We start from the raw sequence: 110,982 nt of genomic DNA on the forward strand, positions 1-110,982 counted from the left end.
AGCCCCTTTGAGCCCATGTCTGGTCAACCAGTTGTGTTGGCAGAGGGGGACTTTTGGGAAGAAGCAGGGCAGAGTGGCCCTGGGCCCCAAGTGCCTTTGGGTCCCAGCCCCAGAGTTCATCCTGGCCCTAGGCTGGCAAAAGCCCTAAGGATCCTGGGAGGGACTGGTTTCTCTCTAGGTGAGTGTGGGCCACAGAGTCAAAAAACTCCCCCAGGACCGTGTGTTCTGTCCCCACCTGAACTTCCGTGTGTCTTGCAAGTGCCAGGGGAAGAGGAGCACATATGAAGCTCAGAGGCGCCCCCCACCCCTGCCGCCCTTGTGCCTAGTGGGGAGAGCTGGGAGTCTTAGCACAGACCCCCTGCAGCTGCTCCTTGTACTTCCCCAGGCTTCCATCCTCCCTCCAGTCCTGCCTTCAGCTTCTGTGCTGAAGTCCCCCAACCTTGCAGAGGGCATTTGCCTTTAGAGGGTGCTGGGGCACACCTGTCAGCATCTCAGAGGGTCCCAGCGAGGGCTCCCCACCTTGTTTGCCCTGGTCCGTGAAGGAAGGCCCTGGCCAGAGTGAGCAGGGAGGAAGAGTCTGAGCCTCAGTGACATGCTGCCCCACAGTAACAGCCCCCTAACTCTGTGCCTTATTATGTGTCCTTCCACCCTGTGTCAGGAGAGCTGGATGAAAAAAGAGTTGGGGGGCCACCTGACACTGGACCCACAGCAAGCCATCCAGACCAAGTCCAGCTCAGAGGTCAAGGGGACACCAGTGGAAGGGACCAGAGCCCCCGGGGAGGTGGGGACGAGTCCGAACAGGCTCAGAGTTATGCAGGAAGGAAGGTGGGGGGAGGAGGGTGAGAAAGAGGGTCCCCCCCACCCAACCTGCCTGTGCTCACACTCACATGCTCTGTCCACCCTTTCATTTGCTCCTTCACTCTTATGCTCAAGGACCACCGAGCTCCTCCAAGGGGCCAGGTTCTGTGTGGAGGAGCCTGCTCTGTGCAGGACAGTGGGGGTACAGGCGACGGCGTGAGAGTGCATGTGATGCCCAGGCAGGCTGTGGACGGGTGGCCAGTGCCACACCAGGGCCAGTGATGTTGAAGCTGTGTTTCGGAGGATCCATTGGGAACCATCACAAAATCTCGCCCAAGTACTGGGGTCCCCTGGGACCTCCCTCTCACCCCCATGCCAGTGACATCCGTCATCTATGTGTTCCACAATCCAGGGCTCAGAGCCACAGGATCCCCAGTCGAAGGCTGGCTCGGGGAATGTGCCACCCGGGCACTGGCACAGTGTCTGGTGCTCGGAGGCGCTGTGGTTGGCTTAATGCTCTGCTGTCGCTGCCTTGCAATTTCTTTTTTTTTTTTTCTTTTTAAATTATTTATTTATTTATTTGGGAGAGAGAGAGAGAGAGAGAGAGAGCATAAGTGGAGGGAAGGGGCTGAGGGAGAGGGAGAAGCAGGTTCCCCACTGAGCAGGGGTCAGGATGTGGGGCTTGATCCCAGGACCCCGGGATCACGCCCTGAGCTGAAGGCAGATGCTCAACCACTGAGCCCCCCAGGTGCCCTGCCTTGAAATTCTTAACTATTTTTGGACAAGGGCCCTGTACTTTGGTCCTGAGCCCCGCAAAGCACGTATCCCGTTCTGGCTGGGCAGTAAGCCCTTACCTCCAGCAAAGCCACTTACGAATGTACTTCATAGTTTCTCAGACAATTGACACAATTTTACTTAATATTTCATTGTCTTTTCTGGCCCACCCGCTCATTGGCGTTATGACTGCCCCTGGGAATAAAGCTTCTGGCAACAGAGAATGTCCTTGTAAGATGTTCTTTATATTAAGGGAGGCAATGTCGTCAATGAAGATTCAAACACGGGCACTCTACGAATTAGGGAGTGATTATCCCCATTAAGAAGAGGATCTCATTTTTAGGAAATGATTCCCTAGGCCTTTCCTTTAAATAGCCAGCTTTCCCAATGCATTTTTAATGTCCCTTAACGTATTAAAAATTATTTACATGCCATTTTTCTTAGCTTGACCCACTCGGTCCCGGCGGGCCAAGCTCCCACCTGGAGGGATCACACTCTGGAAATATGAGTCATCCCAGAGAAGCAGCACCTGGGGAGGGGTCGCCCGCCTTGGGGTGAGCTGAGCAAGAGGGGCGATAGGGATGGAGCCCAGGGCAGTGTCCCCCCTGCCCAGAGAGTGGGAGATGTGTTCCCCAAGCAGGGAGACAGAGCCTCCCTGGTAGGAGGCCTTAAGGGTGGGAGCTCCAGGAGGGAAAGTGAACGGGGACCCTAGGAGGAGGCCAGGTGGTGTGTGGCCTGGCTTGCTGGAAGGAGGCTTTGGGACAGGCTCAGTTGGTGGCAGCAAGCAAGGCTGTCAGGGCAGCAGGGGGCAGGGGAGCGTCACCCCCAGAGCTGGGTTCCAAGGGGATCATTGGCTGCAGCAAGAAGGCAGGTCAGGACCCTACCAACCCAGAGTCACTGGCCGGCTGTGAGCAAATGACCTGGAGAGCAGTGTGACCCATCTGGGGCAGAGGCACTGGGTGTCAGGGACAGGGACAGCTCTGAGAATCATCTCCAAGGTGACCCCGGACAGGGGACCGAGGCCAGGATCTCTGGGGCGAGGCAGGTGGATTGAGAGCATCCAATCGTTTCTAACTCAGGCCAGAGCTGCAACGAAGAGATGAGCCTGGGCACGAACGCATGACACAGGGACCCAGTGGGGACGCGAGGTCCAGGAGAGAAGGCCGGGCCTGGCACACGTCAGGGCCTCAGCGCTTGTTCTGCACTAGGCTGGGCCCGAGTCCACGACCGGTTTCCCTCCTTTCCTGGCTTCACTGCCCTCGGGCCCAGCCCAGGCCTTGCCATAGCTTGGTAGCAGCTGCAAAGCCTGTTTCTCAATAAGTGACACTCAGGGGCTGGTGGATGGGCATGTGGGTTTGAGGGACCCTAGCCCACCCACTGGGATGGTTGGGGAAGCCCCAAAGGCAGGGAACACAGTTTGTCCTTCTATACGACTGGTGTGCAAGCGGGACCTGCTGGTGACCCAGCCCCTGAGAGCAGGACCTGGGGACCAAAGGCAGAGCGGACGTGCTCCCTGTTCCATTCACACCCGGGAACTAGGGCAGGAGGGGAGGGGTGTCGGGGGCAAACGGCTCCAAATGGCCTTGGTCAGAGACAGGTCTGGGGCAGCGGGGACAAATTGTGTCTCCAGTGTCACCACAAACCTCGCTTTAGGGCTGCAAGGTAGGAAGCACGCATCAGTGGGTCAGGACGGTGCACCTTTTATTTCTGGCGGGTGATGCACTTCCCTCCAGCCAGAGTCCTGGTGACCAGAGCCCCCCAGATGCCAGCAGACCCGCAGCGACGTCTCTTCATCTGGGTCGCAGAAGCACATCTGGCCACAGCCAGCCCCTCTTCAGAGACTCTGGAGGGCTGGAGCATCGCTACCCTCTGAGGGCCTGGAGGGCACTCGTGGTGGGGCTGTTTCTTCTCTTTTCCATCCAAAATGCTTACTCTGTGTCCACACCGGGCCCGCTGAGTGGGTCCCTCGTCTACTCCCAAGCTTCATTTCCCCATTTAGCCAGATGGGGGGAGAAAGAGGCGATGGCCTGTGGGGTGGGATGGGGACAGCAGGTGGGTTTGGGGGACATAAGGCTTGGTCTGGGAAAGTGAGACAGGCGTGGCCGTGGCTGCAGGGAAAGGTGATGCTGCACCCCGGGCCATGGCTGAGACTCCCCTCATTTTACAGATACAGAGCCTGAGCTGGGGACAAGGAAAGGAGCGTATGGAACATCGCTCGGCAATGTGGGTGCAGGTGTAGGAGGGAGCCTGTATGTCCCCAGCCCCGTCCCGGGGTGGAAGGTGTGCGGGGCCTTGAGGCAGCAGAAGCCGGGTGTGGTTCCGCCCCGCACCCCTTCCCCCTGGGGCCTCGGCAAATGCTTCACCACCTCGAGCCTCAGTGTTCTCACCTGGAGGGCGAGGGGGGGCAGGTCCCTCCAGCTCTGCCCCCCTCTCATGCCACTCCCACGTGAGGACCAAGCCACGAGGTACATGGGCAGTCTGGCATGTTCCAGACCTAAACCCACGCGGGCCTCCCACGGGGTCCGGCCGGTGCCCTGGCCCACCTGGATGGAACATGGGGACCTGCCGCTTCGTCCGCTAGAAGCCCCTGAATGAAAGAGGACAGGAAGAGCAGGTGCAGATGTCTGTTCCCAAGGGAGACGGGTCTCCCTGGCAGACTGGAGCGTTCTCTTCTACTCTCACTCCGTGCCAGGTCAAAGAGACCCAGGATGAGCTGCCAGCAAGTTGCTGGTACGACAAGCCCCCCGTGGCCAACAAGGAAAACAGCATCTACATGTGGCCCAAGATTAAGGCTATTAGAGGGGGCGGGGGCCAGCGTGCACCTGTTAGAAGCGTTCTGCGGGGTGGCCTCCTGGGACTGCAGAGGGACCCGGGGGGTTGAAATGCCAGTGCCATTCAGGAAATTTGCAGACTGTGGATGGGAGAACCAGCTTCCAGAACAAATGCCTCTTCTTCTTTGGGCCAAGCAGAAAGGGCCCTGGCGTAGAGGCTCCTGTCCCTGTGCCCGTGTGACCCTGGGCAGGTGGGGGCTCCTGTCCCTGTGCCCGCGTGACCCTGGGCAGGTGGGGCACTCCACTCACTCCCCGGTGCCAGGTGAGAACCACAAAGCCTCTGCCAGGGGTTGGTAGCGATAAAGGCCTTCCTGATGCCAGTGAACACAGAGCTGTGTTTCGGTCAGGGACTCAGGGCCGCCCGGCCCCCTGCTGCTCGTTGCTGTACTCCCTCACCCCACACGGGGCCCCTGGAGGTGGATTCGGTGGGCGGCTCAGGACTTCGACTGTCCTGGTGTTCAGCCCCGTCCTCCCACAAAGGGAAACAGAGCCTCTTTTGCATGAGTCCCTCTAAGGGACCAGGCCCGCTGCCTGCTTGGATTTGCTGTGCACCGGGGGCTGCTGAGACTCAGAAGGGTACAAAACTGGCCCATGCTCACCCACCTCATGTGGGGAGGGCTGTGTGTGACGGGGCCAGCCCCAGCCCCGCCCTCTGCTCCCTTGGAGAGAACACCAGCATCCTGGGGGTCTCAGGATCCTCGGCAGGAAGAGGAGAGAGAAAATTCTAGAACTCACCCCCCCCCCCCCCCCCCCCCCCCCCGATCCTCACCTCACGGAGGCACTGAGTCCTCCTAGAGAAACTAAGGCTGCTGCTGTCTCAGGGCTTCTTGGCTTCCAGGCACTTCGCATTTCAATGGCCGCTGCAGTGTGTGGCTGTAAGGGCAGGAATGGTCACTGCCTTCGGAGGGGGTGGTCAGCTGGCCAGGTCCAGAGAACAGTCCAGTCTCAGGGCAGCTCAAAGGAGGTCTGGCGCCCTGAGCATGCCCTGTGCGTGCCCTCCCTGCCCTCTCTCCCACCTACCCACCCACCCCAGCTCCCCTCCCTTCCTGGCCTCTTTCCTCCCCCCTTCCACGCGTGTATTTGGAATTATACTGTGCGCAACCTATACGAGGAGTCAAGGTGGCCTCTAACAAAACAAATATAACGTAACTGCTAAACTGGAAGGGAGAACAGAAGTCAGACGTCACGGGGAGAGCACTGGTGGGTGACTAGTAGGCTCTGAGTGCCGTCGTCTACACCCGGGAAGCAAGGTCCCAGTGCGGATCTGTGGAAGGGGCTGTGTGGGGTGGAGTTCGGGGGCTGGGAGACTGTCAAGGTCCCTCTGGGCACCCTGGCCGCCCTGCCATTTCCACATGGGGAAGCTGAGTCCCACGGGCGGGGTGTGTCAGCATGAAATCGGCCAAGAGGCCCAACAGCCGGATCTTTGGTGGTACGTGCCTCATGGGCAACCACGTAGGGACACTGGCAGAGCATGATTTCGGGGGGCAGGGGTGGCGTCCACAGGGGTCTGCTCTGAAGCCAATTGCAGTCTTAGGTCTAGAGAACAGGGCGTCAAGTCTGGGTCAGCGGCGTAGGTGCACCGGTGGCGGTTGGCAGGGGTGTGCACTGCCGGCCACTCTCGGGCTGGGGTCCACCAGCACCCATGCGGCCTCCGACTCTGGTAAATCACACTTAACCCGAACCTCGTTGGGGGATTTTCCTCGGTCTCCTCCTTGGGCTTGTTCTGTGAACTAAAGGAGAAGGAAGTTAGGACACGTCTGAAAGGTGGAAGGGCCCCCGCAGGCTAAGGCGCCGGCAGGTGCACCTGCCCTCGGGTCAGGCTGCCCCTCCCCTGCGGGCCAGGTACGGTGGGAGCACCTTGAGGATCCCGTCCCGCTTTGCAGCCCTTCACCCCGGGATTTGGGATTCGTCTTCATTCTCCCTCTGCGTGCGACCTGTGAGCACGGCCGCCGCCGCCTCCAGACCCCTGGGGACCCCTCGGGTACCTGTGGAACGCGCTGACTTCCCCGTTGGGTCTGTTCTCCTGTCCCGATGCGCCTTGTCACGTATCCAGTATCATGCGCAGAATATTCAGAAGGAAGGACTTTAAATAACTTAAGAACCACCCAACATCTCTCGTTTCTTTTAATAAACAAAAGCACCTCCCTCTCCGTTAAATGTAGTGCAGACCGTCTCCATTCCCGTTCAGGTGGAGGAGGGAAGAAAAAGGACGCTGTCATAGGATAACGTGTTGCATCCTGCGCTCTGGGCTTCTCAAATTTTGAGCACAAGTCGCAGAGTTCGGCTCCACTGTGGGTCATTGCCCACGAGGTCGGACCTTCCTGAGAGGCCCTCCTCCCGAAAAAGACCCGCTCCACCTGCGGCCTGTGGCGGAGACCCAGGTGTAATCAAAGGGCTTTGAACCATTTTTTCTTTATCTGAGATGAGCTTCAAAGTCTCTGAACTTTGAGAGTTTAGTTGGATTAAACTGGCGGGATCTGTCTCCATGTGTAGAGTCAGGAGGGGTGCGTGTGTGTGTGTGTGCGTGTGTGTGAGTCTGTGTGTGTATCAGTGTCTGTGATCGTGGGTCTGTGTGTATGTGTCTCTGACTGTGTCTGTGTGTCTATGTGTGATGTGATTGTGTCTGTTTCTGTGTGTGATGTGTCTGTGTGAATCTGTGGGATTGTGTGCATGTCTGTGTGTCTGTATGTGATCGCGTGTGTGACTCTGTGTGTGTGACTACGTATGTCTCTGAGTGATGTGACTATGTGTCTGTGTGTGTGTGACTCTGTATGACTATGTCTGTGAGGGATGTGACTGTGTGTCTGTATGACTGTGTGTGATTGTGTGTATATCTGTGTGACTGTATGTGTGTGACTCTGTGTTACTCTGTGTCTGTATGACTGTGTGACTATGTATGTGTGACTGTGTGTGACTGTGTGTCTGTGACTCTGTGTGTGTTGTGTGTGCATCTGTGTGGTGTGTGTGACTGTGTGTCTGTATGACTGTGTATGTGACTATATGTGTGACTGTGTGTCTATATGACTGTGTATGTGACTCTGTGTGTGTGTCTGTGATGTGTATGACTGTGTGTGTGACTCTGTGTCTATATGACTATGCGTGTGACTGTGTGTGTGTCTATGTGATGTGTGTGTCTGTGTGATGTGTGTGTGACCGTGTGTGTGACTCTGTGTCTATATGACTATGTGTGTGACTGTGTGTGTGATATGTGTGTCTGTGTGATGTGTGTGTGTGATGTGTGTCTGTATGACTGTGTGTGTGACTGTGTGTCTGTGTGATGTGTGTGTGACTCTGTGTGTGTAATTGTATGACTGTGTGTGTGATCTGTGTGTGTGTGTGACTGTGTGTGTGTGTGTGTGTGTGTGACTGTGTGCGTGTGCGCACCTGCAGGGCCAGGGCCCTGGGAGTAGGGTCCCTGCTGCTCTGGACCCGGGATGGTCTCCCCGGGCTTGCAGGCAGGAAGCTTCCAGCCGGGCACCCAGCGAACAGGTGCAGACCCCACACCCCCTGCTGTGCTTCTCCTCAGAGAGTCCCCCCACGGACCTGGTCAACTCCGGATCGCGTTTATGGAATGCCTACTGTATACCTAGGGTACCTACTTCGTGCACCTGCTGGAAGTCCTTTCCAAACCCCTCAGGGAGACCCACGGGGCACAGAAGGTCTGGAGCGGGTGCGGGAACAGCCGGGACGGGGGCAGGTTGCTCCAGTGGAATTTCGCTCACGTGTCCAGGTGACCAGCGGCACAGTTCAGGCCGGTCACCCTTGTCACCCCGACAAGGGAGGAGGAACTGTCTCTGGTCCCGGTGCCTCCTGTTCTTCTCAGGTATATTTTTACCCCTCAGACTCTATTTATAAACTTCCAGGTGCGATGGGCACTCAGAGCTGCAAAGGCGCCCGCACCCGGGGCCACCCACCCTCCTCTTGCCCCGGGCCCGTCCAGCACGGCTGCGAGGGTGGTCCACCCGCAGAGACCTGGGCAGGATGCCGTCCTGGACGCCAGACAGACAGACATGCACCCAGATGCCCAGATGCTCTCCCAGAGTGGGGAAAGTGACCCCGATGGTGTGGGGCCCAGAGGAAGGGAGAAGGAAGCCTCCTGACCCCGGGAGCGGCCGTCCAGCAAGCACTGAAGGGGGGCCGGGGCTGTGAGGGACCGCCGCCACCTCTCTGCAGCCCCGCAGACAGCCCGGGCCTCAGAGGGAGGAGCAGGGCCCAGGACACCGCTCAGGGGGTTTGGGAGGGTTTCCCTTGTATTTGAGAGATCAGAACGCCCTTGGAGGAGTCCCCGGACCACTCTGTGCCTCGGTTTCCCTATCCGAAACTGGAGAGAGAAAGAGAGAGACAGGGAGGGAGATGGAGGGACCGAATGACACCCCCTGGTGTCTTTCCCTCTCCTTACGAGGGCCCCAGTCCTGTGGGATGAGGGCCCCAGCCTTATGACCTTAATGACCTCCTTAAAGGCCCCCTCCGGTTACAGCCACATCAGGGCTTAGGGCTTTCACGTGACCACAGGAGGACACAGACATGCCGCCCACAGCACGGGGTCAGCCAGTCTTTGGCTCACAGCATCACCGGGATGATCAAATGACTCACTTCAGCAATCACTGGTCCCAACACAGGGACACATAACAAATAATCAGGAATCCTTCTAACTGTCATCACAAAAAATTCAACATTGCAGAAACCAGAATGAAAGTGAACCACTGACAGCGTTCTGTCAAGTGTCGCCTTGCAGGGGGTGCGGGGTGTATCCAAGGCAGAGCCTCTGGGGGCCAGCTCGGAGGGTGCCCAACCTTCCTCTGGGTGCGGGTGGGACCGGGGGTGGGGTGCGTGTATCCTGGGACGTGCGTCAGGAGACAGCGAGAGAATGCTTGCAGGTGGACAAGGGACAGGTAGGAGCCGGGACCAGGTCCCTCCAGAGTCACCCCCAGCCGTGCGACTTTGGCCTTTCTGAACTGTCATTTCTTGACCAAAATATCCCGAGACAGGACTGTCGGGAGCTCACGTGAGTGAAAGGGTTTTATAAGTTGTAAAACAGCAGGTGCAAACAAGGTCTTGGCCGTAGAGAGAAGAGCATGTCTACACAGGCGTTTGCTCAGAGAGAATCGAAGGTTTGGGCAGGTGGAAGCAGGACCCCACGGGCAGGGGCCAGCAGGTATCCAGCCCGCTGCACTTGGGAACCACCCACAGGCCCCAGAGCCCAGGCCAGGGGTCCCGCCCGAATGGCTGCGGGACTGTCCCAGCAGCCTCCCCGCCGCCTCCCCACTGTTACCTGGATTCGGGCCTCCCCACCTCCTGCCCCAGCCAACAGCGTTCCTCTCTGTCCTAGACTGGCCACCCATCGGGGCCCCCTGCTTCCATGCCACCCTCTCTGCCTAGCCCGAGCTTGGTGTCCTCTGCACAACCTCCCTCACTTGCAGGATCAAATCTACTGTCTTCCACCGGGGCCACCAGGCCTGACAAATTTTAGGCTTGGTGACCTCTTGACCTAATCCCCTACATCCCTTCTATCTTAGCCACTCACCTCCTACGCCACTGGCCCCCCCTGTGGTCCCTGCCCCGGGGCCTTTGCACGGGCTGTTCCTCCGAGGATACTGCCCTGCCCCCATTCTTCCTCCCACAGCCGCTCAGGTCACATATGGAAAGCGCTCGCCTTACGGCCACCTTCCTTCCACATCGCATTTTCTCTATGACCCCACGTCAGGAAGCTTCCATTGGGCCAAATTGAATTAACTTGGACATAGTGGCTCCTCTCTCTTTGATACGAATGCTTTGCTCACTTGAACGAGACCCTGATTTTGAAAGCCTGAGATGATTCAATCTTAATGTGCTGTCTGAAGGCTCAGTCTTTATTTGCAGCCGGAGATCCCCTGGTGAAGATTCGTGGCCTTGCCCCATCACACACGTCTCCCTTCCAAAAGATAAAGGTGCTGCAGCCTCTGGTGGCTCCTCCGGGCTGTGCCTGTTACCTTCTGGGCGACACGGGTGGTTCAGGCGGAGGTGCAGGCCGATACTCCGGACGCTCAGGACTGCGGAGGGCACCTCCCTGGGGCTGGTTCTCACGTGCCCCATGCCCGTTCCAGGTGACCTGCGAAGGGGATTAGGATCCAGGACGGTGTTCTATACGGGGTTGTTGCTTCTCGAGCTGGTCAGGGTCAGTCCTGCAGCCCCTAGAGTTCTGTGGATGTGGCAGAGGGCGGCGGGGAGGTCGGATTAAGGACCCTGATGTGAGGAGCTGTGGGTCCATTTCCACGTTCTTCCCACCGCCCCTTCTGGATCCATCCTCACACCTTTGCGAGCCACGGTGGGCAGGGGCCACAACTTTCACATTCACAAACAACGAAGCATCTGTAAAAAGATCTCGCAACTGGAATCTTTCGGAGTGCCTGGTTTCAAATTGAAAATTTATTTAATGACAAGCCACAAGCGTATGCTCTCCAGTTTTTTTTTTTTAAGATTTTATTTATTTATTCATGATAGACAGACACAGAGAGAGAGAGAGAGAGAGAGAGAGGCAGAGACACAGGCAGAGGGAGAAGCAGGCTCCATGCAGGGAGCCCGACGTGGGACTTGATCCCCGGGTCTCCAGGATCACGCCCTGGGAAGGTGGCACTAAACCGCTGAGCCCCGCCCCGGGCTGCCCTCTCCAGTTTTTAACATATTTATTTAGCACCGAGTTGGATCCCTATTGGAACACAGAGGCGCACAGATAAATACACACACACGTACACACCTGAGTGTACAAACTGAAGCCTGTGCTGGCCCCCACCCAAGATGAGTGGGGGGCCACACCAGTGGTTAGCTGGATGGAATGCCCCAACTTGGTGCCCATTCGTGACGGCGCGACTCACAGAAATCACAGTCACAACAACTTCGGTGGTCGGCCGCCTGGACGTGGGCCTTGGGCGGGTCCCAGTGTAAGTCAGCAGGGGATGCACAGCGCCCCTGCCTCTCCATGCACCCCGGATGCTCTACGGCTCAGCCGCCACCTTAGACTGGCTAGAATGATCCTGGAGTGACCGTCTTTTTTTTTTTTTTTTTTTTTTTGCATTTTTAGGAGCTGTGCTATATCAGCAGCTATCCTGGTGGAGGACTGTCCTCGGGGAAGCAATTGTTTTGAGATTCTCCTCTGACCACTTGTTGGGCAGATATTCAGAACTCCCAAATTCACACGTTGTCTCGCATGGTTACCTTTTTCATTCCTCCCTGATTCACAAACCTTGAATCAGCTTCATATTTCCCCAATAAATGAGCAATTACCGCAATGAATACTAGCTCGTGGCACCTCTCATGGTCTTGATAACGGTCTTCATTTCATTTTTTTTTAAAATTTTTATTTATTTATGATAGTAACACACACACACACACAGAGAGAGGCAGAGACACAGGCAGAGGGAGAAGCAGGCTCCATGCACCGGGAGCCTGATGTGGGATTCAATCCCGGGTCTCCAGGATCGCGCCCTGGGCCAAAGGCAGGCGCCAAACCGCTGCGCCACCCAGGGATCCCACGGTCTTCATTTCATTGTGATAGATGCTGTTCATCACTCAGAACTCCTCTACTACCACTCGCTGGTGACTGCCTCGTGGCTGTTGAAAGATGTTTTTTTTTTTTTTTTTTTTTTTTTTTTTACCCATGTGCTCCCCAGAAGGAGGTAAACTGGGGCTAGAAGCCCGTATTTCAGCCTCTGGGGCTGTGTTGTCCACGGGCCATGGCAGTCAGCCTGCTGGCCGGTGTTGGCTGCGCATCCTTGGCAAGCCAAGCACAGCTGCATCATAGCAGGTAGCTCGCTGGCCTGGACTCAGGTCCCTTTTAGTCAGAAACCATGACTTGCCAGTCATTCTTCCTTAGGTAAGCCACTCCAAGTATGTTGGCCTCAGTTTGCACATCTACACAATGGGGTCAATAATACCTACCCAGAGGGTCTTTGTCAAGGATTAAGATGATTAAAATACAGACACATGGAAGCCCTTAGCACAACGCTTGGCACTTAAATACGCACACATTCAGCACATTTTCCTATTATTACTATTACGACTTACAGTGTCTACCGTGGTACCTGACACATGATGGGTGCCTAATAAATGCTCTTTAATTTGGAATCTGCAAGCTCAGACAAGAAGCGGGGAGGTGGGTGGGGGTGAAACGGGAGCCAGGACGCCGTTGCGTTCTGCTGTTCTGGCATTCGGCTGATGAAAACTGGGAGAGAATGAAAGAGATTTCTTTCTTTTTTTCTTTTTGAAAGTCCTTGAAAGTTTTCAATGAAGTGTGGGGAAAAAATATGCTGACTGTGTGCATGAATAATTGAACTCGACTTTCTATGCCTGCAAACATAGGCCACGGAAGCGAGAACTCGCAGGATGGGAGAACAATGGGCACCAAAGTTGCCAGCGGCTCTAAACAGAAAGTCTGGGGTCGGAAACCCAGGTGTTAGCAGGGCTGTGCTTCCTCTGCAGGCTCCTGGGCGGAATCTGTTCATGCTTCTCCTGGTTTCTGGGGTTACGGGCGCCCTAGCAGTTCTCTGCATCTGGCACCACACGGTGGCCTCTGGTCACCCTCCCAGGTGACAGGATCAAGGCAGAGCTCAACCGGGGTGGGCCCCAGGAGGCCATGGGTGGGGCCACCAACTTTGCATTTCAGTTACTCCTCTGTTCTTGGATTCCAGCTTTACTGGGTTGCTATTTTATTTTATTTTATTTTATTTTATTTTATTTTATTTTATTTTATTTATTTTATTTTATTTTTAAGAAAACAAGGCTGTTTAGAGGATTTATGGCCACATCATGAGGTGGGCCTGCTGTGTGCTGTGACTCGAGAAAGCAGTGCCACCCAGCCACCCCATTGCTCTGCTGCCCGCCCCGCTGTCGGGAGATGCCTGCTGCCCTCTCGGGGTGTGGGCCAAACACGTGAGCTCGGCTTTGCTGTGGCAAAGGGGATGCCAGGCTGGCCTTGCCATGTCTCTCCTGCGCCACATCTGAGCTGTGTTGGTAGAGCCGTAGGACACTTTTTTTTTTTTAAGATTTTATTTATTTATTCATGAGAGACACACAGAGAGAGAGAGAGGCAGAGACCCAGGCAGAGGGAGAAGCAGGCTCCATGCAGGGAACCCACCGTGGGACTCCATCCTGGGTCTCTAGGATCATGCCCTGGGCTAAAGGTGGCGCTAAACCACTAAGCCACCCGGGCTGCCCCCGTAGGACACTTTTTAATAATTATTTTGAAAATAAAAATAATACTAATAGCAATAGTAAGGACACCAGTCACTGGACTTGGGGCCCATCCTCCTCCAGGATGACCTCATCTTAGCTTGGGCACATCTTCATCTATTTCCAAATGAGGCCACGTTCTGGGGTGCTGGGAGCGATGTGAATTTTGTGAGGGCATATCCAACCTCGTACAAGGAAGAAAATGACCCCCAACCTCACTTCCTTTCCCCCTGCCTGCCTCCCCCAGCACTGAAACTCGGCCCTTTATGGGTCACAACATGTACCCCAGACAAGCCTGCCTTAGCTCAGGCCTCAGGGCCTTAGCTCCCCAACCTCATCATCTCTCCAACCTCCCCAATCCCACTCCACCGTCTAGTTACCCACCTCTCCTACCCACCATTGCCTTCACCCATGGGTCCCACTGCTTCATTCCTGTTCCAGCCACTGGGGTCGGGGGCCACCACCCCTTCATCGAGGACAGCCAATGACCCGCAGGTCCTGGCCCCAAACCTTTAAGGCCCATCTTCTCAGCCTCTAAAGCCAGGTCCTCTGCTAGGTGGCTGTCTCCCAGGTGTGCTGTCTACACTTTGGGATCCAGCTGAGCCCAGGACAAACAGTCCTGCGTCACCAAGAATTAGGCACTCACTCCATTGACTCACTTTACATTCCCACTGGCACGTGGTGTGCACTCTCAGCTGTCTCCTGAATGTCTCCTCCACTGTGTAGGAGGAGAAATGGGGCCTCGGGGCAAGCAGCTGCCCAGACGTCATTCAGCCAGGGTGACAGCCAGGTTTCAGAACCCTCCTCCCCAGACCTCAGCCCGCTGGGCTGTCCCACTCCTTTACCTCTCAGAAAGGACACGTGCAGGGTCCCAGAGGGACATCCCGGGAGCACCATCATCAGCCCCTGGGGAGGCCAAAATCCAGGGCAGATTCGAGGCATCATGTCGGGGACAACTGAGCATCCCTGAGCTCGTCCCTTGGCACTCTGGACCAAACCTGCAGCTGTCCACTCCACATCCCGCCCAGGTGCCCGGCCATCTGCCTGGGCCACAGCCCCTCCCAGACCTGCCTCCCGGCCTGCCCACCCAGGTTGTGTGGGGGGGCAGCTCATTGCCCACTTGGTCCCACGGTCAGGCCGGCAGAAGCATTACGGAGCCTCTTGTCCGGGAGCTCACCACATCCACGCATCCTCCAGCCTCTGCTTTCATTGCACAGCTCCTAGCCCCAGCTGCCTCTCCCACCTGTGCTACTGGAGCAAGTCCAGGTCTAGACGGCCCCCTCACCCCCTCGTCTGAATTCCGCAGACATCAGCACGGAGCGCTTCCCCGCTTCCCCTTCCATGCCTGCCACTGTCTAACTGCCTTAGGGGGCATTTGGCGTCTGTCTCCGTTCCCCGTGTATCTCTGATCCTGTCTTGCTGGGCAGATGCTGCGGCACCCTGGCCTGTTCCTCCCACCCTCCTGCCTTCCTTCCGTGTGCCCTGAAGCTCCTACTGTGCTCACTGCAATGCTGCAGCCTCGGAAGCAGGTGTGAGGAGAACGTCCCCTGGGAGCAGCTCTTGACCATTGCCGGGGAGGGAGTTGGGGGAGGACCGCCCCAGCTCTCTCCTCTTAAGTAGGACGAGTCAGAGGTGAGGGCCTCGTGGTCTCCTGGATAGAGCCTATGGCCCTGCGAACCTGCTCCTTGTCTCACCTTGCTTGGGTTTCCTTCCTTTCCCCGGGCCATTTCCCATACCCACAGGTGCTTCCTGGGATCACCTCCCCGGATCCCCTCCCACCTCACCGCTCAAATCCTACTTGGGGGCCATCTCTGGCTTAGATCCCAGCTAAGCCACCGTCGCTCTCCTCTCTCGGCACATCTGTGCCCAAACCTACCTGTGCATTCGTGCCTCTGCACCTAAATTCTCACTGACGTCCAGCAACTAGGTGACTTGTGAATAACCTAACTGCTTGGAGCCTCAATTTGACCCAGGAAGGGTGGAGGCGACAGAAATACCCCACTTCCTCCCCAGGGTGTTGAAGGGGCCAAATGATGATGGTGTATGAAGCCTGCCAGTGAGAATGGGGACTCCCTCCTGGGTGCTTTCCAGGCCCTGTTCGTTCCTCTCGTCAGCATCTGTTTGGGGCCCACCTGTGAGGAGGTGGGCGGGAACCTGTCCCCATCAGATTGGGAGCCCCTAGAAGCGTCCCATGTCCTCACAGGCTCCAGCACGATGCCGAAACATAGTAGGACCCACGCAAGATGCCTTGGAATGAAATCCCATTTTTCCTCCCTCTGTCCTTCAATAATTACTCCCCCAGATGCACCTTAGCTTTGTCCAAAGAGGTTCCAGGGTGAGAGTCACTGCTTGGCCAGAAGCCTGGAAGTAAAAACATCACCCAGTGTGAGCAAGAAAATCAGAGAAGTGATTCTACTCTTGCGACTTCTTGAGTCTTCCAGGCGTAAAGGTGGGAGAGAAATAAGGCTTAGCCCACAGTGGGTTCCGGGGGAACTTTACTTCTCCTTATAAAGAGCATCCTACATATATGTACAACACATTGACTCATTCTCAAAAGAGAATTGAACCTCTGACTTAGAATCTACGATGTGGGTGTGAAAGTACTAATTAGGATGGTTCTGCTAATAATAGAAGCTTTGGGACAGAAACATTTTAGGCGGTACCAGGGCCTGGCTCCTGTGGGGGACTGCACTTGTCTCTGCGGCTCCTGCGGTGGGGCTGCAGGCGGTCGGGCTGCATCTGGAAAGCCCCTGTCCTTCCCTGGCCATTTTCCCACTGGATGTCCACATCAACCGCTTTTACCAGGAGGAATCCGAGCTCCCAGAGGTGAAACCAAGAGTCCACAGGCACCTGCCAGGCCGCCAGCCCACAGTTTCTGACTCTGAGGATGATGGGATAGGTACCTGCCTCCCCACTCCCTCCTTCCCCTCCAGGGAAGCTGGTACTGGGAGGTGGTGAGGATGGTTCCCCAAGGCTGGAGGCTGTCAGCACGGTGGCCACACCTCCCAGAAGAAAGGCTGAAGATTCCAAACGCTGGGCTCCCCTCACTCTCCTGATCAGCTGCTGCAACTCCCAACCCTGGGGACCAGAGACCTTTCCTTTAGCAGATGCTTCTCTTGAATTGGGAGCTGCCATTTGGGGATCCAGCAGACCTGGATTTGAACATAGGGCTCCCGCCTGATGTATAGACTGGGTGTCTTTGGGTTGTTGAGTCACATGGTGCACCTCAGTTGTCTCCTCTGTGAACAGGCACGGTGTTAACACTTCCCGGGGCCTTTTACGGAATCGTCCATCACATAGCGTGTGTGCATGCGCACATGCTAAGTCAGTGGTCTCCTCCCCATCCAGCTGCCACCTGGTCAGTTCCGACCCTCTCTCTCAGCCCAGTCCACATGTCTGTTCCCCCTTTCAGGGCTGAGTCCATGGGGGAATGAAGATGTTCACAGGGGGCTGAGGCAGAGGGACACAGGCCTACAGTTAGCAATACTGGCCTGCGCAATCAAAATTTTGCCAAGGTGCAAGATCCCACGTTATGTGCCGTCACCACAAAAGAAAAAAAGTAAAATTTTAAAAAGTCTTAAATAACAAGGGCAGCGGGAAATGTTTGGAGATGCTGGGACAGTTCGTGGCCCTGACTATGGTGATGGCCTCACAAGTACACACTTCCTGGCTCACCAAGTCACGTACGTTGAGTGTGTACAGCTTTCTACATGTGAGCCCCGCATGCTTCACTAACGTGGTTTCTCTGGGTTTTGAATCTGGCCTTTGAAAACTACTGTTGTTCGCAGGGGAGGTAAGAAGATACATCGGGGGATAGGAAATAAACCCTTTGAATGGCTTTTTGACTCCAAACTTGTAATGATACCAGGGTGGAGACCCAGCTAGAAGGGGAGGTGGCCAGAGGCAGTGGAACTGGCCTGGCTTTGCAATCAGAGAGCCCCAAGTTTGAATCCTGAGTCTAGCACACACAGGCCAAGATCTGGGACGATGCTTTAGCCTCCTTGGGCTTCCTTTCCAAATAGTGAGCAATTACACCTGCCAGTCAGGGGGCAGGACACAAGATTGGTATAAACGATGATGTGGTGAAACAGTCCATGAGCCTGGGGTAGGCGCACACAGTGAGGGGTGACCCGTCCGTGCTGGCTCCTTCCTCATCTCCTACCTCTCCAAATATCCAGGGAGGCTCAGCCTTGGACCAGACCCGCCAAACCTTTTTCCCAGCCTGGAAAGGGGCGCCCCCCCCACCCCCGCCCTGCGGGCACTCACCCAGCCTCCAGAGCAGTTTGAAGGGGATTTTGGATGGCAGGAACAAGCCGGTCTCCAGTTCATCATCAACATACAATCCATAACACGGAGGACTTGTCTTACATCTTTAGCTGACTTAGCACCAGGTATATAGTTTAGAAATGCCCCGCAGAGCAATGTAAGCTTTGAGACTTCTGGGAATAACTGTGTTTAGAAAAAAAAAAAAAAAAGTCAAACTGTAGGGGTGCCTGGCTGGCTCAGTTGGTAGAGCATGTGACTCTTGATCATGGATTTGAGCCTAACGTTAGGTGTAGAGATTACTTAAAAATAAAAAATAAAAAATTTTAAGATTTATTTATTTGAGAGAGAGTAGGGGAGGGGCAGAGGGAGAGGGAGAGGAGACTCTCAAGCGGACTTGTGATGAGCGCAGAACCTGACACAGGGTTCAATCCGAGGACCCTGAGATCATGACCTGAGCTGAAACCAAGAGTTGGATGCTTAATTGACTGAGCCATCCAGGTGCCCTCAAAATAAAATCTTTTTAAGATTTTATTTATTTATTCATGAGAGTCACACAGAGAGAGGCAAAGACACAGGCAGAGGGAGAGGCAGGCTCCCTGCCTCCTGCCTGATGCGGGACTTAATCCCAAGACCCCAGGATCATGCCCTGAGCCAAAGGCAGCCACTCAACCACTGAGCCACCCAGGTGCTCCAGAAACAGGGTTTTCATAAAAGTCACCACGCTAAAATGATGTCATTAGGGTGGCCCCTGGTCCAACAAGACTGGTGCCCTCATGAAGAGGGGAAATTTGGACACAGAGGCATGTCCAGTGGGAGACTGTCATTCAGAAGTGGAGGCAGAGATTGGGGTGATGCTAAAGACGCCAGCAAACCCCAGAAGCTGGGAGAGGCCTGGAATGGAGTGTCCCCCACAGCCTCAGAAGGAACCAGCCCTGCCTCTCCTTGTTCTTGGACTTCCAACCGCCGAGCTGTGAGAGGACAGATCTCTGTGGATGAAGACCCCCACCCCAACAGTGTGTGGTGCTTCGTAACAGCACCCCCTGCCCCGAATGAATACATGGGCTGGGGACTACTACTTCTGCTCTGGGCCGGTCACACACTGAGTTATTCCCATCAGGCGAGGGGGGCTCTAACCAACCACTGAGCTGCTGGATTTCTCTCTACGGAGAGGCAAGGGGGGCGGATTCAGTGAGGGCCGCTGGTGGACCGACACTCAATGGAGGAACTCTCTTCTTGGGACCGTTTTGCTCGGAGAGAAAATAGCACTTTGAGAAAGAGGAGGCACAGGTATCTGTGCTTGGAGCAGATGCCCCGACCTGACGGCCGCAGGGGGGTGGGGGTGATGTCTGGTGCCTGGACAGGGCAGGAGCATCGGCGAGGGTCAACAGTGCGGAGGCTGTGCTGTCCTGGGCTCTGGGCGACGGTGAGGGGGTCCCATTAACTTCTCCTTGCCTCATTTTCCCCACTGGTAGCAAGAGAGCAATAATGCCTTTCCTCTCAGGCCTGGGAGCTGCTGTGAGTATGGATGGAATCGGTTAGAGATGCGGTGGGGCCAGCGCCAGGGAGGTGACTAAGGGAAATCAATGAGTTCTCAGAGGGCAGACTGTGTGCACGGTCCCTTATGTGTTCGTCTGAGGCCCCAAACATGCTCAGTCTCATGCTGGTAGGTTTGAAGTTCACACTTATTTGGCAGCGAACACTGACCTGAGCTGACAGGAGGTCACTCAGTGGCTCTCGTTCCCCTTCCGGTGGGTGTTTGTATGTTTAGCTGTGGAAATACCGAGGTGTGTGATTATTGGGTGATGCCCTAGAGACATTGGAAGCGTTTGGTATATACATCACATGATTCTAGAGCCTGAGAGGCTCTGGGTCACGTTGGATCTGAATATACCCCTCCCCGTGCTCGTCTCTTCTCCCCGGGAGATGCAGGAGCGAGGGTCTGGGAAAGGCCCATGAGCCCACAAGGCTGCAGGGCGGGGGGACCTGGACCCGAGCCTGTCTGTGCATCAGAAGGGAGGCCCGTGCTGCTTGTGGGTTTCCCAGGCTCCCCTGATGAGGTACCACACGATGGGGGCTTAAAAAATAGAGGTATTCTCTCTCTTTTTTAAAAAAGATTTTATTTACTTATTTGTGAGAGAGAGGTTGAGAGAGAGAGAACCTGAGCAGGGAGGAGGGGTAGAGGGAGAAGCAGACACATCGCTGAGCAGAGAGCCCAATGCAGGACTCGATCCCAGGACCCTGAGATCATGACCTGAGCTGAAGGCAGACGCTTCACCCACTGAGCACCCAGGTGCCCCAGAAAGGCATTCTTTCACAGTCCGGAGGCCAGAAGTCCTAAATCCAGGTGTCCACGGGGCTAGTCCTTCCGGAGGAGGAGGATCTTACCCAAGCTTCCTCCCTCCCAGCTTCTGACAATCCTTGGCATTCCTTGGCTTATGGACTCTGATCTCTGTCTCTGTCATCACATGGCATCATCCCTGTGTGTGTCTGGGTCTCTCCTCTCCTCTTCTGACAAGGACACTGGTCCTATTGGAGTTAGGGCCCACCCTGATCCAGTACGATCTAAACTTAACTAGTTACCTGGAGTGTGTGTGATACGGGACCTCCGAGGAGAGGGTGACTCCAGGATCAGGGGATGGTGTTCCTGTCCCTCGGGGCTGGTGAGCTTAGAGCGAGGCTTGTACAGCCACATCCCAGGAGATGCTCGCAGGCAGCTGACTCCAGGCCTGAGCCTGTAGGTGTGTGGCAGGTGCCTCCCAGATACACTGTGCAGGCTCCAAGCTGGTACGCTAGCGACCGGATGGGGCCTGGCCTCCCGTTTGCAGGAAGCAGGGTCGTAGTCTGTGACGCTGAGGTTGTCCTGTGGCCTGGCCCTGCTGGAACCTGAGTCCCCTGCACCCGTGCCCCAGCCTTCGATCCTGACCTCTGGCCGCTGCTCTAGATAATGAGGCACCAGGCCGGGGTGAGACACAGTGGAAGACAGCAGGCTCTGGAGCCATGAAAACTGGGGGGGCTTGAATTCCACCCCTTTCCTGCAGCGGGCTGGCCATACAACTAGCCATCTGGGCTGGGACACGTTGGAGAGTAAAACAGGCCACTGCTAAATATCACACAGGGTGGCAATCACGAATGGGACTGTGTCGGGCACCGACGTGCGTGGATGCCGCAGCTGTAGCTATGCAGCTTGGGCAGGTCATGGAGCCACTTTGGGCGCCAGTGTACTCGTCTATAAAGTGGGGATGTCTGGACTCACCTCTTTGGGGCCACGAGAAATAGAGGTGCCTTCTGCAGAGGGCACAGGGAAGGCTCTCGGGAAATGGAGTCTACAACAGGAACACTCATGAGAAGTCAAATCCCTACCATCCCAAGTCCCCTCCTGCTACTCTGCATGCTTCCTCTGTGTGTGGGGGCCACGGTGGCCCTAGGAATCTGCACCTGCCTCCTTGCCTTCTCCTTCAGGCCAGGTATGGGGGTCTCTCTCCTGGATCTTGGCCTCCACCTCCCAGCTGACCCCACCTTGTCCTGCACCCTTCACATCACCGCGCAATAATCTCAGAGCACAGACCTGAGCAGAAGCATGCAGAAGCCTTGGGCAGGTCCCCCTGCCTGTGTGCTGCAGTGAAACACCAGTCTGGCACTGTTGACCATGTGGTCTGGTCCTATATCTTTTTTTTTTTTTTTTAAGATTTTATTTATTCATGAGAGACACACAGAGAGGGAGAGACACAGGAAGAGGGAGAAGCAGGCTCCACGCAGGGAGCCCAACGTGGGACTCAATCCCGGGACTCCAGAATCAGGCCCCGGGCTGACGGCAGGTGCTAAACCGCTGAGCCACCCAGGGATCCTCATCCAGTCCCTATCTTGTTCATCCAACTTCTCTCCAACAGTAGAGCAGAGCCTTGAAAGGGTAAGAATGCCATTTGCCCTGGGTTTTACCATTCACCGAGCATTCTCCATATCCGTGATCTCACTGATCCTCAGCAGAGTTCCGGGATGTGGGTCGCATACCCCCAATCTTAGAGGTCTCTGAGATCTCTGCCTCAGGACCTTGGCTTATGTTGCTTCTTCAGCTACGTACCCATCCCTGTCTTTGAAAACCAACCTATCCTCAGCCAACTTGCCCAAGATGACGCAGACCCTAAGCGGAAGAGCTCGGGTCTCCTCTGCCTCTGTCTATGCATCCAGCCCAGTCAAGCTGAAGCCCTCAGCATTGGTCCTCCAACCTGTAAAATTGGGGGTACCCGACCCACATCCTGGAACTCTGCTGAGGTCTCAGTGAGATCACGGATATGGAGAATGCTTGGTGAATGGTAAAACCCAGGACAAACGGTATTCTTACCCTTTCAAGGCTCTGCTCAAATGATTCCTCAAAGAGCCCCTCTCAGACCACCCTTCCCAGAATTAACCCTTCCCTCCCCCACTCCCCCTTTCCCCTCACTCTGTGCTATTTTTAATGCGGGGCCCCTGGGATTATCATTCCTCACATCTGTGTTTTCTTTCTTGGAGCCTCACCACACCACAGTCTCCCGGGGCCTGGGACGTGTCTAATTGGACGTGTGTCACATAGCACCTGGTGTACGGCCCTGTACAATGTTGGTGCACATTCAATGCTTACTGGGCTGCTTTTGAGGTCCTCTTTCAAGATGCACCTTGTTTTGTTTTGTTTTGTTTTTAATAGGAAACTTTCATGCAGGGGGGAGACCGAAGACCAGTTCTTGAGTCTGAGAATTATCACCAACACTTTTTCAGTTCTTTCCAGTGTTCTAAGGGCTTTCTTAGATGTGAGCTCATTAATCCTCACCAAAACCCTGTAGCTATTCCCCTTCTTAGCCAGGGGGACCCTTGAAGACAGAGGCAAAACGAACCTTCAGGTCTATTTTTGGGGGTGCAATCCAAGGGTAGGAAGATGAGGAGAAAGAAGCAGAAGGAAGGAAAGCAAAATTATGGTGATGGATTATTGCAATGCCTGCCGCTTCACACGAAGAGGATCCGACCCAGAGCATCCAACCAGCCAAGGAAGGGATCGATCCTGCTTTGCTGGCTCCCTTTCTTGCATCCTGTTTCTGGTTGCTTCAAGTTTATTCGATGGGAGTCCTAGCCAACTCCCCAGGACTCCTGCATTTGTGTGACTTGGCCCTTTTTGGGTCAGCGTGGAGGCCAAGTCCTCGTCCAGGGTGTAAAGCTTCACCCAGAAACCAGCAGGGGAGGCGGGGAGCAGCCAGGCCCCCATGGGTCCACAGGGCTGGTCTAGGTGCTGGGGCTGCTGTGGCAGCCAGGTGGTGAGTCCGTGCTGCGGGCTGGCCCTCACCTCTGACTGGTTAAGCCAGCAATGGATGGATGGATGGACCATGACTGGGTCTCCCCCGGGGAGGGGAGAGAAGAATTCATGTATAGAAACTAGAGTAAGTCTCCCAGAAAAGGTGGCATTTGAAGTGAATCTGGGAAGACGAAGAGGATCTGTAAAAGGCAGGTTCTAAGGGACAGGGCATTCCCCATGGAGGGCACCCTGCGGGCAAAGGGAGGGCGGCCTGGGTCCAGGAGGTAGGCAGAGAAGCCTGTCTGCCGCGGCAGCACCGGATCCCTGCAAGTTTGCTGGCAAGAACTTCAGCTTTGGTTTCCCTCCACATGACCGACTCCCGGGACGTCAGAGATCGCCCCAGCCCTGGGCCTTTGTTGCTTGCTCAGGAATTAGGTAGCAAGTAAAACAACAGAGGGCCAAGCAGACGATGACTACTGTGGCCTGAATTAATTAGCAGGAACTTACGGACAGCACTTCAAAGTCTCCGCAGCAGAAAACGCTCCCCTCTGGCCAGCATCCCGGGTGCACGTGGGGCACGGATGACCTGAGAGCCCTCGCCGTTGATTTAATTACGTACGTGGCCAATGAAATTATTATGAAGTTTTACCAAAATGCCGGTGATATTTACCGACATTACAGTAGGGATGCTCTCACATGCCCACTCTCCCCGGCTCTCTCAACGCTGCTCCCCTGGCCGGTCCACTTTCCCAGGCGCTGTCCAGGCCGGCGAAAGCACTAAGGAGGAAGGATGCCACCCTGAGTTGGGCTGAACCCAGAGTGGAAGGAGCCAGAGCGTCTTCAGGATCCCCAGACTCAGCCCTTTTGTTTTGCATTCAGTGAACCAACCGTGCTTCTCCCTGGTCGGTGCTAGACCAAATGGATCATGACCACTTAGAACATGCGTTAGTCCTGCGTTGGATAACAAAGCTCACCCATTAACCAGTGATCTGCTACTGAGTTTTTCCTAAAGGCTGGCTGCTGGGGGCAAAGGTGAGAGGCCCCTGGTATCCGGGGGCCCAGGGGACAAACACATAAGTCACTTATGGCAAAAGCCCTAATGGAGGCCAGAGCCACATTGGGGTCTTGACCCAACACCCTGAAAATTCCAACAACTTCTGACAGTAGAAATGAGGTGTGGTGCGTGGGCATATGTTGAACAGGGCATTTGCTGATTGTGTGCGCCTGAGTACTTCTTGTGCTGTGCAGGAACACGAAGTTACCACGATGGGTCAGTTTAAAGGCTTCCTTTGAAAGACTACTGCATCGTCGTCCCCCCCGCCCCCCCAGCGCTTTCCAAACCGTCGGGGATGCTATCAATAGGGTACCGAGCACTCCGACGTTAATTGATGAGGACGGTAACTGTACCATGGTAATATCGACTCTGGAGACACCAAGCTCCCGGCTGTGGGCTGGGAGTTTTGGAATACGACCTCGGCAGCTCTGGTTATAACTGTCTTATGTCACAGTGACCGGGTGTGTTTACGATTTTTAACAACAGCCTTAAAAAGAGTCCAGGGACATCTGTTGAGAGTTTAATTGTGAGTGTGAAAAAAAAAAAAAAAAAAAAAAGAAAGAAAAATGAAATCATTAAAGGGACAGTCAGGAGATCAATTTTCCTACTGTTCAGACGCCACGGTGGCCATCGGGCGTCGGGAGAGGCGGGCAGTAAGGCTGAGGCTGCGGGGAGCAGCAAGGGGGTGCAGGGAGGAATTTAAATAAAGTAGGAGAGGGAGCGGGGAGGGGGGAGCAGGGCAGGGAGGGAGCACCGGGAGCCAGAGGAGGAAAGAAATGGGAGGAAAAAAAAAAAAAAAAGGATTTTTTTTTTTTTCCTCCCACCGGAAAGTCTCCAAGCCCGGGCTCGGGCCGCGCGGCGCGTCTTCCGCGCGTCCGCACCCCTCGGCGCCCCCGGCTCCGCCACTTTTGTTCTCCGCTCGCGGTGCCGGGCCGCGGCGGGGCGGCAGTGCGCACGCGCGGGCGGGGCGGGGCGGGGCGGGCGGGCTCGGCGCCGCCCCCCGCCCCCGCCCCCGCCCCCGCCGCCCCGGCCCGCTCCATCCGGGCACTGCCGAATTAGCATCGCGCCGAGGCACAACTTTGCCGAGGCCCAGCGAGATCCAGGCGCGCGCCGGAGGAAATATAGTCCCTGCCGGCCGGCGGCGGGGCTGCGCGGGGCTGCGCGGGGCTGCGCGGGCTCCCGGAGCCTGGGGCCATGCGCCGGCCAGCGCGGGCGGCCCGGGGACCCGGCGCAACTTGCCGGGCAGCCTGAGGAGTTGGGGCGGCCGCGGCGCCCGGCCGCCTTTCTTCCCGCTCTCGCCCGGCGCCCCCGTCCCTCCGGCTCGGCCTTGGGGGAGGGGGCTCGTGTCCCCCACCCCCTCCCCGGAGGCCCGGCCCGCCCCCGCCCGCCCCCGCGGAGGCGCGCAACTTCCCGGGGCCGCGGCCAAAGTGAGCGCAAAGTGCTGCCCAAGTTGCCGGGATGGAGCTGCAGAGCCGGCCCGAGGCGCTCGCCGTGGAACTCGCGCGCCACCAGGTAGGCGGCCGGGGGCCCGGGGCCGCGGGGGGGGCGCCCCGGGGACCCGCGCCCGTCCTCCTCCTCGTCGCCGCACGGTCTGCACGGCCGGAGCTGTGCCTGGCCGGGGCTCCTGCTCCAGGCCGCCCCGGGGCCCGGGGGGTCTCCAGCGTGCACCCCCCCCCCCCACGGGCTGCTGCTCCTCCCTTCCTCTCTTGCCATTTGGCACAGTTTGGGTGGGGGGGGCGGGGGCGGGTCCGGAGCCCGGGGGCACGTGGGGTACGTCCGCGGGGGCCCGCCCCGGGGCGCCTGTGGGAGCGCGTGCACCGGCCCCTCCCGGCCCTCCCCCGCGCAGTCCCGCACACTTTGCAAAAGTACTTTTGGCGGCCGTCGCCCGGGCCAGCGGCGGCGTGGGGCCGGGCCCGGGAGGAGCTGCGGCGTGCGCGTGTGTGTGTTGGGGAGATTAGGACGCGACTTGAATATTTATGAGCTTTGCTCGACACGGACTCGCCGTGTTTACTTGGCTCTTTGTTCCTCCCCCCTCCCCCGGCACAGTCACACTCACGCTCGCTCGCACACGCACCCCTGCCTGCAAACTTGCGCGGCTCGGGGCGCGCCGCCGGGTGGCCGCGGCCCCCGCCCCGCCCCGCGAGCTGCCCCGATGAGGCGGCAGCCACAGGTAAGCGGCCCCGCCGCGCGTGCGGGACGCGGCCCGGGAACTTGGGGCGCGCTGCGTGCGGACCGCGGGGCCCGCGGGCTGCCGGCGGGGCGGGGCGGGGCGCGGCGGGGCGGGGGCCGCGGCGGGGCGGGGGCCGCGGGGCCCGGGGCGCGCTCCACCCGCGGGGCGGCCGGCCTGAGCCCGCTCCCCGTGTCTCCGCAGAACGGCGACCTCAAGAAGCAGCTCCACGAAAGGCAGCCGCGGGTCGCCGCGCTCAGCGACAAGCAAGTAAGCGAGCGGGAGCCTGCGCCCCCAACTCCGCCGGGGCGGGGGGCGGGGGGCGGCGGGCGGGGGGCGGGCGGCGGGCGGGGCGGGGGCGGCGGGGGCGCCCGGCACTTCGGCGGCGCCCTGCAAAGTGCGGCCTCGGCGCCGCACTCCACTCCCCAGGGAGTCCGCCGCAGCCCGCGAAGTTGCCCGCCCCCGTCCGTTTCTGGAAAGAAAGAGCCGGTCCAAGGGGGCCGAGGGCAGAGCGGGGCTCGGCGGCCGCCGGAACGGGCGCTGCGCTCCAGGGCGGCGGGCAGCCCGGCCTCCATTTTGAGTTGCTGGACACGTTTTTGGACGGCGGCGATTTCTCCGGGCTCGGGCCCCAGGCCGGCGGAGGGTAGGGGCGGGGGGGGGGGGGGGGGACGACGGTATTTGGGGCCTGGACGCCGCAAACTCCTTGGAGGCGGCTTCCGGATTCCGTGGCAAATCCGCTTCGGAGAACCGACCCCGCGGGCTCCCTCCCCTCACCTCCCTCCCCTCCCCTCCCCTCCCTCCCCTCCCTCCCCTCCCCTCCCCTCCTCCGGCATCACTTTTTATTCTCGGAACCTGACGCCAGCTCCCGGGGAACAAAAGAAAGGCGCCCCCGGGACCCCCCCAGTTCTGCCCCAACTTTGGTCTCTGGGCTCCAGGCGGACACGGGGACCCCGCCGCCGACCCCCCCGCGCCCCTCCCGGCCCCTCCGGGGAGGAAAAGTTGTCCATTGTGACTTAGTTGCGCTGAGCCCAGCGCTCGGGGTTTCAGCACCACGAACAGATGCCGCCGCCGGAGCGCGGCCGGCCGCGCGCCCCCGCCCTCCCCTCCCCTCCCCTCCCCTCCCCTCCCCCTCCCCGCCGCGCGCGCCCCTCCCCCTCCCCTCCCCTCCCCTCCCCTCCCCTCCCCCTGCGCGCCCCGCTCCCCGCACTCGCGCTCCCGCCCCTTCCCCGCGCCGCCCGGAGCCGAGAACTTTGAGCGGCGCAGCCAATGGCGCTCCCGGGGCTCCGCGGCGGGCGGGGGCGGGGGCGGGGGCGGGGGCGGGGGCGGGGGCGTGCCGGGGGCGGGGGCGTGCCGGGGGCGCCGGCGCCCCTCCCCTCCCCGGCCCCGCCCCTCCCCGGCCGGCCCCCGCCCCCGCCCCTCCCCGCGCCGCGCCCCCGGGCCATCGATCGCGCTTCCTTCGGAATGCCCGCGCCGCCGCCGGCTCCAAACTTGGGCAGCGCCCCCCGCCCGCCCCCGCCCCCCGCCCCCCGCCCCCCGCCCGGCTCCCGGCCGCGGCCCCCCCGCCCCCCGCCCCCCGCGGACGGCCCTCGGGTGGAGGGGGAGGCGCGGCCGCCCGGGGGGCGGGGGGCGGGGGGCGGAGCGGGGAACTCGGAGGGAGGCCGGGCGTAAATCTCGAGTCTTTAAAGTTGAAAAGTGGAGGGAGGGGGCGTGCGGCCGAGGAGGGGGGGAGGCTGCGCCGGGGAAGACGGCGGTTCCCGCGGGCCCGCGCCCGGTCGGGGGCGCCGGCTGGACGGGGGGGTCGGGACGGACGCACCAGCCGGTTCCCGTCGGAGCCGCGGCCCCCTCCCCGGCCGCGCGCGCCCGGCCCGCGCCCCCGTCCAGCCGTGGAAGCTTCCATTCCCGCCGGAGGGGGGTCCGGCGCGCGGCCCCGGCGAAGTCGGGGAGTTCGCGGGGGGAGGGGACCCAGGCCCGGCATTACCATTTTGATTGCTTTGATGCCATTTTTGGAGGGGGAGGGGTTGGAGACCCTTCGCTGAGCACAAAGATGTTTAATCACTGTGTGCAATCAAATCAGAGACTTTATTTATTTTTTAAGAAAAAAGGAAAAAAAAAAAAAACCCATCACCAAATCCGGTACGGTGTGATAGCTGAGGGATGCTAAGCCCTGTTTTTTTTTTTTTTTTTTCTTTTCCGCTGGGTAAAACGGCAAGTTGTTGACTCTTAGGCTCTGAGTGGAAGATTTAAGAGAGGGAGAGAGGGAGGGAGGGGGGGGAGAGGGAGAGAGAATCCAGTAATCCAGCAGCTTTTATTGCAACAATGTCTTTATGTGTGCTTCTGCGTGGCAATAGTTTTACTATTTGGAGTGGCTTTTCAGAGCTTGGGTTTGATCATGTCTTCTGTATTGTGGCAACTGTTTCAAGGCTGTTTAAAATTTTATGATGATAGTAAATGAGTAGCTATTTATTATCTGTCATGCCGGAATGTAGATGAGGCTGAGAGAAACATTTGGAAATTCGGTTTGGAGGCTCCCGTGCAGCTTGGGAGAAGGAGCTGTCCTACTCCAGGCTGCCTTCGCCTTTAAATTTGAACTCGGGGAAGGAAAGATGCTTGCGGATGGCATGTACCTCCATCTTTTTGTGTGTGTGAGTGTGTGTTCAAAAAGAAAGGAAACAAGGAAAACTTTTGTTCTCCGGTCTTTTAAAAATGTCTCTCTTTTAAACGACTAAATATAACACCTGGGAAGCAGCCAGCGTTGGGCCTGGCCATCGGAACTTGTGTTTGGAACTGTCGGTTGTTTTTCCTTTTCCCTTTGTGGCATTTTATATAACAAGGGCTCATAAAAGAGGGAGGGGAGGGGGCCGAGGCGGTGGTGCAGCATGCTAATAAAGCTGCCTTGTCTCTCCCAAGCTCCGCGGTGAAATCTTTTCAGAGGTCACCTATGAAATGAGTTGGGTAGACTTAACATTTACCGTCTGGCCCTCCTTGGGAGAGTTTGGTGGTGATTGGCAGCTCGGCTTGGGGAAAGGTCTAGGAAACAAGCTCTTGGAGGCGATTCTGGGCTGCACCCACAGTCTCCAAGAGGAGCAGCGGGGGCTCCGCTTGGTCACCTCACCTCGGAACCTGCCCGGGAGTAGCAGAAATGTGGGAGCAGGTACGAAAAGGCCAGTATCTCAGAGTTTTTTTGACTCGACACATAAATCACAGGTAGTGCTCATTTATAGATTCGCTGGGGAAGAAACTCCTACCGTTTGCACTTCCGGAGATGTGTTTTTGTGCTGCTCCTTCTTGGAACGTGGGATGTAAAGGTTAAGTTTCAATTAAAAGTGCATAGGTGGATGATGAACTAGATAGTAAAGCGAAACGGATGACCCCATTATCCACATCTGTTAGAAATACAATAGCAGCCGAGTAATATCTTTTGGTGCCCAGCCATCAATTTCCCATTCATGCACTTGACACTGGGATTTTTTTTTTTCCAGCAATTTCTAGAAACATGGACAAGTGGTTTAAGGATGTTGATCGAGGACTTGTAGAAGTAAATAGATTGGTTGTGGGTCAGAAGTAGACAGATGCAGATCCTGTAGAACTCTCCAGTGTGTCTCCCACCATCGGTGGACTGGGGGATAAACAGGAAACCAGCTTCCCTAGGATCTTGCTGTTTCAGAGTTTGTATTCTTTCCTTTAAAAGGGGGCGGGCGGGGGGGGGGGGGGAGGTGTGGGGAGTTGGTCAGAGCTGAGTTTTGGCCAGGCTGCATTCCCAGGTGTGGCATGTGCCCGGCTGCCAGGTTTTGAATTCCAGTGGAGGACGGACCCCTCGTCTTTAACGAGATATGATGTGTGAAGACTCCATTAGTTGCTTCAGTGGTTTTACGCCATGAATTTGCAGCACATGCAGAGAGGCAGTAACATTTTTATCTAAATTGTCAAGCAACAAGCACTTCCATGTAAATAACAGACCCATCATAAATACTGGGGTTTTTAAAAAATTTTTTCTTCCCTCTCTGGAGTTCTCAGTACAATGTTCAGATGCCCACGTGTAGCAGGCACCTCCAGACCTGAACTTCATGAAGTTCAGCTTCACCGCCAAGTGCGAAGAACCTTCTGTGTTCACTGCGCCTCATGCTGGTGTGGTCTCCTGCGAGAGAGAGACCCCGGGAGGTGAACCTGGGGCCTCTCGTGCCGCTCGATCCATCGATTTGATGGACTCTGGGTTCCGAGGGGCTGTCCTTAAGTGCAGCAATAAAAATATGTCTTCTTGAAAGGTATTATGTATGTGGCACGCACCCGGGCACTGAATCATGTCTTTGCCGTGATTCACTAGCCACGTCGGACACCAGAGGGACCCCGCCTTGGAAGTATCCACCAAATGAAATTGTAGGCTGGGTTTATTCAGAAAGCTCCCGCTGGTTTGCAGTCCTTTCGTAAAAGGACATGCTTTTTTTCCAAGATTTTCTTCAAGTCTCTCCCCATCCAGGAGGGTAAATTTTCATCTTCCTGGCTTCAAGGGGAAGTTCTGGTGCTTCTCATAGCATCGTTGCACACTAAAGAGAAAGGCGTCCCAAAGCTCCACACTCCATCCCCTGTGGGGAAGAGAATGGACTAGGACAGCTGTACCCAGCCCTGGCTTCCCCTGCCACCACCCTGACCCCCCCAGCAGCCCACAAGTCTGCCCCCTCCAGGCCCACACTCACCTGAGCCCTGTTCCTGGAGCGCCTCCGCCCTCCCCCTTCACCACTCTGGTCCCTCCCCTATCTTCTCTTAGTTGAAGATTCCAGTAGCCTCCTCAGTGCATCCACTGTAAAAACCCAAAACCGCATTACTGAAGTACAATTTACCCATCGCATACTTGACCTATTTAAAAACGCACAAATTAGTGATTTTTTTGTATATTCACAGAGATTTGCAACTGTCCCCACCATCAACGTTAGAACATTTTCATCTCTCAACACCACCACCCCCGCCCCAGCTCTCACTCGCCACCCACCCCCACCCAACCCTAAGCAACCACTGATCTGTCTCTAGAGTTGCCTGTTTGGTTTTCCTGTGATGTAATCACACGATGTGTGGTGTTCTAGACCAGCTGCCCTCACCGAGTGGGACTTTTCAAGGCTCATCCAAGTTGTAGCACGCGGTGGCACTTCAGTCCTCTTTTTTTTTTTTCTTTTTTAAAGGTTTTTATTTACTCGTGAGAGACACAGAGAAAGAGGCAGAGACACAGGCAGAGGGAGAAGCAGGCTCCATGCAGGGAGCCCGACCTGGGACTCAATCCCGGGTCTCCAGGATCATGCCCTGGGCTGAAGGCAGGCGCTAAACCGCTGAGCCACCCGGGCTGCCCTCGGTCCTCTTTACACCTGAATAATATTCCGTGGCACAGCGGGACCACACTATGCTTGTCCAGTTGATGGGCGTTTGGATGGTTTCCTTCTCTTGGCCGCATGAACAACGTACTGCATTGCCTCTTGGCCCCTCTGGTATGTTCTGCTTGGTGTCCACTCAGGGCACTGTCCATCTCAGTCCTGCACATGGCAGTGCCACCTCCGTGGTTGCTTTCCAGCAGTTTCTCTGGCACCTCAAGCATTTCCTTGCCTCCAGAGAGTGCTGGCGGTTGTCTGTCTCAAGTTTTTCCTGTCTGCTTTGTGCTAGACCGTAAGTTCCATGCAGGGGGTTGGTGCTCTGTCTGCTTTACCTCTCTCCCTGTATTTTCAAGGCCATGCTCTGTAGGGACTGAATGCACATTTGTTGAGCGAGTGGATGACCTTGTAATAAGATGGGCGTGAGGATAGCAGTGATTGACCTAACGGTCTTGGTGGAATGCTTGGCCTGTAGTAGACATGCAATAAATGGCAAGTTGTCACATGTTTGAGATGAGCAGACAGGGAAATGAGTAAGACCCACAGCTCCCGGCCCTTGGGAACCTCACAAAAGAGGAAGGCAGAGATAACCGTGTTTCAAAAAAATCCCAGAGAAGTTCAGGGAACATCATGCTGTGGGAGCACCTGCGTTGTTCCTGGTCTGGAGACTGAGGCTAGCTTTCTGGAGGGGGTTGGGGTGGAGGTCCTCAAGGACACCTGGGGCTGTGGGCCCAGAGAAGCTGGTGGCCAAGCCTGTTAAGGGACAATGGCCCAAAGACACCTTCAGGTGCTATGGGTTTTCTTGGCGGTAAGACCGTGGGAGTGAGTAGGAGAGGAACCTCAGAGAAGGTGAGCTGGGGCCAGAGCAAGGAAGGCATCACTTGCTGGGATGAAGGCCTGAATTTTACTCAGTAGCCTCAGAAATAGCCAAGGGCCATTAGGGCACGGGTCAGGATGGTGCGGGAATGGTGCTGAGGGCAGGTGGGAAGGAAGGAGTGAAAGGGAGGCCCAGCCAGGCCATATGAGCTCTTTAGATGTTTGTCACCTGCATAGGAAGGCTCTCACATGGACTATGGGTCCCGTGCATGACATGGGGGAGGAGGCCGGGAGACTGCTGGCCCGGTAGCCCTGGATGACGAGCACCTAACAGGCCATGAGGGCAGGGGGGCCGCTTGGTGATGTTCTTCTTCCTATTCACCAGGGCTTCCTAGAACTGAGCAATTAGTTGGGACTGGTGGCGTTTCTGGAAACCCAGTTAGCAGCTCTGGTCCATTGGTTTAAAAAAAGTATGTATGTGCATATATGCATATACGTGTGTTTATCAGTTATGTCTGCGTGGTCTTGTTTTGGCCTGTAAAGTCTAAAGTGAAATAAGTGACAAACATGTCAATATGTACCAATAAATATATATGAAGTCTGTGTAACACGTGCATACATAAATCGGTTAGTAACTTTCCAGGAACATGTGCTGAAAATGAGAGGATTTGTTTTTTTTTTTTTTTTTTTTAATTTTTATTTATTTATGATAGTCACACACAGAGAGAGAGAGGCAGAGACACAGGCAGAGGGAGAAGCAGGCTCCATGCACCGGGATGCCCGATGTGGGATTCGATCCCGGGTTCCCAGGATCGCGCCCTGGGCCAAAGGCAGGCGCCAAACCGCTGCGCCACCCAGGGATCCCGAGGATTTGTTTTTGAACTAAGAAAATAATTGCCATTCTCCCCAAGTGAAAACCTTTAATGGAGGAGGGTGGTGATCAATGTTATTACTTCTCTCAACAATGAGGAGCTAAAGAAGAGGTCTGCTTTTTAAAAAGTTTTTATGGTAAATGCAACACCTGCTTACTAGAAAAAAGGCTCACGGTACAAATCTGAAGGTCCGAAAACCGTAAGTCCCCTTCTTTCCATCCCATCCTCCCTTGAGGGTGAGAACAGTGCTGTGCCCTTTAGGTGTGTTCTGTGCGCACACAAATATCCATAACACGGACGAACACGCGTGGTGCATTCGCTAAGCATACCATGCCTCAACTTGCTTTTTACGCTTGACATCGTATGGTGCACATCTCTCTTGGGAAGAACTAGGTTTGATTCCACAAACGTTTAACAAGCATCCACCAAGTATTAGGGGTATGGAGGAGATGGGGGGGGGGGTGTGCTGTTAGCAACAGGGACGTCTCATTTTATGAAGCTTTACACTTACAAAATGCTTTCACCAGTGTCTGCAAACATTTTCACATAGAGTTGGGGAGAGGGGTGTATCCACAGTTGCTTTTCCCTTGAAGCCCAATGAGGCGTCTGCATGTGATGTTTAACCACCAGGCTCACTCGGGCAGCAGATGGGATCGTGTGCTCTGAAGGGGTGGGTGCTTGGGGATCGCGCCAAGGAGGTGACATTTCCACCTGTAGAGAAGCAGAGAATCAAAGTGCACAGAGACACAGTGCCTTGGCTACACAGCCCCATACTCTTCAATAGGTCTGTGTGTTCCATCACCTCTTTGATGCTATCTTTTTATTTGATTGTTAGGATAATCCCATCACTTGGGTCAGGCTGGGCAGGGGAATCTTTCCTGCCCGACTGATCAGAGAAGGGCAGCTTCCCAAGGTCAAACAGCTTGGGGCCACTGAGACGATGCCCTCTGTTTCTCTGTTTTACCACTGCCTCATCGCTGACCGGTTCCCTGCACTGTAGGGTCTAACATGATGTAGCCTAGAGAGCAGAAGTCCTAAAGTCACACACCAGCTCCCGCATCTGGCGGAGTAGCCTTGGACAAGTCCTTTTGCTTCATTGAGCCTCCTATCTGTAAAGTGGGTGTAGTGATAGGACCTGTCTCCACCAGGAAGCCAAGGGGTTGATTGAAGGGACGTGTCCCTGCATCTGAGACCGCAGGGAATACCTGATGTGCCTGGGGGAGCTGCCACCTTTCCTTTGCTGCTCCCCACTGTTCCCTGTTCCCGGCGTTCTTCTCCAAGCGAGGGTGTCCTGTTGCTCTGTGGCTCCTGGTAGAGCTGGACGTTGGCTGTGCCTTACTCTCCAGCCAGTCCAAGGTTCGCTTTGATAGTCAGTCTCTTCAGACACCTGCTGACGGAGCTGTACGATTGATATCAATTAGTTTTGAATTTTTTCAATGAGATGACTCTGATAATAACTTTGGTAATCCCACGATGCCTCATTAGAGCTGCTGGCTACGATGATGAGCCCTGTGATTTAGCAGGTTTTTCCTCCAACACCTTTGTCCAGGAACCAAGTCATGGGCTTGCTGCTGTTTCACATCACTTGTGTGAGACCCGTACTGGACGCCCTGCTGCCCGGTCACCCGCTGGAGCTCACCCCTGGGCCCCAGCAGGCGCCCACCTCCTCTGGCAGTGTGGACTCTTGCAGTGGAGCAGCATTTTGGCACGCTTGGACGACACACGGGGGATTCAAGGCGGCCCCTTTGGGGGTTATCTATTTGCTCAGCCTCCGAGGCCCTCCCCCCAGACACAGGGGGACACTGGGGGAAGAGGCGGGTTTCTGGAGGGGGGTGAGGCATGGCTGTGCTGTTAGGAATGTACACTGTTTAAGGAACTAGGACTCTGGATTTGATTTCCCTTCCAGAAGCTGGCAGCCAAGAAGGCTTTTGACGTCTGCTCTGCCTCCAGGAGGCAGGTAACACGGAGGTCTAAGCACAGCTTTTACTACTGGCCAGACAGGAGTTGTAGACCTAACGCCACCCTCCTGTGGCTGTCCCACATTCAGTGGCTGTAAAATGAGAATCGCGGCGCCTTATAAACTGGGTAGCAGAAAGCTGGCTCGTGGTTCGTGCTTAAGAAATGACACCAGAGGTTCCCTCGGAGGGTACAGCAAGCGTCCTCAGCAGGTGAGACCTGGTGGTCATCTTCTGACTCTCTGTCCTGAGTCCCAGCTTCCCTGTCTGATGCGAGCCCGAGCCAAGCCCCTCCTCGGGCTCTCTTGGACCAGCCCATTCAGTGTTCACGTAACCCTTTGGGAAAGGCCTGCTCTTAGTTTCCATTTCGTGGTGGACAGGCTGAAGCCCAGAGGGAGCGTGTGGCTGGTTGACATCACACGGGGGTGAGTGGAGCAGGGGCTGTAATCCAGTTCCGGGCCCCATAGGCCTCACCCCTCCGCTGGAGTGCGTAGAGGACAGATGACAGCAGTTTGTGCCACGAGTTAGGAAAGTGTCTGGGGCGTGCATTCAGATAAAAGTCGGTGCAGGGACACCTGGGTGACTCAGCGGTTGAGCATCTGCCTTTGGTTCAGGGTGTGATCCTGGTCCCAGGATCCAGTCCCGCATTGGGCTCCCCTCAGGGAACCTGCTTCTCTCTGCCTGTGTCTCTGCCTCTCTCTCTGTATCTCTCATGAATAAATAAATAAAATCTTTATAAAAAAAAAAAAGTTCAGTTAGTGCTTCAGAAATGAGCACTGGCTCATTAGAAGTAGCTGGTCCGTGATGATGAGCGGGAGCTCTACTCTGAGCTAGAAGGTCGTAGAACTTTGGAGGGAGCCTGGGTCTGCATCCAGTCTCTGCATGTGGCACCAGGGTGGGGAGTGGGCGGTGGGCTGGGTACAGGGAGGGGTCCCTGCAGCGTGGGGGTGAGGTTTGGACCGGACCGGGAGCACATTCTCCTCCCGCTCTTCCCTTTGCCCCGTGGGTCCCACCTTGGCTGACAGTCCTCTCACTCTCCAGTGTGGGGTCCTCTTCTCGTTCTGAAACAGCCTCTGTTTTCCAGAGGAACAGCCATGCTTCCTTAAGATTTTTTTTCTTTTATTGGTGGTTACTTATTGTTCGGTAGTAGCAGTTTCCAGAGCGTGGTAAGAAATTGCTGATACAGCTCCGTTCTGGTCCGACTGCCAACAGCGGGCGTCCCGTGCGGTCTCAGATGGGCCTGTGCTTCACGTTTTGTTCTCTTTGCTTGGCACCTGTGTTGGTCGTGTTAAAACACAGCAGAAAGAAGGGCCTCCTTGGGGGATTTGGGGTTTTTTTCTTTTTTTTTTTTTGTCCAAGGCTGAGTGGCTCCTCAGCCTCCATGTAATTACAATAGGAGGGGCAGGTGGCTGGGTCCTTATCTCAAAGTGGGGATAATGCTGCTTCCCAGGCAAGGTTGTCCTGAGGATTAGTGAGGATGCACGTCCCAAGTGCCTGGCGTAGTTCCCAGCATGCAGCAGGGCAATGGAGTTAGAGGGAGCTGTTAGCAGTATCACTTTATCCACCACAATGTGAGAAGCCAAAAACTGGCAGCACCCCAAAGATGGGATTGCCATGGGGAAATAGATGGCTTTTTGTCAGGACAGAAACCTCTGGGTTGCTTTTGTCTCCACGGATCGGTGTGTGTCCACAGCTGGGATTAGGGCCTGAATTTGGGATTTGGTGGCTGTTGGGGGTGTGTATCCCCCAGACTTGGCATGACGGCTTAGAGTACGAGACGTGAGAGCCACGGGGAGGTGGCGTTGCGGGGCATCTCTGCCAAGGCCTCATGTCACAACTTGGGAAACTAAGGCAGAGGATTAGACTGGCACCCAGGACCAGAATGAGCACTGGGGGATGCTGGTCTTCCTGACCACACACTGGGGTCGTGCGAGAAGCCTGTTGTTTTTGTTTAAACAATTACTTTTCATCCATTGGAGGGTTTTTTTTTGGGGGGGGGAGGCATTCTGTCGGGTGTCCACGGTGTGACATGCTGGGGTCTGGCACAAGTAGGGGGCAGGCCACCTTGGCAGGACCCAGCACATTCCAAACTGCCCATTTTGTGAAACTCACTGAACCAGACTGACTGCAGCTCCCTCCGTGCAGGTAAGTTTTGAAAAGATGGTTCGGAAGGAGTCCCTGCAGGGGTGTTTGTCACCCAGCCGCCTGCCACCTTCAGAGCCTGTGCTCAAGGTAGAGATTGGTGTGGGCTTGTGAGGGGAGAGTCACCCACCTGAACAGAAAAGTGCTAAGAGATGGTACTTGGAGGGGAGCGGTCGTCATTGAGGGGGGGGGTCACGACTGCCTTTTCACCTCTTGTGCGGAAGCAGCCAAAAGTTGCTTGAAACAGCAGGTGGGAGAGGTCTCTTGGGGTCTCCCTGGGGGGCGCCAGCAGGCTGCCCCTGGGTGATACCATAATCCATTTAGGGAGCGGCTTTTTGCCCCACAAAAGAAGGGCAGGGCTGGGGCAGGGGAGAGAGAGAAAGAGAGGGAGATGTGTTTCTCTTTGATGTCATTCAGGCGGAAAGCCAATCTGCGCATGTAAATGAACTTGAAAATGCAATTAAAAATATATACATATTAGAGACTGTGATCCAGAATTTAATGTGAGATGCAGGTTACAAAGTGACAAGCGGCATTTCCTCCAATCAGTGATACTAACTCTTCTCTGTGATTAATGCGGCTCGTCTCGGGGGTAATAGGCACACCGCACATAAATGCTGGAATTATTTCTTAAACTACAGTCTGACAGCCCCACTGAATGCAGAGTTTTCTTTGCACACATTGCCAGCCTCCTCCCGGCTGCCACCGCCTAGGGAACGTGTTTAAGAAGGCCCCTCCGAGGGCTCGTCCTGGCTTGACAAGGGAGGCGACACAACAGTTGTGGGCATCATCGTGGGCAGAGATCCAGAGGGGTCCTGAGCGGAGTTAGGGCTGCGGCACCAGCAGGTGGGCAGGTCACAGGGAGGTTGCAAGGAGCCACCTGTGGCCTGCATTTAAAGCAGGAGCTGGGACGTGGGGAGCCTGGGGTGTTCAGTGCAGGGAGGGTGCTGGAAGGGATCAGGGTAACAGAGCTCTCCGTGACTTCAGCCCTTCCTTGAGAAGGCAGCCCTGGAGCAAAGGCCTGCGGAAGCTGGAGGAGCGGGCCTCATGGCTGTCCGCAGGAAGAGTGCTCCAGGCAGAGGTAACAGCCTGTGCAAAGGCCCTGAGGTGGGGTGTGCCTGGCATTTCCAGCAGAGGCGGGTGTGGCTGGGAAAGAGCAACATATGAGTATGAGGGAGCTGATGGGACAGGGCAGGGGGGCTGTCCTCTCTAGCACAACTGACCCGTATCCTTAAATCATCAGCTGGCTATAATATTTAAGAGGGAGCAGCAGCCCCTTCGTGGGGCAGAATTTTGATTAGAAGCTGGAAGTTACCAGAAGGGCAGTTTTAACTCCCAGGTCTGGAGAAATTCTCTGGTAGAGCTGTCCCAGGATAGACTGGGTTGTTCTCTGAGTCCTTTGTCCACCACACCAGCACCGAATCAGCCAAGGGGAAGCAACACCAATGGCAATGAGGCTGGAGGCCAGGCCAGGTCTGCGTCCGCCAAGACGCTGTTCATAAATGCTGTGACTGCCTCATTACAATCTGAGGTGCTCTCCCTTGTGCAGAATCACAGACTTTGCCCTGCGGGCCAGCGCGTGGTCCTGCTGAGGGCCGGCCCCCCGGAGAGACCCTGCCCTGTCGTGGGATCAGCGCCGTCCGTCACCGCGGGGCCTGGGCCCCATGCAGTGCACTCCTCTGATACTTCAGGAGAAACTAGAAATCCTGCATCTGTGACATCTCCTGAGGTGTAGGCGTGGGCCGAACATCAGGGCCTTCTCTGGATGCTGCGGGCCCAGGGGTGCCCTCCTGCAGCCGGAGCCCAGCTGAGTCCTCCGGGAGGCGTCCTCTGATGGCCTTTCCAGGTTACCTCCCTGAGGCCCCGTGTCCTTCCCTTCCATCCTCCAGGCCCAGCGGAGGCGGCCTGGTGTCCCTCCTCCCGGGCCAGCTCCATCACACTGGGTTGTCGTGATGTAGTAACATCCTGCCTCAATGTCCCCTGGTGGGTGTCTTGCGTGGCGTCCGTGTACAGAGCACTCGGCATCTGTGACCTTGAGGTTCTCAGACCCGAGCATCTGCTGGCGAGCCCTGCGAGGCGGTGGTTCTGGGCCCCGGGGACCGCAGTCCCTGTAGGGGACTGAGCAGTGGACTGGCTGGCCAGAGGACCACTGAGGCTCTTCAGGAACCTTCATCTCTCATTTAGATAAGTAAGCGGAGCTCAGATTATATTTCTGTAAATAAAGCGGGCCCACAGCCACCCCGCAGCCCGGCCGAAGTCGGTGCCTTGTCGGGAGTTATTTTATTAACAAGTTCTGCTGAGTGGGCTCGAGTGGGGACTGCCACTCTCATATTGTCGATCTAATTATAAACATGAGGGACGGGACCAAATAAGTAGCCTTTAAAGGGAGAAGAGTCTGGCAGCTTGGTTTAAAGTGTCCTTTAATGAACTTCTTTGGCACTTGTATCTTAGCAACACATTTTATTACATCCTGGTGCAGCTGGACGCGCGTGCAGTAATTTATCCCCCTCCCCCTGGTGCTCCCCTCCCCCCGCCGCCCCTCCAGCTCTCTTTGGTGACGGGGAGGGAAGCGGAGGGAAGAATGTACCGACCCGCTTTCCCAAGGCTCTCTTTGCATCTCTCTGGCTTTGTTTGGTTGATGAAAAAGGCAAACACGGTGCTGGGAGTGGGGACCTTGCGGTCTGGCTGGAGGTGGCCTGGAGGGGACCCCGGGCCTGGAAGGTGGGGGGCCCTCCTGCAGCTGGGCTGCCCGTGAGTCCAGATGCTGGGGCTGCGGGGCTGCTCGTAGATGTGCTGATTCTCTCCCGGGCGCTCCCTGGGTTTGGGTATTTTTATCTGGACTTCTTTCCTGTAATGGCACTCATTTGGATGTGGTGGAGGCGGGGACGTTTGCAAATCTTTGATCGTAATCAGCAGCCTGTGAGCGGGGATGGGGAGTGTTCTGGATGAGGTGGACGCGGCGGAAGCAGGACGAGGACACTGGGAGTGGCTGTGCTGCTCCGAAGCCCAAGGAGCTCTCAGCCAGTTACTGACCTTCTCCGGGCTTAACTCCACTGTTGGATGCACGAGTGTCCTGGGGCTGCTGTGACAGATGCCCACGAACCAGGCGGCTTGTGCCCTCTGGAGCCAGCACTCTGAAGTCAAGCTGTGGGCAGAGCTGTGCTCCCTCCTGAGGCTCTAGAGGAGGCTCCTTCCTGCCTCCTCCAGCTCCCAGCAGCTCCTGTGCTCCTGGGCTAGTGGCTCCCTCTCTCCGGCTTCCTGTGGCCATCGTCCCTGTGTCTCTGTCCTCTCCTCTCCCCAAAGGGACACCAGCTGTTGGATTTAGGGCCTGCCCTAACCCTGGTGACCTCAGTGGATCACATCTGCAAACATCCTATTCCCACACAAGGCCACACTCTGAGATTCGGGGTGGACGTGAATATGGGGGAGACTGTTCATCCCAGCACACCTGCCAGTGGGAGGTAGTCACACTTGCCTGAGGGTTGGGCTGGGGGAGCAGAATCGGCGGTGGACTCTTGATGCCAGCCCCACGCCAGGAGCGCCTTGGGCCCCCTCGGTGTTTGCCTTCCCCACCCTTGCCCCACAGTCGGGAGCCAAGAGAGGAGCTGCCAAAACCATGCTCATCACGGGTGATACGGGTGGCCAAGTTTTCTCAACGTGGTCCCCGGCAGTGGGTGTGGCATTTGGGGTCTGTAAGGGGCTTCCCGTACCTGATGCCATGGGGTCCTCAGCATCTCAGGGAGTGGCAGGCGGAGGGGGTGTCCCTTGGGCCCGAGTGAGGAACCACGTCCCCACTGCGTTCCCCAGGGCCCTGTGGGGTCAGCCTTTGGTCTTTCTGAGTCATTTTCTGCAGCCGTAAAATGGGAATGAGAGGTCACTGTGCACTCCACAGGGTAATTGTAGGAGTGAAATGAAAACACGGGGAAATTGGGGGACGCAGAGGGTTGAGTATGGGGCTGCGGGGGCCTCGTGACTGGGCTGGAGTGTCCACTCTCTTCCCCATCCCCACCACCACCTATTTGGCGCTTACTGTGTGCCGGGTGCCTTACGCGCTGCAGCGCCGTGGTACTCCTGGGGCTAAGCTATGATCCGTATTTACGGGAACAGGGAGCAACGGAGGAGCTCTTCAGTAGGGGCTGTGGTGAGCTGCTGGAGCCAGGCTCGGTGCGGAGCTGGGTGTGAACCCTGGAGCCCCCCCCCCCACGACTCCACATTCGGAGTTTTCATTCTTCATGCCCAAGATCTGCTCAGTAATGACCCCTGTTCCTTCGGAGGGTTCTGAGGTTCAGCAGGGTGACGTGGTCAGTCATCACCTGAGCTTTGGTGCTGCCCACAGGGGAGCAGGACTGGAAGGCACGACTGGCGGGAGAGGCCGTGGGGTGGCCTTTCCCCTGCTCCCAGGCGCTGGCTGGGGCCTCAGGTCTGGCAGCCCCTAAGGCCACTCCGAGGGGCTCAGTCCCCCTGGCCGGGGTTTGGCAGGGTGCCTCATCCTGCCCCCAGGTCCTGCTACCCAAAGATACGAAGAAGCAAAGGAAGAGCCCATCCCCGGACCACCATCCTGCACCTTTTATTTTGACCCCTGTTATTACTGTACATCATGTCAGAAAATTCTGCAGGCCTAGCAGGTGTCCGTGGCTACTTGGGATGCAGAAAGAACCCAGAAAAGTGGGTCAGGAAGGGGCTGCTCTTTTATACTCCAATGGAAAGACCCACTGTGTTCCCAGATGGTTCCAGCTGCCCTGTGGGGAATGGGCTGTGCTCCAAGGAGTCTTGGATGCTGTGAAGCCATGTTAGTCAGGCCCCAGATCTCTGCTTTTGCTCAGCACCTTCCTTTTGGGGCCCTCAGCCCTTGGGTTGGGTCTCGTGTCACTCTTGCTCCCATTCCCTTGGCCAGAGCGTGCCACGTGGCCACACTTGCCAGCAGATAGGCCCTGAGTGTACAGAACAGAGGGCAGGGGTGTTATCCTGCCAAGTTGTGTAGCTGGCTGCCAGACAGGCATCTGCTCACGTGGCCCCTTTGCACGCCTGCTTCCCATCACCCCTGTGAGGTTGCAGAGCCTAGGACAGGAGGTAGTGGCAGAGGCTGGGAGGGAATGGCCTCTGGAGCCCGCTGTCCTGTGGAAACCTGCCTCACCTTGCTGTGCCTTTGCCACATGAGTGTTCTCCTAGCTCCCAAATCCAGCTGGCCCGTCTGTCCTTCGGGCACAGGCTCTGGGACACCCCACTGCCCTCGGCCGGCGGTACCTGTAGCTCTCCGCTGTGGCTCTGTAGTTAGCGGTGGAGTGGGGGCCGCGGGAGGCAGCGCTGGGTGCGCGGCGGCACCTGGACAGGCGGGTCTGGTCGGCAGGGGACGCACCTCCCTGTGTTTGTAAGGGAATCCTTTTCCTCTGGGGCTGTAAGCATCTTCAGCTCTTCTTTGATTAGATTTTTTCATCTGGGGCCTGCAGCAAACGTCTGCCATTGGTTGGTAAAGGTATTCATCTTTATTATTATGTGCTCGGGCCAGGGCTCATGACCCTGTGACCCACCGGCAGAGTAGGAGGGGACTGGGGGTTGGTATCATCGTCACCATCCCTAAAAGTCTTCTTTACCTCTATAGACGCTTGGATATCCTTTGACCTCCCCCTCCCCCTCCCCCCAATCCATCCCTCCCAGTTCGCTGCCCTGTGGCACAGGTCGGCTCGTGTCTGTACGCAAGATGCAGCCTTCTATGGGGAGACAGAGAGACGATAAGAGGATGTGCTCCGTCAGCATCTGCGGCCGGTTGTCATAGGTGCTTTGGTACAAACCTCCTGGTGACAGTGGCAGCTCCAGCGAGGGAGCATTCAGTTCTCTCTGGGAAGCAGCATCACAATCACGTGTTGGTGCTTCCCATTTTCCAGACAAGAAAACTAAGGTCTCGAGAGATAAGTGACCTATCTGAGGCCCCTCGTGAGCAAGTGGCAGCGCCAGGATTCCAGCAGCATCTATGTGACCCCAGCAGGCTCTTAGCCCCATTTTACTGATGAAGGAACTGAGCCCCAAGAGGTCAGTGACTTCCCCAAGTCACCCACCTCCTAGGTGGTGGTGCTCAGATCCCCATCCAGGCCTCCTCTTTCCCCGAGCTGTGTGGCTTCCAGAGACCTGGGATGGAGGGACTCGGCACTTAGCCCTGGTCTCCAGGTCAGGTGGGCACTCTCACTGCTCTGCCCCCACTGGGGGCACCAAGTGCCCCGATGGCTGAGCCAAAATGCATTCGGAGAGGGCCCACCTCCCGTGACAACCCCTGGCTCAGTATTCACCACACATGTGCTATTTGAGGAAGAAAGGAGGAAAGAAGGATTTGCCTGGGAGGATCTGGTGTTTTGGTTCAGATCAGGGCCTCCTGATCTCCATTCTCCCATCCCTCCATCCATCCACTGGGGGAGACCTTTGTGACTATGAACCGATGGACAATGCTGTGCCGGGGGTGGGGGCGCTCCATGGAATGATGAGCTAACTGCCCCCTGGGAGCCCCGCGTCACCCTGACAGCCACTGTCTAGCAGCCTGGGGCGGCAGCCGTCGATGCTCCCAACAATCAGAGGATGGGGACATTTCTTGTTCTAAACCCTGACCCTGAACAACTCTCCGTGGGTTTGACCCTCAGACCCCATCTCTGACCTGTGTAAGTCTCATGACCTTGAGCAAGGTCTTGGCTATCCGTCGAGCTCCATTTGTGCCCCCGTGAGGCAAGGACGCCACCTGTGCTCGCCTCGTGAACTTGAAGCCTGAGGTGTGGCAGGTGCATGGTGAGGCTAGGGAGCCGTGTGTCTCTGCAACCTCCATCTCCCCGGGGCTCATCTCCACCCCAGCGCCCTGTCATCATCTAGCCAGTCACCTCCTCATGTTTCTCTCTCTCCCTGCCTCCCTCGGAATGCTCTGGAGCCTCCTCACTTGCCTCCCAAACCAGTCTCCCACACCATCCCCACGGCTGTCGTTCTGAAGTTCAGCCCTGCCCCGTTCTCTCCCACTGCCCAGCACCCATGGCAGAGTTCTGGGGGGCTCCCTCGGCCTCTCACTGGGGTTGCAGGTTTCAGGAGGGGCTGCTTTGCCCAGAGTGGGGCTGGGGGACCCCGGGCAGCCTGCCCTCTGCCCCAGCTACAAGGCTGGTGAGTGGGGGATGCTGGGACTCCAGGGAACACACCGTGGAGGCCAGTGACTTAGGGAAGAAGATTCAGAAATTCTTTGACGACAGGCGTCTCGTTGTTTGACCTCGGTTCACATCTTCAGCCTCATCTTTGGACACGGAGCTGTTGATCATTTCTCAGACACACGAAATGCCTATGGATTGCCCTTTTCTCTCTAGCCAGGTCCTACTCATCCCCCAAGGTCAAGATCATCTCTTCACCCTCGAGGAAGGCACCTCTGGATTCATTTGGATCAGATCACGGGGGTGGTAATGACGATCACGGTGGTGGTGGCGGTGGTGATGAGGATGGTGATGGCCATGCTAATAGTGGGGATGGTGAGGATGGTGATACGGTGCCACTGGTGATGGTGAGGATGCTGAGGATGACGTCAGGGATGACGAGAGCCACTACTATTAGTGTAGACCACTTCCTACAGCGGGTGTGTTTTCTGAGCTACCTGCCCTGTCACCACCACCTGTCCCAATGGAGACGTCTTATCCCCACCATATGCTGCGGGAAACAGACGCGCATCTCGGGCCAGCATGGCCAGCCTTGGGGCCGATCACGCTATTCAGTAAAATTAAGATTGTGAAGGGTGTTGTCTGCATCTGACTCACTGGTGCACAACAGTTAAACTTTAGTGAGCAGTGGATGCGGGTGTGCCTTATAAACTGTAAACGGGATAGGAATGCTTCTGCTGTTATATTGTGTCCCTACCAACAACATGCTTGTGTGTGTGTGTAAAGGGAAACAAAAAGCTTTGGAAATAGTTCTAAAGTGAACAAAGTCCCTTATGCACCTTGCAGGCCTTCCTGGGAACCCCTACAGAATTAATAACAAGATGACATAAAACGTGAAACATTGCCAACATTATTTTTAAACACCGTGAGACTTAGATAGCATTTTCCGGGGAGGTCTGTCCTGTAGTTCTGCAGTTATTTTCAGGACACCTGGTGTCACTTAGTAGGTCCCTCTTCTGACTGAGCCTGCAGTTCCGTTGGCTGCCAGCGTGGGTAACTGAGGCTCTGGAAGGAAGTCACAGGAATAGAAAAAAATATGTGATTTTTTTTTTTTTGAAAATGACAACCTTTTTCCTTTAAAGATTTACTTATACACTTAAGTCATGTCTATACCCACAGGCCCAACCCATAACCCTGAGATTTAGAGTCGCATGCTCTACCATCTGAGCCAGCCAGACGCCCCTTGAAAATTAAAACTTTACATGAAAAAGAACAAGATAAGCAATCCTACCACCCTGCAAATTTAATTGATGGATTACAGAGCGAGATTTAAATAAAAATAAGCATCCATGTCATTCACTGGCATAATTGCTACTTATCGTACTTAACATATAGTTTTTTTTTTTTTAACTCGCAGGTGATACTTTCCTTTCCACCACAGTGTTTGAGGCTTTGCAAAGACTCAGGCCCTGATTAGACCTTTGTTCAAGGTCCCTTAGATTCTAGCTCCTTGACCAACTGTATGTGTCTGAATCTCCTGGGAGCTCCATCTGCCAGCAGGTGCTTGGTGCCACTCCATACTTACGGAACCAGGACTCCACCACTCAGCCCAGGAGTGTGGGTGACATGCCCCCTAATGAGATTCCAGAGCCCCTGAAATGTGAGCATACCAGGCCTGTAAGTGAGGATAACCCTTCCTCTGGCCACCTGACAAAATGGAAAGGTGTGGACAGCATGCTTCTTTAGTCCTTTTGTTCTGTGGTGATGGTGGTGGTGATGGTAAGGATGAGGATAGTGATGGTAGCGATGATGATGGTGGTGATGGTGATGATTATGATGGTGATGATAGTGATGGTGATAGTGGTGATGATGGTAATGAGTGTGATCATGGTGATGATGGTGATGACTATGATCATGGTGATATGATAATGATGGTGATTTTTGAATAGTGGTGATGATGAGGTGATGAGAACCATGAAGACAGTAGTGGCGATTATTGTGATAATGGTGATAGAGTGTTGACAGGGGTGATGGGGGCTTTTGTCATAATGGTGGTGGTAATGGGTGTCCTGCCTTGCTACCCTCAGGGAGAGGTTGAGGAGATTGGGGCATGGAAGAGGGGCCCAGTCCCAGGTCCTCAGAGAATTCACCTTGCCCTCTTAAGTGAAGTATGGAAATGTTCTGAACCTCAGTTTCCCTGCTTCTAAGGAAGTAGCTATGTCTTTATAAGGTGCCAAAACCTGTGCAAATATTCATGGTTTTATTATGACTCAGAGGATCGCATTCAATTTTATGTAAAGAGGCAGAGGGGGAAAGAGGACTGCCAGAGTGGTTGGTCTGTGACATTAGACTGTTTTCACTTATATTTTATGTCATTGGTGTTGAGACATAAGCACTTGCATTCATCTTTCTTAGGTTGGATTTTAAAAATATTTCTTTAAAAATTTGTTTAAAAAACAATCACAGGGGTGCCTGGGGAGCTCAGTGGTTGAGCATCTGCCTTTGGCTCAGGGCATGATCCCCGGGGTCCTGGGATCGAGTCCCACATCAGGCTCCCCCCTGCAGGGAGCCTGCTTCTCCCTCTGCCTGTGTCTCTGCATCTCTCATGAATAAATACATAAAATCTTTAAAAAATAAAATAAAAAACGATCACAGAAAGTGCAAAAGATCAGTGATCCTGCTCCATACCTGCCCTTTGGTGTGGGGTTGGGAGAGGCGGAGGGCCCGAGTCACACACCCCAGCTCTTGCAGGCTCGGCTGCTGGCGGCCCCTCCCTGCAGTCTCCACTCTGGTCTCCCTGTGGGGCGCCTCTGTCCGGTGCCACCACCACAGCCTCTGCCCCAGTTGGTGAGCTGCCCACGCCAAGTGGCCTGGACGGCTGGACTCCCCAAGAGGCACTGGCCGAGGCTGAGAAGCTCTCTTTTCCCATTTTAGGTGACTTTGCTTTTCTCAATCCAAATCAGATTTTGTTTTATCTGCTGGAGCCTCGTTTCATAATTCCTCTGGCTTTGATCTCGTCATCACGGTTTAGACATCTTCCCTTGCTGGCGTTCCTCTTCGCCCCAGGTGCCTCCTTCCTGACACGGGGCCTGCTGCTCCTGTAATACATACTCACCCCTAATGAGCTACTTAAAAAATAAGCATTGATTTCTAGATAAAAATCACAATTAATTTTAAATGCCCTCTGTAAACCTTGTTACAAATAATTGCCAGAAACACACAAAGTCTGAAATTAATTAAAATCGACAGCCTCGTTTGATGCGGGATGTGCTCCTCATTTTTTAGTTATGTATGTGAGCCGTGTGGATGGCGCTGGGGCAGCAGCAGTGGCTTCGAGATGCCGGGTGGGGGAATTTGCTGGAGGAGCAGCTGAGCTGCCCGTCCCCGGGTCTGGATTCATCCGGTCCCGGCTGGCAGCCCTGCCGACTCCACACCTCCAGTGTCGCATCTGTGAAATGGGTTTACCAACGCTGGCCTCACGGATGGCTGGTGGAGGGTGATGGCGAGGTGGTGCCTGCTCAGAGGCTGTGGTCTGTCCTCCCCACTGTCCCCGCCCCAGGCCAGCCCTGGAAAGGTTAACCCACACATCTGTTGTTGGAGGGGGGAGGTCGTATTGTTCGTTCATTCACTCACTCGCCTGTGCCGTGAGCTAAACAGAAGCCAACAGAAACCCAGACGGCAGGGCCGCCAGACAGAGGTCCCCTCCTCTGGACGACATCTCTGGTGCTGGAGTGAAGAAGTGACTTGATCGAGGCCAGGCTTGGCCGGCCCAGCAGTGAACCTTCCACACTCCCGCGCTCTTGAGGCTGGTGGGGTCCTCAGGAGTTGGCCATGGCCAAGGCAGAAGGAGCCAGCCAAGAGCCCCCGCTCTGGGGTTCCCCTGCCCCCCGCCCCGGGGTGACATAAGCCCCTATGTCAGCAGTGGAGGGGACACGTACCGGTGAGAACAGCAGCATTGCTATAGTAACAGGTGCGTTTATGTCTGCTTGCATTCATGGGCAACCTTTTGTCAGTTTCCATTCCAGAATTCTCAGAGTCACTCCAGTGTGTCCTTGAGCACAGGGCCCCCTTCACAGTTCCTCGTTGGTGCCTGGGTGGCTATTGTTCAGGGCCACAGAGGAGCCAGTGCCCTCTCCCCCGCCCCACTTCCTGAAGGAGCACAGGTGCTGGGCCAGACCTACCCAGGACTGGTTCTCAGGAGCTACTCTTCAGGTGACAGACACCGGGCAGCTACGTAGTGTCTCCTAGCACTTTGGTTTCCTCATCTGCAGACGGGAGAGTAACACTGACCTAACTGTTCTGTTTGTTCAGGAGTTTATTGGGGAGGGGATGGCATTTCCTGATCACCTGCTGTGTGCCTGACCTTGGGCAGTTACTGGGAAACAGACCCACTGCATGGGGTCCCTGCCCTCTAGGAGCTCTAGGAGCTCGTAGCCAGGTCTGGGGGCACCCTGTTTTGGCGAGTTAAAGGGAGAACTCGGGTCTGAGGAGGTCCTGAGAAGGAGCCACCAGTCTGGCCAACGCCACAGGAGAGAGCGCTCCCTTAGAGAGTGGAGGTGATATAGGAAAAAGGGCTTCAGGGATCATGCAGGCCCAGGACAATACCTCATCTCCCTCTCTCTTTCTCCTCCTTGCTCACCTCCTCCCCTCCTCTCCCAGGTCGCTCTCCCAGCCCCCAGGTATCTCTTCACTCTCTCCTTATCTCTTTGGAAGCTTTGGATCCTAAGGGCCAAGTTCCTCATCAGGTTTCTTCAATGCCTTGGGTCCCAGAGACAAATACATGGGCCCTCCCTCCCCCACCCCATGTCCCTGCACACAGTGGCTGCAGAGATCAGAGAACAAAGCTTGGGAGTTATTTATTTCTCGCTTTGCAGAAATGTTTATTTGGAAGCAGCACGGCAAGGTGGAATGGTTTGATTTGATTAGCAAGTCTAAATGTATTAGCAGCAAGACAGAAACGATATTACAATTAGTGGTAATTAGCTGTGCTGATGACTCTGGGTGGCAGTGCAGGGTGACAGATGTTGCTTCCTGGTCCCGGGTTAGACTGGGAGGGCGCTTTACCCTTGTGAAGGGACTTGGCTCCCTGGAGACATGGGACCCCGGCCCTGTCGTCGGCACGCCTGAGTCACAGCTAATTAGTCACTTCGCAGAGACACGTGTGCTGGACCCACTTGCGTTGTGTAAAGTGACTTCTTGGTGTTCCGGGGGTCCCTGGGTTTCGGGGGGGGGAGGCAGTGGGCTGACTTTTGGGGAACCAGAACTTTCCAGGCTGCTTTGCTGTGGTGCTGTTGGTGACTGTAGCAGCGGATTCCTTTGTATGCTTCTCTCTCTATGAGTCTTTATCGTGACCCAACCTCGTGTACCCCATTCACTTGGGATTACCTGTGGGCTCTCTCCCCAAGACCCCGGCCTATGCAGTGACCCAGGTCAGCCCGGGCTGCAGAAGATGCCCGTGGTAACCTTTGCTGAGGTGTGGTGGGTGTAGGAGATGCCAGGGACTGCGTGCCCACATCTTGACAAGTTAGTTGACCCCCTACCCTGTGTTGTCAGTGACTTTGAACAAGGATGACAGGTGGGAAATGCCCAAGACTGTCTGGCCTCCAAGAGTCCCCAGATTTCCAACAGGGGCCCCAGACTTGACAACATCCTGCAGAAAAAAAGTCAAGTGCTTCTTGTGGGGTGAAGAGAATGTTTCGGAGCTAGATGGACGTGGGGGTTGCCTGTGGGTGTGCTGAGTGCCACCGGATTGTTCACTTTAAAATTAAAATCGAAAAAAATAAAAATAAATAAAAAATAAAATTAAAATCGTTATTTTTATGTTATGTGAATTTCACCTCAGTTTTTTTAAAAAGCAGCAAATTATTAAGAGGTATATTTTGGAAGCCCAAACACTGTAAATGGAGCATGTCTCCAGAGGCTTTAGGGAGATGAAGTTTCTGAAAACAGAGCTGGTGTTGGAGATGATCCTCTGGGTGTGGAGGGAGGGAGCGCAGGGGAGCGGAGGGGTGAGGAGGGGAGAGGTGGCCCCATGGCCCCGGCTGAGCCCCCGGGGTGTGGTGAAGACCCAGGTGCAAGAAGTGCAAACCTTTGGGCCAGAGTGGGAAGAAGTGAAAGAAGGGTGAGCCCAAGTGAGAACCCATGAGCTTTCTGCCTCTGGCTGCCCTCCAGGGGCTGCAGGAAGGGGGCGGTGTGCGCCCCTCCAGTGTGTGCAGGTGGAGGCAGCCCCACCTGCCTTGTTGCCCGTCAGAGACCACAGCAGCCCCCGGAGTGTGGTTGCCCTTTCCCTGGCCTTGAGGTGGACTTGGCCCTGGGCAGTGGCATCTGCAAGGCTCTTGGAGAGGTAGCCCCCAGACGGCAACTCCTTCCCATGCCCCACAGCCCCCACTGGCAGGAGCACCCTCTGGGTCCCGGATCTGTGCCAGGCCTGGTCTGCCCACAGGGGCTGTCAGCCTCAAGCCACCCAAGCCCGCATGGTGAGGTGCCTGGGGGAGCTAGAAGGGCATACAGCTAGAGGAAATGCTTTCTGGACTCGAAGTGTGATTAGAGTTTAGGGACGATTATTACCCAGGGTGGGGAGGGGATGGGCAGCAAGAAAGCCTTGAGCTGTGAACTGGGATCAGGGGCTCCAGGGACGCGAGGACCCTGGGCCGGGTAGGCGGGGCTGCCTCACTCTGGGGCCTCACTTTGGGGGCTCTGGGCAGACTCCACACAGCACATCAGCCTGTCCAGTCCCCTAAAGGCCATGCTCCAAAAGCACCCGTGGTCCAGAGCCTTTTGACAAAACCTGGACCCAGCACCCTGGGGTGCAAAAAAGATGCTCGGCCCTGCCCATGTCAGGGAAATGCCCATGAAAACCACAGTGAGATTCTATTTCCTCCTTGGGAGTGCTGATGATCTTCAGGGCCAGAGAGCACACAGACCAGCTGAAACCCCTACACAGGGCTCAAGGGCCAGAAATTGGGGGATTTGGAAGACAGTTCAGAAGTCATCCAATAAAGCTAAAGATAGATACGCGTATCCTGTGACCCGAAGTCTGGGTGTGCACCTCCGAGAGCGTCTGACACAGGTGTACCAGGACACTGGCGTGTTCCTAGCAGCCCAGACAAGACAAACAGACATGTGCTGACCATGAATGGGTCAGTAAGTACATGCATGCGCCACCGGGCAGTGAGGAGGGCCGGCCAGGTCATATGCAGCAGTGGCAAATATTAGGAATGTGGAGTTGAGTCCAGAATGGATGTTACAGAGCACTTTGGTAGGATTCTAGGACTCCATTTTTATAAAGTTCAAAAACATGCAAGGCAAAATTATTTTTCATTGCATCAAATTTGATGCAAAAATAGAAAATTCAGGGAGCAATAAATACAAAATCACAGTTACCTGGATGTGGGCAGAGTGGGGAGAGCACCAGGGGTATTTCAAAGCTCATATTTGTTTTACTTTGTTAAGCTGGGTACTGGGTACACAGATGGTTTGTTATTCTTTAACCAAAATGCCTACTTTATCATTTCTTCCACACCTAGTAATATGCATGTACGTCTGAAATGTGAACCTGCAGGTATGGAGGGTCCTGCCTCCAATGCATGGTGAGACAATGCACTTTAGAGGAGGCAGACAGGGCTCAGCACTGTGCCTGGCTACGCCACCTCCAAGGATGGCATTTCCAGCCCCAGAGGAAAAGTTGTGTAACTTTTGGAAGACCGAATGGTCAGCATGGCATGATACCAGATGTATAAATTGTGAAATGTAAATCCTAAATCAGCTTCCCCTCCCCCTCCTAAGGTAGAGTAAAGCCCACATTTTTAAAAGGTTTTTAATTTTTATTATTTATTATTTTTATTTTTAATTTAATTTTATTTTGTAAAGATTTTATTGATTTGAGAGAGACAGTAGAGCGAAAGAGAGAGCGCATGTGGTAAAAAGGGGTAGAGCAGGGATCCTGACCTGGGGCTAGGTCCCAGGACCTTGGGATCATGATGTGAGCCGAAGGCAGATGCTTAACCAACTGGGCCACCCAGGCGCCTCATTATTATTTTTTTAAGTTTTGTTTTTAACCAAGGTAAATTCTGGAAGTGCAGCAAAACTGCTTAGCACCCTCTCCGGGGCAGGCCCGGGTGGAACCCCGGTGCCCCGGGTATCAGGAGGGCCGGGCGCCTGCTGGCTCAGCACCACGGACAGCGCCACCTTCTTGGGTCCCCCGGCGCAGGCTCACCTGGCCTAGTGGGGGAGGAGGACGAGCCTGGGGACAATGGGTCTGGGGACAATGGGTCGGAATCCTGCTTCTTGCATTTGTTAGCTGTGTGGCCTTGGGCAAGTCTCTCAGGAGCCTGGACAGCGAAGCAGGGGAGCTACTGCCATGGCACCCAGTGTGAGCTCCGTGCTCCAGAGATGGTTTCATCCTGGTTAGAAAACCCCTTTGTGGGCAGCCCCGGTGGCACAGCGGTTTAGCGCCCCCTTCAGCCCAGGCTGTGATCCTGGAGACCTGGGATCGAGTCCCACGTTCCCAGGCTCCCTGCGTGGAGCCTGCTTCTCCCTCGGCCTGTGTCTCTGCCTCTTTCTCTCTGTCTCTCATGAATAAATAAATAAAATCTTAAAACAACAACAACAAAAAAAGAAAGCAAAAAAATTAAAACCCTTTGTGGTGTTGAATGGGAAGGGGCTGAAGGGTGGTCCAGGAACTGGGATGGGCAGGTCAGGGAAGGAGGCACCAGATCAGTCCTACTTGTTGGAGCCAGGTGACTTGTGAGGGACTCATGGTGGTGACCCGTGTAACTAGGCTCTGCACGTGCTCACTAGGCTGCCTGGTAGTGGATGGATGGTGGACAGGAGCCCCATGGTGGCTCTGTGGGCACCTGCCCATCCACCACCTGCACTTCCCTCTCAGGACCAGCCTCAAGGCAGCCAGAGGAGGAGCGAAGCCAGGCAGGTGCAGGCATCGCCTTGGGCTTGTCTCAGAGGTGAGGCACGGGTGGAGGGAGCAAAGGGGTCTCTTCCTTGGCCCCCTGGAGAGAGAAGGTGGCTTGATGTCCTTGGGGGAGGGTAGTAAGCTGGGTGGTGGCTTCTGGAAAGTCCTTTGCTCTGTTTTCTCAACGAAAAGAGAAGCAAGGCCCTCAGCTGAGTGTGGGGATGCAGGGGGCTGGGGGAGCAGGTGGAGAGGTGTGAGCAGAGAGGACAAGGCCTTGGGCAGACATTGGCCAGGAGGAAAGGCAAAGGCTGAAGGAAGATCTCAGGATTCTCTCAGCTTTAAATTCTAGGCCGTTTGTTTGCAGCACAACAGTCATGTGTTAACTCACATTTCTTTTTGGTTTATTTGTTCAGCAATCGGGCACTGAGCGGTATTATACGATCTAAACTTTCAGTAACAGCAAGAACGTTACACCATTAATTGGGACGAATTGGTTAGCATCTGTATCTCCATATACCACCCCGGTCTTATTAAGTCTAAATCATATTCGCACTCGGCAGCTCTGATTTGAACTGTAAACCCAGCGTGGTGAAAGGATACCTGCTGTTTGAAGAGCGATCTTTCTTTCTCCTCCGATTTCTGGCTTGATTCGACATACGCTGTGCAGCATCAGGCCACGCCTGTGAGAGCCCGTGAGGAGGTGGCAGAGGCCCAGAAGCGACCTGCCGTTGGCACAGTGCATTTGTCTAGTGTGAAAACTCGATGTGAGTTGCGTGGAAGTAGGACGTGGTGCTCTGAAGCACCAGCTCATTCGCGCACGGAGGTTGTGTACATGAAAATGTCAGCATGGGGTCACATCGGGGCATTTGTGCCAACCGTCCTGTCCTTGGGCTCATCACGATCTCACACACCAACGCTCCAGTGCCAAGAATGGCACTGGTGCTTTCCTCTCTGTTGTCATGACTGCTGTGGTCCTGGCCCAAAGTTGATGGTGGTCCTGAGCAAGAGGGAGGATTTAACTTAGTCTGGGGATCTAGGGACACAGCCCCACAAGGCTCCAGACTTAGGTGGCTCATCAGTGTCCAAAACATATGGAGTTAGTGTTGTTTCTGCTGATTCTGTGCTCTCTTTTCTTGCCTCTTCTCCTGGCTTATTCCTGCTCACCCTTTAAGACCTGACTTGGCACCTCCTCCTCCAAGAGGTTCTCCCTGACCTCACAGTGCTGGGCTCAGCTCTGAGAGCAGGGGTTACACAGCCTCCTCCCATCATGCCTTGCCGAAGCTGGGAAAACAGTAGGTGGTCAATAGATGTTCATTATATATCAAAATGGTTACTTTTCCCCTCCTCTCGGTCAAGCATAGAGGACTTTTCTCCAGTATTGACTGTGACAACCTAATGGAGGGTTCCTGGAGGTAAACCCACGAAAATATGGGGGGCCCCCTTAGACTCAACCTTTGGGAGATTTTAACTCTTGGACTCATCCAAGAGCATCTAGCAGTTCTTTGAAGTTACCACGAGTGTGCTACGAGATTCATGGCTGGCGGCTTCTGCTTGCAGGTGGCTGTGACTATCTGTAGCTCCCTGTCTCCACGCAGCCTCTGGCCTCCGTCTCTGGATTTACCAGGTCCCAGGCCTGTGCTAGGGCGGAGTCTGGCAGCAAAGATGTGGCCTCTGCTATGTGAGGAGCTCCCTGTCCAGGGGGGCAGACATGCACAGCTCTGATGCGCACTGTTTTGGGGAGAGAAGGAACTGGGATCGTACTGGTCCCCGGAGAAAGTGGGATCCCCTGGCCCAGGCACGGAGAACTGTTCCTTCAGTGTTTGTGGACCGACTGGGGGTTTGTGAATGCTGGCCCTGTGCCCAGCTCTGCCCAGAACACCCCTGAGCCAACTCTCGCAGAGGAGTCCGGACTCGACAGCCTGTGCCACGAGAGCCACCACCAGCTTCCTCCGTGCACCCCGTCCACTCGCGAAGCTGTGGTCTTCCAGGCTTCTTTGCCCCCCACCCAAGCCAACAAAATGATGAAAACGCACAATCGGCCAAAATGCCCAAATCCATAACTCATTGTACATTCTCCCAAAGTTTACAAAAAAAAAAAAAAAGAAGAAGATAAAGAAAAAAAGAGTCCCCCTTAATCACCTTTCATATTTTCATTAACAACATCAAAGCGATTAGCTCTGGAAAAACCAGTCTGAATCATAGTCATCTCGGAAGAAGTGGATGAAGAACGCAAAGGAATTTGAATTTCAAAGCCAAGCCTTTATCTCTCATTAATGCTTTCTGCTGTGAGGGCTCCCCCAAGACCCAGCCGTGTCATCCATTAGGGGAGCTGGTGAATCTGTACAAACGTGGAATCTTTGCTCACTTTAAAGCGTTCGGTTCTGATGGTGTGGGTAGCCCCATTCCTAGCCTACGTGACCACCCCCACTTCCCACTCCAAGCCAGGGACTAGGGTGCAGAGAGCTGCTTGGCCTTCCTAAATGGCTGCCTTATTCTTATTTGTTTGGCAGAAGCTGTGAGGCACCTGTTGCATGCCCGACTTTGCTCTGAGCCCAGTGGGGTGCAAGGTCTGTAAGCTGGAACATGCCCTTAGGGAGTTCTCCGCCGAGTGGGGGCGCACACCCAACCCCTCATGGGAGGGGTAAGCACAGACTCAAGTCATGTCACGTAGAGACACGGAGGACAGTGTCTCCCAGAAGCATCTGGGTTGAGGGTGGTGGTGGAGGTCCTGGCATGGAGGTACCAGCAGGTTTGCATTCTCCAGGGGACGGAACAGCATTGGGAGGGCAGAGCCACCTAAGGGCCGGGCCCGGTCCTGGCTGCCTGAAGTCACTGCACATCCTGGAGTCCATCAGAGCCATGTTGGGGCCTCCAGATGTCTGCAGGAACCTGGGGACACCAGGGGTGGACACACATAATTGGCTCCATTTCCCCTAAAGTCAGCCACACCCAAATTAGAAAAGTAAAGCTCCTCTTCCCATCCTCCTGGCTCTGGAGTGTTAGCCGTGTGTGTATTCTGGGTGCCGGGCACATGCCTCTCCTGCCAGCCCTGATGGGCTCCTGAAAGAGCCTGCCATCCTGCAGAGTGTGGCTGCTTACCAGGCATGAGTACCTTCTGTCATCATCTGGAAAAGGGGAGAAAACTCAAGGGAAGGGGGGACAGAGCGGTCTCGCCAGGTGAGAGAGGCAGGTGAGGACACGGGCATCCGCATTGAACTGGCCTTGTTGGCACCTAGTGGTGGCGGCGGCGGTGGGGGGATCACTGATGGTGACTTGCTGTGTCTGGCTATGAATGAGGAGGTGTCCTGAAGTGTATCAGCAGCCCCTCTGGCATCAGGTTCCCTGCAGGGAGCCTGCTTCTCCCTCTGCCTGTGTCTCTGCCTCTTTCTGTGTCTCTCATGAATAAATCTTAAAAAAAAAAAAGAAGAAGCAGCCCCTCTGTGTCTAGTCAGGCCCTAGGGACAGGGACGGGAACACTTGAGGGGGAGGTTGGAGGGGATGCAGATGTAGAGTTTTCAAGTTCCAGAATAAAGTATTAAGACGTGTGCCGAGGCCATCATTCCTTAGAGCTGGTCCGAGGATGGGCTGCGTCACAGTGGCCAAGGGAGCATTGGCCCACAGGTGCCCTGGCCCCGCGTTGCTCGGAGCTCACAGCTGTAGGAAGTGTTAGAGAGTCAGGCCCGGGAGCTGCCGCTGTAGCAGGTAACCTCACACCAGGCCGTTGACCACGCAGTGCGAGCTGGCCTGCCTGGCCTGGGGCAGCGGGGTAGGCCTGCAGGTGTGGCTGGGGTCGCGCCAGCCTCAGTGACACATGGAGTTGGCCTGAGGGGCAGGCCCTGGGGGCGGGGTGGCGGTGTTGGTGGTTGTGCAGCAGCAGACCTGCAGGGAGGGGTGTGGGGCTGCTGCTCATCCCCTCCGATGCACTGGCTCTGTGCACTGGCCTAGCCCCGCCCTCACCTGGCACAGGTGTGCCTTTGGCACTGCAGCATGGACCTGGGGTTGCTGGAGTCTGTCTTGAAGAAACTGCAGAAAATGATTCCCCTGCCATTCTCTGCAGAGCAGGGGGCATGGCCAGCCCAGCGAGAAGGGAGGGGGAAACACCACAGTCACATTGCCCGTGGGCTTGGGCAGGGGAGGGTCAGGCCTTGCCTGCACGTTTGCCATCTCAGGATGTTTTGATCTTTCTGGAAGCGTGCATCCTGGGCTGGGAGGCAGGGATGTCCTCCTCGCTCTCTGATCAGCTAGCTGTGTGGCCTTGGGCTGGCCGCACAGCCTCTCTGGGCTCTGGTGTCCCCAAACACTGGGGCAGGGCTGTGATCCCTGGGCCTTTCCAGAGCTCACCTCCTGTGGTTTCAGGAGAGGATGGTGCTGCCAGAGGGCATGAGGACAACAGAGCATTGGCCCTGAAGGCTCTGCAGAGCACTTTGAGAAAGGAAGCAGGGTTTCAATCTCATTTCCAATGCTTAATAGCTGGATGTCCTTGGGCCGGTTACTTAACCTCCCTGTGCCTCCCATTTTCTCATCTGTAAAATGGGGACAGTAAATAACTCCCTGGGGCTGTGGCAAGGATCGAGGGAGACAGTAGAAATTCTGTACTTGTGGCCGTGCCTCCAGAGCGAGTCCTGAGCAAACGTTTGACTTTATTCTTTTCAAGCATGAGCTGGGTTCTCAGCCGTTCACACCTAATCTGTTATCCTCAAGCAGCTCCATGTTTCCGTTGAACCCTGCGCCATCCTCACCCGGCTCTCCGTGCCCTGCCCGGCTCTGACCAGGGCCTCTGACCAGGAGCTGGCGCTGCAGGCAGTGGGGGAACGTGAGACGCAGGAAGCCCTGGTTGGTAGTCGTTTGTGCCGCTGGCTGTGGGGTGTCATTCGTGATAGAAATGCCCTTTGTGGGGTCTCCTGCTTACTGACACGAGTGGGGCCCTGCAGCGCTGGCGTCACGTGCAGACCACGTCACTCGGACCCTGTGTCAGCTCCATGGAGCCAGGGGTGACTCTGGCTGTTGGAAGTGTCTGTGACCTTCGGCGCAGTGGATGAAGGGTATCCGGGAGCTGAGCATCTCGCAGTGCTGGAGAGAAACAAAAATCATGACGATGGAAATACGTCGGAGGGACAGAGCACCTCAGGGCCACAGCTGGGACAGCTGGAGCCCCAAAACATAGTATTGGGTTATAATCCCGAGTATAAAGTTAAGCATCAGCCAGGCCATACGGATAGAAGTAAGCGACTGAATAACAAGGGCAACGAGATGCATCTCTGTCCAGAGGATTTCCGAATAAAGGATGAGGCGAGCCCGCCCTGGAGGAGCTGGGGCAGGACCCCCTAGTGGGGCCGGGCACATGGACCCCCTTCCAGAGGGCAGTGTGGACGCCACGGCCCTGAGACCGAGGTCGCACGGCGGGGTCAGCCTGGCTGACAGCAGGTGCCCGAGCAGCGGGACTGGTGGGACAAGGAGAGCACCCCACCTGTAGCCTTCCTCCCAGACCTGCGGCGCCAGGCCGCCGCCCCCCTGAGGAACATCAGTCATGTCCCCCAGTCCCCCAGTTCCGTTCGGCAGCATCCTGTCTGTGCCCCTCAGAACTGTCGGGGTTGTCAGACACGGGGAGAGGCCGAGACCCCCGAGACCCAACCCCGTGTAGGAGGGGCCTCAGGAGACGGGACAGCTGAGTGTCATGTGGGATCCTGGATGGGGTCCAGGTAAGAGGACATGAGGTAAAGCCCAGGAGCTCTGGATAGAGCACGAACCTCAGCTGACGGTAGCGTATCCGTAGTCCGTAGACCACGTACTGGGCCCCGGCGTGAGGCATCAGCAGCAGGGAACACCAGCTAGCGGGGTCTGGGGGCTTCGTACTGTCTTGGCAACTCTTCTGTATGTTGGAAACTATTCTAAAATTAAAAGAATATTTTTTACAAATTGGGATTAAAGAGAGTGTTGGGGAGCCAGCTGTTTTGCTGCTCGGGTGGTGGCCCCAGCCCCCGTCCTGCTGGTCCCTGTCCGGCTGTGTCGATGGCTGGCCCGCCTGAGCAAGGGGACGCTCTCATTGTAGGGGACTCGGTGGCCAGAAAAGTTCCCGATTCAGCCTCACACGGCCCTCCACGGGGAAGCAGGGGAATCGTGTGTTCTCGGGAGCACAGTGGGATGTGGGGCCTTCTTGGGGTGAACACGGGGAACTGCGTGAATGTCCTTGAGGGAGGTCTGGAGGGTCTGTTAAGGAGACTGTGGTCCTTCCTCGAGCACGAATCCAAGAAGGGTGCCCCTCCTGGGCCCTTGCAGCCCGCACCTCGGTGATTCCAAGTGGCCTCCGGTCATTTCTGTCAGCCTTTACGCCCTCACTCTGGTTACAGCAGGCGCAGACCCTGTGCTGTGGTTACAGCAGGTGTGGACCCTGCACTTCCCAGCCACCTCCTCTCCAGCACGTGGACAGGAGGCTACGGCCCAGGGAGGTTGGAGCGCTGGCCTGGGCTCACCCAGCAGAAGGCAGTGAGAGCAGGTCCAGGCCACACCCTCCACGTTGAGGACTGTCCCCCTTCAGGCCCTGTGTTGGGCTCAAGTGTCCAGGATGTCTGGGAAGCAGGCCTTTTCCATTTGGTCTGTTGGAGGCTCTGGACTTTATCCGCTCACCCGAATAAATAAATCGAGGAGACCTGTTTCTTGTCTGAAGTCACATTTGCTCCAGGCAAGAACTCTCCCCCCAAAGATCTCACTCGGGGAGGTATCTCCCTTTAAAATGTAGTTATTAATCACTGTGGCTGAAATTAGCATAATCTGTTCGTTTAAATGCAGAGCGCTGTGAGTGAGGGTCTCCTCCCGAGGAGTGGAGGGCATTGTCTTACTGCTGGAAGTCGGGGTGCAAAGGAACGGCTCAGGGGTCAGGCCTGAGCTCCAAGCGGGAGAGGCCGGGACCAGGGGTGTGGGGGCCCAGCTGGACCTGGGGGTGAGGTGGGCTGAGAAATGAGGGGGACTCCGGGGTGAACGGCATGGGCCCCCATCCTCTGTTGGGGCTGGGGCTCTCCGTCAGAACCGTGGCCGCTCTGGCACGTGTGCTCCAGGGTCTGAGTTTCAAGGTCAGTAATCGTAAATGACTATGGCGGCAGAACAGAGGCCGGGACCCCAATTGGTGGTAGTAGTCATGAGCGTGTTGGCCCGTTGTCATTGGTCCCCTTGTGTGGAAGGGAAGCCAGGCCTACAGGACCCCTTGCACCCAGTGCTAGGGTGCCGTCTGGCCCTGAAGCTGATGCCTTTCCAAAGAGTAACTACTTCTTTTTTTTTTTTTAAGATCTTATTTATTTATTCATGAGAGAGGCAGAGACAGGTGGAGGGAGAAACAGGCTCCCTACTGAGCAGAGAGTCTGATGCAGGACTTGATCCCAGGACCCTGAGCCAAAGGCAGATGCTCAACCACTGAGCTCCCCAGGTGCCCCTGCCCACCCGAATGTTAATCTCACCCAGAAAGGCCCTACCAGATGCACCCAGGACAATGCTGGCTGGCATGTCTGGGCACCCAGCATGCACCCCGTCAAGCTGCCACATAAGGTGACCCATCACCCAGGTCCCTGGGAGGCCAGAGCTGCAGAGGAGCCAGCAGCTCTGGGCGGTGCTAGCACACTCCCTAACCTGGGCCCAGAAGTGTGACAGAGCATTGGCGCCAGCCGGCAGAGGAAGGAGGGGGCAGGTACGGGAAGGCTAGGGCCTAGAGACACACGAGGGCAGACGCACGGTGTCACCAGAGCTGCATTGTGCCGGCGAGTGTCTCAGTTTTAAGGCAGTAAGGGTAAAAAAGATGTCTCGACATTATCTTTTAAAGCCGACGTGTGACAGCGACCTTAGGTAACCACAGAGGGAAGGGGTGTCTCTGCGGGGCCGGGTTAAATGTAAATAAGTAGCAGGAAATGGAAAAACGCATCTGGGAAGGGGGTCCCTCGGTTCAGCCCGCGATGCACTGAGCATCCAGGTGGTTTTCTCCAGGCGGATATTTATTTAGCATTTGCACGTGGTGGGCCTTGTGCTCAGTGTTGGATGCACAGGGATGAACGAAGGCCCTAGAAACCCGGGTTTCAGTGAGAGAGAGGGTCGAAGTGTAGAGAATAGCGTGGAGCCGTGCCTGCAGAGGGGGAGTGTCCGCTGCCCTGCATAGAGCCCTGCAGCCCCCAGCCCTCGGGCGCTCCGGGCTCACCCCTGCTCACCCTCCTGTCGCCTTCGCTCTGGTGTGGCCATGTCCTCGTGTGTCCTTCAACACGCCAGCCTCCCTTCCTCCCTCCAGTCTTCATGGAAGTGGTTGCCTCAGTGCCTTTTCCTCCCACCGCCCATCGCTGATTCACTTATTTGCAGTTCTCAGCTCCGCCTCGAAGACTCTGGCTCTCCCTGCCTGGGGAGGCCCTGGCTCCCCCACGTCGAAGCTGCTGCAGCGTCCCTGGCACTCATCCTCCCACCCCGGGCCGTGTCCTACGTGAGGCCTCTCGCTACCTGGCCGCCATCCCCTCTGTGCTCCAGGCACCTGCAAGCCCTTCCCGGAGGGCTCAGGGGTGGTAGGGCCCACCGAGGCCATGGTTAGGAGAGGGGAGAAGGCTCGGGAGGGAGCAGAGGCATGGAGAGGCCCAGGTAAGACGGGACCTGGACAGAACATGGTCAAATAGACACGAACGTTGTCCATTACTGAAGGGCACACGTTTCCAGCCCTCCGAGTTCTCGGCACCAGGGATCCGCACTGTGGCACGTGACCACGAAATTCCAGAACACGGGGCTTGAACCCAGGACAGCGCAGTCACGGAGAGGATTGGGAAGGCGAGAGCGGCCGTGGCCACCAACCCAGAACTCTGCTGAAGACAGTCCAGGGTCTGGCATGTTGCGTTTTTCAGTAAACTCCGGAGGTGAGGTCCTTTGCCAAAATAAAAGAATTAAACCCAGAAAAATGGGATCTGAGTGCAGGAGAGGCGCTCAGTAGCCTTGAGAGAAGAGAAACCCATTTAGCTTGGAGCAGGAGATGGAAGCTTCCAAGACCAAAAAAAAAAAGAAAAAAAGAACTGATTGGTGGTGTGTAGGAAAAAAAGGACTTCTAATTCAATCAGGCAATTCTGGAAAAAATTATCAAGTGGATGTGGATCTTAGAAAACCAAGCCAATGAAAAGTTGGAGCAGAAAGAAAAAACGCTTCTGTGGGAGACCTGACTATGGATGACGGAAGTGCAGTATTGAAATACAAACAAAGTTAATTTGAGGGATCCCTGGGTGGCGCAGCGGTTTGGCGCCTGCCTTTGGCCCAGGGCGCGATCCTGGAGACCCGGGATCGAATCCCACATCAGGCTCCCGGTGCATGGAGCCTGCTTCTCCCTCTGCCTGTGTCTCTGCCTCTCTCTCTCTCTCTGTGACTATCATAAAAAAAAAAAAAAAAAAAAAGTTAATTTGAAAACTGCCCTGGAGGAAGGAGGACCAGCCCTAATGCACGGACTTCTAGCTCCAGCCCTTCCACGGGACTAACCGCCACCTGGGTGACCCTGCTCTTGTATCTTCATAAATTTTTTCATTCACAGAATCAAGAGAAAGAAACTTTTTAAAAAAAATATTTTATTTATTTATTCATAAGAGACACAGAGAGAGGAGCAGAGACACATGCAGAGGGAGAAGCAGGCTCCCTGCGTGGAGCCCAATGTGGGACTCGATCCCAGGACCCTGGGATCACGCCCTGAGCTGAAGGCAGACACTCAACTGTGAGCCACCAGGTGCCCCCAGGAAAGAAACTTTTCTTTTTTTTTTTCCTTTGGAAAGAAACTTTTCAAAGAGAGTTAATCTTTGTAAGGTACACAGTCCACTGCTTGAGCCATGAAAGGGCAGCGTCCTCAACCTGGCATTGGGGAATGTGGTTCCTCCGCAGAAGGTCAAGGCCAGGCCAGGTGGTGGCCATGGCCAACAGGGAGCATCCTCAGTGGTGGGCGTGTTGGGTCCTATAGGGAGCCAGGTCAGAAGGTCATGGGCACGGGGTGGTGGTGATCTCGGGGGGGGGGCAGTGTGCTCAGGTAGCCATGGCTGTGAGACCACCGTGAGAGCAGTGGCCCCTGGCAGAAGGAAGACATGGGGTGACACTCTTGAATGCCCCCAAGTGTGTGGGACGCTGCTGTCCCAGAGCCTTCCCCTGTCCCAGCTCTCAGTGAGATATCAGGAGATCAGGGGACCTGGAGGGACCACCCGCCCCTACCCTCTGCCTGTTGCCTTTCCCGAGGAGCAAAGTGCACCCCAGGAATGGGAACCACTGCCTGGGTGGGCACCGCCGTGGCCCTGGTGGTGGGGAAGCTCCCCACCGGCCCCCCGTGCTCCCCGAGCAGTCCCAGGAGGTCCCCTGAGGTCTCCACCCCCTCACTCGTGGGGGCAGCGGCTGCCTCGTGGAGAAAGCCCAGCAATCCTGAGTGCCGTAATGTGTGATAAATCCCAATATTTCTGCCATTAAACAATAGCGTCACGAGGGCTGAATTGCCACCTGCAATGAGTAAATTAAATATTGACGATTTCATTGACTGTTAGATTTAATTTGGAGCCATCTTGCTGCGGCCGTAATGGGGCTGGAGATGACTTACTATTTAATCCTGGCTGTCATCCCCGTTAAGAGCTGAATGATGAGGAAAAGATGTTCTCGTCCGGGTGAGCAAGTCCTGACTCTCAGGCCTCTGCCCTGTAAATCTGGAGCCCGCGTGGCGGGGGCCGCTCCCCCAGCGGCCTTACCTCCTCCCCCAGGAAGGGGATTGGGAAACTCCATCTTCCTCCCAGGAGACCTCCCCTCACTTTGTTTCCCTGGCGGTGCTGGGTGGCAGCCTGGATCTCCCACCTGGGGGGACTGGGAGCTCGGGCTTCGTGCCCTCCAGGTGGGGTGAGATGCTCAGCCCCTCCCTTGGGGGCTGATGGCTGGGCTCTGCAGGGAGTGGGGGTGCCCTGGGGAGGGAGGAGATGCCCTGGGAGAGTGGGGGGTGCTCATCACCTAGCTGTCAAATAACTGCACACACTTGGGTCGCTCTCCTTGGCTGTGATGATGACAAGTAGCTGCTGAGCCCTGACGGCACTTAGCCTGGGGCTTGTGAACCGAGACAAGCCCCAGTTCTAAGCGCTGCTCCTGGATCAGCACACTGAATGGCCACAACCGGTGACCTGTGAGCATCCTCATCGGTGACCTGTGAGCATCTTCATCGGCCAGATGAGGAACTGAAGCCTGCAGGGGTTCAGGGACCTCCCTGAGGTCAAGGTCACACCCCCAGGAGTAGTGAGCAGGATTCTGAGGCCATGACCAGTGCTCCCGACCTGGGACTGTGCCGCCGCCCTCTGCGTGCCCTGGCCTGCCCGCCCCACGCACTGCTGTCCCCACGGGCTCCCCAGCTCACCCCTCCTCACCTTGGACTTGGCCTTTCCTTCTCCCTGTGGGGAGAGCCCTGTGCCATATGTCCAGATCCGCGCCCTTGTTTGGACCTGGCTTTTGCAAAGAAGACGCTTACTTCTCGGTTACTCCGTGGACCCGCGTTGCCCAAGAGAGGCCAGATGGATGTTCGCAGAGAAGCAGGGTGAGATGGGGCGGAAAAGCGTAAAGTCGAGGCAGGACTTCACGCAGAAAAACGTCCCCCATGGCTCAGGTTGGACGGGGTGGCGCAAGGCAGTCCTGGCCACAGAAGCGGTGCTGGGGAAAGGGCAGTAGGCGCCTGGTGCCACAGTGCTGCTTCCTCCGAGGTGGCCGTGTACTCCCAACACCTTCCCGACGTGGCTTTGGCGCCTGGGCCAGAGAGGATTCAGCAAGGGGCTCAGGCAAAAGTCACCTTTGTCTCTGAGACAAAGATGTGTGGGCCCAGAGGAGGGAGGGAGCCATGTGTCCCGGTGGCCCTGGATTCCTTCACGAGGCTGGAAAGTACTGAACAAGCACTGAGTGCTTGCAAAAGTATTTGCTGAGATTTGGGGGTGGGGGGAAGGAACTGTAGTGGCTCAGTGCACTCAGGGGGCCTCCCCCAGTCAGGAGCCCACTGCTGTGGGGTGTGACCCATACACATGGACCCCTTCGTGGGGGCCAAAGGAGCATTTCAGTGGAGACTCCCCCAAGAGCTGGAGGACTCAAGCTGACCCCTAGGAGGAGCGAGGGCATGCAGGTGCAAGGAGGGAGGCTTGGGGGGGTGGCCCCAGCTGATGGGAGAGGGGGCACCTTCAGAGTCTTGGTTCCACTCAGGGCTCAGAGCCCCCCCTTGGCTCCCCCACCACAGCAGAAGAGGAAACGCTCAGAGATGTTGGCTGTGTCAAAGTATCCACACCGGGGCTGGGATGATGTCACGAGCTGAGAGACTAACTAATGAATTAGAACAGGAAAAATAAAATGGAAGAGAATACAGGGAATGAGAAGTGATCACAGCATGAAAGCCCTATGGAGCCTGTGACTGGTTGGATTTGCTCCACTAGAGTGGGGGACGATGCGGGGTTGAGGGGGTGCCCATGGGAGCTGCAAACACCTTCCGAGTGGTTGCAGGTTACATTTCCAGTTTGATGTATACATGGGTTGAGCTTCTGCTCCAGACATAACAAGCTGGGAAGCCACACTCGAGACTAGCAAGTGCCTCCTGCCCCAGGGCGCAGGATTGGGTCCTCGAGAGCATCTCTGCCCTGGCCCAGGTCCTCGTGTCTTCGTGGAGGGTGGTGCAGTGGGGACCATGGCTTCTGGCTCCAGTGAGCTCGGTGCAGGGAAGGGGCAGCTCACAGCTGGAGCCAGGCCTGGAACCTGGGCTTCTAGCGCTGAGCCCAGCCCACCCCCTGCCCTGCCCAGCCTGCTGTGGAAGAAATGCCAGGGGCTCTGGAATGGGAGGTGCTAGGTCCGTAGCATTGAGCACCCACTGCTCAGCGTTTATGAGGGCTAAGGGCAGGGCGGGGGGGCTCATGGGATGAACAAATGCATGACTTGGGCCAAAAGAGGGAAGGAGGAATCCCAGCAGAAGGAACAACGCAGGTGACTGAGGGAGCAGCATCTTTCCCGTCTTGTTGCTGAGATGCAGAGTTCTGCTCCCCCTGGGACCATCAGCCCTCTATGGAGCACCCCACCTGGTCCGTGCCTACTGCTGCTTGCTGAGGTTGAGATAAAGCAAGGACCGCTTATACCCCCCCCCATCCTGCCATCATTATTTGGCGGGAGAAAGTCAAGTGTTAGGAGATGAGGGGATCCCAGCATCCCCACCCCATGGATGCCTGTCCCCCCAACTCAAGCCCTCCCAGAGGCCCAGGGGCAGGGAGACAAGCCCCGGGCTGCTGGCCGCTGTCCCAGGAACTGCCACATTCGCTCTCAAAGCAGTAAAGCTGGCCCCCCACTCAGGGGTGGGAGGGGCTCAGGGTCAAGGCTTGTGTCTGCCTGGGAAGCCCCAGAGCTCATGTCATCGGGCCAGAGTTAGGTTGCCCCATTTCACAGAGGACCTGGGGGGACCCAAGCAGGGGCACCAGGACCCTGGGTCAGAAACAGTATAAAGCAGGGGGGAGCCTGGCTGGCTCAGTCAGGAAAGCATGTCACTCTTGATCTCGGGGTCAAGAGTTCAAACCCCACGCTAGGCATGGAGCTTATTTTTTAAAAAATTGTAAAATAATTTCCACGTGAACTAGAGCTTAATAAAACCCAATGTTTCTGCAGCACTCCACGTGCACGAGGGCTTTCCCCTCATTAGACTAGGTTAAGTGTCATCACCAGCATTTATAAGAAATTAAAACAGGGAGGCGGCTGGGATTAAGCACCTCCTAGACCTGCAGTCGTCCCCCCACCCAGCAGCCTCCTGTGATCCTGCAAGTTCAGGATCTCCCTCCCCAGTTGACCGAGGAGGAAACTGAGGCTCAGGAGGGACAAGTGAGTGCCACACCAGAGCCCTGCTCTCTGTCTGGCCGCGGAGCCTGGACACCCCCTTGCACCCATGTCCCTCCTTCCGTGTCCGTGGCTCTCTTTCTCATTTTAGGGCATGCCTGGGAAGTGGGCTGGGCGAGGGGTTTGTTGTTTCTGGCGTCACACGCTCACTCATCAGGAGCCGGGTCTCCCCTTGGGCCCTGAGGACGCTGTCCCCGAGCATGCATCCCCACCCGATGGCCCGATGTTCCGTGGCGCGGCTCTGGATGGCGGAGCCTGTGTGGGCCCGGCCAGCCCCGTATGGCGTCTTATGTGTCAGTTGGTGCATTTCCTTGGAGTCCCCGGCTTGTCCCTGTCCTGATGCTATTGATCCTGGTTGGGGTCTCTAAGTGACGGGGCAGGAGGTGGATGTTAGAGGCACCTGGCAGGTGGGCTGGAGGAGGGGCCCAGCCCCTCGGAGCCCATCCGCACACCGCCAAGCCTGGAAGGGAGATGCACACGGGACAGAGGCTTATTCCCTCCCTCATTTTCTCTTGAAGGGATGTGGTTTTCAGCTTCTACACAGCACATTTGCTGTTAAAAGTTTTAACTGCTGGGGGCGCCTGGGGGGCTCAGTTGGTTGAGCGCCTGACTCTTGGTTTCAGCTCAGGTCATGATCCCAGAGTTCTGGGGTCAAGCCCCTGAGTCGGGGTCCCCACTCGTTGGGGAGTCTGCTTTCCCTTTTCCCTCTGCTTCCCCCCCGCCCCCCGCCTGTGCTCTCTTGCTTTCTCGGCCAAATAAATAAAAACCTTTAAAAAAAAAAGGAAGAAAGAAAGAAAATTAAAAAAGAAAGTTTCAACAGCCTAATTATGCAAGGGGATAGGTGGGAGCTGTGCGATGCTGCAGGAGGACAGCAGTCCCTCCACAATCTACAAGGCATCCCCCCAACCCATGCCCCACTTGAGTTTTACCAGTGGGTGGTGATATAATTCCCATTTCGCAGACTGGAAACTGAGGCTTGGGAGGCTGAGGACTGACAAGCTGGGTGGATCTGTTTCCTGACTCCAAGCCCAGTGCTCTTCTTCTCTCAGGTTCAAGTGCACCATCTTCTGGAGCTGCTGAGGCCAAAGGCCCGAAGACCTTTCCTGGAGCACCTACTGTGCACTGGGCACTGAGGGTTTGCATCCACGTGAGATGGAGTTGGACCCTCAGGTGGTCAGACCCACCACGCTGGACCTTGGGGATCAGCCACTGCAGCCCCACCCCCATCGTGCAGATGGGGAAACTGAGGTCCAGCTGGGTCAGTGGGTTTGCTGGACCTGAACCAGAGCCTTGTACGTCCGCCTGCTGGGTGTTCTCCGAAGCTGTACTGTAACTTCCCGGGAAGCGTGGGTGGCCCTGCCCTCTGCGTGGCTTCCCTGCTTGTCCTTTGGGTCTCAGCTCAGCAGCCAGGCCTTGATCCCAGCTGCACGAGCCCTGCTGTGACGCTGAGCCTTTGCCGTGCATTCTTGGGGCCGTGTGCCTTCTAGAACAGTCTAGAGCATGCACAGTGTCCGTGGCCAGCCTGCCTGCTTCCCACCCGGCTCCCTCCACTTCCCTGCTTGGGCAGCTCATTTAAGTGGAATGAGGATGAGAACAGTAATCTACTCATAGGCTTGTCTAGGGAATGAAATCAGCCGTGGCCGTCAGGGCCCTAGGCCAGGGTGGCCAGTGTGCCTGGTGTCCTGGGGGCTATTCTCTTGCCCCTGGGGTCTGTGTTTCGGGATACGGGGCCAAGGGTGCCCCCAGGGTCCATCTGCTGCCCATCGAATGGTGCCAGCACACGCTGCCTGGGGGCCTGACCCGTCGCCCGCCCCCATGGTCAGGTTTGGGATGATCCAGGCCCTGGATCATCGGCCTCTTTGCTGAGTCCAGCTGGGAAAGGGGGGGCTGTGTCCTCAGGCATTGCTGGCACAAGTGCAGGTCCCGAGCCTCATGTCCGAGATCCTTCTGGCCCCGGGCTCTCTGTCCTCCCTAGCCCTCCCAGGGCATGCCCTCCAAGCCAGGCCTTCGTCCCTGCTGTGCCCTTGCTTCTGACCCAGCTGACTCCCCTCCCCTGGGAAGGTGATATGTTCCCTCTGTCCCCACACACTGAGGGCGGATGGGTCTGTACCCCACTGAACTGTGAATCCCTGGAGGACGGGAGCTGCCCTGATTCACCCCTTCTTCCCTGAGCCTAGAATAAAATGCAGATGGGGTGGAGGAGGGAGAGAGAGAGAGGGGACAGGGAGGCCGCTCCTGTGGCCAGGTGGGCAGGTGGGCTCCCCGCCCTGGTGCTGCTCTCACACCACCCTCGCTGTCACCACCAGCAGGTGTGTCTCTGACCCTCCGAAGCCCCTTGCCTGGCACACAGTAGGTGTGCAGGTGATTTTGTGAAGAAGGGGTGGAGGGACCCTGAGAGTCGGGTGGGCTCTCGTCCCCCTACTCCTGCCCTGTTAGGGTGAAAATGAGGCGTTTTCCACTTCAGTGGGATCTGTGGTTTTCTGGGCTTGCCACCCCTGTACCTGCTTATTGTCAGAATCAGAGGTGCAGGAGCAGGGCCTGAGTCACAGAAGGACCACCTGACCCAGCCCCGGGCCTGCGGCATGTCCGTGCCCAGCACCCCGCAGCTCCTAGGAGGCCGGGAAGGGGCTGATAGCCAGGTGACCTCGGGCAAGTCACTCAAGCCTCTGAGCTTCGGTTTTCTTACATGAAAGGAACAGTCCTTGTGAGCACTCGAGGTTCCTGAAGGATTGATGGAGTCCAGCGGGGGCTGCGTGACACACGGCAGGGGTTGGTGCGTAGCGGGAACGTTGTCATCATTTCGTGATCTCTCTACTTACCCAACAAATATTTGTCGAACCTTTACAACTTGAACAAGCTGGAATGTTCCGAAGTTGGTCGGTTAATTAAAATTAAATTCTATGAAATGACAGTAAGTTGGCCACCACCTGTGCTTCACAGGCCGGGTTGGCATGCCCCCCCCCCCCAGTACTTGTCCCTTCTGCCCACGGTGGCCCTTGAATCCACACCTGCCCCCAGCGCTGGAGGTGGTGGTGTTGGCCTGGCTGGAGCTAGCGAGCCAGGAGGTTGCGGGGGGGAGACCCCAGTGACGGGGAGACCTGGGACCTTGAGGGAAGGAAGCCCCCATGGGTCTGCTGCTGCCACGGCTCACAGGGGTGGCGGGGGGGGGGGTCCAGGCTGCCCTGTGTCCCCTTAGTCTTGAGGCCATGCGTGGGGGTCCATCAGCTCTTACCCTGGCCTCCTGCTCAACCGTCTCCCTCCTTGAGCCCTACTTGGTCCTCATATCACTCTCAGCACTCGGGGGTCTCTGGCCAAGGGTGACCCTCCCTTTCCCCTGGGGGGCCCTCGGGACCGATGGGATGGGCTTCCTCTGGCCCCGCGCTGCGCCCCTGTGACAGAAGGCTTTGTCCTCACCCCACCCCTAGAGCCGAGCCCTGGCTCCCAGCCTGGTCCACACCATCTTCAGGTGGCCTCCCGGCCTCCTCCCTGCCCCTGCCGGTGGCCCTGCATCACTGGTGACCCGAAAACCTGAAATTAAAATATCCTCCCGTCCTGCCGGGCCTGCTGCTCAGCAGCCTCATTATCCTGGCTTGTTGACTGGGGACAACAGAGCACAGGCGGGGAAGTCACAGAGCAGGCAGGCGGGGAGACCTGCCAATGCCTGAGGTTGGAGGTTAGAACCTTCCAGGTTAGAACCGGGGCCCCGGGCAGGTGCTGCAGGCTCTAGGCGCAGTTGGCGCAGGGTTTCGGGTTTCAGGTGTGCAAATAGTTCAGCTGCCCGGAGGGGTAGGTGCGCCTGCCCAGCCCCAGCCCCCTTGCCAAGAGCACCGGGGATGGCGTCCTCCTGAACGCTCCAAGCCGGGCGCGGCGCACGGTGTTTTCGGCACATCCACATTTTTCCTTACCTGTCCCCTTCACACGTGGGGAAACCGAGGCTCAGAGGGGCAGTGGCTTGCCTGCCATCCCAACCCTGTAACCCCGCTGTCAGTTTCTTGAGGACGGAGACCTCGTCTTCTTCGTATCTTTGTCCCTCCCGCCAACTCTGGGCTTGCTGGGTTTTAATGACTCATGTCACCCTCCTGCTGAACAACCAGAGCCCCAGCAGGTCCCCATGGCTTCTTGCTCACGTCACATGTTCCCCCCGACCCCCAGCCCTCCTCCCTGGCCTCCTGGCCTCCAGTTATAGGACCTGCGGCCCGTCTTGCATCTCTGAGCTCCTCTGTGGTGGCCCCGCTCACATCTCCCTGAGTCTGTCGGCCTCCCCTCCGGCCTCCCCAGCCTTGGCCCCCCGCTGCCTCTCAGCCCGTCCCCTGTGGCACCATCTTCTGGTCTCCTGGGCATCCCTCCGTGTCCCCACCTCTGAAATGCTGCCCGGGCGTCTCCATCCCCGCCCCTCTCGCCCATCTGAGCCGCCTGGAGGTCTTGGGGAGACAGGACCCCAGCCTTGGTCAGTGCCCGCCCCGCGGTCTGCTTGCTGCAGGTGCCACGTGCGCCCAGCGCGGAGCTGCAGTGGGTTCGGGGAAGCCTCCATCTCTGCAGCTTCGGGTGCTTCCCTGCTTATGGGAGACGCGGGATCAGAAGCCTTCAAAGCCCCGTCGGCAATCAGTGAGGCCCGTGGGCGCTTTATCTCCGTGAGTGGCCCACAGAGACAGACGCCCTCCAGCCTGTTCGCGATCCCCTCCTCGGGGCGCGGCTTCCTCCCTGGAGATGGCGCCGAGCTTCATAGGCCCTCCCTGACCTAACTGCAAACATCCATTCCGGTCCAAACGCAGTGAGGTGGCTGTGAAGCCTCCAAAACGGGGGACGGGGCCCTGCACCCCAGCTGTGCCCTTTCTTGCTCTCCAGGGGTTGGAGCTGCAGCCCTTCCGTGTTGTAGACGGATGGTTTTTTCCTTTGAAATACAATTTACACGAGACACCTGGGTGGCTCAGTGGTTGAGCATCTGCCTTCGGCTCAGGGAGTGATCCCGGGGTCCTGGGATCGAGTCCCACATCGGGCTTTCTGCATGGAGTCTGCTTCTCCCTCTGCCTGTGTCTCTGCCTTTCTCTCCATGTCTTGAATAAATAAATAAAATCTTAGAAAAAGAAATAGCAATTTATGTACATTGAAATTCAGATCTTAGTTGTCCTGTGTGACGAGTTCTGACATCATGTACCTCCATGTAACTCAGACCCCATCACGATACAGAGCACTCCCAGTGCCTGGGAACAGTCCCTCGTGCACCTGTCCAATGAGTCCCCCCACCCTGGGCAGCCCCTCTTCTGACAGCATCTACCAGCTGCCGAGCATGTTCAGCGAGTGGCCCTCCCGTCCTGCCGTGATCGTTCAGCACTGCTTCGGAGGCTCCTCCTCGCTGCAGGTGCACCTGCCATTCAACCCCGTTCACCCACCATCCCCTAGGCCTGGATGTGCCACCACCTGTTTGCCCACTCACCAGTTGGTGGACATTTGTGTGCACGTCGTTTTGAGGACACGTTTTCATTTCTCGTGTCTGTACCCAGGAGGGAAGCTGCCGGCAGGTAGGGCCCAGGTGTGTGTTTAGTTTTGTAAGAAATCACTGAACTCACTCCCAGGGGGTCGCCCCCTCTCGCACTCCCCAGCAGCCTGTGAGAGCGAGCCCTGGCTGCTCTGGGTGTCGGCGTCCCAGTCCTTGGCAGCCTCGTTCCTCTGGCACCTGCGCTCAGACCAGGCGCCCACCCCAGGTGTGGATGTTCCCCTTGCTGTGCATCCTTCCTCCCAGGAACTTGGGCTTTCAAGGTTTTCTCGCATCCATCGCTTGTGTCTAGCCCCATAGAAAAGGATGGTTTTGATTCTGAGGGTGTCTTCTTGTTACCATGGAACACAAGGTCATTCCTCCTCTTGCTTCCTTGTTAGGAGTGGCCGTCCACGGGTTTTGTCTTGAGCTTGCAGCATCCCTTGAACAGCTCTATCCAGTACAAGTATAATGGGAGCCACGTGTGGGATCGCACATCTGGGAGCCTAGTAACCGGGATATCCAGAACGTTATCACTATGACACGTAACTGATTTTTTTCAAATAACAGTGAGACCTTTTACCTTTTTCATATGAAGCCTTCGAAATGCCGTGCGTGTCTTACACTGACAGCAAATCGCAGGTGGCACCAGCCACGTTTCATGTGCTTGCCAGCAACAGGTGGCTGGCGGTCCAGAACTCAGAGGTGGCTTTGGAGCTGCAGAGAGCTGAGTCGAGGTCCCAGCTCTGCCTCACTGTGTGATTCAAACAAGTCTCTCTGCCTCTCTGTGCCTTGGTTTCCTCATCTGTGAAATGGGACTCCTCTGTAGATTGTGATGGACAGGATGTGCCCATGGAGTTTCTCCTTGATGTTGCTCTTCTGTTGGGTCTTACTTGGTGGCAGGATGTCTCAGGGACCTGGTGTGGAAGGGTTGTGGGGGGAGAAGGGACCATCTGAGTATTGAGAAGTGGGGTGTCGTGGCCTGGAGCGTGGTTGGCACAGCAGAGGCCTCTGGGGGAAGCAGCCTTGTACCGGGTTGGGGCTGCTAGCACCTTCCCTGTCCCTGAAACGCATCTATGCCCCTGCCCCTGGCCGGGAGGGCCACCGCCGGGAGGAGCCCCCCAGGGGCACGTGGGGTGAGGGTGACGACGCAGGCCACTGCTGTCCCAGGAGTGACTTTTGCTGGAGCATCCCAGTAGCGAAAACAGCATGTTCTTCTTGACTCCTGACAGGTGGTCTCCACTATACTTAGCCTATTTACCCTCTCCATTAGCTCATTTAAAACTCAAAATCTAAAAACTTATTTTCAACACATTATTCGTTTCTGGTCAGAAGTGCTGTTTCTTCTACAAATGGCCCAGCAGAGAGAACAGAATGTTGAGTGTCTCCGAGGGCCGCGGGTCACGGGCACCCCATCACCACACGCAGCACGGCATGTCACTGGGTCCAGCTCAGGGCAGGCCCTGCTGAGGCCTGGGCATCCTCGACGGGGGGACGGGGCAGGACCACTCCTTCTAGAGCCGAGCATCTTGTTCCTAATCTCACCCATCCTTCGCCACCCCCTGCAGCCGATCTCAGCATCCGCCTTTGGTAGAGAGACTGAGGCTTGGAGTGGTTGGGACTCAGCAAAGTCACAGCTGCCCGAGGCCTTGTTGTCCTCGGTGTAGTTCCCATGTTTTGGGGGATCCTAGGCTCCAGGTATGTGTCACCTGCTTCTCTTTGGACCGTCCGAGCAGACCTTTGTGGACCAGTTAGTTAGGCATCCCCGTTTTACAAACGAGAAAACTCGAGGCCCAGGGAGTTGTGTGAGTTTGTGTGCATTGTGCAGGGGGTTACAGCCCATCAGTGGCAGCGCTGGGACTCGAGTCCGGTCTCTGGGTTGCTTTCCTGCAGCTCCTGGCGAGGCACCCGGGAGTGTGGCGGGAAGGGGGGCAGGAGCGACAGCGGGACCGGCCACCATGACTCCTTGCAGCCGTCACTGGCGGATTCCGTGTGTGGACATCTGGTCGGCGTGGCAGTCTTGGATGCTCTGCTTTTGACCTGACGAAGAGCAGACATTGTGTTGTTGTGTTGAGTGTGTGTTTAATAACCAGGCAGGGAGGTTTCCAAGGCCCAGGAACTTGCCCAAGAGGAGTGGACACCGCCCTTGCCTCCACGGCGTCCGGCCGCATGCTCCCAGGCTGTGTTCTCCGCGGGACTCGCGAGGCAAGGATGACAGCCCGGGGTGGCAGCGTGAGCCGGCCCAGTGGTGATGCTCCAGGGCCCTCTGCTTTTTCCGCGTTGGAAAAGTGGCTCCAGGAGAGGACTCTGGTCCCCTGGCTCATGTGCCCACCGTCCTGGCCAATGGTAAGTCCCAGACAACCCAGTGCTGTGATGGGCAGGTGGAGTCAGGTGTCCCAGCCCCGCACCCCCACACCCTCGTGAGTTCATAGGGATCCAGGTGAGCTTCGTGGACTGTGCGTAGCGTCCTCACCCGGTCTTATTGAGTGGGGTTGAAGCAGGGCTGTCATGGGAACTGGGAAGGGTGTTCCAGGTGGTGGGCACGGGGCGTGCGTGCGTGCCAGCACATGTGCACGCAGAGGCTGGAAGCCTGAAGAGCGCGTCCCGGAGTCCACGGGCCCAGCTCATCACCGTGCTTGTATGGAATGGGCGGGGAGGCGGGGGGACTTGTATCCTGGGGGACACTGGCAGAGCCTGGTCCAGAAGGGGTGTGCGTTTCAGAGGAAAGGGCCCCCAAAGTCTGCCCAGCTGTCCACCCAGGGGTGACGGGGGGAGCCGCGCTAAGAAGCTCATGGACAAGAACTCTTCTCCTGGCACAGCGTCGCGTTCCCGGCCTCAGCTTTCCTCTCTGTAAAATGGGCAGCCGTTGGTTTCTCGCGGAGCGGTGGGAGGATCAGCTGAGGTGGTGTGGGGCCTGGCAGGCGGTGGGCCAGCCGTAAACCCGCCGCCCCTTCCAGTCTCGTTGGGCTGGCACCGGAGTCAGGCCGCGTGTACAGACTGGACATGTTTGCCCTTGGCTCCCTTCTCTGGCCGTCGGCGTCGTCTTTGCCTGGGCTCCATTTCCCCGCTTGCACCGTGGGAAGTGTAGTAAGGTGCTATGAGGTGATGTCCACCGAACGTTCGCTTAAGACACTCAGCAACTGTTGGTCTGTGTTCTTTTAATTTGCTTTTCAAGGTTTTATTTATGTATTTCGAGAGACAGAGAATGAGCACCAGCAGAGGGAAGGGCAGAGGGAGAGGAAGAGAATTCCAAGCAGGTTCCGCGCTCAGTGTGGAGTCCCACATGGTGCTCAATCTCATGACCCTGAGATCGTGATCGGAGCTAGAATCAGGTCACACGAATCGCTTACCCGACGGCGCCACCCAGCCGCCCTTGCTGGTTCGTGTTCTCATGAAGAGCCTCTCGCCTGAGGCATCTGCCCCCGTGACGTCTCAAAGCCCCTGCCAGGCCCCCAATCCTGTGGGGTATAAAGGTTAGCCTGGACGTCTGTGTGGCACAGAACTGCCCCCGAGATGGTCTTGGCCCCTTCCTGTCGCCTGCAGAGTCGAAGGGGATGCTAGTGCTCCTGAGAAATGTCCTGTGGGCTGAACAGAACCTGGAGGGAGTGGTGCAGAGGGCCTGTGTCCCCAGCAAGCTTGCCCTGTGCCTGTGCCCCCGGACAAACCTGCCCCCGTCCCCTAGGCCGATGGGTCATCCTGGGCAGGTGGGGAGGTGGGGAGGCCAGAGCTGGGTTCTGGGTGGGCTTTAGCACACGCCGGCACGGCATGCTGCAGCCAGCCTCCCTCCTGTGCACTCGCCCTTCCCTGAGGCAGGGCTCCGCAAGACTGGGGTGCTCCCCGGACGTGACCTGGGTGGGTGAGCCCACTCGGCCTACAGTGGGTCTGGCATCTGGAAACCGGTCAGGGAAGGAATGGGGATCAGACGGGACTAGGAGGTGGGGGTGGGGGGTTCTTTCCTGCAAAACGAGCATGTCGGCTCAGCAGCGCCGGCCTTGAGACGCAGCTGCGGGGCCCATCACCGTACCTGGCACCTGGAATGCACCGTGGCCAGGCTGTCACCACTCCCACCACATTCCCTCCCCGAGGCCTGGCTCATCAGTGTCAAGGTCAGAGGATACCTTCTGGTGATCGGCCTGCTCGTCTCCTCTAGATGCTGGTGAGCCCCTCATAGAGATGGGGAAACTGAGTCAGGACATGAGACAGTGGTCTTGGGCCACTCTGAGGTGGAGGCGGCACCAGGACTGTTTCCATTTGGCATGAGAGATCCCTGGAGCCCCTCCCCTCCTGCCACACGGGGCCACGTGCAGAAGAGTGACACCTAGTGTGACCCCACCATGGCCATCACCTCACAGGTCCTGAAGTGCTGCCACCACGTGTCACGGTTCCTCTCTGCCCCGCTCTAGATAGGCTGGTGTCGGGACGTACCTGAGGGGGGAAGGGGTTTGGTTCGTGCCTTTATTAGTGCCTCCTGTATGCCAGCACCGTGTTTTTTGTTCAGTCCCCAGCATGTCTGAGATGGCCAAGCTGGCGTGGGTGACGCTGAGCCCCTCTGTGTGTCCTCCCTCCCTCCCCACAGCCGGGTCTCATCCTGTGGGATGGGGTTGGGAGGAAGAGAGTGATGGGTGGGGGCAGGGTGGTGGGAGGACTGTGAACTTGAAGCCTGAGGGCCAGGGCCCCCTCCCGACCATCTCTCACCAACCACCACCTGGAGCAGGTCACTTCTCCCCGCTATCTCCTCATCATCCAAGCATCCCTCGGGGTCCTGATAACTCACCTCCCGGAGTTGTGGACACCAGCTAGCGACAGAGGGGCTTCATCACCATCAAACCACACCCCCACGCCCTTCCCTGTTGGCGGGAACCTCACATCCTCCTCCGCCTGTGCTGACACGGTGGGTGCCGAGTGGGGGGCCAGCGGGGGCAGGCTCACCGGCCAGCGCCACCAGGTCTGCGTTCACATCCTGGCCCAGCACCCGCTGAGAGCCCGTACCCCCGCAGACTGGGTGGGAACCTTGCCTTGCTGGCATCAGTCCACACGGGGTGCTGCTCCCCGAGCGAGAACCCTCAGGGCAATGTGTGGCCCTCCTGTGGGGGGCGCTCAGGAGCCCCTGGGCTGCTGAAAGCTTCTGTATCTTGGTCTGGGTGGTGGTTACTTGGGTGTAGACGTTTGTCCCCACCCATCGAGTTGCAAGCTGAGCTCCGCACCATTTGCTGTAAGCAGTTGGTGTCTCTGTTTCACACAGTGGTCCCCCCCACCCTTCAGGAAGCCAGGGGTGTCTGGTCACTGCCCACGGGAGCCTCACTCCAAGAGAGAGAAAGGAGTGCTTCCCGGGGCTCCGTTCAGAGGTGCGGCCCTAAATTAGATTCCGGGGCGTCGGGGTTGGCAGGGTGGTGAGGCCGAGGCCAGTGGGAGCGCACGTCCGCGGATCACATGTGGAAATTAGATTTCCTGACCAGCTGCTGCGTTTCCCGGGGTCTGAGCTGTTGGAAGTACTCCCGTGGATCGGGTTCCGAGGTCGCCGTGATCTGTTTGTAGACGTGCGCTTGGCGGCGGCCTCAGGATCCGGGGGCCCAGGTAGCTGCTCTGGGGCCTCCTGCCCAGGAGCACACACAGGTGCTCCACATCCCCGATAGCGGGGGCCCTGTGGCGAGGGGACAGGAACAGGTGGTCTGTGAGGACCAAGGCCCGGGGATGGGCGGGCAGCAACCATTCCATGTTTGCCTCTGGCCCGGGGCCCCCGTGTGCCTCTCCTGCCGGCCGTGGAGACGAGCCCCCCCCCCCTTCCCTCCTGCACGTTCTGGATCACAGCAGGGTCCGGGGGACTGAGGACAGGAAGGGTCAGGAGCCCCAGGCTCTCCCTGCAGGTGTGAGGCTCCAGCCTCTGTCCCTGGGGCCTCTGTGCCACAGGCCTATCCGGCCTTGTCCACGACTGCGAGGCCACATCTTCATGGGGCCACACTCCTCCCCGAGGGGACACCCCAGAGGGGGCCGGCAGGCCTTCTAGCCAGCGGCTACCATTCAGGGAGCAGGGCCACCTGGCGGGCCAGGTGGGCAGGGGGGCCCGGGGCGGGGTCCTGGGCTCGGGTCCTGGCTGGCTTCTGTCCTTCTGAGCGTGCTCCCTGAAATGGTACTTCTGTCCCAGTTTTGTTGATGTGACGCAGCTGCTGTAGCTGGTGTCACGGACACCCAGAAGCACAGCACAGGCGCGGTGGCTTGGGGGGGCCACCAGCTGTGGGGAGGTTGCCAGCAGGCCCCACCCCCACCCCCACCTGTGGTTGCCAGGGACTGGAGGCTGCTTTTTTTTTGACTCACCCTCAAGATCACAGCCCCCAGTCCTCAGTCCACGATGCCATTTAGAGTATTTCCTACTAAATAGCATAAAATTACACCCTTTCAAGTTAATGAAACCACTTTGCAACACGGGCTGCTGAGAGGGGGTTCTAAATGTCAGCGCAGAGTAGCCACTTGAGTTTTCTGGGCCTTTCTGATTAAGAACGACCTCCCCCAGAAGGACCTCTGCATTGGTTAAGTGGCCCTGGGCAGCCTGCCTCGGCCGGCCCACTCGGTCAGGGTCACCGGGACCCAGGCAGGCAGGAGCTGGACGGTTTCCCCCACGGCGCACTCAGGAAGCGAGTTTGCTCGGAGGCGCAGTGTGTGCAGTGTCCCCGGGTCCAAGCTGCAGAAAACTCCCGGTGGGGTTTGGAGAAGCTAGTTTCAGAAAAGTGGGCTTGTTTTTAAAAACCCAGTGTCACAGTCTCCTGCGAGCCCCCTGTGGGGTCCCGTCTCCCCAGAGCTGCTACACACCCCCTGGGGACCGCCTGGGCCCTGGGAGACACAGGGTGCCCAGGGCAGCGTCGGCAGGTGTGGGTGTCCCTGGGCAAGAGCCTCACAACATGGCCAGTCGTGGGGGCAGGTCTAAACGGGCCTCCGCACCACTGGGGGCTGCTCGGAAGCTCCGCTCCTTGAGGGACGCGCCAGCCCCCAGTCCCGTCAAGTCACAAGAGGTGAGACCCACCTACCTACAGCCTCCTGTCTGCCCCAGAGGGCTCCCCCATGGCTCACTGTCCACACCTTACCTACCGCCTGGCCTCCCCTTCCTGCCCTGACTATACCATCCAGGAGCCTACAATAACTCATGGCTCCCCCTCACCCCCAGGGATGGCCAAGCTCCTGGGTGTGACATTCAAGGCCCTGCCTGGCCCTCCACTGCTCCTTCACTGCCCACCTTTGGCTTTACGGTCCAGCCCCCAGTGCTTAGAGCCCCTCCATGTCCCTGCTACTGGTGCCCTGCCCCTCCCACCACCCACCTGTCCCTCCTCATCACCGTGCACTTACCTGGCCACCCACTTGAACATTCTGGTCCATCCTTCAGGGCCCAACTCAGATACCACCTCCTCCAGGAAGGCTTCCCTCTTCCCCTCTGTACAGACCCCTCTCTGCCTCCTTTTATGCTTATTTTTAAATTACAGGTATGCAAAGGGTTTTATAATGAATCTCCATATGCCCTCTGCCGAAATGAATAAGTGGGCATTTTTTAAGACTTTATTCATTTATTCACGAGACACACAGAGAGAGAGACAGAGACACAGGCAGAGGGAGAAGCAGGCTCCATGCAGGGGGCCTGACACTGAACTCGATCCCAGGACCCCGAGGTTCTACGCTGAGCCGAAGGCAGAGGCTCAGTGGCTCAACCACTGAGCCCCCCAGGGGCCCCATAAATGGACCTTTTATCCCATGGCACTGATCGTTTTGTGAAGAGGTGAAACCTGTGGAGGAAGTAGGGTCCTGCACACCCCATCTCCCCTCCCTGCCCCCCCCCCCCAGGGCAGCCACAGTCATGGATCGGTTTTGCGTGTTTCCTGTACATCAGCGAACCACGCCGTCGTGTGGTGCTTGCTAGGTGTGGATGGTACCGGGTGGCGTGAAGCACCGGTGGATGTCACCCAGGGGCGTGTCCCCAGGCCCTGTGCCAACTCGTGTACGTCTGGCTGCTGGGAGCTGGAGAACGTTCTCCATCGCAAGGACATTACAGCTGACCCGTCCCCTGCCCATGGACAGTCCAATTTCCCTGAGGCAGGTGGTGGTGTGCACCTGCTCCCAGCTGTGTCCCCGGCACGAGGCACGCGTGGCTCCGGGGTGTGTGTCCAGAAGGGGCCCTGCAGACCTGGGCATGCGTGTCTTTGCCTCATCAGACAACCCCATCGCCACCGTCTGCACGCTGGCCTCTCCCTCTCTTCCGTGTCCCAAGCTGCCCTGGTCCTGGACGCATGTTTGTGAGCGGAGGAGCCCACACCCCTGCAGCCCTGGGCCGGGTGCCTCCACCTTCCCCTCTGGTCCTCAGAACAGGGAGGGGTGGGTCTGGCTCCACCTGCTTCAGACACAGGAGGTGAGAAGAACGCTTGGCCTGACCCCAGCCGGCAGGGGAGTGAGCTGCGCACGCAGGGTGGCTGGCCCCGGCTGTGACCCTTGCTCTGGGGTGGGTGCCCCGTCATAGGTGTCGACACCGGCGACACGGTCTGGGAGGAGCAGGGACTCCCAGGTCAGGGCAGCAGAAACACGGGGATGTTCGCACAAACCCCAAGGGGCCCCTGACAGTGACGTGTGGACGAGCTTGGGGCCAGTGGGGGCCGGTGCAAGGGCACCAGGCCGGGTGGGTGGTCGTGGCCGGGCCTCGCGGGGGCCCCACGCTGGCTTCACGCGGCGAGGCCGGACCCGAGCCCTTCCCCACAGCAGTGAAGGCAGCGGGCGGATTCCACCGGTGAGTAATAAACTGGTTTCACAAGACGCCAAAAGTGCTGCTTGTCTTATTTTAATATTTATTGGTGCTTCCCGGTGTCAGAGCTCTGTTGTTACGTGTGCCCCACATCACGGCCATTCTCTGAAGATGTGAGGAAGATCCAGCCGGGGAAGGCCACCCTCCTGGGGGCTTTTGGGTGGCTCTGGAGGCCGGGGCAGCTGCCCCACTTTGTCGCCCGGCTCGGGGGAGGTGGGAGCCACGGAAGGCGCGGGGAGCAGGCCGCCGGCTCCGTCAGCTCAGCACGTTCCCAGTTGCTGGAGAGGAGTTCCCTGCTATTCTCGAAGCTGCACTTGGCACTCTGGCCCGCCAGAGAGTGTTCCAGACCCGTGTCCCCTCCTGGATGTCACCCTCCCAGGCGGAGGTCACAGGGGATGGGCCTGGCTTCGGGCAGGCGGGCTCTGGGGCAGCTCCTGCTTCTGGATCCACTGGGCAGAAGCTGTGGGGGGCCCCATAGGGGCCTTGGCCCTGGCGCTCGGGTGCCCAGAGAACCGCAGCCCCACTGGGTGACGCCCTTTGGAGCACATAGGGTGAAATAAGGAGAGGACAGTTATGCATTTCTGAAACACTTGTCCCTCTGTGATGTGACCTCCTTCCACGAGGCCACTGCGTCTGGGATGAATTTCGAGGTCCTTAGGGGTCCACCTATGACCCGGCCTCGTCTCGGTCCCCTTCACAGGGTCACCTTTGGCTCTGGCCGCTGACCATGCCATGGACACACAGCCCCGCGCCCCGGCCAGCACTCCCGCCGGCTGTCTCTCCTCCTCCCCATCCGCCCTGTCCCTGAAGTGGCCTGGGGAGGAGCTCACTGTGACCCCGTGCCCACCACCGTCCTGGGGGCCATGGCACACGCAGGAGAGGCAGCCGGCCACTGAGGCCCTGCGTGCTGGTGGCACTGGATTCTCCATCGATTCTGGTGCTTTTTGTGCTGCTGGCTGTGGCTGCCCGTCTCCTGCCCTGCTGCCCGTGGGCCAGGTGGAAGGCACCAGCAGACACCTGCCCGTGGACACCTGCCCCTCTCCAGGCCTGGAGGGGGGCCAGCTCCCACGACTGGGCTTCTGTCTGCTTCTGGAACACATTTACATGGCCTGGACGGGCCACCTCAAAAACCTCCTTGGTGCCACGGAGAGGGCAGCTCTGTGAGGTCTCAAGTCGCTCTGGGTGTGGGAACTAGAACCAAGGCCCCGAGGTTGGGGAGCAGGTTTGCACGTGTGGGACACGTGACAGTGGGACTCTGGGTGGCCGTGTTTGCAGGTGTGAGGGAAGAGCCCCCGTCCCTCGGCAGCTCCCCGAGCGGCACTGGCAGGGTCCCTGGTTGGACCCTGGAGGCCTGATGCCCTGCTTGTCTGAGGGCCTCCGTCCCATGCTCTCCCTAAGCTCCTGCTCCACCGCGACCTGGGCTGGACTCCAGAAGCTGCCATCCCGCAGGGGAGCAGAGATGCACAAGTGGGTTCTGATCCACCAGGTCAGAGGCTGGGATGGGAGCAGCTGATGTGAGGCCAAATGATTCATTTGGGGAGGCAGCAAGATACTAAGATACCCGGTTCCCAGGGCCACCCAGTGGGGGCTCTGGGAGGTCTGCTGAACAGACAAGAGAATGAAGGGGGTTCCCTGTGGGGGGTAGGGGGCACCTGCTGCTGCCCAGAGGTCCTGGGAGGCCATGGCAGGGAGGGTCTTGGCCACCAGAGCGGGACCAGCCACAAGCCAGGGATGAAAGCACGGTCGCCCAGCAGGGGCATGGCCTGAAGGCTCCCCCAGGCCTGGGATTTAGGGGAAGCCCAGCAGGCAGACTGGCCCCACTGTCTATCCTCTGACACAGAAGGAAACCCGTTGATGGGGACAGAGGCAGGAAGCCCGAGACCCATGGCGCTGGTTTCCTTCTCTACTGTCTCACGCCGCCGGGCCCCGGGGTCTTTTACTCTGATTGAGGGTGAAGGAAGAAACAGGACCGCTCCAGGATTGGTACCTGGATGGGCTGGTGCCGTGAGTCCTGTCCCTCCCCGATTCCGGGCAGTCTGGCGGGTTGGACCCCCTCACCCCTCCTAACGCTCACCATGTGGACCCCACAGCACCACTCCCTCTGCCCCTCACGAGCCCCGAGCAGCAGGACCCCTTCCTGTTGCAGGTACGGGAGTGGGCCTAGAGAGCCAGGGGGCCGCACGCCGCTGGTGTCAGAGCCGGTTGGTCCCCAGCATGTGTAGGAGCAGCCACGACACCTGACACCTGTCTCACCACGTGGGAGCTTCTCCGAGGCTGCCCCGGGGACTCCACCGATGCAGGAAAATATTTGAAGTTATCTTTGACTTTTATGGTCCCTTTTTTTTTCCTATTAAGATGCTTAGAGCCGTAAGTGTCGTCATAAGGAGCATGATCATTTATCTTGACGGAAGCGTGGCTATAAACTATGTGGTGCTCGTGAAAGAGCCACTGAGATGATTGTTTCTGCTGCTATCGATAAATTCTGACGCTGAGCAGAAAGGTCAGCCCCTGCCAGATAAAACGTCTTTTCAGCTTGTTAATTAAAGCTTTATAAGGACGTGGAATAACGCAGTCTGGGAGCAGACCTGGAGAGAAGCGGGTAGATGGGGCTTGGAGGGGCCCGAAGCCTGCCTGGCGCAGGAGGGGAAACAGACGGTGGTGGTGGTGGCAGGTGACTTGGGCGTTCCGGGACCAAACCCACCATTCCTGGAAGCAGGAGTTGGAGGGACTGGGCCTGGCAGCCCGGGACTTCAGGCTTTTTTTTTTTTTTTTTTAAGATTTTATTTATTCATGAGAGACACAGAGAGAGGCAGAGACACAGGCAGAGGGAGAAGCAGGCTCCCCATGGGGAGCCCCATGTGGGACTTGATCCCAGGACCCTGGGATCACACCCTGGGCCAAAAACAGATGCTCAGCTGCGGAGCCCCCTAGGTGTCCCGGTATTTTCAACTTTTTGAGAGACGGCCAAGCTGTTGGTCCGTGTTGTTTTACCATTTTATGTCCCCAGGAGCAGCGGGTGAGCTGCTCTCCGTGGTCACCAGCTCTGGATTTCAAGTGGAGCCAGCTCAGTAGTAGGTGGGCAGGGGCAGGGGTAGTACCTGAGTGTGGTGCTGATTCGCATTCCCCTAATAACTAACGCTCTGTAGCATCTCTTCAGGGGCTTATTTGCCATTTGTGTATCGTCTTTAGTCAAGTCTCTGTTCAAATCTCGTGTTCAGTTGTGTTAACTGAGCGGTTCTCCGACGATTGTGGTTTGAGAGTCCTCTAGAGAGTCGGGATGTCAGTCTTTTATCAGACGGGTGACTTGCAAGTGTGTGTTCCCAGTCTGGGGCTTTTCACTGTGTTCACACTTAAGCTTCAGGAGCTTTTAAATTCGTTTGTAGTCCCGTGTGTTCATCTGTCCTCATATGCATCGGGTTTTGCTGGTGTTATATCTAAGGCTCTTTGCCTAACCTAGGGTCCCAGAGATTTTTCTCCTGTGGGTTTTTTTCTCTAGTTTGCTGGTTTTTGGCTTTATGTTTGTTGTTTTTAAAAACAACTGTGCAAGGTATGGATTAACGTTCATTTTTGTTGGTTTTCAGTAGACGGGTATCAATATTTAAAAAAAAAAAAAACTTACTTGTAAAAAGGAAGCCAAGCTGCTACGGGGCTAAGTATCTTCTGAACAGTGCCATCCTTTCTTTCTCTGGTTTCCAAAATTTCCTGCATGACGGGAACATGCTTTTGTGGTCGTGAACTCCTGATGGAGAAAGAGAAGAGCCGAGTTTGCTGCGTCTAGGGTGAGAGCTGCGCACCTGCCGGGCGGCCCTGGTGGCCTCAGTGCAAATGTCCCCGGTCCCGGCTCAGCGTCCCCTCCTGTCTTCCAGGCTTTGGGAGCCATCACTGCAGTGCCTGTCACGGGTCCTCAGGTCAGCTCCTTGCAGAGGTTGGCCGGGCAAGGAGCGGCGGTGCTACCTCAGGTAAGCAGCTCGTGGGTGGGCCCAGGGGATCTGTCTGTCTGTCCCCAGTGCCTCAAGCACTGCAGGTTTAGGTGGGCCCTAGCCATGGTGGGCAAGAACCCATTGGGTGCGTCCCTTCCCCCTCCTGCCTCCTTTGCCCGTCAGAAGAAGAGTCAGACATTCCAAGTAAACCCAGTTTTTACAATGAGGAATTGGAAAATCATCTCAGTGGGTCAGGACTAGGATTTTTTTTTTTTTAGTGGAATAAACAAAGCTGGACTAGAATAGAACAGAAAATAATCAAGATGCACCGTCAGCGTTGTTTCTTGAATAATTCGTCTGGACTGGGTCATGAGGTAGTAAAGATTTTGAACCAGGGGTCACAGTCCAAACAGCGCAAGAACCTCTGCACAAGATGATTCATTTGGGGAGGCAGCAAGATACTAAGCCATGCGCCCTGGGTGCAGTCCCCGGCGTCCTTGACCGGGCTCCACTTGGGACAAGTCACCCAGCCTCTTGACCTTCCTGGGCCGAGGCTCCTCTCCTGCAGAGGGGCTGGCGCAGGTGCCTCCTCGGTGGCTGTGAGGATGAATCACATGGCACAGAGCCTTTACCGCCACTCTTGGTGCAAAGCAAACGCCTACTGGTGGCTCACCAGCACTCAGCCTTGTTGAGCGAGCGTTGGGTACGCCCTGCTCTGCTGGCTTCAGAGGCAGAGGCAGCTCCTAACCGATGCCCCGTGCTGGAGGATGATGAAGGGCAGCTCCTGTCCTGTGCAGCCTTTCCTGGCCGCCCACCTGTGCTGACTCCCAACAGGGCCCCAGAAGGGAGAGAGCATGGAGGGCAGGAAAGGGCCCCCGAGGTCCCTGTGGGAGGAGGACATCTGGCCTGGGTCGGCACTCATCTCCTCTCCAGGTGGCACCGGCTGAAAGTCATGAGCTCGGGGTCCTCCCGAGTAGGTTTTCTCTGGGTTGGAGCCTCACCTGTTCAGAGCCCAGGCCCTGCAGTCTGAGCACGGCTCACCCACATCCAGAGTTGGGATTCTGTGGTGTTGCCTGGCCAGTGTGAACCAGAGCACGTGGGCAGATCCGGAGTGACCCGGAAGGAGCCCACAGCACAGCGTGGCCTCCCTTGACCTGAACCGGACATTGCAGCTTGGCTGCACACTGACCACTGCTTGCCCCACCTGCCCCCACCCCGCCTCTGCAGCAGCAGAGCGCGGCTGTCCCCACGCTGGTAGCCATCCCAGGCTCCCACATTCAGAATTGGTGTTTGTGGGAGGCTCTGACCCTGACCCCACGTGCCAAGGACACAGAGCAGGACAGGATCATACAACTCGGCGTGGGGAGGGGAGGACACAGTTGAGGCCGGCTCCGTGGCGGACGCTGGTAAGGAGCGGGCAGACATGACGCCAGCTTGACTGAGGGGCACGCTGTACCCAGCTGTCCTGCTCCAGGTCACAGAGCCCTGTGGGAGCCACCCCGAACCCCTCCCTCCACCGGGGTCACTGGCGATGGATGGGGCTGATGGGTGGGCCCACAGCGCACTACCAGCTTGCACTAACTCTAGGCAGGCTGTGGAAGCTCCGAGTGCAAGTCCCGCTTCCCCACCAGCGACAGCCAGGGCGTTGTTTTCCTCCTCGGGTACATCTCTTCCTCTCCAGGCCTCGATTTGCTCATCTGTGGGATAGGCCAATATACCTGCTTCATGGTGCAGTCACCGTGAGGCTCAAATAAAGTAAGACCTGGGCCAGTCCGCTCCGTCTCCTTGTCCCTGAGAAGGTGGCACTAGCGCAGATCTCACGGGCTTGGCGCGAGACTCATTTCTGGCTGCAGGAATGCTGGGATGCTGGTGACAGCTGACAGTGGAGATGCACGCAGCCGTTTGTGGGTTCTCTCGACCCCTAGTGCACAGAGGGGGTGTGTACCCGAGACCGCACAGGTCCTGGGGCAGGGGCGAGGGCAGGATCCACCAGCCGTCCGAGCCCTGGCCACAACCCCGTCATAGCTGCCTGCACCTGCTGTAACTCGTTGTGTGTGGGTCTCTCAGAGTGACATACCGTCTCTGGCTCACAGCACGATGGCTTCCACGGGAGCCCCACCCAGATGGAGGAGCCCCCAGGACCCCTCCTGGTTCTTCCCCAATGACAGCGCTCTGCGGACTTGTGACATCAGAGGGAGCTCACTGCTCTGTGACTGGAGTCAGAGGACACCTGACCGGTCCACGTGCAGCTTTCCCATCGCCCTCCTTCCCTGTTCTTCCATCTCATCTGAGTTGAGCGGGAAGGGGCTTGACCCAGAGTTGAGCCCATGGCCTCTCCCCTGCTGTTCCCTCACCTCTAACGTGTGAGGCATCGGTGCCCAGGCTGGGCACACCGCCCCCCACCCCACCGCCTGGTTGTGTGTGTCTGTCTGACTGTGCACCTCTTCCTCCCTCCCCAGGTTAGGCCAAAGACTCTGATTCCAGACAGCCTCCCCGTCACCCCGGGCCGAGACCGGCCACCCAAGCAGCCCCCAACGTTCCAGAAGGCCACCGTGGTCAGTATCAAGAACCCCAGCCCAGCCCTCCCCACCGCCAACAACACCGTGAGCCATGTGCCAGCGCCCGGCAGCCAGCCCCAGGCCCTCGCTGAGCCCGCCGCCATCGCCTCTCCCCTGAGCAGTGCCGGGGTGGCTTATGCCATCATCTCCACCGCCCCCAGCAATGCCGCCATCGCCCCCAGCACCGCCGTGTCTGTGGTCAGCGACAGCGTCAAGGTCCAGCCCCTCCTCATCAGTGCCGACAAGAAGGTGGGTGCGTGACTGCACTCGCGGGGCGGGGGTAGGGGGCGGTGGCCCGAACAGAGCGCATGAGTGCATGGCAGGAGGACCGAGGAGCCTCTGGAACGAATGGGGCGCAGACCCAGGAACGACTGAGCAGTCGCTGCCCAGGGGTGACCCGCAGTCGGAGGGCTGGTGGGCTGAGCGGGGAGGTGAGTGAATCGGCAGGTGAACGGGTGTGTGACGGAGGGAACACGTGGCTGTGTTCATACCAGTGGAAAAAAGAATGGGTGGTCAGTGAGTGCATGACCTTGTTCTGGAATAATTAACCAGTGAAGATGGGTGGCAAGGTGAATGCCCGGAGGAGGCCAGGCCTGGTGGTCAGTCTCTGGCTGGGGTAGTTGGGTAGTCGAGGCCTTTGGTGGGTGCCAGGTGCCCGAATGGAAAATCTGTGATTTCTTGCCACTGAGATTTCACATGGAAACTGAGCTCAGTGGTGACGGTGAGGCCTGAGCTTTCGGGGCTTCTTCTCTGTAGCCCCCTTTCCTCTGTCTCCATTTCGGGGCCTGCCAAGCCGCCCCTCTCTTTGTGGCCAGCGTCCCTCCTGATTTCCAGCCTCCAAGCTGGTGCTCCACTTTCGAGCCCCTGGATGTTACTGCCCACGGTGTTTTTCTGGGAGTATTGTGCTTCTGGGCCTTTCCACCCATGTTCAGTAGCCCCAGGGATTCTCAGTTACCATAGGATGTGCTCGGATGGGGGCGATGTGTGCCTCAGGATCATGCCCGGTCCCCAGAGGGCCCTCAGCAGGTGCTCGGGGAATGCACGTACCCCTTTCCCTGCAAGCTCGCCAGCATTCAGTGCTGTCACTTTCAACACTTTTTGCTCATTTAATCGGTTGAAACAGATGCTTGCTGTTCAAAGTTGAATTCCTCTGGTTATTATGAAGCTTGAATGTTTTTCCCCCATACTTTTCAAGAATTCTGTCTCCTTCTGTGTGACTCGTTTGAGGATATTTTTTGCCCTGTTTTCTACTGGGGATCTTAATGTTTTTCTTCCCATGAATATAAAGAGGGGCATTTTTTTCCATCCAGAGAATTCTGGGGTTTTAAAATTGTGATACAAAGGCGAACAAAGAGCCCTCCCTTAAGCCGGCAGCAAAACAGATGCATTTTTTCTTCCTGTTTAGGAGCTTCAAATTCACAAGACAGTCACGTTCTTAGGGGGGAAAGAAAATACAAGTTCCAATTATTCCTGGCTTGGGCGAGACCCTGGCTGACTGCTCCTGGTGAATTCCTTCCCCTGGATTCATGAAAGATGATGATTCCTTCCCAATCCCTCGCCCCCAAAATTAATAAAGTAGTTGAGCCACCGATGGAGGGAAGTCCGGCCCAGGGAGGGGCTGGGCTGCATGCATTGCTTTCGGACCTCTCAGCCTCAGACCCTTCGATCAAACCAGATGAGAGCTGGGAACTCCGATGACAGCTGGCTGAAGTGGGGCCACTCTGACCGGGTGGCCCTACCACCCCCACCTCCCCACCCCAGGCCAGGTTTGAGGGTCTCAGACACGATGGCCTGGGTGCCCGAGGGGCAGGCTGGGGAGGGGACAGGCTGGGCAGGCACTCAGACAGAGCCCTCATGACCCCAAGTGCCAAATCTGAGCCCTCTTAGCCTCAGTTTACCTGCACTTGAGCTAGAGATAAAGAAACCAACTTCTTTTGAGTCTTCGCTTCCCGGATCTTCGTGACCTCCCTGGAGGTAGGATTGCAAGGAAGCTGAGGCTCAGGGAGGCAAAGTGACCTCCCCGAGCTGTGACAGTAGCACAGGATTGAGCCCAGGCCCCTCTGGTTCCTAAACCGGGCTCAGTCTCACACAGACCCTCGTGTAAAGGGCTATCTGGAGGCACACGCCCGGGGTGCAGGCGCCCCAAGGACTGGAGAGCTTGGTGCCAGCCTCCTCACGCCTCTGCGATCCCACCTTCCGAGGCCCCCACCCCTCTGGCCCTCCTGGCTCCCCTCTCCCTCCCCAGCTGCCACCCCTCACCCTCACCCTCACCCTCAGTGCCGCATCTTCCAGGTCATCATCATCCAGCCTCAAGTGCAGACACAGCCGGAGAGCGCGGGGGAGTCGCGGCCGCCCACGGAAGAGCCATCTCAGGGAGCTCAGGCGACCAAAAAGAAGAAGGAGGACCGACCCCCAAGCCAGGAGAACCCAGAGGTAGGGTGGCTGGGACCTGGAGGTCGCCGTAGAAGGCGGGGACAACGGTGCAGGGCACAGCTGCCCTGTTCAGTGGGAGCTCCTGGTGGGGGGGACTTGCTCAGGGAGCCTCGGATCCCCGGCCCTGCCTCACAGATTTGCTCACAACATGCAGGGGTTAGCCCAGCTTCTAGAACCAGGAGCCTGGCTTTGCATCGTGTGTGGCCATGTTAGCAGTTTCTACGTCTGTAATAGGAGTGGTAATTCTTCCTTCCTCGTGGTGTGGTGGGGAGGATCCCATGGGTCAGGGTCTCCCCCGTCAGGGGACAGGGCTCCTCCTGGCAGCACATGGCCCTGCCCCTTCTCCCTGCCCGTGGCCACTCATGAGCGGCTGAGGGTGGGGAGAGCAGGACCTCAAATGCCTTGGAAGTCAGTGGCAGTCAAGGCTGACACAGGAGATGCAGCTGACTCCTGAAAGTACCTATAGAACTTTCAAGAAATTGCACATTAGTACCACCTCCTCTATCTCCAGTGATGGTGGCGAGACAGATAGGTCCTCGTGGCGCCATCCTAGTGGGCGACCGCTCTCGTGTTCCTGCTTGGAGCCTCTGCGTCCTACGCCAGAGTCAACCCTTTGGGCCTTTCTCCCTGCAGCTGCCGTCACCCGGCCCCCTTTTCTGTCCCTACCAAATTCTTATTCATCCCACAGTAAGATTCATTTCAGGCATCCTCTCCTCCAGGCAGCCTTCCCTGACCACCTCACCTTGGTGGGCAGAAGAGGCCCCTTTGTGGGCTCCCGGGGCTCTTGATGATTCTTTTTATTAACATGCTGTCTTTATGGAAAGAAGTCAGTCTTTCATCCATTCATCCCTTCATTGATTCGTCAGACGTGTCATAGAGTTTGCTCCGCGCCAGGCTCCGTGCTGAGGGTAGGGACCCTGAGGTGGGATGGGTGGAGACCTGGCCCGAGGGGACACTCACTGCTCCTGGCATGACCACTAGGACTTCAGCTTTGGTGAAAAAAAAATCTCAAAAAAAAAAAAAAAATCTCAAGCGTCCTCAGAGAACTACAAAATCAGAGCTCTGGGAGGTGCAGGGAGAAGGAGAGAGCGTGTTTGCACCTGGAAGGACAGGGACGGGGGGCGGGGGGTCAGCAGGGTCAGGGGAAAGGTGGGGCTGGGGCGGAGGCAGGAGGGATGGCGTGGGCACAGAGGGCACCGCCTGGGCAGTCGCATGGATGCCAGCTGGTCTGCTTGGAGCGCGGGTAGCTCGTATGCATGAGAAATTCTGAACACAGGGTCAGAGAGGCGTCGGGACCTGACCCTGGAGGACCTGCATGCTGCCTGCCGGGGGAGCAGGGGGAATCTTTATTCCTTGGGCAGTGGAGAACCATGGAATATCTTTGAGCAGGAGAGTGACTTGACTATTGTCCTTTGACGTGTCCAAAAAGCCTGTGGAGATTCCGAGTCCCTGAGGCTGAAATGGAACCAAGTCTGGGCTGTGGCCCCAGGCACCATTCCTTGGGGCGGTGTGAGCCCCTGGTGTGTGCATGCTGGGCCCTGGGCCGGCTCGCAGCCCGAGGCTCCCACGTGCACATCCCTCTGTCCTCCCGTGGGATTACGTTGCACCCACTGCAATCTCCAAGGTTTTCTGGGTGAATTCTCTGTGTTCTCTCAAAGTACATCGAAGCCAGTTATTGTGCATTTATACAATTAGTATAATTACATTTAACTACATAATTAGTGTAAATACGTGTAATGACTTAAATAGAACTTGTAATTAGAACATGTCCTGGTGTAAAAATCCTTATTAAACTTTCTTTTTAAAGAGGTCTGGGAGCAGTTGTGTGGTGCAGACGCGGGGCTTTGTGGCAGCCTTTGAACCTGTTCATGAAGAGCCCAAGTTAGGAGCACTTGAGGCCCGAGCAGCCGCTGCCCCAGAAACTTCATCAGATGGGACAGTTGGTGGCTCCCAGGGCAGTGTGTGCAAGCCCTGCACGCCACAGCTAGGAGCTCGAGCAGCCCCTGATGGGCCAGCCTGGTGGTGGAAAGGAACATCGAGTTTACCAGCACCCCAGGATGACTCCAAGGCTCTGTCCACTCTTCCCTGTTTCGAGGCCTGTGGCTGCCTTTAGGACAGAACTGTGGCCTTTTCTGTGCCACCCGTTGTCCTGGCATCGGGCAGCATCTCACTGGGATTGGCCCTCAGATCAGCATGTGCCTTGCAGGCGGGCAGCCAGAGCAGGGATGCCGGCCCCATGAAAACCCTGATGGCAGCCCCAGGCCCAGTCACCTCTCTGGAAAAGACTTGTGCACACAGATGCTCCTTTCTCCACACCATCCCTGTTACCATGTCCCTGTTCCTGCCCCATCCCTCCTCAGACTGGGGTTCCCCATGCCCAGATGGAATCCTCCCGGCAGCTAGAAGGATGTTTCTAAAATTCAGAAATAACCAAGTCACCCCCCACTTCTCAAATCCATCATGGGTAGCTCTGGGTTCTGACTCGGAGGCAGCCTTCTCCTGCAAACCCACAGCAGCAACAAATAAAATGTAGGAATCTAATGGAAAATGAGTTTGCTTCTTGGCGAGTCAGATACACCAGATGGCGTGGTCTCAAAAAGTAAACTTTATTTGCAGCAAATAAAGAGATCCAAGAGAGGGTGAGTGGGTACCTTTTGTTTAGGGTTAGGATGAATATTTAGATGGGGAAGCCTTGTCTTCATATGTACATAGAGGAGGGCATAAGATCTTGCATGTGTGTTAAGGAAACACATCTGTACATACATTGCATGTTATGTAAATGGGGCTGAGGCTCCTCCATGAGCAGAGATTTCAGTACTGCAAAAATTTTAGTACCTTAATGGAGTACAGTCACTCATGGTCCATTTGCACAAGCATGAGCCAGGTTTAGGTCAGATGGTCCAGGTAGTCTGGGCAGTGGCCATCCCCTGAGGGCTGTTTTTGGGTTTCCTTTGCCTGAGTTAAGAGGTAAGTCAGAAAGGAATGCTTAAGGAAAAATGTAGGACAGAGGTAAGACAGAGGTTATGAGTACAGGTAAGTGGAGTCAAGGTCAGGTCTTGGGGTCTAGCTGGTGACAAGAAGAGACAACAGAGATGCAGCTGTGCATTGCTGTGTCCCAGAAACACCAGCAGTGAGCAGAACTGATGCCCAGGCCACCGGGCCCCTGGGCCATAGTCGGGTACAGGTGACCAGGAGAGGGGGCGGCTCACACATGGCAGTAGGTCCCCAGAGTTCTCCAAGACAGAAAGAAGCCAGGTTGAGCCTGAGGCCACAGCTGCCCCCAGAGAAGGGGCCAAGGCCGAGGTGATGGCAGTCCTGCCCAAGGAGAGGTGAGCAGGAGGCAAAGAAAACAAAAATGCAAAATAAGAAGAAGGAGTCGTACCCAAAAAGACCCTGTGGACATAATTCTGGAATCCATGAAGCAGCCCCCACTAAGGCTGACAGAGTCAGCATCTGGAGCTTGCGTTTATTCAAGATGAAGTTAATCTTGTGGCATACTGTAGCAACGACTTGTATGTTTAAGATACTCAGGCAAGTTTTTGCATTTTTTTACCATAAGATAAAACTCACTAGATTAAAAAAGAAAAATCAACATGTTACTATAAATTCAAAGAAAGAGAACAGTAAAATCACCACCACTAAAGAAGAAGCTCCTAAGGCTTAGGGAGGAGATGGCTAAGTGGCCACCAAACCAGAGAGAATGAAGTGTGAGCTGGAATTTATTCAGGGAAAAGCAATAAAACCATCGTGAAAATAATTAACAGAATTGGATGAGCTCAGGGGACCCTAGACACAGCAGAAGACACAGTAAGGGGCAGAGGATGCAAAAGTGAGCTAAGTGCACACAAGTAAAAAAGTAAGAATGAAGGGCCCCTGGGTGGCTCAGCAGTTGAGCATCTGCCTTCGGCTCAGGTCGCCCTCCGAAGGTCCGGGGATCAAGTCCCACATCGGGCTCCCTGCAGGAAGCCTGCTTCTCCCTCTGTGTCTCTGCCTCTCTGTTTCTCTCTCATGAATAAGTAAAGTAAAATCTTTAAAAATAAAAATTTAAAAAGGAAGAATGAGTTTTTAAACATTGAAGAGTGATCTCTACAATGACAAGCAAAGAGGACACAGCAGATGTATAAGTATAGGCTTCCAGGAGGGATCCCAGAGTAGAGGAAGTGACACTTCTCATAAGACCTGTGGTGATACGGGTTTGGCTATACCATGTAGGCAGCTGGCTCCCATTTCTGTCCCCAAGTGAATGTGGGGTCACATTACCTCCTGTGGAGGAAGGGGGAGATTGGATGGAGGGCCAGGAGGCGGGAGCTTGGTCTCCATGCTGCTATTTGCTCAGCCCAGTCTTTTCCAGGTGGGGCCAGCAAGGAAGGGAAGGGGTCAGTACTGGGGGGCAGGGGGGTCCCTAGAGTCCCTGCCACCGTGCATTCAGCCCCAGGGTCCAGAAGCAGTGCTGAAGCCAGGTGGCCCCAAACCACAGCCTGGACCACTATTGGCTGAATCTACTGGACCCCAGAATGCCCTTTGTGGCAGCTCCATGGCCACATTAATTGTTAGTCTTGCATTCATGTGAGCACACACCTTCCAGGAGAGAATTTGTGGACCACACATTCCATGGTGTGGTCATGCTTCTCGATTTTTTTTTTTTTTAAGTAATTCAAGAAAGTTTACTAAAATTGAAGACCACTTATGTGCATGTTGCATGGACTGTGTCCCTGGTACCAGGCACCAGGGAAAACGAACATGTGCGCCAGGGGAGAACGGTCAACACTGCCACACAACCCAGCACGACCACTGGCCTGCAACAGAAATGGAAGGATCTGGAAGGCATCCAGGCAAAAGCAATCACATCATGAGGGCAAACAGCCTGGCTTCTGGCTTTTCCACACAGCATTCAAATCCAGAATACAGTAGAACCACATCTACAAGCTCCTGAGAAAACAAAGGAAGAGGCAAGGCTTTTATGTCCAGCCAAGCTGGCCTTTGGACTGAAAGGCTCCACATAGGAGGTTTCAGTTCTGCCCAAGAGCTGGGGAAATGCTGCTCCGTGGGCCTGGCTCAACCTCAGTTGGCTGAGTGACAGCTGGGGATCTCTGGGAGCAGCTCTGGGGTGGCAGCTCAGTGAAACTGAAATGGATAAGGATGTCAGGTCAGAGTGTAGCTATTACGTTCTCTGATAATGTCCGAAGACTTCACCTGTAACCCAACGGGGAGAGCATGGGAGGTGGGAGGCAACGTGAGCTCTCAGCCAGTAGTGGCTGAGGTTTGTTTTGCAGCAAGTCAAAGAATATCATGGAAAGCTGACAAATTGAGGAGGAGAGCTATTTTTAACAGTGTAGAAGTAAAAAAAAAGAAAGAAAGAAAGAAAGAAAGGAACAGTGGGTAGTTGCTATTTGCAAAGATGTCGGAAACCCAAGAGAATCAATAAAAAAAAATACTACAGACAGGTTTTGGCACAGCAGTGGGGGTTAATGTTAGTGTAAAACGTCGATCATCACAGAAACACAGCAACCTGTTATAAGCCTTATAGATAATCCTATTTACAGTAGCAACAGAAAGATTAAATATCTAGGAATAGGGGTGTCCAGGTGGCTCAGTTGGTGGAGCGACTCTTGATTTCGGTTCAGATCGTGATCTCAGGATCTTAAGATCAAGCTCCATGTTGGGCACCACAGAATCTCCTTGAGATTCTCTCCCTCTCCCTCTGCCTCCCTTCAACCTTTCTTAAAAAAAAAAAAAAATCTAGGGACACCTGGGTGGCTCAGTTTGTTGAGTGTGTGCTTCTCTTTCTCTCTCTCAATGAGTAAGTTAAAAATCTTTTTTAAAATCTAGGAATAGGGGATCCCTGAGTGGCTCAGCGGTTTGGCACCTGCCTTAGGCCCAGGGTGCAATCCTGGAGTCCCGGGATTGAGTCCCGCATCCGGCTCCTGGCATGGAGCCTGCTTCTCCTGTGTCTGCCTCTCCCTCTCCCTCTTTCTCTCTCTATGTCTATCATGGGGATCCCTGGGTGGCGCAGCGGTTTGGCGCCTGCCTTTGGCCCGGGGCGCGATCCTGGAGACCCGGGATCGAATTCCACGTCGGGCTCCCGGTGCATGGAGCCTGTTTCTCCCTCTGCCTGTCTCTGCCTCTCTCTCTCTCTCTCTCTCTATCATGAATAAATAAATAAAATCTTAAAAAAAAAAATTATGTCTATCATGAATAAATAAATAAAATCTTAAAAAAAAATCTAGGAATAGTGATCCCTGGGTGGCTCAGCGGTTTAGCACCTGCCTTCGGCCCAAGGCATGATCGTGGAGTCCCAGGATCGAGTCCTACATACATCGGGCTTCCTGCTTCTCCCTCTGCCTGTGTCTCTCCCTATAGGGAGCCTGCTTCTCCCTCTGCCTGTGTCTCTGCCTCTCTCTCTCTCTCTCTCTGTCTCTCATGAATAAAATCTTTTTAAAAAAAATCTAGGAATAAACATACTGGCAACAGTCAATACCCACTGGAGGGTAAGTTCGAAACCCCCAAAGGCAGAACAGAGAGGCGCACCACGGTTTTGGAGAGGAAAATTTTATATCACAAAGTCGTCGTTATGCCCTGAGTTAATTTATCACCTTAACATCATCCCAGTAAATATACCTCCGTCTCCTTCATGGTTTCCAAATTTCACATGACACCATAAGCAAGAGGAGCCAGGGAAATGCTGAGCAAGAAGAAAAGGGAAGGCTATGACCCCACCGGCGCCACCATAGGTCCCACGCAGGTAGGAATGGATGAAGAGACACAGAAAACGACCACATGTGCACGTGATAATTTACTATACGATTAAAGGGGCTCCTTGAACCAGCGAAAAGTGGAACAATGGAATTTCCAATAAATGAAATTGGAACAAACGAGACGTAGCCATATGGAATAAAAGCAATCTCTACTTCACACCATGTCCACCAGGGCAAATTCCAAGTGGGTCAAAATTTAAATGTAAACAGCAGGGCAGCCCAGGTGGCTCAACGGTTTAGCGCTGCCTTCAGCCCAGGGCCTGATCCTGGAGACCTGGGATCGAGTCCCACGTCAGGCTCCCTGCATGGAGCCTGCTTCTCCCTCTGCCTATGTCTCTGCCTCTCTCTCTCTCTCTCTCTGTGTCTCTCTCATGAGTAAATAAATAAAATCTTTAAAAATAAATAAATGTAAACAGTGCAGGGCGCCTGACTGGCTCAGTCGGTACAGCACACAACTCTAGGTGTCAGGGTCCTGATGAGTCCAAGCTCCACGTGAGACATGGAGCCTGCTTAAAAGTAATAATAATCTCAAATAAATAAATTGAGCGGTGAAATTACAGGTACTAAAATAAAACATTAGTTTGGGATGCCTGGGTGGCTCAGCGGTTGAGCATCTGCCTTGGGCTCAGGGCGTGATCCTGGGGTCCTGGGATTGAGTCCTGCATCACGTTCCCCGCAGGGAGCCTGCTTCTCCCTCTGCCTGTGTCTCTGCCTCTCTCTGTGTCTCTCATGAATAAATAAATAAAATCTTTAAGGGCAGCCCCGGTGGCGCAGCGGTTTGACGCCGCCTGCAGCCTGGGGTGTGGTCCTGGAGACCTGGGATCGAGTCCACATCAGGCACCCTGCATGGAGCCTGCTTCTCCCTCTGCCTGTGTCTCGGCCTCTCTCTCTGTGTGTGTCTATGGATAAATAAATAAAATATTTTTAAATAAAATATTTTAAAAAGAGAAAATATATAACCAGTCAAGACATTAGTGACTTGCTTTATAACCTGAGTCTGTAGAGCTAAGGTTCAAAAATCGAAACACTGAGAAAGAAAAATGATAAATTCTCCTACGCAGAAGTTCTTTTTTAGTCTCCATGGCCAAAAAAGGCATAATTCCCAGCTCCTTACGTGGGGGTGGTGCACGGCCAGTTGATGAGGACAGTGTGGACTGGATGGGGAAAGAGGGATTTTGCGATGGAGGCGTCTGACCCCCTGGTGCCCCCGCCAGGTATCATCAGTGTGATGAGTCCCCTTAATAACACGCACCCCTGGAGATGGAGACGCGGGCTGGGAAGGGCACGCCACCTCTGTGGTCTTCTTCCCGCAAGCCCATGATCCGGTCTAATCACAAGAGCCATCAGATCGCGGCAGAGGGGCATCCCACAGAGCACCTGACCAGCCCAAGCTCAAAAGTGTCAAGGTCACCACCACCAAGGAGAGCCTGCGAGTCTTGCACAGCCCCCGGGAGCTAAGGAGACACAGCACCTAGGTGCAGGGTGGGGTCCTGGGTGGGGGTCCTGGGACAGAGAACAGACAGTAGGTAAAAACTAAGGAAACCCGAAAGAGAGAAGCCGGCCCCATGAGTAGGTGCTCAGCAAACACTTTTTGCCTGAATGGATGAATGAATGAATGAAGACGTGCACAGCGGTGTTAACACTTCTCTGTTTCCTTCCCTCAGAAAATCGCCTTCATGGTAGCTCTAGGCCTGGTCACCACGGAACACTTGGAAGGTAAGGACGCGCGCAGTGGCAGGCTTGGGGTGGTGGCCACGGGGTGGTGGCCGGGGGAGGGCAGTGCCCACAAGTGAGCTGCCTTCTGGGGCGTCTGTCCCAAGTGTCAGAGGCTGTCAGCAAAACACCAAGAAAGCCGCCCTGCTCTCTCCCTGGCTTCGTGGCTGTCTGCACCGAGCCCACCGTGGCACTTTCTGGTCTCAGCGGAGGCACCGCGGGGGTCCCCTGCTCCCCTGTGGCACGCGGCACAGTGAAGGGACTGGGGGGCAGACGCTGGAGTGACAGCCCAGCCCTGCCACTTGCTAACCACTCAGGCTTGGGCCCTCCCAGTCACATCAGAAAGTCTGTGATTGAGTCCCCATCATGCTGCTTAGAGCTGGGTGACCTCGGGCAAGCTCCCTCCACCCTGAACCGTGGTCTCCTCTTGCGCCACACGAGGAGAGAACGACACCTTGAAACTTAGCAGCGTTGCCATGAGTGCCGAGACGAAAAAGCTCAGTTGATACGCTCGTGACTGTCATGACGATTTTTACAAATTACCCTCCTTGTAAAAATTCTCCCCCAGCCCGTGAAACCCTCGACATTTATTTATGCGGACCCTGTCTGCCTCCACGGAGGCTCTGGGGTGCCTTACGTGGAACACGAAAGAGGCGGCAAGGATCTGGAAGGAGAAATTAGGTCCAGAAGACAAGTTAGGAAAAAAAAAAATGTCAAAACAGCTGCGCCAGGGAAACTGGTCACAGGTTCCCCCCGGCAGGCAAAGCTGAAAGAAGGCAGAGGGGGGACCGTTCGTGTGGGCAGAGGCTACCTTAGCGGCAGGTGTACCTGGTCCTCGCAGGTGTGCGTAGCCAGCAGGCAGCCCACGGGAGACGGGCCGGGCGGGATGATGGCACATGGGGAAGCCCGTGGTGAGAGTGGGTCCCTGGCACCCTCCGGCCTGCAGCCAGCACCTCAGTCTGCCTCGGAGTGAGCGATTCGGGGGCCGCTCTGGGGCGGGGATGCTGGGCAGGAGGGGACGGGGACAGCCGGGCCTCGCAGAGGAAGAGCTCGGGGTTCCCGGGACAGGGTGGAACCGGTAACTGCTGTGTCTGGGCCTTTCCAGAAATCCAGAGCAAACGCCAAGAGCGGAAGAGAAGAAGCACAGCCAATCCTGCCTACAGCGGCCTCCTGGAGACCGAGGTGAGGGGCCTGCGGGTCTGCACCTGGGTGGGGAGGCTCCCCCGGGCTGGCCCCCCCACCTGCCCCACCTGCCCCGGGGAGTGGAGTTCAGGGCGTGATGGCAAATAACATCGGGGAACGGACACAGGAGACCTGCACATCCTTGCGTTCCTCACTCAGGCTGCAGGGGGGAGCATGGCTTGGGTGCGGGGTGCGGCCGGCTTCCGGAAGCGTCACCCCGATGATCAGGCCTGGCGCCTGTCACAGACGCCGGGAGCAATCCCAGAATCGTCCTCCAGCACGGAAGCAGTTTCTTTTTAGGGCCGTGAGGTCCAACGCATGGGGCAGCTCTGTGCAGCCGAGCCGTGTCCCCAGGGGCCTGCAAGGTCCTCAGGGGGCCGCTGCCCTTGCCTCCCCTGGCAGTGACCAGTCTGCGCCGTTGTCCCGAGTCCGTGGCTCATGAAACGGACCAGGAAACCAAGCAGGAAGGTCTCGGGTATCGGGATGGACACTTGGGGCGTGTCCTCTGTGGGGACAGAGGGATCTCGCCCGGCGCGGTGATCACCCGGGTTCGGGGAGCCCCCACCCCCCATGCCAGCCGCCCCCTCCCTCTGTTTATAGCTTTCCCAGCAGAGGACACGCCCCAAGTGTCCATCCCGATACCCGAGACCTTCCTGCTTGGTTTCCTGGGCGCGCCTGGTCCCCGAGACGGGTGTCCCCAGCACCGTGGCCCTTCTGTAAGAATGTCACCAACGACAGGGCCCAGTGCCCTCTGCGTGCTCGCTGCTGAAACCACCCGGCGCTCTGGGCACAGAGCTACACCCTGGGGTCCGAAGCCCGGGGCCGGGCCCGGATGATCTGATGCACGAGTCCAGAGTCCGCCCACAGCCGTGACCCTTCGCCCTGGACACGACATAGGCCCCAGAGCAGCCCGGCCGCCCCGAGAGAGGCGGGCATAGTCAGTCATCCGTCTTCCCGCCCCAGCACAGCCATGCCCAGCTGTGGTCTGACAGGCTGGGCTGTGCCTCAAGCCCCCTTTTAGAATGTACCAGAAACCTGATCTGGGGTCTCTGACGCATCCTTCCTGAAGGAGGCGGACGTACCCACAGGGTGGGGGGCAGCGGTGGATCCCAAGCCTCCCTCGTGGGAGGCTGGGTGCTGACTCCCCGCCGCCCCCCTGCCCTGCGTCCCCTGGGTGGGGGCCTGTCCCGGGGGCGCCTTGGGCAGGAGCCGTGTGGTCAAGGAGGGCTCCACGTGACATGGCTTTGTTTTGCTTCCGGTCCCCTACAGAGGAAACGGCTGGCGTCCAACTATCTCAACACCCCCCTGTTCCTCACAGCGAGAGGTAAGCACCACGGGGCTGTGGCTTCTGCGGCCAGGGCTGCTCTGGGGCCCGGGGCCGGGTCGGCCTGGGTGGCCCTCCGCTCCCGGCCTGCGTGCGGCTGGCCTGGCCCTGGCCCGGCCACAGCGGGGACGGAGTTGCTTTCTGGGGGATGGTGCCTCCCAGCCCCCGCGGCCTCCTTTGCCCCGACATATCCTCTGGGGAGGATGCACCATGTGGCAGGTGTCAGAGCTGGGGCTCAGAGCTGGGATAGCGACACGAGGGCTGGACGTGGCAGCACGTTGTCACCTGCCCAGCATTTCCGTCCTTTCCATTGGGCGGTGTAACCTGCGGACAGCTCTGACCCGGTGACGGCAAGGAAGACCGTTTGCTTTGTGCGATCATTGTTTTGAGTGGTTTGGCGTCACTTACTGGAACTGGGTTACAGACAAAACAGAAACAAAAACCACAGTCGAAAATAAGTTTCTCTGAGAAATCCTAGAATGATGCCCCCTCTGGGCAGCTTCCTGCCGTGCCACGGTGGGTCCTGGCCATGACCAGGGCAGAGATCCCTCCTTCCATGATGCCCCTGGTGAGAACAGGGTGTCCGGGGGCCTCTGATGCTCCCATCTTGCTCCTGGTGAGAACAGGGTGTCCCGGGGCCTCGGATGCTCCTGTAATGCCCCGGGTGGGAACAGGGTGTCCCGGGGCCAGTGATGCTCCCGTGATGTCCTGGGTGGGAACAGGGTGTCCCAGGGCCTGTGATGCTCCCATGATGCCCCTGGTGAGAACAGGGTGTCCGGGCGCCTGTGATGCTCCTGTGATGCCCCGGTGAAGACCAGGTATCCCGGGGCCTGTGATGCTCCCGTCATGCCCCGGGTGGGAACCCCTGCCACACCGGGCCTCGTGGCCTCCACTCCTGGTTGGTGCTCCTCAGCGCCCACTAACGTGTTCTCCGCCCTTCTTCCCCGTGCTAGCCAATGAGGACCCCTGCTGGAAGGTAGGTGCCCCCTCCCTGCACACCTGGGGGGCGGGGTGTGCTCTCCATGGTGCAGGTACTGGTGCTCCTGGCAGGGGCGGGGGGAGCAGAGGGCCTTCGGGCTCCGTGGCGCAGCCTGCCAGGCAGGGCCGGGCATCCCCACGGGCCCAGCCCATGGGGTCAAGCACGAGCTCTCTCCACACTCCTGGGGATGCAGGGACCCGGGAGCCAAGGCCCAGGAGGAGGCGCTGGCGGCCGAGCTCTGCTGTGGGAGCCCAGGCAGAGCTGGCTGTCTCAGGCCCTGTTGCCCACCTGGTGAGGGTCAGACCTAGTAATCCTCAGGGTCTCACCCCCCAGGATTGCATTTCTGGGATCCTCTACGACGCCGGCCACTTCCTTCCCAGGACACGGGCTGGTCGTGACCTCAGTTTTTAGGATTTTGTGTATTTATTTGAGCAAGTGAGAGAGAGCGTGCAAGTGGGGGTGAGGGAGGCAGAGGCAGAGGGAGAAGCAGACCCTGTACTGAGCAGGGAGCCCCACATGGGGCTCGACCCCAGGACCCTGAGCTGGAGGGAGATGCTTCACCGACTGAGCCCCCAGGCGCCTCGTGACCTCATTTTTCAAAAAAGTTTTGGATCTAATTCTAAAAGCACCTTCTAGCCCCCACACGCCCATAATGGCCAGGCCCCCAAGCAGCAACCGGGGCTGGGCATAAACTCCGGTTACACCGTGCTTTCTGCCACCAGAACCGTGTAGTGTCACAGGTAGGTTTTGGTGGCCCCCACGCTCACCCCCAGCCACCTGCGCACAAGCCACCCAAGCCACACGGGCACAGGACGTGCCTCGAGCAGAGTCCCACTTCCGCAGACCCCAGTCCCAGAGGGGCATCGGCTTCGAGGCAGGAGCCCCCGATGCTGGTCGTGCTCCCGCCCCCAGCTCTCTGAGCGACCCCGGGCCAATGGCTCACCCTCCCTGGGCTCTTGCACTGACATGGGAGGTGACCGCAGGTCTCTTAGGCCTCATCTCGGGCTGCGGCCCCCTCCGCCACGGGTGGCTTGGGGTCCACCGTCCTCGTGGCCTGGGTCATTCCGGATGGGAACCCTCTGGCCCTTCACCACTCTGACGTCAGAGGATGCTGCTGACACGCGGGTAGAGAACAGACATCATGCACCTGGAGAAGGTGTTCTCGTGGATGGTGGGAAACTGCTCAGACCTTGCAGGCCAGGGGGGCAAGGGGTTATGAGAGGCTCCTCTGTCTCCCAGTCAGGGCTGTCCACAGTGCAGCAGGTTGGCTGGAAAGGTAGTGAGCTCCCCGTCCCTGCAGGTGTGCAAGTAGGAGCTGAGCAAACAAAGGGGTGGGTGACCGTACAAGGGACATTTGAGGTTCCTTTATCCTGTGGAAAGAATCAGCTCCTCCTTGCCTGGATCCTTCACGGATTGTGCTTCGTGCACAATTCATCTTCACTGTTCATCTTCCCAGCATCCTGTGGGGCAGGTGTCATTAGCTCACATTGCAGCCGTGGCGTGGCTTCAGAGGAGTGCAGTGACCCACTGGGGTGTTGGGAGATGCCCGGTTAGACCAAGGTGCCGTCAGGAGGACAGGAGAGGACCGTGACCCTGGGCCTCCCAAGGCCGCGTGCGCCTGAAGAGCGTGTGGAGGGAGGCTTTGGGGGCACTGGCCGGGGGCCCCGCTGGGATGTGGCCCCGTGGGGGCCCCGGGGGACCTGTTTCCTAAGACCAGTTTCCTAGGACCTGTTTCCTAGGCCACCACCCACACCCCGTGTCCCAGTCTCAGCCGGGCCGCACCCCGGCCCTGGTGAACATGGCCCAGGTGGTGCCCCCGAGTCCACCTGCCAGGCAGCTGCTCGTCCGCCCGGTTCCCGGGTTCATCCCTCCCCCTCCCAGAGCTGCTGAGAAACAGTGGAGCACGAGCAGGTCAGGGTGGCAGCTGTCCGGGAGGGCCCCCCGCTCCCTCCCGGCCCTGCCGACCCACCTCCCGCCCTCCCTTCTCTTTCAGAGTGAGATCACCCACGATGAGCACTGCGCTGCGTGCAAGCGAGGGTCCGACCTGCAGCCCTGCGGCACCTGCCCGGGGGCCTACCACCTGGGCTGCCTGGACCCGCCCCTCAAGACGGCGCCCAAGGGCGTGTGGCTGTGCCCCAAGTGCCAGCAGAAGGTAGGGGAGGCCGTGCTGCCGGGCAGTGGGCCCTCCCCCCCGCACCCTGACTCTCTCCCTGCCCCAAGGGACCCTCCGCCCCCAGCACAGCTCAGGGGCGGCCCAAACCTCATTTCAGAGGCTGGATGGTCTGCTGGGCTGGCCCGGGCACTGTAGGGTTTCAGCAGCGCCCCCCTTGTGGCCATCTAGACACAGCCAGCTGAGGCCCACGGGCCGTGACTGAGCAGAGGTCCCTCTACAGCTCTGACCCACCGACCACCTCTGAACCCCAAAGGCCCCCTGGGGAGACCTGGACTAACATCGCAAACCGCAAAAACCGTGCTGCCTGACGTGTTCCATCTCCCTGCCAACACACAAAACCAAGCCAGTTTGAGAAAACAGTAACCCTCCCTTCTGGTGATGATGCGGGGAGGCAGACGCTCTTCACGTTGTAGGATTTTATCAGGAGCCTTAGAAACCTGTGTACCTTGTCAATGCAGAATCTAGCTTTGGGGAATGTAGTCTCGAATAATCCAAATGCGGATAAAACTCTGTGTACGAAGAAGCCTCCCGTCCCTTATTTGTACAGGAACATATACAGCTACCTCGCAGCACTTAGGAGACCGTGAAATAAATTCCAGCGTGTGCACCGAGTGCGATATGTGGACATTGAAAACGATCTTGGCCAAGATTTTGTGATTCTTTGGGATTTGTTCTTTATATGGAACTAAGTTGTTTTTTTAAATGAAAACACCAGACTTTATAGTGGTTGTAGAGTTTAATTATCGGCTCCCCAAGAAAAGCTGCAGGTTGAATAAAAAAACACCAGGGGACATTCTTCCAAGTGTTAGACTCAGTTTGGGAAGTAGCAATGCTTTTTTTTTTTTTTTTTGGTGAAAGATGTTTCACTATATAATGTATATGTATTACTCATAAAAATCATAGAGAAATCATCTTAATTTCAGAAAACACTGATTCTCATGGGTTCGCATCATCCCGGGGACCTAGGGAGAGGGTGGGTACAGTGGGCCATATGTCACAGTCTCCTGTGGGGGCCACCAGCCCCTGTACTGTGACTGCCCCGGGGGTCACAGCTCTTTGAGGGAAGACGGAACAAGATTCCCTTCCCCACTTCAGCACGATGGTGGGGCCTCCCTGGGCCCTCAGTTCGGCCCTGGCGTGCCTGGGGCTGCCCTCAGGTCCCCAGGACAAGGGAAGAAGACAGGCGGTCATTCATGTATGCACTCAGTCAAGAAGGAATGGACCCTCCTCCAACCAGCACTTTTTTGGGAGCCCTGGGTAGAAGCAGGTTCCTGCCCTCAGGGAGCTCTGTGAGGCAGCCCCCAACGACGCAGGGGTGGCCCCATCCCATCACAGTTGAGGACCCTAGAGCTCAGAGAGCTTGGGCCTCCCCCTGGGGTTGCTCTGGCCTGCCTGCTTGTTCATCTCCCCATCCGCCCTCTAGGCCTTAAAGAAAGACGATGGTGTGCCCTGGACCGGAATGCTGGCCATCGTGCACTCGTACGTCACCCACAAGACGGGTAAGACAGCCTTGGGATGTGGAGAAGCACCTACTCCCTTCTCCCAACCCCAACCCCGTCCTCTGGACTCACTCTGGACCCGTTTGAAGCTGCACCTAGCCAGAGCTCTGCAAAGAGGGACCCCGTGACTGGTCCTGTGTGCAGGGCAGGGGCTGTGGAGGATGTCATTTCTGGTCCCTTGTGTATGCAGCCAGGGCCACCAGCTTCTGCAGGAGGACATGGCCAGGATGGCCTGGAGGCATAGACCTCGGGTTCTTTCTGCTTTTCCCAGTCACCCACGGGCCAGCCTTTTTACTTACCTTGCTTGCTTACCTGGCCTTCTCTTTGCCAGTCAAGGAAGAGGAGAAGCAGAAGCTGCTACAGAGAGGCAGTGAGCTACAGAGCGAGCACCAGCAGCTGGAGGAGCGGGACCGGCGCCTGGCCTCGGCCGTGAAGGTGCGCTGGGAGTGGGGGGCAGGAGGCTGGGGCACTCAGAGCCCCAAGATGTAGATCCAGAGCTTCACTGTCCTGTCACTGAGGCCCCAGGAGAAGACAGACTCACCAACATCACTCAGAGAGTCAGGAGGTGGAAAATGCAGCTCTGTGATCTATTCAAGAAATAGTTATCAAGCAACTGAGTACCTAGCTCTGCTCCTACTTAGCTCTTCGTCTTTGGCAAAGCCGTGTCTCTGAAACGCAGTTTCTTTTTGTGTAAAGTGAACATGATTTCTCTTCTGTAGTGTGGTGGTGGTGGTGGTGGTGGTGGTGGTGGTGGTGGTGGTGGTGATGGTGGTGTTGGTGGTGGTGGTGGTGGAGGTGGTGCTGATGGTGGTGGTACCTGTAGTGGTGGTGGTGTTGGTGGTGATGGTGGTGCCAGTGGTGATGGTCATGATGGTGTGATGATGGTGGTTGTGGTGGTGATGGTCCTGGTCATGGTCATGATGGTGCCAGTGGTGCTGGTCATGGTGCTGGTCATGGTGGTGGTGGTGGTGGTGGTGGTGATGGTGCCAGTGGTGATGGTCATGATGGTGGTGATGATGATGGTGGTGATGTTGGTGGTAATGATGGTGCCAGTGTTGATGGTCATGATGGTGTGATAGTAGTGGTGATGGTAGTGATGATGCCCATGATGGTCATGATGGTGTGATGATAGTGGTGATGGTGATGGTCATGATGAGGTGGTGATGGTGGTGGTGGTGGTGATGGTGGTGAGGGTGGTGGTAATGGTGATGGTAAGGGCAATGCTGGGCTGTAGTGAAACTCTTTAAACATACCATCTCACTTAATCCTCTGAATAACTCAAGAGAAGGCTCTGTGATTATTCCCGTCTCGGAGTAGGGATGGAGTCCCAGGGAGTTAAGTGATTTCCCTGAGCAGCAAGCGGCCTGCACTCCAGCGTGGGTCGCCGTCCCGACTGCTTACATGCACTGCCACGATGTGTACAAAGCCAACCAAAAGACAAGAGCACGGCAGGCAGGAGAGCTGGCCCCCGGCTGTGGGTGAGCCAGAACTGGCTCCCGGCTTCCTCCAGCTGGAGGAGGAATGACCTGGTCAGTGAGGTAGCAGCATAGCCACAAGGAAGAATGTTCTGCACTCCTGCCCAGGCCTGCCATTTGTAGGCCTGATTTTTTTTTTAATTTATTTATTTATTCAAGAGAGATACAGAGAGAGAGACAGAGGCAGAGGCAGGGGAGAAGCAGGCTCCATGCAGGGAGCCTGATGCAGGACTCGATCCCAGGACCACGGGCTCACGCCCTGAGCCAAAGGCAGATGCTCACCCACGGAGCCACCTGGGTGTCCCTGTAGGCCTGATTTCTACGAGGAAGAATGTTCCGCGTTCCTGCCCAAGCCCTCTGTTTCTAGGCCTAATTTCTAAAACAAACTTCTGTGTGTCTGGCAGCAATTCCATTTTTTGTGGCTGCCTGGTTTTCGTTAAGGCCCTCGGGCTGGTTCCTCTCAGGCCTCTGCCCAAAAGAGGGGAGGGGCATTGGGTGAGGGGGCTGAGAGGGTGGCAGCCCCAGGATGTCTGCACGGTGGGTTTCTGAGATGCCCCCCCGCCCCTGTCTCCTCCCGACAGAAATGCCTAGAGCTTAAGACGAGCCTGCTGGCCCGGCAGAGGGGCACCCAGTCATCCTTGGACCGCCTGCGGGCCCTCCTGAGACTGATCCAGGGCGAGCAGATGCTCCAGGTCACCATGACGACCACCAGCCCTGCCCCGCTGCTGGCCGGGCCCTGGACCAAACCCCCAGCAGCAGCCATGCACTCTGCCCTCCAGCATCCCCAAGGGCACAACTGACCCCGCGGGACCAGCTTCACACCCACGGAAGGTTCCTGGGACCCCGCTCACCAGACCTGAGGGTTCTGTCCGCCTTAATTCATAAACACTATGAATTTCAGACAAAAATAAAATCAGACCGAGAGAGACAGAGGAAAGAAGGGAGAAGGAACTGAGCGGAAGTCCTAGAGCCAGGACGGGTGGGGATGGAGTCCTGCCCTCCACGTCTGGACGGGACACCAGGAAGCCAGGTGGGCGTGTGACGGTCAGGCGCACAGTCAGCCCCCCGGCTGTTGGGGACTGCCCGGGCCTCTGGCTCCCAGGCACAGCTGTGTCCTCGGCCCCCTGCTGCCCCTAGGAGAGAGCAGGGCGGAGGCTGGGAGGGGAGCCGGGAACCGAAGACCTAGCTGAGTAGTAGGGGTAGTTGGGACGAGCAGTGGGTAGCAAACTAGGTAGGACTCGGCGCCCCACCCGCCCGGGGGCCCTGGGGCTCGAGGCCGGGGCGCTCCAGCGCCTTCCCGGAACGCGGGCCCTGTCTGTCAGTATTATTAGCATTAAGAGTCACAGCTGTTGAACTTGAAAGAAACTGCGAGGCGGGTCCCTCAGGGAAGGGACCCAGCATCCACCTGCCAGGGCCTCCGCGTGCCCCCCGCCCCCGAGTCCTCGGAGTGCCCGCACCGCGCACCTCCTTCCCTTGGCTCACGTTCTGGACTCGCTTTGCCACCGGTGTATTTTTCTCATGGAGTTTTTGGGGCAGGATGGAGCCGCGGGCCTGCAGGGGAGGCGTCTGGCAGGTTTTTCTATTCGGGGTTGAATCCTTCAACTTAACGACCGAAGCCTTTTCTTTTCTCCTTTCGAAGAGCCGCTAAAGTATTCCATTCCTCTTTTCTTGCCAGTACAGACACTATGCCAAAAAATAACTTTACATTTTTGTATGGCGTTTTTATTGTAAGATATTTAATGTGAAGGGGAGGGAGGGGGGACGCTTGCCGACTTCTTTTCCTGCTTCCAGTAGCCTCTGCTGCAAGGTACAAATGCAAAAACCCCTCCTGGGGGACCTGCCACACTGGAGAGATCCAGAGGGTTCTTTCAGAAGAGGGGGCGAGGGCGGGGAGGGAGAGGGGGCTGTGGCCTCGGGGTGGGGGGTGTTTGGCCTTCGGAGACTCGGGAGTCCCTGCTCTTGTGGTCTCCTCGAGTGAGTGAGAGCGGAGGGCGCACACGCGTCGTCGTAACAAGGGCTCCCGCGTCCCCGGGGTGGGATGCGCGCCACCAGCTCCTCCAGTCCCAAGGGGACATAGCACAACGGGACAAGCATCCGGAAGCCACCGGGCTCCCACCCCAGCCTATCACACGGTGCCGAATTGCATTAAACACACGTGCACGTGTGCATGCGCGGCCCCAGACACACGCACGCACGCGCACGCATGCAGACAGGTGCAGAGCAGGGAGGTTGGCCAGTATCCCGCAGACTGCCATGGTCCCTCCTGACATCTTCTCGACTCCGGGAGAAACTGTGCTGTACGATACAGATCTATTTTAATACACTTACCACTGGGTTGAACAAGATTTTTATATTCTTTTATTGATGAACAAAGTGAACTGTGAGACACACGTCTTCTATATTGGTTACTCTAGATGCCGATTATGCATTACCGCGTGGCTTGCGATGTAAATGTCTTCAGGTTCCTTTTCGTTGGTTTGTTTTTCTTGGATGGACTCAATTAAATTTAAAAAAAATGTAAAGGGAGGCTATGAAAGGTTGGACCCGGGAGGGCTAGCTGCCGACGTGTCTTGAGACTTTAGTGTTTGGGACCAAGGAGGACCGTCCAGTGGATAGTGAGGATAGGAAAAAAAAAAAAGTGTTTGTCTTAATATGCCAATGTAGTTCCCTTCTGTACGATGTATTAAACTCGATTGATGATTTCAAAGACGCGTGGCTTGCCTTGCCTTCAGCAGAGAGGGCCTCCGGGAGTCCGCGGGGCGGGGAGGTGGGACTTGGGGGGGTGAAGTCCTGCCCCTCCCCTGGGAGGGAGGGAGGAGAGAGCTCAGGGGTGCCCTCCGCTGCTCCCACCCCCTCACCCCCCCACCTGCCAGCCCAAGGTGGCAGGTGCACCTGCTGCAAGCCCGTGGATGGTCCCCAGCAGCAGAAACCCACCAGGCTGGGCGCTGTGCGCTGTGGACACTGCTCCCTCACTCATTCCTGCTTGACAAGCACCTGCTTTTTTTTTTTATTCTTTATTTTTTTGCACATGAGGCCCCGCAACCACCCTGGGGTTTAGTCCTTGGCCTTTCAGGACAGCAGCCAAACTGGGGCGCCAGACCCCCTGCATCCTGGCTCCAGGCACTTCAGAGGCCTACACGCGGCCCCATCGTGGGGGGGGGGCCCGCCTCTGGACGTGGGTGTGGCCAAGGGGGGATCTGACTCTAGGGGCCAGCCCGCTGGAGCCCTGGGACACAGGAGGGGTGGGCGGGGGTCCCTGACTGTCCTGGGCTGCTTCCAGGTTGGCCCAGAATCACAGCACTTGGGGTGGGGGCACCTAGAGCCCAGCGATGCCCTGCACGCGCCTCACGGCCAGCTCCTCCTGGGGTCA

At 56.7% G+C, this 110,982-nt stretch overlaps 1 protein-coding gene across 3 annotated transcripts; it reads left to right on the forward strand.

Annotated features, from left to right (window-relative positions):
- The first annotated feature begins 25,356 nt into the window (after positions 1-25,356).
- On the forward strand, positions 25,357-110,319 carry PHF21B (PHD finger protein 21B). 3 transcript variants are annotated; one of them, XM_072742620.1, is made up of 13 exons: positions 25,357-25,696; positions 26,556-26,621; positions 85,468-85,560; positions 87,981-88,328; positions 90,372-90,512; positions 98,932-98,983; positions 100,086-100,162; positions 101,432-101,486; positions 102,440-102,462; positions 104,459-104,617; positions 106,062-106,137; positions 106,469-106,572; positions 108,194-110,319. In XM_072742620.1, the coding sequence occupies exons 1-13, from the start codon at positions 25,643-25,645 to the stop codon at positions 108,410-108,412; spliced, it is 1,467 nt and encodes a 488-aa protein (XP_072598721.1). In that variant the 5' UTR covers positions 25,357-25,642; the 3' UTR covers positions 108,413-110,319. The 3 variants fall into 3 exon arrangements, with proteins under 3 accessions (XP_072598721.1, XP_072598722.1, XP_072598723.1); XM_072742622.1 differs by lacking the exon at positions 25,357-25,696 and adding an exon at positions 26,058-26,354; XM_072742621.1 differs by lacking the exon at positions 26,556-26,621 and having other exon boundaries at positions 25,544-25,696.
- Positions 110,320-110,982: the final 663 nt, after the last annotated feature.

Source organism: Vulpes vulpes, chromosome 16 (assembly GCF_048418805.1).
Source record: "Vulpes vulpes isolate BD-2025 chromosome 16, VulVul3, whole genome shotgun sequence".
Taxonomy (NCBI): domain Eukaryota; kingdom Metazoa; phylum Chordata; class Mammalia; order Carnivora; family Canidae; genus Vulpes; species Vulpes vulpes.

Excerpts from the sequence above, each read along its gene's own strand:
- PHF21B (XM_072742620.1), top strand. The coding sequence starts at position 25,643 with ATGGAGCTGCAGAGCCGGCCCGAGGCGCTCGCCGTGGAACTCGCGCGC. Across the intron at positions 26,622-85,467 it reads CCGCGCTCAGCGACAAGCAA|GCTTTGGGAGCCATCACTGC; the intron begins GTAAGCGAGCGG and ends CCTGTCTTCCAG. Across the intron at positions 106,573-108,193 it reads GCCTGGCCTCGGCCGTGAAG|AAATGCCTAGAGCTTAAGAC; the intron begins GTGCGCTGGGAG and ends TCCTCCCGACAG.